Source organism: Sciurus vulgaris, assembly GCF_902686455.1.
Source record: "Sciurus vulgaris genome assembly, chromosome: 1".
Taxonomy (NCBI): domain Eukaryota; kingdom Metazoa; phylum Chordata; class Mammalia; order Rodentia; family Sciuridae; genus Sciurus; species Sciurus vulgaris.
Window position 1 is genome coordinate 20,982,924 of NC_136461.1, and position 141,234 is coordinate 21,124,157.

At 52.4% G+C, this 141,234-nt stretch overlaps 1 protein-coding gene across 7 annotated transcripts; it reads left to right on the top strand.

The window, feature by feature from the left end:
* The first annotated feature begins 1,165 nt into the window (after positions 1-1,165).
* On the top strand, positions 1,166-73,394 carry PTPRU (protein tyrosine phosphatase receptor type U). 7 transcript variants are annotated; one of them, XM_079138707.1, is made up of 30 exons: positions 1,387-1,584; positions 15,283-15,414; positions 18,368-18,639; positions 19,114-19,195; positions 19,306-19,421; positions 19,721-19,895; positions 20,494-20,787; positions 30,063-30,371; positions 34,153-34,262; positions 34,558-34,759; positions 35,098-35,200; positions 37,582-37,855; positions 38,454-38,490; positions 39,235-39,373; positions 44,200-44,357; positions 52,258-52,448; positions 53,158-53,233; positions 53,667-53,743; positions 59,244-59,280; positions 59,879-59,976; positions 60,058-60,174; positions 60,845-60,999; positions 62,790-62,925; positions 63,368-63,517; positions 65,603-65,776; positions 68,421-68,561; positions 70,805-70,930; positions 71,068-71,225; positions 72,671-72,806; positions 73,042-73,394. In XM_079138707.1, the coding sequence occupies exons 1-30, from the start codon at positions 1,512-1,514 to the stop codon at positions 73,102-73,104; spliced, it is 4,311 nt and encodes a 1,436-aa protein (XP_078994833.1). In that variant the 5' UTR covers positions 1,387-1,511; the 3' UTR covers positions 73,105-73,394. The 7 variants fall into 7 exon arrangements, with proteins under 7 accessions (XP_078994832.1, XP_078994833.1, XP_078994834.1 ...); XM_079138708.1 differs by having other exon boundaries at positions 59,879-59,967; XM_079138705.1 differs by lacking the exon at positions 1,387-1,584 and adding an exon at positions 13,846-14,449 and having other exon boundaries at positions 59,879-59,967.
* Positions 73,395-141,234: the final 67,840 nt, after the last annotated feature.

A 141,234-nucleotide genomic window follows, 5' to 3' on the forward strand; every position in this document is an offset into this window, starting at 1 on the left:
CTCTACTTATACATTAGACCTTGGCTCCAATGGCATAATGTCACTTTCCCCGTGAAGCCCTTCTGGACCACCTTATCAGTAGACCCCCGACCCCACTTTCTTTACCACAGCACTCCACCCATTTCTTTTAGAGTGCACATCACAGGTTGTAATTATATAGTGATATATGTTTGCCGTTGGTCTCCCCCACTAGAACATAAGCTTCATGAAAACAAGTGCCATGTCTGTATTACTCATTTAGCATCTACGCATCCATTTAGGATTTATTGAGCACCAACTGCATGCTAGATACCAGGTACTGTGGTACAGGACAGTCTTTCCCTAAGGACTTTGGGACCTCATGTTTTAGAGGTGAAGACAAATAACGACTCCATCAAATCATAGGTGCTCTGTTCAGAACTACAAAAAACCTTCTTTCCCTTACTGTTCATTCTCCCAAATTCTCTGGTGTGTGACAGCGATAAGGGACATGTCAGAAAATTTGCTTTTTTTTTTTTGTTTTTGTTTTTTGTTCTTGTCTTCCCACTGAAATGCAAACCCCATGAAGACAGGGATGTATATTTTTTGTCAGTTTTATTTTTCTACGAAAATACATGAATACACAATCAGTACCCCATAGGTATCTGTGAAATGAATGGGTTTCCAGATGGTAGGCAGGTCTCCGCTCCTATTTTAATTCAAGCCAGACAACCTGAATTCCAAACTTGGTGCTGCCTAAAACTAATTTGTAACCTTGGAAAAGTCGCTGTCTCTGTACAATTTGCTCTGCCACAGTGTATATGCCTAATCAGGTTAGGGGGAAGGTTAAATGAGTCCTGGGGGGAAAGCACATACAACGTGCTTGGTTTTACATAGCATTGGGCAATTAGTTTGCCGATTATTGTGCAAGAGCTTTATAGGAAGAGGCCTAAATATACTTAACCTGTGTAGCCAGAGGGTAGAGCAGGACCAGTGAGGGTTGGCGAGGGAGGTGGATTTCTCGTCATGGAAAGGAAGTGCGTTCTAAAAGCCAGCGTTGCCAACAATGGCTCTTGGTAGGTGATGAGCACCCTCTAAGTATGAATGTGCATTTGGAGGGGCCGAGGTAGAGAGAACTCAAGCATCGGATAGGACAGAGCAGCGGGCGTCCCTGAGTCAGTGGCTGAGAACTTAAGGAAGCAATGAGCGTGCTCGCTTGAGAATGTCGGTGCTTGGTAAGTGCAGAACAAGTGGGCATCCAGTCTAGGCCACCCGATCTCCGGTCGGGGTGCCCGAGTGGGGGAAGGGTGTGCCGGGGCTGGCCGGTTAGCAGCGCGCGCCTCCGCCAGCAGGGGGCGCGCCGAGACCGCGGAACGCGGGGCCGGGCCTGACGTCAGCGCCCCGTTCGCTCCGGCTCCCGCTCTGGACTCCGCGCCAGTCCCGCTCTGCGCCGCGCTGCTCCGCTCCGGCTCCGGCTCGCCTCGGGCTCGGCTCGGGCTCAGGCGGCGGCGCCCCCCGCGCCGGGCCCCGGGGCAGGCGGCGGCGCAGCAGCCATGGCCCGCGCTCAGGCGCTCTTCCTGGCGCTTACCTTCCAGCTCTGCGCGCCCGAGACCGAGACTCCGGCAGGTAAGCGCGCGGCGATCGGACCAAGCTTGCCCCGTGAGCCCGGGGCCCGTGGCGCAGCTCGGAAGAAAGTGTGAGTGTTGGGTGCCCGCGCCTTACGAGCGTGCTCCCTGTGTGTGCCTGAGTGTAAGATGCAGGGTCGTGTGTTCGGGGTGTTGTGTGACTGCGAATGTTGTGTGTCCGTAGTTCTGCGTGCAAGAAAAGGTGCTGTGTGTGTTGTTTGTCTACGAGCGTGTTGGGGTGGATGTACATCGAAGCATTGGTTGTGCGCTGAGTGTTTTCTGTGTCTGCCGGTGTGTAGCGTTGGTGCGGCCAAGTAGGTTGTGTGTCTGTGTGTGCATCTGAGTTAAATTGTGTGGCCGGAGTTGAATCTGCTAATGTGTGGCATTTGTTTGCATTCTGTATGCTCTGGCCGGGAGTGCTGTTGGTTGTGTGTCTGAGAATGGGTTGTGTGTTTGTGTTTTGCTTGTGTTGCGAGTGCTATGGATCCCGCCCGAGTGTGGACTGGGGAACGCATGTGTGATGTGTATGCTGGTGAGATCCGTGTACGTGTGGAGGCGTGGGAACGGGTCCGGAACGTGTGTGCCGGTGCGCCGTGTGCGCGGTGTGTACGTGTGGGAGTGTCTGGGGTGTGTGGTGCGCACCGCCGGGGGCTGTGGGTCCGAGTGAATGCCAAGTGTGCGGGGAATGCGTGTGTGGGAGCGTGTCTGGAGCGGATGTGAGTGTGCGAGTGTGTCGGTGCGCGCTGGCAGCGTGTCCAGGAATGCTGGGCCGCGGGCGAGTGTGCCCCGGGCTCGAGGGGCAGGGGGTGCCGTGTGTGCGTGCGCGCGTGGCGCGACGGGCCGGAACAAGTTGTCGCGGCGGCGGCCCTCGGCGGCGCGGGTCGGTGGGCCGGAGGCCCGGGGCGCGGGCGGGAGGAGGAGGCTGGGGCCCGCGGCCGCCGACTCCGACATGTCGGGCTGTTTGTTGTTTCGCAAGTTCGGCGCGGCGCTGGCGGGCTGCTGATCCGAGGCGGCGCCGGGGCCGCGGGGCGCCGGGCCGGGCGGGGCCGGCTGCGGGGGGCGCAGGCGGCGGTGGCGGGGCGGGGCTGCGGCGTCGGGGCGCGGGCAGGGCCTGGCCGGCTGCGGCGGGACGGCGCCCCCTCCCGGGGCGCTCAGGGGTCCGCCGCGGTCTCCCGGGACGCCCCCTCGGTGGGCTCCGCAACTTTGTGCAGCCTCGGGTCCGGCCGGGCCTGAGTGTGCGTCCGTGTGTGAGTGTGAACGTGTGTCTCTGCGCTCTTTCTTTCGCGGTCACACGTTGTCTGGGTGGCTTTCGGAGTCTGTTGCCTTCCTGGGGGGAGGGAGGCGGCGTGGCCGCGGGTCTGAACGTGTGTATCCAGAGCTTGGGTCTGTGTCCGAGTGCGCGTCGGAGTGTCTTTTGTGGACCGTGCGTCGGGCTGTGTTTGTGCGTGCGTGTGCCTGGGTGTGCGTGCCCCTCAGCCCACCTCGCGCCGGGATCGCAGGCCGTCGTCCTTCTCCCGAGGCCTTCCGCGCTCGTGTCCCCGCCACTGGGCGCGGAGTAACTGGGAGACGCCCGCGGGATTCGGCCGAGACCCACGCAGGGGGCCGACTCGGGTCCTCGGAGAGATTCCTTCTGTCAGCTTGCCTGGGACGTTCATGTCCCCCACCTCCTGCTTGGGCTTTCCTGCCGGAGCTCCTCGGGTCACTGCGGTCACTGGCACTGAGCTTGGGCCTTGCCCTGCAGCTTTGGGGTCATTGCTAGCTCGGCAAGGTTTAGCTTTGACTTCCTGATAACCAAAAGGATGGCCCAGTGACTTGCCTCTGGTCCTTCCCCAACCCCTCCCCCATGCCCTGCGGTGATTTGCCCCTCCCCCACCCCAGATCAAACCCGAGGGGTACTTTATACTCTCCCACTCCCGCCACCATCACCTTGATTCTAAGAACACATCCACATGGGTCCCCACTCCTGGCACAGGGGATTGTCAGGATGGGGGTTTGGGAATGAGACCTAGAGCAAGTTACTTCCATTCTTGATGCCTCCGTTTGTAAGCTGCCTTATGGATGCTGCACGGTACTTGGCATATTGTAAAGTAAGGCTGTGTCTGGGAGGGCCAGGTAACATAATATGGGTTGGAAGGTTGTTACCAAGCCCGGCGACTGTGATTTGAAGCCAGAGGGACCTGTGTTCAAATTCTGCCTCTGTACCCCAGGGTTTCTGTTCCTGTGAGCTTGCGCAAGTTCCTTCACTTCTCAAGTGCCCTGCTCCTGCCTGCCTCCTAGGTTTTCTGTGTCATTTCCCAGTGAATTACTGCAAACCTGGCAGTAATTTATTCCATTGTGCTCCAGCTCATTTGTCCTTTCGGTGGCTGGAACTGTGGATAGCAGGAATGAGGGCGAGGCTGCCCAGTGGTTTCAGGTTGGGCAATAAAGGCTTGTCTGAGCAGCCCACCCGTCTCCCTAGGGCTGCAGAAGAGAGCTCCACAGGAAGCCATGAGAGTGGCCAGGGCTGGGACTGTGAGCTCCTGGCAGCCTCCTGCCCAGCTCAGGTGGCAGGGAACATCCAGCCTGGGCACCTGTTTGCTGGAGGCATGCTCCCATCCCTCCACACTTTCGTGACCTGAGTTGGGCTGGCCTTTCCGTGCCGGGCTGGGTCTGCCAGTGTTGCAGGGGTGCCTTGTGTTCCCTCCTTCTTCCACTCCCTCCTCCGAGCCACACTCTCTGTGTCCTCTCCTTATGCCCTCTTGGGTCTCTTCATCTGTTTACTTTTCTCTATCCTTATCCATCTTTCACCTGCAGGAAGGCTCCAACCTTTTCCCTTCACGGTGCCTGGGTTCTTCCTAAAATGCACGTTATAAACCCTGGTCAAAAGCCTTTTGAAGACTCGCCTTCCCTTTGGGGTTAGGTCCTTCCTTGGCCCTGTTGCTTGCTCTGGCTCCTGGCCCGCCTGTTCAGCCCCATCTTGTTTTGGGATTCTGTGTCTCGGCCAGCCTGACTCCCTCACCAACAGCCTGCTGAGTGCTTCGCTGCCCACCGGCTCCTCTCCAGGCCTTTCTCCCCAGACTCTGACTCCACCTCTTTGCAAGTCATCCCTGCAACTTGTTCCTCTCAGCTCAGATGTCACTTCTTCCCTTGAAGCCTTCCTAGGGTTATTCTCTGTCCAAGCCCTGGGGAGGTGGGAGTTGGTTGGATTTTTCCCTAGCATTGTAATTATTGTAATTACAGCTTATTAGTTCTGTCTCCCTTAACTCGACTGTGAGCTCCATGAGGACAGGGACTGGGCCCTTGGGAATCCTCAGTGCCAGGCAGGAGGCCAGGACCACCTAGTCTAAACAAATGTACGTGACCTGAAAGAATGAATGAAATCAAGTGGGTCAGGATCAAAGCTGGAGATGCCAGATGGGGGCGCACTGACTCCACTGAAGGTAGAGATTAAAGAAATAGGTTTTCCCTCCAAGAATCTGGAAAATTCTGCCGGGGGCTGGTGTTATGTCATGAAAAGACCGGTGTCACCGGGGAACTGAGTTGAGGAGGTTAAGACCCAGTCAGAAACTAAAGGGAGCGGGTCTCTTGCCTGCCCCTCCCCCAGGCTTCTTGCTGTGCCCCCCTCCCCTCCCCCAACCTCCAGCAGCTGGCAGGGCCAGTCCAGTCCCCAGACTCAGCCCTTTGTAAGGAGGCCTGGGCGGTTGTTGAGGCTTCGAGTCCTAACGGTCCATCTGAGCGTCTGGGGAGTGGGGAGGGGGAGGGGAGGGAGGACCCCACATTGGCAGACCCAACTGCAGTTCTCAGTCACAGATCTTGGATGGGTGGATGAGGTTACCTCCCCCGTCCTGGTGGGGTTGGGGGAGGCTGACTGAGGTGTGCGTGGGTGTGGCCCTGGCATCTGGGCAGCCAGAGTGGGGTGTGTGTGTTTGAGGGGTGGGTGATTGAGGCTGGGACACAGGACATACATGTGACTGGTCAGGGTGGCTTGCCCTCTGGTCGCCTGGCCTGGTGGGGTCTGCGTTTGAGTGGGTAGTGGTGACAGCTGCTCCGATCCCCAGGAGCCTGCTGGGAGGGTGTGGAGACCCAGCCTCCGTTCCTGGAGTTGGTGCAGCGCGGTCTGGGTGTGGGCGCGGGCTCCCCGGGTGTGCACGGTGGCTCTGTCCCTGCAGCTGGGTGCATCTGGGCTCTATTTCTCTGTGGCTCCCGTGTTCACAGCTGGCTTGTCCAGGGGACTTTCTACGGTGCCGGGAGCGTCTCCCTGCACTCTGCAGTACAGTGGGCGCTCGTTCACATGTCGCTATTACATTTAAGTTAGTTAAAATTAATTAGAATCAGAATTTCATCCCTCAGTCGCACGAGCCAGATTTCAAGTCCTCAGGAGTCACTTGTTGCTAGCGACTGTGGTTGTACTAATTAGTGCAGGTAGAGGACATGGCCACCGTCTTAGGAGGTTCTGGGCATAGCGCTGGGCTGGAGGGGGAGGCCTGCAGCAGCTTGGTGAGGCCTGGGCTCCTCAGCCAGAGGAGTGAGTCTGGAAGGACCGTCTCTCAGGGGCTCTTGGAGAGTCGAGGCGACTCCACATTCCGTCTTCTGGCCTCATTATTTCTCACCTGGACCATTGCAGTGGACTTGCCTTGGTCTCCTTTCTGCCAACAGCCTCTACAATGCCTCCACCACCCTGTCACCAGAATTCCCTTTCTAAGGCAGATATATAGGGTCCTGCCTCTCCCTTGCCCCAAGCTGATGGCTCCCCCGCCCCTGGGGGCAAACCAACCCTAAGGTGGCAGACAGGGCCCTGTATGAACAGCCTCTCCTCCTCAACCCCTCTCCTTCCCGACTGCCTTTTGATCCAGATAGATCCTTATCGACCTCCCACAGCGCCACCTTTGCCCCCTGCTGTGACTGGTGCTGAGAACACCCCTCCCCCACTTGGGTCCAGCTCCATCTTCACTGGCGCAGTGAAGCCCTCCCAGTCCTCTCCTGGGGCTGTATGGGCCCACATGACCATGCGCTGCCCTTGCTCTCTCTCCTTTCCCCACTAGGCCAGGAGCCCGGAGTGCTGGGCTGGCTCTCTGTTATCCCTGGTCTCCAGGGCCTTGAACCTGGCGGGTGCCTGCCAGGTGTTTGCATGGTGTGCCCCCTGCAGCATAGAGAAGGCTTGGAGGGGGTGAGGGCAGACAAGGGCAGGCTGCTCTGCTTTCTCACGTGACTCTGGGTGGGGGCCGCCATTGCCTGCCGAATGCTGGGGGCAGGACCCCGAGGTGGCCAACTGAGCAGATCCTGCTGCCAATGACTGAGGAGGTCTTGGGCAGATCGCCAAGCTGCAGACCGCAGGGACTAGGGGTGGATGCGAAAGGACGAGGAGAGAGGTGGTTTAGGGGGTCGCTCTCCTGAGCAGTGGGAAGCAACAGCCAGGAGAAAGACTGGGACGAGGCGTTGTGGGATTCTGATCACACCGGGGGACCGCCGGGAGTGGGGGATGGCTGGTGGTGGGGGTGTGTGTGGGCAGTGGGACGCTGGCAAGGAGGGCGCAGGTGGTGTTGGAACAGCTGAGCACTGGGGGAGAGTTGGGAGGGACGGACGGGGATGAGGGACAGCTGTGGGTTAAGAGGTGACAACTGGGCGATAGCAGGAGCCTGTCTGGACAGAATAGGGGTCTTCACTGATAGTGGCAAGTGTGTTGCTCAGAATGCAGCCTCTGTGTGTGTTTGTGTGTGTGTGTATGTGTGTGTGTGTATCTTTGTGTTTGTGCCTAGAGTGTGGTGGTTGTGAGCATGTGCTCAGGGCCACACCATCTGGTTCTGCTTCTAATACTGGTTCCACCACTCCTAGCTGTGTGACTCTTGGGCTAGTACTAACTTCTCTGAGCCTTACGGTGTCCCCATTTGGGAAATAGGGATGGTAATAGAACTCCTTGCAGGACTTTCATGAAGAGAGAGAGATCTATATTTTTTTCTGGTACTGGGGATGGAACCTAAGGGTGCTTACCCACTGAGCCACATCTCCAGTTTTTTTTATTTTTTATTTTGAGACAGGGTCTCGCTAAGTTGCTGAGGCTGTCCTTGAACTTGGGATCCTCCTGCCTCAGCCTCCTGAGTGCTGGGATCACAGGTGTGTGCCACCTTGCCCAACTGTGAGGATGTTTTGTATTTCTGTGTTTTTAGTCTAGAACAGGTCTTGGCACGTAAGACGCACCATGAAGTGTCAGCTATTATGTGTGTGTGCGTGTGCAGGCCTCCTGTGTGCCCACAAGTTTCTTCATGGACTTCTGGTGAGGTCTGGTGGCAGGAGCGAGGGTGGGGAGGGAGGGGGAGGAGGTACTGGCCAGCTTGGCCGGGTCTGGCCCTCCTCTCACACCGTCCCTGTTGTTGACCCCACTTCCTGTGCGGGGTCTAACCCGAGAGGTCTCCCTCTCTGTGTCCCCTGTCCGGCCCCACATTGCCCTGCCCTGGGCTGGGAGCCAGGGCATGAGCTTTAATTGTCCAAAAGATTTTCAGCAGAATCTAAATTCATTGTTTGTCTGCCAGCACATGGGGGCCCTGCTCAGATGTAAATACCTGGACAATGTGCTCAGTTCTGGATGGCCTGTGGATGACAGTGGCTTCATCCTGTGCCCTTGGAGAGTCGCTGGGGTGGGAGATGTTGGAGGGTGGGGGTCAAGGTGGGAGAGGGCAGATGAGGCTTGGTCCCCCGCCCAGGGTCAAGCTGGGAGAGCCACAAGCACGGGGTTTTCACGGGCCCAGGTTCCCTTCCCTGCCAGGGCTCCCCAGGGAGCCATCTGCAGCTGTCCCCACAGCACTTTCGCAGCGTGTCACGTTGTTGCCTTACACTACAAAAGTGAGCAGCATCCTGGATCTGGCTTGTGCGGTGTGTGCATCTGGGCTTGCTGGACCCGGCATCTTGGCACCGCACAGCACCTCCAAGCCGCGTTGGCTGCAGTGGGATCCTGCGTTGCTCTGGAGGGAGGCTCCCTGGAGTTGTCCCCCTTGGCGGTGTCCCCTTGTTACACGCCTCTCCTGCAGTGGTCTCTTCGCAGCGTCTTCTGTACTGTAGTGCTCTGCTGTGTGGTGTTCAGCCAGGAGGGCAGCTTCCCTCCGTTTCTGGACAGAGCCCCTCACGCTGCCCCATATCCGAGACCAGCACGTGGCTTCCTACGGGCACAGTGCATGCCTGCCCCATGGAGCATTTCCACCCTGCCCTGAGGGTCTTGCTGGGCAGTCAGCATTATGCGGGGCAGCTGGACTCTCCTAGGTGTGGGGCACAGGCCTTGGATTGTGTATGCACTTCCGGCAGCTGGCCTGCTACCCAGCCCCGCATCTTAGCAGCATGTGGCACCTCTGCCCTGCACTGCATCTCTGCAGTAGGCGTGTGCACCGGGCCCGGCGCGCCGCCCTTCCTGTTCCTGGGCCTGGCCCATTGGCGTTCCTTTGGTGCAGTTTATGAACGCAGGGCACCTTTGCTTCGTGGAGCACTCCTGTCCCACTGCTTCGGTACCCGCACCGCACTGTGCCTTCTGGCCCAGCCCATACCCTCCCACAACTGCCATCAGGCTGCCACCATGGTATCTTGGCTTTTGGCTGTTTGTGTCACCATAAAGGCTGGTGTCCTTTCCCAGGTGGGCAACCTCTGCACAGCGTCCTCACTGCAGTGCATATCTGCCCTCAGTGCACAGGGTCAGGGTCAGGGTCAGGGGGCAATACCTCCGCTGTAGCTTGGGACTGCTTTGTTGGGCTCTGGGGCTGGCCTGGCTTCTTGTGGGCAGCACTGCCGCTCCGTGCCCAGCATTGCTCTGTGCGCTGCAGGGATTCCTGCCGAGGGCCTCTGCCGGGCACTGTGCTGGTGGTAGGTTCGTGTGCATTCCATCCAGACCCAGAGCCCTTGAACCGCAGCTGCCGTTCCACATGGCGTCTTCACTGCCTTTCATTTTTGTGCCACTTTTGCCCCTCCCTGGAGTGTGTGCCTCCTCTGCTCCTCTGCTCTGTGTGGAGCTGCTGTTCAGGCCTGCTGCTACACCCAGCAGTTTGCTCTGCATCCTTCCCTTCCTGTCTCTGATCTGTTCTGCATGCCGGTGCCAGACACGTGCTTTCGGGGGGAACACCTGCTCTGTGCGGCCTGTGCTGGTATCTGGAGAGGGAGAGAGCCAGTGAGGCTCCGTCTGACCATCCCGCCTTCTCTGTACCCATCACATAGCCCTGAGCACCTGCTCAGTGCCTTGCAGGGGTGTGCGTAGCACCCCCAGGCTGCACCAAGGTTCCCGCCAGTTCCGCCCTGCCAGACATCTGTGCTGGGGGCTGTGCACTCTGTACCCTGCTCACGTGTGTCCTATAACCCCATTCTGCACGTATGTGGTATGACGCTGCTGCAAAGCACGCTCAGCACACCACTCTGTGGTCTCACATTCCCCTCTTCACGGCATCTCTGTGAGGTACGGAATTTCCCACCGAACGGGTTCATACAAGCCCCTTGCCCCCTACCGTGTACTGTGTCTTTATGTGACTGGGCATTTGTTCTGCCCGGGATCTGTGAACTCTCTGCCCACTGTACTTCCACACAGCAAAGCCCTCCACTCAGCTCTTCACCTCTGTTTGGCATCCAGCCCTGGCCTGCGCCTTCCTCTTACGCTGTCAATATGGCTGCCCTACTGCTAACTCTGGGGCGTGCGCTGCGTGTCAGTCAAGGAGATGGAGCGTGGGTCTGGGGCGGGTTCCCCTGCTGCAGCTGGCTTCCTTCCTTGATGGAGAGGGCCAGCTGTTGGCGTTGTTGGGCTCTGTGTTGGCTCCTCTGGGTGGTGCCGGGTCAGCTTTGTCTGCCTGTGGCCTGGCTCTGGTGCTCTCCCTGCTAGCAGTCATGCTGGACTTCAGGTGGTTAGGGCATCTGGCTGCCATCTCTGTCTGTAATTTGTTGTTCTTCAGTTTCAGGGCTCTGGTGGGCAACTTTGGTAGCAGCAAGGTGGGCTTCAGGTCCCTGGTCTAGAATCACGGTCCTCGGACTGGGTGCAGCTGGTCAAGGTTAGACTAGCTGGGATCCCAGGGTCAATACGTTTGGCCACGGTTAGCCATCTACATATACAGCGCTTGGAGATGGGAGGCCAAGGCCTGAGAGGCAGTTCTTGAGTCCGGGAAGGGAGGAGGTGGGGCTTAGGCAGGCCTGCTGTGCTCTGCAGTTGGGCTGGAGTGACCTGGGTTGGCTGGGTTGGGTGAGAGCGTCCAGGGCTCCCTGGAAGAGGGATGGTAAAGTGGGCAGTGCTGTTGCTGGGGTTCTGTCTGGGTTCCCCAGGCCAGGGTTAGGGCTGAGCCTGTGGCTGGGTGAGAGCCTAGCCTCTGAATTCGCCGTCTGTTGGGAGAAGTTCTATTTTTCCTGGGGACACCCCTGGGAATGGGATGTTCCATTGACAAACCCAAGGAAATGAAAGTCCCATTGCAAACAGGCTCCATGTACTCAGGGTGTTCAGAGGACGCGGGGGTCGCTGCGGGTGCTGCTGGTGCTGCAGGCCCACAGCGCCATTCCCTGTCTGGAGGGAGACCTTCCAGTCTGGTGCACAATGCTTGTGGCACTCACGTGCACACTCACATGCACACACGTGAACCACGTGCATAATCCCCCGAGCACACCGTGTATGCTCACCCCCCCTTAGACACGTGCTTGCTGCTGAACGTGCTGCTGTACCTCGGCTCATAGGCATAATCCATCCGCGCAGCCTCGCACCTCCTGCTGAGGAGACCCTTGCTTTTGGACACCCAGGCCCTGCCGGGCACACAGGCACACTTCTCCCCCAGAGGACCTCTCCTGGTCCTCCGGTCATTCTTGTGCACAAGCATATCCACAGGTGCAGTCAGAATGACCGGGTCCACCTTCTCATTGCATAGGTGAAGAAGCTGGGATTCAGAAGGTGCAAGTCATGTGCCCCAGGTCGCAAAGGGATTCGGGGGCATAGTAGGAATGGTATCTGGGTCTCCTGCCTCTGAGTTGATTACTCTGTTCACACACCTGTGTGGAAGTGTGAACGTGGAGGTATGGAGACCTCCCATGCTCCTCCAGGGGTTGCTCTGCCCCTGACATCCCTGGGTCCAGAACTGAGCCGGATGTGGATAAGCCATCCCCTTGCCTTCCCAAATTGTGGCTGACGGTTGCTCAGGCAACCGCCCGCCAGATTGGGGAGATTAGCTGAGGAATGTGGCTGGGCCAGTTTGCACTGAGCTGGGGGAGCCGGGGGGTCCTGAGTTGCTACAGCCGACCCTCTCAGGGATGCCTCTGCAGAGATGGGGTGCCCCAGGAGAGGCCTTGGTCTTCCCCTGTTCCTAGCCTAACTTATACTGTGTCCCCAAGGCTCAGACCAAGCTGGGGAAAGGGAGTGTGCGTGTGAACGTTCCAGTGTGCGACTGCGTGGGCATGTGTGTGTTTGTGCGCTGGGGCTGTGCATCCCTGTGAATGTGATTGGCGTGTGTGCTGATTGCATCCAGAGGCCCCTCTTCCTGCCACTTCCTGACATCTGACACTGGACTCCTGGATGGCTTGGTCCTAAGCTCCCTCCTCATCCTGTGGTGCTCTGGAGAAGCCACCTGCCCTACTTGTGGCATATAGGATGTATCACTCCAGGCCCTTCCCTGCTCAAACACCTACTATGGCTCCCTAAGTCAAAATGAGGTCAAACTGTCACCTTGGCATTTGAGGCCCTCCTTGGTCTGGCTCAGTACTCCTCCAGTCTCCTTTCCCATGACTTCAGCTAGCCTGGGCTCCTCTCTGTGGTGGACAGACTGTTTTCTCACTGCTTCCTTTGCTTCTGCTGGCCCTTGTCCCCAGTGTCTTCCCACCCCTCCCCAGGCTGGGCTCCGTGGCCACCTCCTGCAGGAAGCCTCCCCACCCCCCCACTCCCCTGCCATAGCCTTGACCCTTCTCTGCTTTGTCTCATTCCTCCCTCCCTCAGACTGGGAGAACCCCAAAAGCAGGTGGAGTCTCATCCTCTGCCTGTAATAGTGCCACCTGGTAACCATATTGTACTGTCGGGGCGATACTGAATTAACGCACGTGGCCATCAGCATATCAGGGCCTTATTTTGTTTGTGCCTGGTCTCCTTGAATAAAGAGCTGGTTTAAATCTGCTTTTCCACACACCGTAGCTGTGTGGTCTTGGGTAGCTTGTTGCTGGCGGCCATGGTGGTGATTGGTGCCCCCTCGTGGTGGTGTTGGTGGGCGTCCAAGTCAGGGGGACTCCTGGCCACCATTCTGGCTCTGAACCCAGAGTCGGCTTTGTTTCCCCAGACTAGCAGCCTCCTGCAGGAGTGGGTTCTCTGGCAAGAGCTCTGGCCAAGAAGTCTGCTGTGGGGCTCCTGAGCAGCCCAGGCTGGAGGTGATGGGGCTTCCCATCCCTGGTGGTCTGGGGCTCTTCTTGGGGAACCTGGCCTCAGAGATGCTGCTTGCTAAAGGCAGGAGCTGGAACTGTGCCTGGCCCAGAGACCTAGGGCTGCAGACGGCCAACGTTCAGGGAGAAAGGGTCATTTCTGGCTAAGGGGTCACTTTGCATGGGGTCAGTCAGCCTGAGAGGTCACCCTGACTGTGGTCAGTTGCACGGGTCACTAGGGAGAGGTCAGGGGTCTCTCTGAAGTCAACTTGTCTGGAGTTAGTCTGGTGGTCATTTTGGCTGAAGTCACATAGACTGGGGGTCCTCTGGATGGGCTTGGGGTGCCTGATCAAACATTTGTGGAGAGCCACTCTGACTAGGGTTGGTGTATCTGGGGGTCACCAACTTGGGGCAGATGGTCTGGGGATCACATGACTGGAATATGACCCTGGCTGGGTCAGACAGTCTGGGGTTGCTCTGAGTGGAGACCCAGTCTGTGCCTCAGTCTGAGAAGGTCCTTCAGTCTGGGAGTCCTGGCAGGTCATGTTGTCTGACTCAGCGTGGACAAGAGGAAGCCAAGGAACAGCCCCTCCCAGGCCTGCCTCAGGGTCCTGGTGAGATGTCCAGTGGCAGCTGCCTGGTCACTCCTGAAGGAACAGGAAGGGCTTGAGCCGTGGCCAGGGCTCTCCATCCTGGTTTTGCTTTCTGGCAATCCCTCTGCCTCCCGATTGACAGGACTCCCATGGGAGGCCCAGGTCAGGCAGAAGCCAGCGGTTCCCGATGCAGGGAGCCCTCCCGACCGTCCCCTGGCTGTTCTGCACCGTGGGTCTTTTTAGAGGGAGAGCCGAGGCCCTCCCAGCGTCGATGGGGTTAAAGCCTCCCGCAGATCATGGGGCCTGGTGCTGACCAGGGCTTTTCAGACAAAGGGGCAAAGAGCCCAGCCAGGGTCCAGCCAGGATCCAGCCCTGGCACTTACTTCATCCCATCGGCTTGGTGCCAGCCTCACGCCCACATCGCGTCATTTCACACTCAGATGAGGTACAGTAGGAAACTGAGACCCCAACAGTGGTGAGCCCCCTTGTTCCTGGCCCTTCCGGTGTGTTTTCACCTGTCGCTTCACATGACCTGCTCAACCACATGGAGCAGCCACAGCTACAGACGAAGCACGGAGTCTCCCAAAAGTGAAGTCCCTTGCTGTCTGCCCAGCACGTGCCACTCACTCCCCAGTGACTGGCTGCCACCCCCAGCCCCGTCTGGTTGAACTGGGGAGCAGCTCAGGTTTGCCCCGGCTCATATTTCTGGTGGGAAGCATCTTTTCTGGCACCTGGCGGACATGGATTCAAATCCTGCCTCTGTCCCTCATGTAGATACAAGTGCCACATAGTCAGAGCTGCTATTTATTCCCTGAGCGCTTCGGTGTACTAAGCGGATCCCCATGAGGAATTCTCAGCGACTCCCCCTGTGGATGGGGAAACTGAGGCTCAGAAAGAGAAGCAACTTGCCCAGGGTCACCACAGTTGGCCAATGGCAGAGTCAAGAGTCAATCCCAAGTATGTCTGATGCCACAGCCCACCACTGATCTACCCTGTTGTGCTGTGGACAAATGATTTCACCCCTGGGAGCCGCAGTCTTCTCATCTGTCAGATGGGGAAGTCCCAGTGGCTGGCAGGCATCCAGGGCCCAGCAAGTGGAGACTTAAGTCAGTTGACCTTGGGCGATGACTAAATAAATTCCCTTGAGGTCTCTTAGTAGGAATAATCGTGGTACTGACTAAGTTGAGGCCTGAGTGACACTCTGCTTGGTGCTTAGTATCATGCAGGGTTTGTCAAAAAAGGGTGAAATGATTGGTGGCGACAGTTGTCATTGTTAAAGAGATACTGTTGGGTTGCTCAGGACTTCACGGTCCTGCCTAGCCCGTGGCCCGCTGTGCCTGGCACAGTGAAGATGGAGGGATGCTGAGGAGGAGTCAGGGGATCTTGGATCAAACCCCATCTCTGCCACCAGCTAGCTGTGTGACCCTGAGAAATTCTCTCAGTTTTTTGGGGCCTCAGTTTCTTCATCAGTAAAATGGGGATACTTCTAATCCTGGTCTGATCACGTGGGTTCTTGTGAGGTTCCAATGACATGACAATAATGATAATTGGTCCTTGTTAAGGAGGGTCTTTGGTGGGTGGTTGAGCAGTGGGGAGGTCCAGGGAGGTCCTTGGGGGAAGGTCAGTGGGTGGGGTCTTGCTGTTGGGAAGGGACTGTGAGGGGAGGGCCTGGGGTTGGGGAAGGAGCAGTGAAGAGGGAGGGGACAGTGGGGGAACCTGGCGAGTGACCCAGGAGCCCTCCTGGCCAGCAGCCCTGCCCTAGCCTGGGCTAAGGAGCTCTGTCCTCACAGCTGGCTGCACCTTTGAGGAAGCGAGTGACCCAGCAGTGCCCTGCGAGTACAGCCAGGCCCAGTATGACGACTTCCAGTGGGAGCAAGTGCGGATCCACCCTGGCACGCGGGCCCCTGCGGACTTGCCCCACGGTGAGCCTACCCTCCTTCACCCTTCCCCTTTGGTCTCCTTCCAGGGACAGTTCTGCCCACCTGCTGTGTGACCTTGGGCATATTACTAACCTCTCTGGCCTCATCTGTTTCAGCAGATGAGGGACATGTGTGATACTGAGTGTGGAGCTCTCTGGACACTGCCTGCTTGTGCTTGTCAGGTGGTTTCATTTGTGAGTGGGTGCAGGTCTAGGTAATCAAAGCCCTTATTGCTGTAAGTTAAAACCCACTTCTTGTTACTCCCCTTGCGACTTAGCTCGGGGTCCACCCTGCTCCCACCAGGTCTTTGTCACTTCTCCCCGAGGGCCTCCGAGTCCTGGTCTCTGAGGACGTGAAGATGCTGACAGAGCAGTGACATTGTGGTGGATATCCCCCTGCCTCTTCTTCCTGGAAGTCCCAGACCTTCCAGACTCCTGCTTTGCTCTGGCTACTTCAGGATGCGGCACTCTGGGTCTCCTGAGCACTGGACAGGGAGTCAGAGACTATTTACATGGATTCTGATACTGGCCACCTGCTCAGATGGTGGACCCTGAATACTCATTCTAGAGTCATGAAGACGTGGGGTCAGATCCTAGCTCCAGCGGGGTGCCCTGGCACACGCCTGGAATCCCAGGGGCTCGGGAGCCTGAGGCAGGAGGATCACGAGTTCAAAGCCAGCCTCAGCAAAAGTGAGGTGCTAAGTAACTCAGTGAGACCCTGTCTCTAGAATACAAAATAGGGCTGAGGTGTGGCTCAGTGGTTCAGCATCCCTGGATTCTCTCCCCAGTACCAAAAAAAAAAAAAAAAAATCCTAGCTCCATCATTTTACTAGCTCTGTGACTCTGGGCAAGTCACTTAACTTCTCTGAGTCCCCATTGTCCTAACTGTAAAGTGGGGAGAGCAGCAACCCATTTCAAGGGCTATGAGGTAATGCCTACGAAGTGCAGAGTGCAGAGGTAGTGTGTGGGAGCTCGGTTGTTTCGGTGCTATTTTTGAGGGTATTTGGGAGGGCTGGTCACTGTAATTGTCCTCACTGGGAGCAGAATCAACTGAGAATTAAGAGAAAGACAAGAGAGATGGACATTAATCACCTTTATTTATTACTGAAAAGGCCTGGGTCATGGGCCACAGATAATGTGAGCAAATGGACTTTCTGAGTGCACCCCAGAATTGGACAGCCTTTGCCCTATCCCAGTAGTGGCACAGGGTCCTTCCTGCTTAGTCCACTGCATGGCTGAGATGGCATCTGCTGTCCAGGGTTGGGAGGAGGGCAGTAGAAGTTCTCATGGTGGGACCAGGATTTGAAACCAGTCAGAGGGAGGCCCCTAATGGCCTGGCAGCCACATCTTTGTCCCTTGCTGCTCACCCTGCCTCCCACTTTTGTGCATTTGCTCTGCTGTCCCCAGCGTGGGGCATGCGTCTGCCTCTGCAGGGCTCTTAGCTCCTCAACCTCTGAGTCAGAGGATTTCGCGGTCTCATTGGTCTGAGAACCATCTGGGAAGGTACCTGCCATGGCGAGGACCCTGTGCCGGCCTCTCCAGATCCCCAGGCCCACCCCAGCCTGATGCGTGGTTGGCATTCAGGTGCATGGGGGCTGATTTGAATCCAGCTCTTCCCGTCCTGTGGCCTCTGCCCCCTCCCCTCCCTCTGTCCCGCTCTCCCTCCCTCAAGTGGAGACACACCTTGAGAAAGGGGAGATGGAGGCTTAGTACTTGGTGCGGCCTTTTGCCAGCTCTGGAGATGGTGGTGAGCAAGGTGTTCAGGCGCTACCCTCCTGGGTTCACGGTGCAGGGAAGGCTGGGGTGGAGGAGAAGGAAGGAGAGAGATCCATACTCCCAGGAGAAGCAGAAGGAAGAGTGACAGGAACAAAGGGAATAAATGAAAGAGCGGGGGAGGGATGCAGAGGAAGCAGGAGAGGCAAGAGCAGCATCCGATTAGAAGGCAGGGCTGCTCAGAAGGCAGAGAGAGAGGGCGCAGTGGGGCCAGGATGTGGCCGTCCCCAGGCAGGGATGGGGACCAGGAGTTTTGTTTAATATCCTGCCAGGACTGATCTGGGAGCTGCCTCCACAGGGCTCCTGGCTTGCAGAGATGAATGAGAGCTCCTCCAGCAGAGTCCCTGGGGAACCTCCTGGAGCGGGAATCTGTGCTTGTGTTGGCCTGTGGCCAAGCCTGGGAGGCGGCGGCTCTGGGCTGCTGTCTGCCTCCCCTTGGCATCTTCTGGGCCCTCTCCCCTCAGAAGGAACGCCATATCTCCAGTTGGGCCCCCAGGACTACCCCTCTAGCACACAGTCTAGATCTTCAGGGAAGGGGCAGGGCTACCTTTTTCCAGGTTGGAAATCAAGAGAGTATGTGTCCCAAAATCTAGATTCGGGTGGGGGTTGGAAGCATGGTTAATCTTTTCATTCAATCTCTGTCCCACATATTAATTCAGCTCGGGTTCAGAGCCTGTGCAGGGACATAGCAGGGCTCACAGGCTGGTGGGAAGAGACACATTTTATGAATGATCCAGGGCCAGGAGGGGAACGTGCTGTGGAATGTGGAGGCAGGGCTTTGGAAGCTGTGGCCTCAGAAGATCTGCCATGTGCCAGGCTCTTGACTTGCTGGATGGATGATCCAGTCCCTGCCTCCAAGGATGGCACGGAGCATGGGCAAGCTGTGTCTCGGGCAGGGCATGGATTTGGACTGTGACCGGCAGATGGTGAGGAGCTGCTGTACTAGGTTTTGACAAGGCCATATTTGTGTGCTTTCTGCTGCTCCAACCCTCTCCTTTGGAAACATGCTGCAAACAGAAGGGACCTACCCTGTTAGTCAGAGCTGGGACCAGAACGCAGCACCCTGGACTCCCAGTGTGTCCCAATGCCTGGAGTCCTTGGTTTCTGCCTCTTTGCAGTACCACCTGATCCTGGCCCTCCCCTAAGGGTTCCTTGGTTCCTACTTTTTCCTTCTCTCTCTCCAGGCGCCTACTTGATGGTCAATGCTTCCCAGCATGCCCCCGGCCAGCGGGCCCATGTCATCTTCCAGAGCCTAAGTGAAAATGACACCCACTGCGTGCAGTTCAGCTACTTCCTGTACAGCCGGGATGGGCACAGTCCTGGCACCCTGGGCGTCTATGTGCGTGTTAACGGGGGCCCCCTGGGCAGCGCTGTCTGGAATATGACTGGATCCCATGGCCGCCAGTGGCACCAGGCTGAGCTGGCTGTCAGCACCTTCTGGCCCAATGAATATCAGGTGGGCTGGGTTGAGACTGGTCAGCCTGTGCCTGGGGCTGAGGGCAGAGGGATGCCGCCTTGATATCAGAACAGGGGGAATTAGTCTGTTCAGCATCAGGGGTCAGTCTGTGGTCAGGGTGGGGTTGGTTTGGGGTGAGTCTAGTTTCAGCATCAGAAGTCATTGTTAATCGGAGTAGCCTGTGGCAGGGGTCAAGGGTGAGTTGGAACAGTGCCAGCCTAGAAACCCTGTTTAGCTGGGGAGACTTTCCCTGCTTTAAGGTAATTAAAGGATTAAGAGAGAACCTCTGGCCTTGACCTTGTTCTCTCTGTGGCGACACCACACTCCTGAACCAGCTGGCATGGTAGGGAGGGTCAGAGTGAGCTGGGCTAACCTCTGCTGGTTGAGGAGGGTGGGGCTGGGGCCCAGCTGAAGGGGTTCCGAAGGCAGGGATGGAGGGATGTCCGTATGACAAGGGCCCTCCTCCTCCTCCAGGTGCTGTTTGAGGCCCTCATCTCCCCAGACCGCAGGGGCTACATGGGCCTAGATGACATCCTGCTTCTCAGCTATCCCTGTGGTGAGTCCCAGGACACTGGGGGGGGGGGGGGGGTGCAGGGGTGAGGGGTGTGATAGCGTGGCTCTGGGCCATGGGCATAGGCCCAGCTTACCTTGGCTCTGTTCCCACAGCAAAAGCCCCGCACTTCTCCCGCCTGGGCGATGTGGAGATCAATGCTGGCCAGAATGCATCTTTCCAGTGCATGGCGGCAGGTCGGGCTGCCGAGGCGGAGCGCTTCCTTCTCCAGGTAAGGGAGGTCTCAGACCTTGGCCAAGTGTGTGGTGGGGTGCGAGTAGCTTATTCTAGTCCCAGGTTTCTATTCTGGGCCCCACCCCCCAGAACTTCACGCTCCAGCACCCATGCCCATTGTCTCCCCCCGACAGGGTCCCCTTTGTCCTCTTGGGTGCCCCGTCACTCCAGGGAAGAGTGAGCCTACTGTGTAGCAGGGATGGGGTAGATGACCCCCTACCCTCACCGAGGTCTGAGCGAGGTCCAGATCCTTCTCTCCCCGGCTCCTTTGACCCCGCCACTACTTTTCCCCTGCAGCGGCAGAGTGGGGCGCTGGTGCCCGCGGCCGGTGTGCGGCACATCAGCCACCGGCGCTTTCTGGCCACTTTCCCGCTGGCCACGGTCAGCCGCGCAGAGCAGGACCTGTACCGCTGCGTGTCCCAGGCCCCACGTGGTGCGGGTGTCTCTAACTTTGCGGAGCTCATCGTCAAGGGTCAGTGAGGGCTACCCAGGAGGCCTGGGGGTCGACTGGAGGAGGGGCGTGGCTCTGGTGGGTGGAGTCGGACAGGGTGTGGCCTCAGAAGGGGTAGGGCCAGCGCCTGGGCGGGATATGAGCTGAGCCTGTAGGCTTGCTGAAGGGACAGAGGGGTCAGGGTCTGGGTGTCTGAGGTCTGATCAGGCCGGCAGGGCCCGTCCTGGGGCATGGCCTGGTCGAGAGGCTGGGTCTGAGCGGCAGGCAGGGCAGCAGGGTCCCGGTCCAGGAGAGGGCTGGTGAGGAGGTGTCTGGCAGTGCCTCCTGTTGACCAGCGCTGGAGCGCCATCAGCCATAGGAGTCAGGACTTGGGGATTCAGAGGGGAGTGAGGGGATGCATGTGGGCTGAGGGGTGAGGGTGGGGTCAGCCTTTGGAACCAGGGCCCCTTAGGGCTTGGAGATTTACTGGGGGTCAGAGAAATGGTCTGGACCAAGACTTGGTAGCAGCATGAGGGGTCTGAGAGGGCAGGTGGCGCCTTGGGGATGTGGGTGTGGTGGAATGCAAACTTGGGAACCTGGGTCTGACAACAGCATTGGTTGGCTCCCCACCCCTTTGCAGAGCCCCCCACTCCTATCGCGCCCCCGCAGCTGCTGCGTGCGGGCCCCACCTATCTTATCATCCAGCTCAACACCAACTCCATCATTGGCGATGGGCCGATTGTGCGCAAGGAGATTGAGTACCGCATGGCGCGTGGCCCTTGGGCCGAGGTGCATGCAGTCAGCCTGCAGACTTACAAGCTATGGCACCTGGACCCCGACACGGAGTACGAGATCAGTGTGCTGCTCACGCGCCCGGGAGACGGTGGCACCGGTCGCCCTGGGCCCCCGCTGCTCAGCCGGACCAAGTGTGCAGGTGGGTGCAGCTGCCATCTCCTACCCCAGTCCCTCTTCTGGACATGGGGCAGGGCAGTGCCAGGGCAGAAGGGCACATTCCCAGAGGTAGTATGGCCTGGACCTGTGTTCTAAAACTTAGTAAGATGTCATGATTTTTTTTTAACTTTTTTTGTTTTTGTTTTTTTGTTTTGATACCAGGGATTAATCCCAGGGGCACTTAACCGCTGAGCCACATCCCCAGCCCTTTTTTATATTTTAGTGGACACAGGGTCTCACCGAGTTGCTCAGGGCCTTGTGTTGCTGAGGCTGGATTTGAACTCATGATCCTCCTACCTCAGCCTCAAGAATCGCTGGAATTATAGGCATTGCAGCCACTGTACCCAGTTTCTTAACTCTTATTTTGGTTAAGATGATAGCTTTTACTTTACTCGGTGTCAACCTCTTAAACATGTGTATATACACACACATGCCTGATTTAAAACTTACCACAACACCATGTTGTCATATCCATTTTACAGATGAGGTGACTGAGGTACAGAGATGTAAAGTGACTCAAGAACACAGCTAGTAAGAGGCGAGATGGGATTGGAACTCTTGACTGGCTGGCTTCAGAATCCATTTTCTTAGTTTTACTTTATATCATCTAGAAAAAATAATGACTAATAAAGGTGTGTGATGAATTCTAGCTGGATTCTCTTGGCTGGGCATGAGCCTGAAGTCTTCTCTTCCTTGTTAAAAAGAGTGAAGTAGTAACTTTGGATCCATGGTATGTCTGTGCCAGAGGAGACTCTTTAATTAGAAGAGAAATTGAGAGCAGTGTTTTTATGATTTCAGTATGTTGTATTTATGGAATTTTCATTGAGATAAGTGTAGAGTCACATGTGATTATAAAAATAAATACAGGGAGAATCCCTGTACACTGTTACCCTGTTTCCTGTAATGGTAACATTTTGCAAACCCATAGTATAATATTATAATCAAGGTATTGATATTGATACAATGCACAGATCCTCTTCAGACTTGCCAAGTTTCTCTTGTATTTGTATAAATGTGTGTGGATTTAGTTCTGTACAGTTTTTCACATGGAGGTTTGGCTATTCATCACTGAAGTCAAAGTGCTGAACAATTCAGTCACCTGGAGGACCTTTTGTGTTGATCTTTTATAACCACATTCACCTCTTTCCCTTCACCCTCCAGCCCTTGGTAATAACTCATCACGTTTTATTTGCCATTCACCTGTTGATGAACGCTTGGATTATTTATACATTTTGGTTATTATGAACAGTATTTATATGAATATTCATGTACACATTTTTATGTAGACATATATTTTCATTTTTTTGGATATATAGCATATGTGTCATGTGGTCACTCTGTGTTTAACCTTTGAGGAGATGCTGGACTGTTTTTCAAAGCAGCTGTGCCATTTTATATCCCCGCCCCAGCAGTGGATGGGGTTCTGGCTTCTCTACATCCTTGTTAACACCTTATCTGTCTTCAGATTATATCATCCTACTAGGGATGAAATGGTATCTTGTTGTGATTTTGATATGCATTTCCCTGATGACAAATGATACAGACTATTTTTTTATATATTTATTGATCATTTATATATCTTCTTTGTAGAAATGTCTATTCAGATTCTTTACCCATTTTAAGGTGAGTTGTCTTTTTATTATTGTGTTATAAGAGTTCTTTATATTCTGGATACTAGGTTCTCATTGGATATATTTTCACGTGCTTTCTCCCATATGTGACTTTTCTTTTCCTTTCTTGATGATATCCTTTGAAGCACAAAGGGTTTCCATTTTGATGAAGCCCAACTCATCTAATTTTTCTTTGTTGTTTGTGCTTTTGATAACATACCTAAGAAACCATTGCCTAATTGAAATCATGAGGATTCACTTCTACCTTTCTTTCCGAGATTTTTATAGTTTTAACTCTTTACATGTAGGTTCTTGATCCATTTTGAGTTAATTTTTATATATGGCGTGAGGTAGGGATCCACCTTCCTTTTTTGGTTTGTGGATATCCAGTTATCTCATTACTGTTTATTGAGAAGACGGTTCTTTCTCTACTGAACTATCTTGGTACTGTCATTGCCCCCCCCCCTTTTAACTCAGTATAATTCCCTGGAGATTCATCCAGCTTGTGCATATCAATATTTCATTCTTTTTTGTTGCTGAGTAGTGTTACATGTCATGAACATACCAGTTTGTTTAACCATTCACCTGTTGAAGGACATCTGGACTGGTTCCAGTTTTGGGCTGTTTGCAAATAAAGGCCGTGAATATCCATGTACAGGTTTTTGCACGAACAGTTTTCATTTTTCTGGGATAAATGACCAAGAGTACAATTGATGAGTCATGTGGTTATTACAGGTTTAGTTTTATCAGACACTGCCAGAGGGGCTGTATTGTATTATATTCTCACCAAAATGTGTGAGTGATCTGGTTATCTGTGTCCTTGTCAGCATTGGGTGTTGTCATTCTTTTTTATTTTAGATATTCCGAGAGGTGTGTAGTGAGTTTCCATTGTGGTCTTCATTTGTATTTCTTTAATGCCTAGTGATGCTGATCATCTATTCACATGGGATTTGCCATCTGTGTGTCTTCTTCAGTGAATTGTCAATTCAAGCCTTTGCTGATTTTCTAATAGGATTCTGCTTCTCCTTCCCATCTTCCTCCTCCTCCTCTCTTCCCCCCTCCTTCCCTTCTCCTTCCTTTTTCTTCTTCCTGTTGAGTTTTTTAAAAAAATATTTTGTATTTTTTTTTTTTTTTTTTAGTTGTAGGTGGACACAGTACGTTTATTTTATTTTTATGTGGTGCTGAGGATCAAACCCAGGGCCTCACACATGCTAGGCAAGCCCTCTACCACAGAGCCACAACCCCAGCCCATCCTGTTGAGTTTTGAGAGTTCTTTATGTATTCTAGATACCAGTCCCTTTAATGGATGTACAGTTTGCATATATTTTCTCTCGGTGTGTATCTTAGTCTTTTCATCTTTTCTATAGAAAAGATCTTTCATAGACAGAACATTTTTAATTTTGAGAACTCCCCCTTTTTTTCCTTTTTCTTTTTCCCAGTACCAAGGATTAAACCTAGGGACACTTAACCACTGAGCCACATTCCCAGCCGTTTTTATTTTTTATTTTGAGACAGGGTCTCACTAAGTTGCTTAGGGACTTGCTGAGTTGACGAGGCTGACCTCGAACTTGTGATCCTTCTGCCTCAGCTCCTGAGCCACTGAGATTACTGGCGTGTCCCACCCTGCCTGGCTATAACTGAGATGAGGCCCTTTTTTAAAAAAATCAAATTTCCCTTATATGAATTGTGCTTTTGGCATCAAGTCTAAGAGCTCTTTGCCTAGTTTTAATTCACAAAGATTTTCTCCAGTTTTTTTTCTAAAAGTTATGTTTTACATTTAAATCCATGATCTGTTTTGGATAGTGTGAGGTTAAGGTCAAGATTTACTTATTTTGTGCAATTGATGTTTTAAGTGTTTTTATGAAGCCTTTCTGTGAGCCATCTAAATTCCAATTTAGTGCTAGACTTAGGGAGACCCTTGAGTGGGGATGGATCAGTGTCCCAGTGGGAATATCTTCTAGCTGAGGGGCTAGACCAGGTTTTTTAAACCTCAGAGCATCAGAAACAATGGCACTGATGCTCTGAGAACAGAAACAATAATCTTTACCATGTAGGGCTAAAGATTCATGTAACAAATGTTTATTGAGCACCTACTGTGCACTAGGTACTGTTGCTAGGAGTATTTGACTGTGAGACAGGCAAAGGCCACCAGGATATGAGTTCTTCATGAAACTGCTAGGATCTTACATTCAGGCAGGAAGAGACAGATGATAAATAAGTAAACAAGTGGAATATATAGTTTGTCAGATGGTGATAAGTGCTGTGAAGAAGAATAAATCAAGGAGGGGAATGGGGTGTGTGGGTTGGAGAGTTTTATTTTAAAAAGGCTCAACGGACTGTCTTTCTGAGAAGGTGACATTTGAGCAGAGATATGAAGGAGGTGAGGGACTGGGGGCGCGGATTATTGGGGGAAGGAACATTCTGGGCTGATCAACCAGTGAGTTCAAAGGCCCGGAGGCTGGAGCATCAAGGAGACCCATGTGAATGGATTCGTGACCAAGGGGAAGTGGCAGGAGAGGACCTCAGGGTGGAGCTGGGGATGGGGGACTCAGGCGAGTAAGGTAGGTAGCCGTAGCAGGGCTTGGAGAGCAGGAAGGAACACCTCTACTTGTATTTAGAAGGGCCATGTGGCCCTTTTGTGGCCAGTGGACTGTCAGAGGTCAAGGGTACCAGAGGGGAGATCGGGGGAGAGGTTACTGCGACCACCCAGCGGGGAGATGGTAGGGTGGTGTTGGCAGGGGTGAAAAGTGGCCAGGTCCTGGTTTGCTTTGAAGGTAGACCTAACAACATTTGCTGATGGATCGGATGTGGGATGAGGGAGAGGGAAATGGAGAGAAGTCCAGGATATTTCCAAGGTGTTTTGCTTGAACAGCAGGAGGGATGGAGTTGTCATTTACAGCAAAGAAGCGGACTGCGGCAGGAGAGGGTTTGATGGGGTGTCGTAGATCAGGAGCTCCGTGTTGGAAATGTTGACTTTGAGAAGCTATTAGATGTTCCAGTGGAGATATCCATCAGGCAGGTAGATACACGAGTGTGGAGTGCAGGGGAGAGTTCAGGCTGCAGCTATAAATCTGAGGGTTGTCAGTGTAGAGATGGTGCAGACGGGATTTAAAGCCGCGAGGCTAGATGAGCTCTTTCACACTGGTGGTTCTCAACAGGGGTGACTGTCACCTAGGAGACACTTGGCAGTGTTTGGGGACACGTTGGTTGTCTTGACTGGGTGGTAACAGTAGGTACTACTGGCATTTAAAGGATAAGAGGGCAGAGAACTGCTGAACATTCCATGAGGCCCAGAGAGCCCTTGACACCAAGGAACTATCTAGACCAAAATGTCAATAGTGCCCAAGTTGAAAACCCCTGGTTTAGTCCTTAGATTTTTTTTTTTTTTTTTTTTTTTAGGGAATTAGTGTACATGGAAGAGAAAATAGCTGTGAAACCCAAGCCTTGAGGTCCTTTAGTGTTTTGGGTTAAATGTGGGCATTTGCAAGTACATGCATTAAGTGCATGTGAAATACAGTGTCCAAAGACACCGCAAGCACTCAGCACATGACAGTTGTTGCCATTATGATATTCTTAACTTTACAAAAGTAGTTCTGGTCTGTCTGCCACTTGGAATCAAAGAAATTGAGCTTGAGGGCTCTCCCTCAAGCACTTGAAGGCACTCGACCAAGATCCTATGGTGGATCAAGAACCTGGGGTTCATGGCGATGACCTTTGGTCATTCCCATTTTACAGATGAATACACCGAGATTTAGAGATTTAGTGCCTTGCTTCAATCTGTACAGTGGGTCCGCAGCCGAGCCAGAGCCAGACTTTGAATCTCTTCATTTCCAATCTGGTGTTTTTTTAAACAGAGACAGTAGCAGCAACAGCTGTGGTCACTGCCACATGGGCTGGGTGCCCACTTGGTGGCAGGCACTTCTGCACACTTCACTTAGGCGACTGGCTGGGAGCTGGGACAGGGACGGGCCAAGCAGATGTGACGCGGGCACCACGCCCCGCCCCTCTTAATCACACACTCCTCTTTGTTGACACCACCATGCCTTGGGCAGCTGTGTTGTCATCTCCTCTGTCCCCACAACTCCCCTCCCACGACATTATTTGCTGTAAAAACAATAATACAGCCTCAATAAAAAGCTTTTTTTTTTTAATTCCACTCCGAATCTCACCATCTTAGCCCAACAGCTGTTTTAATTTTTCTGTCTTGTTCAAATCTCTGCCCGTAGATCTGCAGTGCACATTTTTACATGCTTGTCATTGGGATGTGGAAAGCGTTCGGTATTCTGCTTCATTTACTTGTGCAGTCCCATGAGCTGTGCTGTTTGTAATTATGTTTATTGCCTGTGGAAGACTGTCGAGTGGCCCTGGACTGCTGGGCTGTTGGTTTCCAGATCACGGTTATTATACATAATACTACATTGAAAAACTCAGTGCTTATAGTTCTGTTTTTTTTTTTTTTTTTCTTTTTTTAGTTTCTCCTCTTGACTCATGTTCTTTAGAATAAATAATCAGAAGTCGTTAAAGAAAGGGGTTTGACATAACATTGTTTTGAAAGATGATTTTACTGCTGCTGGTATCTCATGTCGGTGCGGGTGTTTATTTATGAATTACTATAGGCCAGACAATGTGGCTTGTGTCCTCTCATGTAACTTTCATATTTGCCCTTCAAAGTCAGGGTTATTATCTCCAGTTTTTTTTTTTTTTTGGTCCAGGAACTTGATATCAGTGTTCAAAGTGGTTAATAACTTGCCTGAAGTCACAGAGCTAATGAGGGGTAGAGATACATGTGAACTTTGATGGACTATGACCCCAGTTTCTTTTTCACGAGATAAAGTTGAAAGCTTCCGAGTTTTTGCCTCCTCCTACACATTACTAAAATCAACACATTTGGGGCTAATTTAACAGATGTTTAACATTACCCATGTCATTTTAATATGCATTCTGACCTCTGATCTTCCAGTGGCCTGCAGCCCTATGGAATTCAGAGGAATGGGGCTTCGAGGTCCCCAGCTCTGTTTTGTCAGTGCGTTGGCAGCTGAAGAGAGTGTCTGGGTGCCAGATGGTTTTTAGAAACAGACTCATGATCCACACCCTTCAATCAACATTTTAGTCTGTAGTTGACTCATGATTCCAGCCCCCTGGATCTGCCTGGGTGTGATCAGGGTGGAGAGGGAGAGGAGAGAGCAGTAGGCCCTTTTGGAGAGGCCTCCGTCCAGCGCGGTAGGTGCAGGGTGACATAGCCGTTGGAGAATGCCGTGGCCGAGCGTGGTGGCGGCGGGCATTTCCTTCTCTGGGTCAGAGGTTGCCATCTTGGGCCCTGCACGGTGGTTTTCAGAAGCTTGAGTAGGTTGCCAGTATTTAGGAATCTGGAGATTTCACATAAAAATCTTGGAATTTCTAGTTTCTCTTGAAAACTGGGAGGCCCTGGCCAGCCTGAGCCTGCAGTCCTGCGTGGTGGCAGTCAGACAGATGAGGAGGAGCTGCCTCTCTTGGGTGGGACACCTGGAGTCCTGCTTGCTGTGGTCTCCACCAAGCCTGGGTCTCCAGCTTACCTTGAACTTTCCATGCCTTTTTGTAAATGCCTTTCTGCAGGAGGGTGAGGAGGCTGTGTGCTCCCACCAGGCCTGAATGGATCGGGGAGAGGGGATGCAGCTGGCATTCCAGTGACTGGGGGTAGTGTGGGCAGAGCGGCAGGGAACCGAGGCCCACTCTCACTAGTGCACATAAAGCAAGTGTAGTAACTTGGCCTCCGTGGACTCCCTGGGCAGAGCACCTGGGCCAGCCTGGATCATTGCCAGAGTCACAGTAAAGCAGGGCTTAGGAGCAAGATGATAAGTGTACACCAAATCTGCCTCCTCTATTACCACATTAAAACAGAACTTCCTAAAACCCCAAATTGGGAAATCTCCTGGGACAGCAATGAGAGAGAAAAACTACATGTGGAAAGTGGGTGAGCAGCCAGCAGCCCTCAGATTGAGGTGAGCCGTGGGGACAAGCTGTTTCATGTCCAGTGGGATGGGACTTAGCTGAGCCTTGCGGTGGGGAGAAGGGTACTAGGTAAGCGGTCGACCTTGTTCCTAGCAGGTGCTGAAATCTCTCCTCAATGGCCCGATATGTGATTTGCCTGGAGCCCAGGGAAGAAAGGAAAGCTCCTTGGTATAAAGGGAAACTTGTGTTGTGCTGGTTACAGTGTAAAACTGTCACCTGTGTGCTCCCCTGTTGGGAGCAGCCAGGGCTGATGGTTCCCCTTGGATCTTCTTTAGGAGGGGGCATTCTGAGCAAACTCATCATAGAAAAAACAATCCTAGGGTCTTAGTTAATCTTCTTAAGGGGCTAAGTAGCAGGACTTTCCCATCTATTCGTGAAAGAATCCTGGAATTCCCTAACTGGGGACACACTGCAGGTGCTCACAGGACTTGCCGGTCAGGAAGCTGCATGTCATAGAATCAGGGTGCAAGAGAGACAGGGTCATTAGAAGGCCATGGTGGCTTCTTTTCTCCTTTCACAGATGTGGGAATGGAGGCCGGAGGTTTGCTTAAGATCACGTAGCTGGGCAATGCAGATGCAGGCCTGGGCAGAGTCTCAGCTTTTCCTGCTGCACTTTGGAAGCCTGGGTTTCCTCCTTTGTAAAATGGAGATAACTTTCAGGCTGCAGGGGTCACCTGGAAACTGTGACCTCCTCTTTCTGTCTCTGTCCTGAGGCATGGGTGTGACTGGTTTATTGACAGTGAATTCCTCCCGGGGCATCAGGGCATCTGCAGGTGAGAGCATGATTCTGGAGCCAGCCGGTCCAGGATGAGACCCCCTGCCCCCCCCCCCCGCCCGCTTCATCACGTACCGCCCGTATGAACGGGCAAATCATTAATATCTGTACCTCCCACATCTGTGTGACAGGACTAAAAACTCACTGGGCTACAGCAAAAATTAGAGATAAAGCATTTTAAAGCTTCTAGAGAATTGTGTGCCACATTCAAAGCCCCCAGATGTTTACCGCCATTATTATTATATAACCAATTGTGTTTCTCTTTTTGTCTTGTCAGTCAGTGAGCTCACCGTTGAACTTGAACCTTCCCTTTTGAGTCCACGTAGGACGTAGGGGCATGCATTTCTGTTTCTGAATCACTTTCCGGCTTATTTAACTCTTTGGTGCTCATTTCACCATCCTTCCAGTTTCTTCATACTGCTGTATCATTCACATTACTATTAACTGTTTCACAATAAATTTGGAGTTAATAAGCTAAAACATTGCACTACACGTTGATTTAGACCGAGGAGGAGCCACAGTGTGTAGTTCAGGATGATTCAGAATTTGGAGGTGAACTGTGATATTTAAAAAAATTATAGCTAATATTTTTGAAGGAGTATTGTGCTAGCCATCGTCATGCATGCTTTACCTTAAATGTAACAATAATCCCGTGTGGCAAGGTCTATTATTTTCTTATTTTGCAGTTCAGGAAACTTAAGGCTCCGAGAGGTCAAGTGCAGGCAGTGGTGGCCAGCTGACACAGGAGAGTCAGCATTCCTGTTCAATTCTAGGGGGGGGGTCCCTTGAGCTCTTGGGACAAAGGAGGGATGGTTCCTGACAGCTGATTGATGTTCTCTGTCCCTGTCCCTCTTCCTGTCTTCCGTTTCCCCTCCTTTCTGGCAGAGCCCATGCGGGCCCCCAAAGGCCTGGCTTTCACGGAGATCTTGGCTCGCCAGCTGACCCTGCAGTGGGAGCCTCTGGGCTACAATGTGACACGCTGCCACACCTACACGGTGTCCCTATGCTATTACTACACCCTGGGCAGCAGCCACAACCAGACCGTCCGCGAGTGTGTAAAGATGGAGCGGGATGTGAACCGCTACACCATCAAGAACCTGCTGCCCTACCGGAACGTCCACGTGCGCCTGGTCCTCACCAACCCCGAGGGGCGCAAGGAGGGCAAGGAGGTCACCTTCCAGACTGATGAGGACGGTAAGGGCGCCAGCTGCGGTTTCCGGGGCCCTGAGCGCCTCCCCCACTTCCTGTGTCTGAGACTGAAGTTTATGATCTACAGAATGTTTTGCTTAGGGTGAAACCAGCTGTGTACCACAGTCATGATGGCGATATTTATTCCCTGGAGGACTGTGGTTGAGATTGGTATAATCTCTTCCTGAAGTGTTGGAAGAGTTGATCAGGGAAGGGATTTGGGACAGGAACTGTCTTTGTGGCAAGGTTTTAAATAATGGTTTTACTTTGAAAATAGACCCTGGAATATTCAAATTTTCTTTTCTTGTAATGGTTTGGGTATACTGTGATTTTCAAGGAATTTGCTCATTTCACCTCAATTGTAAAATGTCTTGACGTAAAGTTGTTTATAATAGTCTCCTTTATTTAATGCCTCTATAATATGTAATGCTAGCCTCCTTTTCATTTCTGATATAGATAACTTGTATATTTTCTTTCTTTTTTCTTGTTTACTCTTGCTTGGAGCATATGAATTTAAAAATTTTTTCCAAAGAGCGCACTTGGGCTTAGTTGATTTTTTTCTTTTCTTTTTTCCCCCCATGGGTCTGAGGTATTGAACAGAGGGATGTTCTACTATTGAGCTACCTTCCCAATCCTTTTCCGACTTTTTTAGTTGGAGACAGTCTTACTAAGTTGCCGAGGCTGACCTTGAACTTGTGATCCTCTTACCTCAGCCTTTGGAGTAGTTGGGTGGTGGTCATGCACCACTGTGCTTGGCTCTATTTCATTTTGTATTCTTTTCTTTTCTAAAAATATTTTCTTTGGATTTGATTTGCTGTTTTTTTTTTTTTTAGCTTTTCAAGATGGAAGACTTCTTAGATCAATAATTTTGAGCCTCCATTCTAACACAGGCACCGACAGCCATACATTGCCTTTTAAACCCTGCTTATCTGCATCCCACGAGGTCTTTTGTTTTTGTTTTATTTATTTATTTTTTTGGTCGAGCTGGGGATGGAACCCCAAGGCTTCTCACACACTAGGCAGATCACTGAGTTATATCCCCAGCTCCCATTAGTTTTGATCTGTCTTGTCTTCATTATCATTCAGTTCAAAATATTTTCTAATTTGTTATAATTTCTTCTCTGACTCAAGAGTCATTTAGAATTATGTTGCTTAATTTCTAAGCAATTAGGATTTCTAATTATCTTTTTGTTATTGATTTCCAGCTTAATCCCACTGTGGTCAGAATACATACTCTAAATTTAGTCTTTGGAAATTTGATCCTTGCTTTATGGCCCAGCATGTGGTTGAATTTTGGTCAATGATCCATGTGTGCGTGAAAAAGATCGCTTTGCGTCACCGATGGGTGCATTGTGCTAAATCTGCCAGACCCATCTTTACTAAGCATTTACTGTATACGAGACACTATGCTGAATGTTTTTCATCTATTAATGCCTACCATCGCCGTGACAACCCTATGTGGCAAGCTCCCATTTCTGTCCTCACTTTACAGTTGAGGTCACAGAGCTAGTTGATAGACAGCAGAGCTGGTTTCAAACCTGGCTATCTGGGTTCAGGGTTGTCATTTTTTTTTTTTTTTTTTTTTTTTTTTGGTAATGCTGGGGATCAAAGCCAGGGCCTTGCACATGCTAAGTGCACACCGAGCCACACCCCCAGCCCCGAGAGTTGTCCTTCTTAACCGCTACACTCTAATACCAGGACAGGTCCAAAGCCTTCCTCCAGATTCCTGCAAAGCCCCAGGTGCCCCTGAGCTCTCTGGTTGTAGATTTTCTTGCTGGCCTACAGGTGCAGATTTCTGTTCTGCACAGCACTGGCCCAGATGCAAACGTCAGCTCCTTCCAGACTTTCCACAAAACTCCATCACTCAAGGCGAGGTGTGTGCCCCATGCTGAGCGTTTGCCAGGGTGGTAGTGAGGCCCCGGATGTGATTACCCTGACGCATTGCAGACAACCTTGAGCAGAACATCAGCCCACCCCATGCTCAAAGTCTGTTGACCTCTGCATCCCACTCCCCCCAGGGATGTTGTTAGCGCTGCCTCACCCCATGCTGGCCTCACTTGGGCCACTTGGTCTTTTTTTCTCCTCCCCCCATTCCAATAATGGCTTAGTATTTATATTTTACTTTTCCTCAAAGTATTAATAAAATACAGGAAGTACATTTTTGGGAGGTACTGGAGATTGAACCCAGGGGTGCTTTACCACTGAGCTACATCCCCAGACCTTTTTATTTTTTTATTTTAAGGTAGGGTCTCCTTAAGTTTCACAGGGTCTCACTAAGTTGCTGAGACTGACCTTGAACCTGTGATCCTCCTACCTCAGCCTCCTGAGCTGCTGGGATTATGGGCATGCGCCTCGGTGCCCAGCTTATAGGAAGTAAATTAAGTGGTCAGCTCATTGAATTGCACTTGAGGAAACCCATGCCCAGCCAGAGAAATGACATTGCTAATGCCCCAGGAAACCCCATTTTTGCTTTCTCCTGGTCACGACCTCCCAAGGGTAACCATTATGCCTACCTGTAACAGCAGATTGATTTTCTTGGTTTGGGACTTTATTGAATGGAATCAGACAGCACTCTTTATCTGCCCAATTTCTTTCTCAACTTCATGCTTGAGAGACTCGGCCACATTGTGTGTGCCAGCCTAGGGACTTCAGTTCCCACTGCTGAATAGCTCATTATGGGGATAAATATACCGTATTTTAAAAAATCCTATTTACTGTTGTTGAGCATTTGGGTTGTTTCCAGTTTGTATCTATTTCAAATAATGCTTACAGTATTAATCCTTGTAGTTTTAAAAAATTTTGTCTTGTGGATATACGCATTTCTGATGGGTTTAGCCTAGGAGTAGACCAGCTCGCTAATAGGACATGTGTTCCTCTTTAATAGATGTAGCCAGACGGTTTCCCAAAGTGGTTATACCAGTGCACACTCCACTAGCAGAGTGTGGAAATTTTGGTTGCTCTGTGTCCTCATCAACACTTGAAATTGTCTTTTTCATTTTACCTTCTTGAGGGATGGACAGTGATCTCCTGAGCTATTTGTTTTCGCACAGAGCAGCTTAGCTTTTGTCGATTGTCATCTCCGTTTCCGCTTTCTCTCCCTGAGGACCTCGGCTTCCCCCCAGTGGTTTATCAAGGTGTTTTTCCAGGCTGAGACTGTTTCCTTCCTGAATGAAATCCTGCTGCTCGCTGTTAAGAATATACATTAAAACAAAACCCAAACAATCAAACCATGCCCGGAAGTGTTGATGCTCAACTGTGAACAGTATTTATGCTTGGATGATGCAATTGTAGGTGTCTTTAATTTTCTTGATGTTCATTTAGACTTTTTTACATTGAACATATTGTGAATGTAATTAGACATTTTTAGAGGAGAAAACACTTCCACCCATACTCCTGATACCCTAGTGCAATTGTTGTTTGCATTTCTCCAGCAAATATCTATATTTTCTGACAAGCTCCAAGCTGGAACCAGAGAGGAGCCTTCACACGCTCCTTGGGGTGGGCTACGGCCTGCACAGCAGTGAAAATTCCAGCTGCCCCTTTGCTGCTCGGTAATGAGTCGAATCATAGGAAACTGATATTTACCTTCAGGCTTTATGTATCATGTTATTTAGGCCTGGTTAGGGAGGGGGTTTCGGCACCCCCATTTCACGGATGAGGAGACTGAGGCTCCGAGGGGATGAGTAGTTCAGGTGGACCAGCTGGGGAGGGGCGAGGTTGGAGTGTGAGTCCAGGCGTTTGGAGTCAAAGCCCACTTTCCTCTGTCCTCGGCCTCTTCCCCTTGCAGTGCCTGGCGGGATTGCGGCTGAGTCCCTGACCTTCACGCCACTGGAAGACATGATCTTCCTCAAGTGGGAGGAGCCCCAGGAACCCAACGGCCTCATCACTCAGTATGAGGTGAATGGAGGCCCCGGCGGGTGGGGGGAGGTGGAAGGGTGACCCTCTTTCCCTCTGCTGTGACAGCATGGAGAGGGACAGATGTGTTCCTTCAGCTGTGGTCAGGGGCTGTGCCACCGGGTTCCTTGTTCAGGGGCTTGGACAGGAATGAGAAGCAGGTACCCAGGAACCTGACCAGAGGGGAACCCGAGTCTCTCCCCTCCACTCAGCCGCATCCGCGGCTCCCCTGGGGCACTGTAGGTAGGTGGTGCTGGTCCTTGTCCCATGCTGGCCCACCTGCCTGCCTTGCCCCCAGATCAGCTACCAGAGCATCGAGTCCTCAGACCCTGCAGTGAACGTGCCTGGCCCCCGGCGCACCATCTCCAAGCTGCGCAACGAGACCTACCACGTCTTCTCGAACCTGCACCCCGGCACCACCTACCTGTTCTCAGTGAGGGCCCGCACAGGCAAAGGCTTCGGCCAGGCAGCGCTCACTGAGATCACCACCAACATCTCGGGTGAGCCCCACGGCCTGGCCTGGACACGGAGGGGGCCAGAATGCCAGCCTTCTGTGAGGAGAGGGGGTGGGGGTGGCCTGGGGTGCTTCCAGAGGACCCCTGCTGAGACGAATGTGCCTTCAGGGTTGATTAAGCCAGAAGGGTCAGGAGACATGGTTGGTGGAACCAGAGGGATGAGGCTGGGTTAGTGCTGGGTTAGTGCTCAAGGTCAGGGGCCAGCGAAGTCAAGGAGGCCAAGACAGAGGAAGAGCTCTGAGGGCAGTGGTCAGGGGCTGGGGGCCTGGCCTTGCTGGTCCAGTGGCCAGGCTCCATGCTCGTGTCCCTGTCCCCCTCCCCAGCTCCCAGCTTTGATTATGCTGACATGCCATCACCCCTGGGCGAGTCTGAGAACACCATCACCGTGCTGCTGAGGCCTGCGCAGGGCCGTGGTGCGCCCATCAGGTGGGACAGCCTGCGTGGAGACGCGGGAGGCCAGGGCCAGAGGAAAGAGCCCCTTCTCCCACCCAGGGCCCCCACCTGGGCCAGCTTCCTCACCCACCCTCAGCCTTCCACCTCGGGGCCCAAAATGGAGGAGGGTGTTCTGTGACCGAGGCAGGTGGAAAGCCTGTGCTCACCCCCCAGTCGTGCGTCTCTGATGGTAACGGTCATGAGTTCTCTGAAATTGTCCAGCTTGCCGAGGGAACTGTCCAGGCCTCTGCAGGGGCTTCCCTCAGATACCTTGGAGAAGCGAAACTGCAGGCCTCATGTCTTCAGCTCTGTTCCTGGCGACATGGGAATGGGCTTCCTGGAAGACTAGGGCAGCCGGCCACGAAGGGCTGTCTCTCTGGCGTGGCTGAGTGCCTGGCTCCTCTGCTTCCTTCTCCCCAGAGGAAGCGGGCTGCTAATGCCTTGGTGGCTGTCTCTGCTGGGGGGAGGTGCTGGAGTGCAGATGGGGCGTGAGAGTGGGGTGAGCCTGGGTGTGTGTGTGGCTTGGGGGTGTGAGTGTGCACGAGGGTTTATGTGTAAGTGTGTGGACGCACTCACTGTCAGCCAGACACCGTGCGAGGGACTTCATGTGCATGAAGTCATTTTGTCTTCTTGCAACTCTATGGTGTGCGTGTATTACCTCATCTTACACGTGGGGAAACTGGCTCTGGGACCCTGGCAACTTGTCCTGAGTCGCATGGCCGTAAGGGACAGGCCTGGGATTTGGACTGTGGGCGTCTCTGCAAATCTTGTCTCTCTTATGGTCGTTACCCTCCTCTTCACCTTCGCCTCTGGTCTACCCTTTTCTTACTCAAAGGTGCCTGGGCTGGAGAGGGTGAGCGCCTTCAGTGGTGGACATGAGTGTCTTCGTCAGCCCCTGGGGAGGAAGTGGGCTGCCCAGGCGCCCAGGCAGTCTCTTGCCTCTTCCCTGCCCCTTCCTCCTCCCCTCACCTACTCTCCCCCATATTTGCCTCTCTGAATCCTGTCCTAGGAAGATTTTGAGACCCTCGAGAGGCTCAGGAAGACGTCAGGGCATCTGCAGGGCATTTGCTTTTAGCTGGAGCCTTGGGACCCTTGTGCAGCTGAATGAGGAAGGAGCTGGGACACACATCTCCTTTTCTTGTCCCCTTGAGGGATTCTGTGAGCTGAACTGGTTGGAGTCCCGCAGGGACAATGACAAGGCTGGATGGGGCATGGAGGTGGGACTCGGTAGGAGGAGGGAGGAAGGATGCCGTGTGACCCTGGGCTTGTCCTCTTACCTCCCTGAGCCTCCCTTATGGCATAATGAGGATCGTTGCTGGTTTAGATGTTCTTTGTATGAGTAGTGTTAATAGTTATCATTCCTGGTGGGACTTGGGACTGGGAGAGCCTGACCTTAGCTCAGGGAAGCAGAGGTGGAGAGGGACTTGGATGGTGTTTGTAACGGTTCAGTGACAGGCAGTGGGCTGGTGACCAATACTGTGGGATGATTCCTGCAGCTTAGAAGCTCAAAAGTGACAGCTGGAGAGCCAGGAAAAGGCTTTTCTGCTTTCCAGAGCAGAAGCTGTCAGTATGGGATGTCACACGGTGAGACATGACTGGGGCTGTCATGGGAAATATTTAAATTTGTCAGCATTCATGTATTTACTTTCCACAGAGGATTCGGAGGAGCTCGCAGCGAGAGCCCATTCAGTAAAGAGATAAAGCAAACAGAAGCTCAGTCGCTGGGAGCAGGGAGCATTAGTCAGGGCCAGTGTGCAGGACCCGGAAACAACGGGGCTCTGATTTGCAGAGAGGCTGCCTCAGGGTTGAGAGGGTATGAGAGAGGGCATATCCGGTGTGTCCTTGTTTGCTTAGTAGTCATCGCTTCTAGTAGTGGTCAGCTCCAGGAAGCCCAGGTCCCCTGTGCCCAGCATAGGGCCCCTTGTCTGAACTTAGTAAATACTTTCCGAATGAATGAATGAAACTGTTCAGACTGTGTTCATAATTTACTGAGGCCCAGGAGGGAACCTCGGTTTCCCAGGTCCCGAGCCCCACAGAGCAGGACTCACTGCGGCAGGGCAGGCCCTAGGGCTTGGTTCTGTTGAGCAGGACTATGGTTTTCTCAGAACTGCTTACCAGTAGGAATGACAGCTGGCCTGCACGGGCTGCTTCCTACATGTTTCTGTTCTTTGTATCCACCTCCTGGATCACTCCCGTTGTACAGAGGAGGCCACGGAGGCCCAGGGAGGTTAAATGACTTGCCCAGCTAGGAAGAAACAGAGTTAAGATTAATCCTCAGGTAGGCCTGGCCCCAAACCTCATGCAGGTAGCCACCAGACAGCTCTCCTGGTCCTCTGGCCTGCTGTGATCACTTGCTTTGTCCCCTCGCTGTCCAGTGTGTACCAGGTAATTGTGGAGGAGGACCGGCCGCGGCGGCTGCGGCGGGAGCCAGGTGGCCAGGAGTGCTTCCCAGTACCTCTGACCTTCGAGGCAGCGATGGCTCGTGGCCTAATGCACTACTTTGGGGCTGAACTGGCGGCCAGCAGTTTGCCTGAGGCCATGCCCTTCACAGTGGGTGACAACCAGACCTATCGTGGCTTTTGGAATCCACCACTTGAGCCCAGGAAGGCCTACCTCATCTACTTCCAGGCAGCAAGCCACCTGAAAGGGGTGAGGGACTGACCAGGGCAAGTGAAGGAGGTTGGGGTGCTGGGTGGAAGGCTGGGGACACCTTGGAGTGGCCCCTCCACAGAGGCCTGAGACCCAGACTCTGCTCCTTCCTATAGCTTGGCCTTCTTCCCTTGATTCCTGACCTCCTGGCCTAGTCCTTGTCCCTTGCCGAGGCCCTTCTGTTACCCAAAGAAGATCATCTCAGGTTCTGGCTTTCATATCTTGAGGCCTAGGTCCCGCCTCCTCCCCAGGCCCCGCCTTGTCTCTGAGACCCCGCCCTATTCTCCAGGCTCCTCCCTCCTCAGATTGTTCCTTCCCTGCCCAGGCCTACGGCCATAGGCCCCGCCCCCAATGCTGAGGCCCCGCCCCTTCCCCATGCTGGCTGGCTGTTGCCTCTGATCTCATTTCTCTTTCTCAAGGCCCTTCCCTGTTTGTGGCACGCCCCCGTCCCCCACCCCCCATCATGCTGGCAAGAGTATCCTTAGTTTTTGTACTAGAGGAAGCCCTGATTAGGCCCAAGAACCCTGAGGTTCCTGTCCTGGGGAGGGTGAGATCTGTTTTCTGTGGCACTGAGACCTTTCCCCATCTGTGCTTCCAGGAAACCCGGCTGAACTGCATTCGAATCGCCAGGAAAGGTGAGTCCTTCTGGGTTGCCTGAGTCCTGAAGTGGTGGAGGGTTTCTTACCTATGGCTGTGAAGAGGTGGGTCCTGACGACCCAAGGGCTGTGGGACCACAGCAGGGCAGCAACAGTGGTTCCAGGATAAGGACAGACTTCCTTTCTCAAGGGCTCTGCCAAGGCTGGGCAGCAGGCAGGGCCCAACTCCCCCGCCTCCCCAAGGTCACAGAAGGGGGCCCTGAAAGGGGCCTGGGACAGATGTGGGGAGGGGGAGCTGTTTTGCTGGGCCCTTGTTCTGGGTTCTGTTTTAGCCTCTTCTGTGGTGAGAGAGATGGGGACAGTGTGAGCCCGCACCGTAGATTGTCCCTTGGGTAGACATGGAATGTGGTTGGTTACCATCCTGAGATGCCCTAACCTTGCCATGGGTACATGACTTTATCCCTTTATCACCTTGCAGGAGGGCAAGAGGGGGGGGTCTGAAGGCCCCACGTGTCCTCCACCCCGTCTGCTGTAAGTTGGGGAGGATCTGAGGAGGTGGAGAGGGGCAGCTGCTGCCAACAGGGGGCAGAATAGGTGAGGACTTTGAATGCAGAGGCTCCAGGGACGTCAAGGAGGCAGATCTGAGTGCTAGGCAGCGGGGGCCATGTCCCTATGCACGTGTGTCTGTGCAGCCTGATCTGTTCCCTGGGGCTCAGATTCCTGCAGGCAGGGCCCAGTGGTCCCTGCTCCCCTCTGATCCTTTGTCCTGCTTTGTTTCCCCAGCTGCCTGCAAGGAAAGCAAGCGGCCCCTGGAGGTGTCGCAGAGGTCGGAGGAGATGGGGCTCATCCTGGGCATCTGTGCAGGGGGGCTTGCTGTCCTCATCCTCCTCCTGGGGGCCATCATTGTCATCATCCGCAAGGGGTGAGTGAGGCCAGTACCCTGCCCACCAGTGGCTTCTGTCTCTCGAAGGCCTGGTTGGTGCAGAGGAGCTACGTCTGGGGGCTGATGGGGCAGCTGCTTGATGGGTGTGCGTGGGGATGCCAGCCTGGGCATTGGGCCTGTGGATGGTGGGAAGCCTGACACTTGGTAAATGGAGCTGCCCTGGTGCAGCATGGCTGGAGTGCAGGTCTGGCTGGTGCCAGGTGCCACTACCCAGGGAAGGGCACTTGGTGCTTAGTACCAAGGAGCTGTGTTGGAAGACAGCCCTGCCCTCTTGTGCCTCGGGGAGCTGTACCAATAGGAAAGGTATGGAGGTGACTTGACTTTGAATCCTCAGCCTCCTGCAGACTTTTAGCCAACTTCTCTGCCTTGACGTTTCGCTGTGAAGTTGACCCTGAGCAGGGGTGTGGTGTCCTCTCCCTTTGAAACGAAGGCCCCTGAGCCTTGGCTTTCCTCAGTATCCCACGTGCTCTGATCCCTGCTGCTATGCATCCCTGAGTGTTCCTGGGCCCAAGGCTGAGAGTGAACCCTCCTCCGTGCCCATGATTCCCCAGCCTTGGGTGACAAGCGTTTCCTAGAGCATTTTGCAGAGGGCTGCATGAATCCTGGTACGTCTTAAAGTCTAGAACTTAGGATTGGGGATGCTAAGAATCTCAGACTTTAGAATCACACTGGCTCAGCGCTCCAGAGTAAGAGCTGCTGAGTAGTTTAAGGACATCTAATCTAGTGATTTTGATTCTTTTTAAAGCAACAGAACCTGTCTTCAAAAAACACACAACAACAAACAAACCACCCCCTCAAAACAAACAGAACTCCCCGACCCTGCACAGAGCAGTTGAAGGCTGAGTAGCAGCTCTGGTTGGAGGCAGGTGGGGACCTCTGAGACCCCTCAGCTTGCCAGCTCCACCCTGCCTCATTCCCCACGGGGTGACCCCAGGACACTGTGGTCCAAGCACCTTAATTGAAGCATAGGGGGCTGGGGTGGTGGCTCAGCGGTAGAGTGCTCTTCTGGCATGTGTGAGGCACTGGGTTCCATCCTCAGCACCACACACACAAAAATGTAGAAAAAAAAAGGCATTTAAAAATTAAAAACAAGAAAATGAAGCATAGGGGTGTGGGACTCCAGCGAGGGTAGAAGAACTGCCCAAGGTCACCCAGGGAACCAAAGGCAGAGCCAGCTTTGTCCCTCCCCACCTGGGCTCTGGCTTCTAAAGTCCCTGCAGCTGCCAGGCTGGGCACACATGGGCGAGTTGGCACTGGATCTCTGGGCTGCCAGGAGCAGATAAGTAGGATCCTGGGAGATGGTGAAGAGCTGGCTAGGGCCACCTTGCCTGAGGCCAGGCACCAGCAAGAGGCAAGCAGGGTATGCCAGCAGAGTGGGCTGGGGTGGGGCGATGGTCTACCCCAGGGCCGTAGGCTCTGATTTTTATCTTCCTAGTCTCCGCACAGCTTCATGAGACAATGTGTTTTAAATTTATTATTTAATGAGTAATTACTATGTGCCAGGAGCTGTACGCACACCATCCATTCGCTTGTCAGTTATTGAGCACCTAGTACGTGCCAGACACTGCTCTGGCACTTGGGGTACATCAGAGAACATTTCCTTCTTGGATCCTGACAAATGAAGCAGGTCTCACCCCCTTTATACTGATGAAGGAACCGTAATTGAAGTAATTCACCCACATTACTCTGTTCAGCAGCAAGGCTTGATTTGAGCTCAGGCCTGACCAGAGATACGTGAAGGGCCTCGTACTGGGGCCCCACAAGCAGCAAGTCCCTGCAGCAGGAGGACTGAGGTGACTCTCAAGTCTGGTGGGACTCAGGGTGGAAGAGGCCTCTTGAGTTACATGTGGTATTTGAAGTCCAAGAAACTACCCAAAGGGAAGAGGGTTGGGTACGTGGTGGTATCATCTCCCTGCCCCCTTGGCTGGGAGGGGTGGCCCAGGTGCTGTCAGGCCTCCCTAGAGACGCACAGTTCTGCAATTGGTACCTGATGCAGCCCCACCCAGGCCATTCCACGAGCCTCTGGACCACCCTCGCACCCTGCCATTTCCTCTAAAAGCCACTCACTGCCTCTCGGGAGCGTCACCGTAGTGCTGATCCTGCCCTGGCCTTTAAGGGCCACTGCGCTCCAGGCTCCCTCGGTTTGTTTGTGCGTGTTGTGTAGCAGAGCAGCTCTGGAAGGTATGGAGGTGCTCGGGTCAGCTCGTGCTGGGAATGTGATTGACAGCGTAGGAGGTCAGTTACCCCTACTCCCAGCAAGATTAGGCTCCTGGGCCAGGGGACCTGCTCTGGACCCTGCCTGACTCCCCGTGACTCAGCACCCCTCTGCCGTGAGAACCGCCCAGCTCCGCCTTCTCACTGGGACGGGAGGCTCCTGATCCAGGCTTTGCTGGGGGCTGTAAGGGACCGCCTGGCTCTTTTAAGGACCCCCACCCCAGGGCAGATGGTGGGCGAGGGTGTGTCCTGGGCATCCTGCGGCTCCTCTGCTCCCTCCCCTGGGCTCCCCAGTCATCCTTCCTGGCAGAGGCGAGTGCAGAGGGCTGCTCCCTTGAGGCCCTGGGGCCTGCAGGGTGAGGCTGGGTGGCCCCGGGTGAGGAGGGTGCCACCGGGTGTGGGGCATCTAAGTGTGTGTGAGCATGCGGCCATGAGCGCCTCCATGTGAGACCCTGTGCGTGTCTGCACATGTGAGTCTGCACGCGAGCGTGTGTGAGCGTGTGCAGTGTGTTTCCCTTGTGAGCGATGTAGGCGTGTGGATCGAGTGTGCTTAAGCGTGAGTGTGCACGTGTGCGTGTTCTCCTGTGTTTGCATGGACTTGTGTGTGACCGTGAGAGCTGGGCGTCCCCAGCCCCTTTGCCCACCTCCCGCTCCAGCAGCCCCTTGGAGAAGGTTCTGGAAGGGCCTCTGGTCCTGGTCCGGAGCCGGGCCAGCCCTGGGGTCAAGGGAGGCCCTTTGACCTGTCCGTCCCCGGCTGGCCCCTGCCCTGCACGGGAAGCCCCGGGGCCTCCCTGCACTGGGCACTGCCCCGGCCTGCCTGGTGCAGGGGCTCAAACGTTGCACTGTTCTCTTTGCACGCTGCCAGGAGAGACCGCTACGCCTACTCCTACTACCCGTAAGTAGCCCCCTGGCCTGTGAGCCCCTCCAGGGCCAGCCTCTCCTCAGGGCCCCTCTGCCGGGCCTCCTCTGCCGTCTCCCATCCCGTCTCACCTCCCGTCATGGTCCCCACACACTGGTTCTGTAGTCAGCTGGCTCTGCTGGTGGCCCCTGGGCAAGTTGCATCACCTCTCTGGGTTCTCACCTCCTCCTGGACCTGCTGCTCACCTTGTCTCTCAGCCTCAGTTTCTCCAGCCACCAGGTCTCCAGCCTCATGCTGAGCCTCCAGCTCAGGGGCTACAGGGGTTGCCGGCAGGCGGGTCTCCCTCCCTGTGATGTGTGAAGACAATTTTGAACTTAAATGCAGAGCTTTTGGAGGTGTCTGTATTAAATTCCATCTGCCTAATCTCACTGAGGGTTGGGGTCCCCCCTGCTCTGTCTCTGGGGGGCTGGTGGCTTGTTTTTGTAGTTCTTCCTGGTAGGCTAGGAGCCCTGGGCTGGGAACAGAGCCCTGTGGTGCTCTGCTGGGACGCCTCCAGGCCTGTGTCCTCTTGGTGAGGGGGCTCTTGGGGCCACTGTTCGGCCAGTGTGGCCAGCCGCCTGCTGTCTGGCCCTGTATCTGCCTTCCTGTGTTTTGCTGGGGTCTGGCTTGTCCCTCCCTCTCCCATCCCTTCTCCTTCCTCCTATTCTGCTTTCTGCTCACCCATCCCTCATTCTCTTCAGGGTGATCGAGGTCACAGCCACAGAGCTGTCACCTGTCCTCAAAGGGCTCTTTGGCCCAGAGCCTGGCAGGTGGGGGAGTGGGTCATCCTGTCCTTCCCCTGCCCCAGGCGGGCTCTTGAGTCCTAGGACAGGCTGGCTGGAGCTTGCCTGCTAGGAAGGCATTCCTCCTCCTCCTCCTCCCCACTGATGCTCAATGTCCCTGAGCTCTCAGAACCTGAAGTCCTTCCTCGGGTCTACTGTAAGCTCCAGGGCCATGCGGTGGGCAGGTCTCCCCGCAGCCTTCCCTGTGGCCAGGCCTATGGGCTTTTCTCAGCCCATTGCCAATCTCTTGGCCCCTTCGCCATGGAGCGTGTCCCTGTCTCCCCACCAATTCTCCCTCCCACCTGGCTCCAAGTTCCTTTGGAGTCACAGATGCCATCCCCAGCCACGAACCTGGGGCTGAGGCAGGGGCTGCTCTTACTTCCTCCCTCTGCTGCCCTCAGCAGTGGGACGGGCTGGTGGACAGTGGGGGGTATGGATCCCCTGCATCACGCTGCAAATCTAGGTGGTCTGTGGTGGGCCGTCCCAAGGGCTTCTGGGAGTAAGTCGGGCCACGTTGGAGTTGGAGTGTGCAGGGAAGCTCCTGAGCTCCTGCTGAGCAGCACCTTTCTTGCAGGAAGGAGTTTCCAGGGCAGGTCCCTCAGGCGAGCCTGGGCCTGCCGGGGCTGGAGCTGGCCCGCCTTCCTCAGTTTGGGGTGCTGAGTCTTTTGTTGCTATGCCATGTTAGGTCCAGAGCAGGTTTTATTTCCATTTCCTGAGAGAGAGAACAGGAGTTAGGGACCCTGTATCCTAGGCAGGCAGCACTCTGGGTCCGGGAAGTGAAGGATGGAGGGAGAGCCCCCTGTGCATCCAGAGATGTACCTGGGACAGTGCCGTGTCCTGACCTCGTCTCCCTGACTACTGGGCCTCCACTGCAGCCCTATATAGTGCTTGTCATCAACCCCCATCTGCAGGAAGCCAGTGAACATGACCAAGGCCACCGTCAACTACCGCCAGGAGAAAACCCACATGATGAGCGCGGTGGACCGGAGCTTCACGGACCAGAGCACCCTGCAGGAGGATGAGCGGCTGGGCCTGTCCTTCATGGACGCTCCTGGCTACAGCCCCCGGGGTGAGTGTCCGGCCCTGGAGCCGCTCCCCAGGCTCTGGGGCTCCCCACCTGAGCCCAGAGAATGGTGCCCGCCCCTCTGGTCCACCCGCTTCCGGTGAGTTCTGAAACACTCCTAACTTCTGTTCCTCGGGGCATCCGCTCTGGCCCCCCTCACAGGAAACTCACAGAAGGCCCTGAGGGTGTGTTTGCTTTGTGGACTGGAGGCCCTGGCAAGGAGCTCTGCGGGCCCAGCAAGGTCCCCTGTGACGGACCTTTTCAGGAGGAGATGCTACTCTCTCTGATCAGAGGGGATCAGAGCGACCTCACCATCTGAGTCCTGTTGTGTGACAAGAGGGGACCCAGTGGCTGAGAGGGACCGGGATGGAGCCACCCAGACCTGGGCTGGCCTCCTAGATCCCTTTTTCAGTTGTATGACCTGGGGTGGCTGCTTATCTCTCTGGAAGTCCCTTTCTTCCTGTGTAAAATGCAAATAGAGATCATCTCTGACGTTTAGCAGGTACACACACTAAATGAGATAATGTGTGTAGATTTTTTAGTGCTGTGTCTGGCTTCAGAGTAGAGTAAGTTGACTCTTCTGTGCCAGAAATTGCTTCATTTTTTTTTTTTTCTACTTCGTGTTGATTCATACAAAAGAAACCATTTGATGCTCCTGAAAATCATAAAATCATTGTAACACAACAAACACCATGAACCCTGTAGGTGAGTTAGAACAGGAACCAGGTATTCCTCCCCAGCTGCCTCGCTCTTAGACATACATATTGCTTTGGAATTTGCATTTATAATTTTTTTTTGTCTTGTGTGGGTGGTTTTCCCGTGTCTACATATCTCACCCCAAAATGCATTGCATAGTATCAGCCATTTTCAAGCTTATGAAAGTGAAATCTCTTTCTCAGCCCAATGTCATGTTCCTGACGTTTGCCCATGGGTTTTGCTGTATCTGTTTATTTTTCTCAGGCGTATACTTTTCCATTGCACAGATGTGTTGCAGTTGGATTCTCCATTCTTCCATCCTCTGCCCTTGCATTGGGGTCTAGTTTCCTCATCTCACAAACGAGACTGCAAAGGATCTTCTTAGGTGAATCTTGAGGTGCTCTATGTATGTCACCCTGGAAGCAGACCTGCTGGATTCTGGAGCCTGTGCTTGTCCAAGTTAATGAGAGTGCCAAGTTGTTTTCCAAAGTGGTTTTGCCTGTTTCCCTTCCTGGTGGCAGCATGGAAGACTTTTTGTTGCTCTCTGGCAGGATCAAAATTGCCAGTCTTCTTCCCTTTGCTAGAAACTAGTTTGTATAAAATGGTAATCTCTGTCGTCTTAATTTGCATTTCTCTGATTACTAATGAGGTTGAACATATTTTGAAGTCATTATCGGCCATTCAGGTCTCTTCTTCCGTGAAATGCCTGTTCATATCTTTCACCAAATTTTCTGTTGGCTTTTTTTGTTGCTTTCTTAGTGGTTTTTAGGAGTTCTTTACATATTTAGGATAATAATCATTTGTCACATATGAATTGCAAATGTCTTCTCCCAATTTGTATCTTATCTTTCCCAGTTATTTATAGTGTCTGGATGAACAGAGAGTTTTTATTTGAATGTAGTCAAATGCATCAGTCTTTCCCTTTGTGATTTCTACTTTTTGTTGTTTTCTTAATTTCTTCCCTAGCCAATGTCATGAAGTAGTTTTTTTTTTTATTTTATTTTCTCAAAGTTTTAATATTTGGCATTTCACATTTAAATCTGTATGCATCTGGAATTGATTTGCATGTGTGGTGTGAAGTAAGGATTTTCTTTGCGCCATAGGGATAAGGGATAGTTAACTGTCCTGCTATCATTTCTTTCTTTCTTTTTTCCTTTGAGAGCCTTTGGGTCTTGTTGTGTGGCCCAGGCCAGTCTGGAACTTGGGCACGCAAGCCACCCTCCCACCTCCACTTTCCTGAGAGCCTGCCACCATGCCTGGCTGGGCGTCGGTTCTTATGGTTCCTACTTTCGCTGCTGATTGACAGTGCCACGCTCCCTGTAAATCACGATTCTATGTGTTCAGGGAGTGGTTTTTGGCTCCCGCTCCTCTTTGGGCAATCTGGTGAGCCCTGTGCCCACAGCACACTGACAAGAAGTTGTGGCTAAGTCTTTGTATCTGAGCTGTCACGCCCTCCCAACTTCGTTCTTCAAGGGTGTCTCAGTTATTTTTGTCCTCATTCCCTTTCTCATAGAATTTAGAATTTTTTTCTCATTGCTTTCAGAACCTGTTTGGACGGATTTGTGTTGAATCTACGGATCATCCTGGGGAGACCTGACATAAGATTGTCTTTCCATCCATGACATGATATATATCACCTCATTGATTCAGGCTTGAAATGTCTTTCAGTAGTTTTCTCCCCGATCCTGTCCGTCTTCTGTTAGCTATATTCCCAGGTCCCTTGTTTATTTATTTATTTTTTGGTGCTGGGGACTGAACCTAAAACATGGTACATGCTAAGATGTTCTCTACCACGAGCTACCTACATCCCCAGTCCCAGGTCTCTTCTTTTTGACTTCTATGGCAGTTGGTACACTATTAAATGTACTTCTTATATAAGAAATGCAGTTGCTTTTTGTATGTATATTGAGCTCCCTGGTAAACTTTCCTGTTATTAATTCTGATTTATCTATGGAGTCTCTCAGATTTTCTGAGTACAAAGGCTCTACAAATGCCAATAGCTCCATTTCTCCTTCCCCATGTCTTCCCCTCTTTTCCCCATGTTTTTCTGGACAACACTGTGGGACCTTCAGCACTGTGCTGAGGAGAAGTGATGATAGCAAGTGTCTTTGTCTTACGTTATTTATTTATGTTTTTGGTACCAGGGATTGAAGCCAGAGACACTTAACCACTGAACCACATCCCCAGACCTTTTTATTTTTTATTTAGAGACAGTCTTGCTAAGTTGCTGAGGCTGGCTTTGAACTTGTGATCCTCCTGCCTCAGCCTCCCGAGCTGCTGGGATTATAGGCGTGTGCCTCCGTGCGGGGCTTCTTTGTCTTATTTTAAAGGCAGACTTTTGACATTTGAACCACTGAGAATGAAGTTTGCTCTGGGCTTCGGCTAGAAATGTTTTATTGGGTTAAAGTTCCCTTTAGTTTTTAGTTGCTGAGAGGTTTTATTTTCAATGGACATTAAACTTACTGAAAGTTTTCCCCTGCAGTTACCGTGATGATATTTTTTCCTTTCATCTGTAAAGGAAGTGACAGTTTTAGATTTTTCTAATGTTAAAATTACCTTAATTTCCTCAGATAAATTCAACTCGATCATGACGTATTATAATTTTTTCATAATGTTGGATTCCATGTACTTATCTTTCAACATTTTAAAGCTGTCTTCTTGGGTAGGATTGGCCTGTGATTTTTCTTTTCTTTTTTTAATATTTCAGGTGTTGATAGACCTTTTATTTTACTCACTTATTTATATGTGGTGCTGGGAATTGAACCCAGTGCTTTACACATGCTAAGCAAGTGCTCCAGCACTGAGCTACAACCCCCAGCTCTGGCCTGTCATCTTTCTATTTTTACTCTCCTTGTCTGATTTCCGGCATCAGGATTCTGCCCTCCAGCACTATATTGAATAGAAGCCATGATAGCAGGAGTCTTTGTCTTATTTTAAAGATTTAAGATTTAAGGAGTCTGATACCAGAAATGTATTGGGGTCTCTTCTCTTTTTCCTTTTATCATGGAATAATTTGCTCCTTGAAACTTTGGTAGAATTCACTTGTTAAACAAACATACAAGCAAAAAGAAGAAATCTTTGTTGTTATTTTCTGTATGGAAAGATTTTAAACTTCTAATTCAATTTATTGTAAAGGAGTAAATATTTAGACTTTTTACTTTTTTAAAGTCACTGGTATGTTGTATTTGACAGGGAATTTGTCCATTTCATTTAAGTTTTAAAATTCATTGACACATATTTATTAACCATGTCCTCTTCGTAGTCACTCTTGAAATTCTCACAATTTACCCTGCTCTTTTGCTATTATCAGCCCTGCATCTTACAAATGAGGGAACAGGCTCAGAGAGGGGAAGTCACTTGTCTTGGTCACACACCAGAAAGTAGCAGAGCCAGGAGGATTTAAATGCAAACCTTTCTGAATTACAAACTCTTGTTTCTGCGACATCTTGCTGAACCTTAGGGAAGGGGTAGGACTTGGACAGACAGATGGGAAGGACGGGGCAGGAGTGAATGCATGGAGAGGGGATGTGAAGAGACCAGGGAGAGGCTTGGCTGGGCTGATCCTCAGGTAGGGGCTGGGAAGCGTGGGTGGGCAGGGTGCTATGGGCACAGGCCTTGCTGCCTAGTCCTACAGAGAGATCAGAGAGGTGGGAAACTCTGGTCCCAGGGAACTAACTAGTTGGGAAGTCAAGCGTGACCCAGGAAAGTCAGGATCAGGCTGGTTGTCTTGAGGATGGTGGGGACCATGGATGCTGTCAGGAGTTTAGAGAAGACACAGGGTGGTCTGGTGAGCATTTTGACTGAGACAGACAGGATTTGATGGATAGGGACTGGGGGCACTCAGGTCAGGATGTGGAGTGCAGGCCCATGGGTGACGGCTGGGAAACTGGTGTGGCCAGGAGACTGGAGAGTTCTTCTTCTCTTTTCATCTGTGTTCTTACCGCTGGCCCAGCTTCCCCTTTCTTCTTTCCTTCCCAGGTAGTGGAAGCCAGAGTTTTGTGGTTCGGATTAGAGAACCACGTAGATTTTGAGGCATCCTTCCTATGCAGATGTTTAAATGGAGTCTTGGTGACACTGGGTAAGAGGTAGCAGGCTGGCATGACAAAGCCAGGAGGGCACGCGCCCCCACTGTGTCTGAAATCTCGCCTGTGAAAACCTGCAGACCCTTCTGGGCCATGCCCATCTGGAGCCGTGGACTCCTGTGGGTGCCAGTGGGTTCTTGCCAATGGTGTCACCACACAAAGAGCCAGCTCCTTTCATCTGCCTAAACGGCCCTTATCAGGGAGAGGGAAGCAGAAAAGGCAGAGTGGGTGACGGGCCTGGAGTCAGATGGGCTGGGTCTGAACCCAAACGCTGCCCTAGGAGAGCAGGCAGCTCAACCCCGCTGGGCCTCGGTTTCCTCGCTTGCAGAAGGGGTGACGACAGCGTCTACATCCTCTGCGTGTTCTGGGGCTTGGACCTCAGGTCGGAAACGGTTGGCTGTTCTTACAGGCCGTGTCCTTAGTTCCTTACTAACTGTGAACAGTGGCAGAAGAGTCCCAGGTGCTGCCAGATTGTGTAACTGGGGGCCTCCGGGTGGGGATGGGGAAAGGGCCCATCTGCAAAGAAGGTCTGAGGATCCTCTTTTCCGGATTAGGAAAAGAGCCATCAGGGGACTTGAGTCAGAATTAGGATCTAGATCTCTCAACCCCCGTTGAATGTACAGAGGTTTTGGGGGTTCACCGTGGGGCTGAGGGGAGCCTCGGAGAGCTCCTGGGTGGTGACCCTGCGCTGAGGCTGGTTCTCACCCTGCTTCCTCACCTCCTGCCTCTCAGGGGATGCCAGTGTGGACCGGCCCAGCCTTGAGGGATGGGGTGAAGGGTGGGGTCGGGAGTTTGCCTCAAACCCTACAGGGGAATTCCTGGGCAGGCCTGCTTCTCCAGGCCCAGGAAATGGAGGGTCCTTCCGGAAACCTGGTGGTCCACGCGCCCATCCTTCTCTGGGGGTTTTACAGAATGTCGCGTGTCGTTCTTGGGCTCAGCTTTAAGCTGTCTGTATTTGGCTCTGGCTTCCTATCAGGATGTCAACCAGGTGGCACTTGTTGCGAGCTGATGGTGGAGTGCTCCTAGGGCTGGGTGGGGACTGTGTGGGGGCCACCAGCCCCTTGGGTTCTCTGGCATGAGCTCTGTGATCCCGCCACCCATGTTTGCTCTTTGTCACCTGGAGAGCTCTGTGGAGCTGCTGGCTGGGTTTTCACAGAGAGCACTGAGGCTGCTCTGTCTCATTGATCCCCGAGTCCTCTCAGCCAGCAGCCCTCCTTCTGGAAATGAGCGCACTTGTCTTCTGTGTTTGTTGTGGCTGCTCCTTAGAATCTACTTTCAGGCTGCCGTTCAGGCCCTGGACCAAGTGATCTCATGTGGAGAAGGACCAAGGCTCAAGTTGCCCTGATATGCTGGGATTTCAGGGTTCCCTCCCTTTCCTGGAAATGACCAGTAATGCCAACTGCCACCATGTGCAGGTGTCCGTCAGGTGCCAGGTGCCAGGCTGGATGCCTGACGCATGTCATCGTATTTAATAATTGCATCATCGTATCTTGGGGAGTAGCATTTTTTATCTTCATCTGGCACATGAAAACAGAAGTTTAGAGAGATTAAGTAACGGTCCCCAAGGTCACAGGCAGAGCTGGGATTTGACCTGAGATCTGACTCCAGAGCCTGTCTCTCAATCTCCACATTACACTGTTTCCCTGAGGGTGTTTCATGAAGCAAACAAAAAGAGACCTGCATGGGGAAAGATGTTTGTGAAAAATGCTGCCGTTTCCATTCATCTCTCGGAGATTTAAAATGCACACAAACATGAAGGCCCTGAGAGGTCTTACGGGGGAAACTGATTTATTTTTGCTTTTACCAGAATCACACAGACTGATTTAAAACACAGAACCCCTCCTCGCCCTCCTTCTCATCTTCTTTTTAATAGAACACCACTTACTCATCTTGCCTGTGTAGTATTTTCTGGAATACATCTTGGCCACTAGGGCCTGAGGCCAGCCTCTTCTCTGGGGATCTCAGCTTCCCATCTATAAAATGAGCGGTAAGGGGCATCTGGCCTCCATGGTATAGCTGGTGCTCGACCTGCCTTCCAGCTGTGAGCAATCAGAAATTCAGAGAAGTATAGGAAACAGTTGTTTCCAAACCCTGAACTTGAGGCAGCGCAGGACTGATTCTTGAGAGAGACAAGTAAGGGGAGCCCCAGGACATGAACTTTCTGCCTGGAGGCCATTTTCAAACCATGCTTGGCACAGGAAGGGGGACTCAAGCAGAGAGGGCTGTCTCCCTGTTTTGGATGGGGTTTGGGGAAGGAGAGGAGGGGGTGAGGGAAGGAAAGGAGGGGGGGCAGGGGAGGAGGGGCTTTGGAGACCAAGAGGGGCAGTCATCTAAGTCCCTCCAGAGTCTCCCAGGGCTCTTCCCAGCTCTGAGCTGGGAAATGGGAAATGGCTGTGAGGAGCGCAAGGGCAGGGCTCAGTGGGCCCTGGAGCCTCACCTGGACAGGAGGGGAGGGACAGGAGGGAGGTGAGTGCTCAGGGAGTGTGCTCAGGCGGGAGGGACAGCAGGTTGCAGATCCTGACCTCCTGAACCAGGGTGGGATGTCCTTGGAGATGCTGACCCAAAGAACTAGGAGGAGATGGCCTGGGGGAGGGGCACTGGGGCATGTGGGGCCCTGACCCCCTGACTGGGCACCACACAGGCCCACAATGGAAATGCTTGCGCAGCAGAAACGGTCTATTCAGGTGCCTCACGATCATCTGCGGAGGAGGCAGAGGCAGCTAATTCTGATTTGCTTATCTGTGAATGGGGGTGATTGCTGGGAGTTGCCAGTGTTCCAGATTGTTCCCTGGTAGAGAGGGAGGAAGAGGGCAGCTGTCAGGGGCTCTGCTGAGCGCTCCCCCTGCAGGCCGCATGGGGAAGCCTCGTGGGGTGAGAATGTGGGAACATGGAGTGGCAGGGGACACCTGATGTGACCTGCTTGTTCCCTCACTGGGAAATCTGAGATGCAGAGGGGAGGGGACTTGTCTAGGGTCACACAGGGTAGGTCTAGCTAGGCCTCTTGGCTCCAGGGAACAATCCAGGCGTGGGTCCTCCACGTTGGCCATATTCCCCGCCCCTGAGTCCAGCTGGGGCTCCGAGGCTGGGGCCTGCGCGTATCAGGACCCCCCTCCCTCCTCTGACTGCAGGAGACCAGCGCAGCATCGGGGTCACTGAGGCCAGCAGCCTCCTGGGGGGCTCACCGCGGCGTCCGTGTGGCCGGAAGGGCTCCCCGTACCACACGGGGCAGCTACACCCTGCAGTGCGTGTGGCTGACCTCCTGCAGCACATCAACCAGATGAAGACTGCTGAGGGCTACGGCTTCAAGCAGGAGTACGAGGTGCGTGCGTGGCCCGGTCCAGCAGGACCCCTGCCCCCGCCTCGCCTGTCCTCCTCACTGTGGACCCTGACTCAGGCAGTCCTCGGTCCAGCCCTAGTTGGACTCCTACTCTGACCGTCTCCAAATCAATCTAACTCTTTTGACCTTGACCCTCATCCCGATCTCACACTGACCTGGTTCCTCACTGTCCTCCGCATCCTGATTTAAAATCTGGCTTTAAATCTCAGCTCCCTCTTGGTCCTAACTGTGATCCTTACCCTGCCCTGGATTTGAACCAGGCCGCCATCACTAGCTCCAGCCTGAGGGACTGTCATTCCGCGATTCGTTTGCAGTGACTTGGATCCCAGCCTGCTTCCATCTGGATGACACCATCCTTACCCCGCCCTTCACCTTTGCCTTCTCCCCTCTGAAAGCTGGATTTGGCCCTCGTTCCAAACCTGACCTGCATTCTACAGTGTCTGAACTCTGGCCCTTTCCCCCTCTTTTCTCGTGTCCCTTCCTCCCACACTCCTTGGTTTTGAACCTCATCCCTCGCTGATGAAAGGATAGGAGGTGACTTTATCTCATGCCCCAAGTTCAGCCCTGAGCTTGGTTCTTATCAGGGCCCCACCCCATCTGGCCCACATCATCCTGTTGAGGATCAGGGGTCCTGAGAGACTTGGGGGGGGGGTCCTCCACTCCCACTGGTGACTGTTTTCCCTTTTGGCAGAGCTTCTTTGAAGGCTGGGATGCAACCAAAAAGAAAGACAAGCTAAAGGGAGTCCGGCCGGAGCCTGTGCCTGCCTGTGAGTCCTGAAGGGCCTGGGCGGGAGGGTGCGGGGGGGCGTGGCCAGAGGGAGCCAGGGGCGTGGCCAGAGGGAGCCAGGGCATGCCTGGAGACGTCCGTGGTCTTGGCCTCTGGGTACCGAGTGCCTGGGTATAGTGCTGAGCACTATGCCCGTTATCTCAGTACAGCCCTGATTTTGCAGGTAAGGAACACTGAGGCTTGGGAGATTAAGACCGCTGCTCAAGCTTGAGCAGGATACCCCTGGGGCTTCTCTGACTCTACACCACAGCCCCGCTCTAACCTCCGGCCTGTCCTGTGTCCCCTACCCCCAAAGCCCAGCACCTACCAGTCAGCCCTGAGCCCCTAGATGACCTGGCCGCCCACAGGCAGTCCCCACCTGCCGCAGCTCTGGGCTGCAGGCACAGCCCTGTCCACCTGCTCTGTGTTTACAGATGACCGGCACCGAGTGAAGCTCCACCCGATGCTGGGAGACCCCAATGCCGACTACATTAATGCCAACTACGTCGACGTGAGTGCCTTGCCCCTGTCCTTGCTCCTGGCCTGACCCTGACTACTTCTGGCTGACTGACCAGGCAGGACAGAAACCTGTCAGGGGCTTTCAGAGGGCTGAGTTCTGAGCACCCCTGTCTCCAGTGCCTGGTGCTTGGGAGCTCAGAGGAGGGGGAGGACGGAGGCCCCAGCCTTCAGGATGGCTCCCGGTGGGCTGGAGGTGGCCTGAGAGATGGCAGACAGCGAGACCTGGGTGCGAGGGGGAAGGGTCCCTTCTCACTGAGGGCCCAAGAGCCGGGGGGGGTTTCTCATGAGGTAGAGATGCTGAGGAGGTAAGCGGGGTCTGGATGACTGAGGCTTCAGTGGCAGGCTGAGGAGTGGGACTTTTTGTTAGGGGCTCCAGGAAGTTGTGAAAAGTGTTTTGAGGAGAATCAAAGTGATATTTTAAGAATGATAGTGTAGGCTGGGAGTGGTAGCTGGGAGTGGTAGCTGGGTGGTGGAGTGCTTGTCTATCGTGTGCAAGGCCTCTGGGTCCCACCCAGCATCACACACCAAAAAAAAAGAGAACAGTAATGCATGTTTGTTAAGCATGTACTATGTGCCAAGCACTGTGCTAAGCACTTTATGTCCGATATTACATTTTATATAACCCCTGCAATCACACTATAAGTAGTTAGCATGTGACCTCCCTTACAAGTGACCACACAGATTCAGAGAGGTGAAACTGCCAGTCCTAGGTCACACAGCTAGTGAGTGCTGAAGAAGGAACTCAGACCTCAGCCTCTCTGTATCTGCCAGCCGTTAGGCTCTCCTAACATCTACTGCAGTCATTGGAACTGGCTGAATTGGAGGGAAGATCCAGAGACAGGGCAGGCAGCCAGGAGGCCTGGGCTTGGGTGTCAAGAAGCAATGAGTCTGCTCTGTGGGTATGGCTGAGGGAGGTAATGGGGGGGGGCCCAGGGACTCTAATCAGGCTCCCCCACTTCCCGCAGTAAACCAAATTTGGGAGAGCATTATTTTTTCATTTATGAAAGTATACAAAATATATTTTGAGTACCTGGGCACCGGGGGGCACAGATGTGAACAAGACAGGCGTGGTCCCTGTTTTCCTTGAACACTGGGGAGATCGATAAACATGTAGACAAGTAAAATAATTTCGGATTGGATGGAAGAGTGCAGGCCAGAAGAGAGGAAGGACTTTCCCAACGGCAGGCAGTGTGGAGGAAGCAGGGATCGCGCTCCTCTGGGTGGCTAGAGCGGAATTCCAGGCAGGGACAGCATGAGAAAGTGGCCCAGGAGCAGAGCGTAGTGGGAGCTGAGGTGGTCAGAACTCTGGACACCGTCTCTCCTCTCCCTCTTCTCTCTTCCTCCTGGGGTCAGGTGGGCCACCCTTTGATTCCCAGAATCCCTTGCCTTCTCCCCCATCTCCTAGCCTGTCCCTTGGCTGGGGTAAGTGCTGGGCCTGACCTGGCAGACGTGGGCAGCTTTGAAAACAGGGCGGCCATGTCAGGGTCCCAGCTGGCTTCTCCCGGGCCCTGATGTGGCATGCCACCCCACCTCTCGGGCCCAGCCTGGCCCACCATCTCTGTTCTACCTCTCCTGCTCATGTAGACCTTTCTGGCCACTCCTGTGCCGGGCCCATCTTATCTGCCTCTGGCCTAACATCTGTCTCTTTTGCTTTGTACTGTTTCCTCACTGGAATCATTAAGATTCGGATAAACCGAGAAGTAAGTATCTCTCCCCTCCTGCTTCTCCTCCTGTCTGTCTGACTGGCTGTATCTCAGACTTTGTCTCTGGCTCTCTCTCTCCCCTCCCTCCCCTCTCCTTGTGTGCCCAGCACCAGTATCCACGTCAGCAGCCTCAGCGGCCCTGCCAGGGGTAGCCCAGGGCTGCAGATAACCACAGTAGCCCTGTGTAAGCAGCTCCCTCCCCTCCTCCCCACCTTGAGATAGGCCGCAGTGTGGGTGCTTCACCTGGCCTATTCTGCACTGGCCACCACTGTCTGTCACCTTTGTTCCCCACCCTGCCCCTCATTTCCAATGAACCTTGCTGGTGGTACCTTCTACAGGGCCCTTGAGAGAGGGGGATGTCTGGGGCAAACTATCCTGGGTGGTCCAGTCCCTGCTGCTTAGGGGTCAGGGTCTTCAGACAGTCCCTGTTCAGTCCCTCTAAAACCAGATTCCCAAGTGTTCAAACCCTGTCATGATCAGTTTGCTTAGAACTCAGCTCCAACCAATTCACCCTCAATGTAACCCAGTTTGAATGTTTTCTTAGGGGAGTGGTTTGGGTATTCATTGGAAAAAAAATTGTACCATCTTTTGACCTTTGAAGAATTAAAACAAAACCCTAATTCATCTAGTGAGCCTCTGATTTTATTTTTTATATATACATATATATAATTTTCATTATATTTAATGATTAGGATTCTTTGCTACTTTGGGTACCTCTTCTATCTCCATTTTCCTATAAAAGCATATTTCTTGCTTTTTAAAAATCATTGCTAACATTCTGCATGTTATCAGACTTTCAGACAATATGGAGAGACTGACGTAGCAAATGAAAGGTCCCCACAGTCACATTTGGCAGAGATGATCGATTATCCCAGATGTACCCCTTATTTCACGGGCAGTCGCAGAGCTAGTTTGTGAAGTTCTCCTTGGAAGAGTGACTAGGCTCACAAAATGCAGCAGCTGGGGTGGAGCACAGTGGTGGAGTGCGTACCCGTTCCGTCCCTTGTCAGACCCTCAGAAGACCTGGCTTAGTACATCTTGTAAAGCCAGTTTACAAGTGTGTCACCGAAGGGGCACCTGCTGTGTGCCAGGCACTTCAGATGCATATTTCACCTTTACCACACTCTGAGGTGGGGACCACATTGACTGAGCATTTGACAGATGAGAAAAGTGACTTACTCAATGCCACAAACTAGCCTTAGCCCTTGACCCTCAAATTACACTGTGGTTCATTTTTTCCTTTTGAACCCAGGGGTGTTGAACCACTGAGCCACATTCCCCAGCCCGTTTTATTTTTTTGAGACAGGGTCTCACTGAGTTGCTTAGGGCCTTGCACTAAGTTGCTGAGGCTGGCTTTGACCTCGAGATCTTCCTGCCCCAGCCTCCCGAGAGTCTCTGGGATTACAGCCATGCACCACCACGCCCGACCACACTGCGGTTCTCGTTCTTTGGGAAGCATCTGGATGCCAGGGATTCTTGCCTATAACGCAGACAAGTCCCACTCAGACTCCAGTGAGGGTTCAGGCGTGTGCCTAGGAGAGGCTCCCGGGCCCTGCCCATCTTCCTGGAGCGTGAGGCAGGTGCTCTCTAATGCTGGTCTCTAAGGTGGGTTTGTGCGAGGTGGTCTACTCAGCTTCCTTTAAAATCTGATAAGTTTAAAATTGCATTTGTGTCCTCTCTGTCCTATAACAACGCAGTAATATATGTATGTATTTAAGAATTTAATATGCAGATATGGAGGTTCTCTGCTCACTTCCTTCAAAGTGTGACAGAATGGATCCCTAGACCGTATTTTCTCCAAAGTAATACCTCCAAACAACAAGAGAGAAGGACCGGGGATGGAGCAGAACAATTGTAGTAGAGCTGAATTTTAGACCAGCTGTTTATTGGTCAAATTGATCAGCTTTTAAAAATTATTTTCTTTTAAGCAGTGCTGGGGATAAAACCCAGGGCCTCGTGCATGCCTGTGCCTGGCAAGTGCTGTACCCCAAGTCACATCCCCGGCCCAGTTGGTCAGTTTTAATTAAGTTCCGTTCCTCCATCATCTGCCCATCAGAGCTTGAGTGCTGGCACGGTCCTGGGCCCTGTGGTGCCACCAGTATACAGAGGTGGCTGAATCGGATGAGGTGCCTGCCCTCAGGGCTTCTTAGGTTAACCTGATTTTAGTGGGATAAGGCTGCTCCTCCTCCACCTCCGTTGCCCACTGTGGCCTGTTGCAGAAACAGCGGCAGCAGGAGGGAATTAGGCTAGACCTGGAGAGGCTGCCGTGGTGGGGCTGAGTGGTCCTTTCCAGGATTAGTCGCTTTGTGTTTTGGTCCTTGTCATAGGAGGTCACAACTGAATCTGAGCCTGTGTCCTGGTGTGGTCCTCCTGTTGCAGAGAACAGTGGCTCAGGAAGGTCAAGAGCGGCGACTATTCGGGGCATTAGAGCCCTGCAGTGTCAGCAGCGCCCAGGCCTGCTTGGCAGTTCACAGTCCCAGGCCCCAGCCCAGACCTCTGCATCCCAGCCTGCCTTTTACCAAGGTCTCCAGGGAGAGGCCTCTCGTGGGGCTCAGAGTCACACAGCTGCTGCTTGGTAGAGCTGCAACGGCGACCCGGGTCTATTAGACGCCAAGACGTGGATTCTCAGCCCTACAGTTAATCACCTCCCACCCTAGCAGTTCTTGATGTCGACGCTATTTGGATCTTCAGGGACACTGCTGGACCTTTACAACAGCAGCAGTAGCAACAATAGCAACTTTTAAGCGTGGACTTTGTGCTTGACACAGTGCCAGACACTCGACATCCGTTACTTTACTCCTCACGACAGCCCTGGGAGGGAGAGTTGTGGCCGTTCCTCTCTACGGGTGTGGACGTGGAGGCACAGAGGGGCCTTGGAGGGCTGTTGCTTCAGTGCACGCAGCTAGTGAGAGATGGAGCTGAGATTTGAACCAGGCAGTCTGGCTCAGGGGCTCCTTGGGCCTGGGAAGTCCAGGGGGCCAGAAGAGTTGCAGGGAGCTGCTGGGGGGGAGGGGGGCGTGACCTTGGGGCAGGGGCCGTGCTTGCTGGTTTTCTCTGCTCCTCCCCTTTCTGCGCTGCCTGCATTGGTGCCCTGGGTGTCTCATGGGCTTTCTGTCCCAGCAAGACGAGGGCCTGTCGGGAACCTCGGGCTATGGCCCTGGGGCCTCTCCTTGGCCCAGGGCTCTGGGGATGGAGGATGCGCCAGCTCCTGACCTCTCTTTTCTCAGGGTGATGTGGGTGAAGTGCTTAGCACAGTATGTGGCTGTAACAGGGTCTCGGGAAGGTCCATTGCCGCCACGGTAATTGCCTTTATAGATTTGAGCATTCTGTCTCAGGGCCATTTGCCGCCCAGCTTGGAGACTTCATCAGGCCCCCGAGCTGGGTGGCAGGTGGTGGCGGGGCCTCGTGGCTGTGGACCGTCTCTCCTGAGTGCCAGGACAGGGGTTGGAAGAGCTCTGGGGCCTGGGGTCGATCAGGGCTCTGGGAACAGGCCGGGGTCATCCTGAGCGTTTCTCCCAGTAGCAGCCTCACGATAAACAGCTAATCAGCCCCACCTTGTGAACGGGGACCCTACAGGCCCCCAAGGGAGTCATGTCCTTCCTGGGGTCACAAAGCGAGAGGCTGGTGTCCCAGTTCTCCCTTTCTTCCTTGGGGACAGGAGGCCAAGGTCACCCCGTTCAGTAGGCCCCGGCCGTGAGTGTGGTCAGTCCCCCTCGTGGGGTAGGGGAGAGGAGGAGGCTGAGCACGAGGGCTGCTCCTGGGGTCTCACCGCACCCTCTTCTGTTGCAGGGTTACCACAGGTCAAACCACTTCATAGCCGCCCAAGGTACCTGGTCCCTGCCCACGGCACCTCTGGGTGTGGGAATGCCTGCCTGCCTGCCTTTCCCGGGGGTGCCTGGCTCCCCCTCTGCTTCCCCACGTGTCTGTCTCTGTGTCCCATCCCCACTCTCTTCGCCTTGGCCTGTTAGCTTCTGGCTGCCAGCCTTTATCCTCTCCGTGTTTGTGTCTCCTGATGCGGTCAGTCCATCTATAGTTTTGGTCCCTCTGTCTGTCTCCATGAAAGGGCCGGCTAGGCCCAGTCCTGGTGGGTGGGAGTTGTGCATCGGTATAGTGGCCCCTGGATCCCATCTGGCTGTCTTCTCCCTCTGTCTATGTGTCCATCCTTCTCGGAGACTTGCCCCATGGACCAAAGCTCTGCCCTCCAGCTCTGCTGACTGGGTCCCACTTGGCATGACTGGGCTCTCCAGCCAGGCCCTCCCTGATGCTGCCCACTCCGGGGCCCTCCAGGCATGAGTGGCGGTTGGCGGGTGTATGTGGGTGGGCGTGAAGCCCTTGCTGGGGCCCCGAGAGCTCCTTGGCCTGGGGCGGCGGTGCTGGGCAGCCGCAGACGCTCGCTCAGGGACAGGCACCTCCTGCGCCTCCAGGGCCAAAGCCCGAGATGATCTACGACTTCTGGCGCATGGTGTGGCAGGAGCACTGCTCAAGCATCGTCATGATCACCAAGCTGGTGGAGGTGGGCAGGGTAAGCGGGACTGTGGGTGAGCTGGGGTGGGGCGGGGCCCGGGGCGGCAGGGTCGCTGAGTCCCGGCCTGTGGGGCTGCAGGTGAAGTGCTCACGGTACTGGCCAGAAGACTCAGACATGTACGGGGACATCAAGATCACGCTGGTGAAGACGGAGACGCTGGCCGAGTACGTGGTGCGCACCTTTGCTCTGGAGCGGGTGAGTGTCCCCGCATGTCCCCCTCCCCAGGGAGCGGGAGGGGCGCAGGGGAGAGCGCCTGGTGCCTGGGAGCATCATGGGAGGATGAGAAGACAGCTGTCTTTGCTGGTGGCTCCGAGAGGAGTTTGAGATGATGACGAGGATGGCGCTGGCTGCCAGGGGTTGTCTCCTATTCTGGGGCACCGTGCCCGACCGGCCATGTGTCATCGCCTTGGGAAGCCCTGTGGGGGAGGCGCTTACCATTAGCCCCATTTTGCAGGTAAGGAAAGTGAGGCTTGGGTCGTTATTTCAGTGACTGGCCAGAGAGCCCTGTCCACGCACGGTCCCATTTGTCTGCCCTGTGAAGTTGTCAGAGGAGGGACAGTTTCCCCCTTGAATGAAGACTTGAGAGTCAAAATGATCTCCTAGGCTCGCGCGGCAGGCCCGGGGCAGAGTCGGTGTGTTGACGGCAGTGGTGTATGGCCTCTGTCCGAGTCCTGTGTGACGTCTGTTTGTCCGTCCTCAGGAAGGCGGTTTCTCCTCTTTGGGTCTTGGTCCCCTCAGGGGTACCGTGGACACGAATCCCTTCCTCTCCAGTAACAGACCTCGCCAGTGAACACCGGGAGATGCTCCGGCGGTGCCTCCCAGAGGCTGCCAGCCACTGTGACTGTCGCTTCTGTTGTCTCCACAGAGAGGCTACTCTGCCCGGCATGAGGTCCGCCAGTTCCACTTCACAGCGTGGCCGGAGCACGGTGTCCCCTACCATGCCACCGGGCTGCTGGCCTTCATCCGCCGCGTGAAGGCCTCCACCCCTCCGGATGCTGGGCCCATCGTCATCCACTGCAGGTGGGAGGGCCGGCGATCCCAAGGAGAGGGGCTGGGTGCTGAGCTGGGGTGGGCAGGTTCAGGGCCCCTAAGAGGGACTGGGCCTGGCTCAGCCTGCTTGGGGTGGGGCAGAAGAGAACGACCCCCAAACCCCTTGGTCTTTGAGCTTTGACTCTGAGGTGGGCATCCACATGTGCCCCAAGGCCTGTGTGATGCCCAGGAGGTCCTGAGTCCTGAGGGGCCACAGGGTTGGCAGGGCACCAGGCCTGATCCAGTCCACCCTGCTCTTGTCCACCAGGCGTTCTGGGTTCGCAGGGGCTGAGAGGACTTTGCCCAGCTTCCCCTCGCCCAGTGGGCCTTGCGTGTCCCTTGTCCTTCCCCTGCTCTGTCCTCCCTGGTCTTGCCTGGGTTGGTTCCTGTGATCCCAACCGCCCTTCCTGTCTCTGCTCTGAGTCCTTCTTCATTCCACTTCTTCTCCTGCCTCTCTCCCCCTGGAGAGCTTAACCTCTGGCTCTTGGCTTCCATGGGTCTCCTGGGCCTCTATATGGCCTCTCCAGCTTGTCCTGGCTCCTCTACTTGGATTTTTGTCAGCTTCCCCAATGTTATGGCAGACTCACTCCTGTCCCTGCCCCCTCCAAGCCAGCTTCTTAGATTTCTCAATATCTCTTGAAGTGCCATCTTTACGAGCTAGACTTTTTTGATAGACATGTAAAGCGTACTTAAATCACAGATCATTAAGTGTGCACGTAACGTCGTGGATTTTCACAAACTGAACACGCCGGGAGCTCTCCTCAGATCAGGAAACAGAACGTCGACAGAACCCAGAGGCCCCTTAACCCAGGATGTGCCCCACTCCCAGAGCCGTCTCTACCCTGACTTCTCAACCATAGTCTTGCATGTTTTTGAACTTGGCATATCTGGGGTCCTGGGGCAGGGGCTCCGCTGCCTGACTTCTTCCTCGGATCTCATGTTGGAAGGTTCAGCCAGATCGTGTCATTGTCTCCTGGGCGAATCAACGACAGCCTGTTTGTCCATTCTGCTCTTGCTGGGCCTTTGGGATGGTTCCAGTTTTGCTCAAATAAAACAGTGGTGTAAGGACCACCAAGCACGTGTCTTTGGGTTGAGAAACAGGAGTAGAAGTGCCAGCTGTGTGAACCTTCGGCTGAGGAGCTTTCCAGAGGGGCGGGGCTGAAATCGGGAGGCCTAGGGACCTGCCGTGTGTCTTCACTGACACTTTGGGGCCATCATTCTCAGATTCGAAATCTTGGTGTCCTCTTTGTCTACACCTGCTCCCCCTTAGCTCCGCTCAGCCCGGTACTGGGCAGGGGTGTCAGTGAGGAACCCAGGGCAGCTCTCAGCAAGCTCCCGGGGTTAGGGGGGCAGCCACCAGCCATGACCATGTGGCAGGAAACATTTCATGGAAGCCAGGCCAATTGCTCCAGAAGCTCGGACCAACGACGTCTGCCTGGAAGCGATGGAGGGCCTGCTGAGTGTGTGTGTGGGCATGAGTTGTGGGGTTTTGAAGGATGTGCAGGAGGTTTGGGTACAGCCAGGAGGAAAGCACGTTCTTGACTCTGAGCTCTGAGGTCATCTTTGTCTAATTGCTAAGTTGGACTGGCTTCACCTCTGTCTTCTGCCTCCCCCTTTCCCTCCTCCTCTTCCCCAGCCCCTCGCTGGCTCTGTCCCGTGTGGCACCAGAACTCTTCAGGCAGCCTGCTCCCTGGCCCCTCCTTGCTGGGTCCTTTCTTCTGCTTGTCCTGAGCTCCTTTCCTGAGGACCAGGAGGCTCTGACGTGCCCTCTCTCTCCCCAGCGCTGGCACGGGCCGCACAGGCTGTTACATCGTCCTGGATGTGATGCTGGACATGGCGGAGTGTGAGGGCGTCGTGGACATTTACAACTGCGTGAAGACCCTCTGCTCCCGGCGCGTCAACATGATCCAGACCGAGGTGCGGGGACCCCGCCCTGTGCCCGCCACTCCCTCTGGGACTGGGGTCTCTTGCGAGGAGCTGAGGGCGAGGGGCACGTGTGGAAGGTGTCCTCAGACTCTTCCCTCCCCAGGATCGGGAGGCTAGGTGGGCGCCAAACTCTTAGGACTCAGCCCCTGGGGTTGCGTGCGGCGGGGTCAGACAGCGAAGGCTGCTGGCGTTAGGACATGGCCGGGCTGTGTCCTCATCTGATCTGTGACCCTGGGCTGTCCTCACCTCTCAGGATCTCCCGGGGTGTGGAGGGGTACCGAGGGGTGTGGAGGGGTACGGCGTGCGAGGAGCTCGCGGTCCGCGGAGGCCTCAGGTCGTTCGGCTCCCTTAGAGGCCCCTCGGCCCTGCGCTCACGCCCCACCCTACCAGCGCCAGCCTCTGCCCCACTCTCAGGGTCTCTTCCTCTGTCCAGGAACAGTACGTCTTCATCCACGATGCCATCCTGGAGGCCTGCCTGTGTGGGGAGACCACCATCCCTGTCAGCGAGTTCAAGGCCACCTACCGGGAGATGACTCGCATCGACCCGCAGAGCAATTCCTCCCAGCTGCGGGAAGAGTTCCAGGTGTGTGTGTGTGTGTGTGGTATGTGTGCATGCGAGTGTGGTGTGTGTATGCATGTGGTGTGTGTGTGCATGTGGTGTGTGTGTGCATGTGGTGTGTGTGATATGTGTGCGTGTGTGGTGTGTGTGTGTGTGTGTGGTGTGTAGTGTATGTGGTGTGTGTGATATGTGTGTGTGTGTGTGGTGTGTGATATTGTGGGGTGTGTGGTGTGTGGTATGTGGGTATGTGTGGGGTGTGTGGTGTGTGATATTGTGGGGTGTGTGGTGTGTGTGTGTGGTGTGTGGTATGTGGGTATGTGTGGGGTGTGTGTGATATTGTGGGGTGTGTGGTGTGTGTGTGGTGTGTGGTATGTGGGTATGTGTGGGGTGTGTGTGATATTGTGGGGTGTGTGGTGTGTGTGTGTGGTGTGTGTGTGGTGTGTGTGGGTGTGGTGTGTGTGATATGTGTGTGTGTGGTGTGTGTGATATTGTGTGGGTGTGTGTAGTGTGTGTGGTATGTGTGTGTGTGTGTGTGCGTGTGGTGTGTGATATTGTGGGATGTGTGGTGTGTGTGTGTAGTGTGTGTGATATTGTGTGTGTGTGTGTGTGTAGTGTGTGTGTGTGTGTGTGCGTGTGTGGTGTGTGATATTGTGTGGTGTGTATAGTGTGTGTGTGTGTGTTTTTGTGTGTGCTGGGAGGTTCTCAGTACCACAGGCACTGAGGAAGCAGGAGGGACCAGATGGGGACACGTGGAGGGAGGAGCTGGGCTACTGGCCAGGACTCTGGGACAGTGTGGGGTGGTGCATCGGGTGGTTAGGAGCTCACCTCGGCAGGCAGATGAACCCGGGTTCGAATCCGGCTTGTCTAGGCGGTGCCGTGGCCGGCCTTGAACTAGTCACGGTGCTCCTTTAAGCCTCAGTTTTGTTGCCCATAGAAGAAAGATGGCTGACGCTGCCCTCGCGGCTTGGTGGTCGTCAGGAGTCTTTTGGTCGCGATGAGAGTCTGGCTCCTGTAACTGGAGATACTGAGGATAGTGCGGGTTCAGTTGCGGCAGGATCCAGGGGCTCAGCTCTGACGTCCTGTGGTCTCTGTCCACTCTTGGTCCTGCTGTCCTGCTCTTGGCGTCATTCTCAGACCCACAGCTGTCCCTCAGCTGTGCCAGGATCATGTCGGTCTTGTCAGGGGACCCAGCAAGAGGCCCCTGCTGCTCCCGTCAGCCCCAGTAAAAACCCTCAACCTGACGGTCACGTTTCCATCCCTGAGCCCTTCTGGGGACCAGAGAGATGGAGCACACTGATGGCCCAGGCCGTGGTCACCTGCTTCTGCCTCACTGTGCTGCGTGCAGAGAGGGGACAAGGCCTCCCTCCAGAGCAGTCCACTGGTCTCTGGGCAGCAGAGAGCCCAGTGTCCTCCCCACTCCAGGGATGCTGGAAGGTGCAGGGGGACCTCATGTGCCAGGTGCTGGTGCTCTGGAAGCACCCAGGTGACCTCGTGGACTCCTGGAGAAGGGCGTCAAGCTCGGGGGTCAGCTAGGGTCAGTTCCCGTGAGGGAGCCCCAAACAAGAGAAAGAGACGGGACCCGTGGATCTGGATGCACGAGGCCTGAAGGCAGAGGGGTGGGGAGAAGCCCAGAACCCTGCCTTTATTTAGAGCCAGGTCCACAGGACCTGCGTTCTGTTAGGATGGCGGACGGTGGCCCCCTGCCTGGCCCCCGGGTCTGCCATATGGGAGGTTTCGGGCCGTCTCCTTGGAAGGGCCGCCATGCCAGTAACGATCTGCTGCTGCTGCACGCCGCGCCCTGCTGAGCCAGGCTCTGCCCTGTGCTTGGCGTTCTCTCTTTTTCCTCCCAGGAGCCACATGAAGTAGGCATGTTATCTTCCCATTTTACAGTTGAGGAAAACTGAGGCCAAGTGCTACAGTGGTTATGGGGGGCAGGGAGGCAGACTCCTCTCTCCAGAGCTCAGCGCGGGCCGTGCTCCACCAGGCCCCGACTCCGGACCCTTCTCTCTAGACCTCGGTTTCTCCGTCCACCAAATGGGGTCAACAGCCCTGCCCAGTGTTGCTCCTGGGGCTGGCCGGGGCTCTCCATCCCCACCCTGCTCTCCGTAGACGCTGAACTCGGTCACGCCGCCGCTGGACGTGGAGGAGTGCAGCATCGCGCTGCTGCCCCGGAACCGGGACAAGAACCGCAGCATGGACGTCCTGCCGCCGGACCGCTGCCTGCCCTTCCTCATCTCCACCGACGGGGACCCCAACAACTACATCAATGCCGCCCTGACCGACGTGAGAGCTCGGGGGTGCGGCGGGCTCTGGACGCTCCCTCCCAGCAGGGGCTGGCACAGTCGGGGGGAGCAGAGCGGGGGCTCTGGTTGGGGGCACCCTCTGCTAGTGTGGGGAGAGGCTCCCGGGCAGCCCTGCCGACCCTCCTCTGGACGCTCTGCAAGCCAGTGACCCCTTCAGGTGTTGTTTCCAGCTTGTGTGGGGTTCTGGGTTGTGAAGTTCAGGTAGGGCTGCTTTCAAGGTCAAGCCTAGAGTACGATTAGTCATTCGGGGCCTTTGGCTGGGGAGGCCTTCAAGGTTTGGGGTCAGGACTTGAAACCCAATGTTGGGAGGCAGGAGAGCCTGTCCTGAACGTGGAGCTGGACCTGCTTCCGGCACCAGCAGGGTGACTTGCTCCCTGGCCCTACCTGGCAGCGTGGTCTGAGGGCTCGTGAATCATTTAGAAGTCCCTTTCCCTGCCCCACCACCCCCACCCAGGGGGCTCCACCTCCTTCACTGGGTGCTGCCAGCAGAGCAGCAGGTGGGTGCGGGGGCTCAGGGGCTGGGACGCTGTCAGCCGAGTGGGGAGGAGTCTGGGTTCCACCCGTGATGCTCTCCCCTGCTGGAGCCATGGAGGGGCAGACCAGTGGAGTCAAGGTTGCAGATTAAATGGGAGAACGTGGCTTCACGTTTGCGGTCAAGTGGGCTGGCTGGGCCCTTGCCTCTCGGCCAGGCTGTTTGCCCTCGGCTGCAGCTCTACACCCACAGGCCACCGCTCCCACGAGGATCAGGCCATCGTGTTTGGCGGGGGTCGGGCAGTGAGATTTCATGCATTCTGAGAGGAGGGGGCTGAGCTGAGCAAAGGTGCCCAGGGAAGAGTGAGCAAGGGGGCTGCCCAGGACAGCGTGGAGCCTGGAGATGGGGAGCAGGGCGGCCCCCCAGCAGGCACGAGGAGGTGTACTCTTGATTGGGTGGCCCCTCAGCAGGACGGTACAGGGCATGGGGGCTTTCTCTAATGAGGGCGGTCCTGCCCCGTGGCTCAGGGGCTTCCCGGTGTGAGCTGAAGGGAGGGGAGAAGCCCCGCCCACTGACCACCTGGCAGCCGAAGAAATGAGCCATGTCGCAGGGGCTGGCACCGTCACAGCCTGGTGCAGTGAGGGCTGTCTCAGCCTGCTGAGGGGCCGTAGAGGGGTGGCATGGTTTTGGATGGGGACTTAGGAGCCTGTGGCCGCTCTCCCATCCCCTCTTTGGCCTCTTCTGCATATTTGGGGGCTGGAAAAGAGGCTCTCTGAGGGTCCTGGGTTTCCGAGCTGGAAAGGTCGCGTTGCAGCTCCCTGGCCCTGGCTGAGAATGGTCCCTTGAGGTAGAGAAGCCGCTGACACAGCCCTCCCTCCACGTAGGGTCCTTGATGCCCCAGACGCCTGATCCCGGCCCTGAGAGACTGGCCAGAGGCCCTGGTTCTCGGCTTGCAGTGGGCTTGTCTGGGGGTTAGCCTGGGTCTGTGTGGGGTGGTCAAGTCTTCAAGGAGCCCCGAGGGCACCCAGGCCTGGTTTTGGAGTCCAGCTGGGGCTGTCCTTGAGGAGCTGCTGTTTAGCGAGCTTCCAGGAAGCCCTAGGAGGGGCAGCCGGTGCTCTGGGGAGGGGGCTCTTATTTCTCTGCCGACCCCTGGCAGGATTGCAGGATTGCAGAGGGCAGGTGAAGGTTTGCGCAGGATCAAGACCAGAAGAAGCCAGATAGGGCCAAGGTCGCAGGAGCTTGCGCTAGCCTGTTGGGTCAGGAGGAGGGATGGGGACAGGAGACTGTGGGAGAAGAGCTCAGGAGAGGGAGGGGGATGTGGCATAGGATGGGATGAGGCAGGACACCAGGGGACATTTGAGGCTGGAGCTCTGGTGGGGAGAAGGCTGGGTGCCAGCTCATCCTACAAGATGAGGTTGGGAGTGGGGGACGGAGCCAGTGCCTGTCACTGCCTGAGGCCGGGGTTGAGGTCTCGACCATGGAGTTGATCTAGAGATTTATTTATTCAGAAATATTTATTGAACCCCAAAATGTGTTTGAAACTGTTCTCTTGAAACTTGCCTTTGGAGGGTAGGGCAGGACGGTCAATAAATGAATAACATATGATGGGATGGCATGCACTGGAAATGTTCTCTGTTTCTACAGAGAACAGGCAGGAGTTCTGAATGTTGGTTTTGGGGACGTGTGTGTGACTGTTTTGGATGAGGTGGCAAGGGCGGGCCTCTTTGAAGAAGATGAGTTCGGCAAAGACCAGAAAGAGATGAGGGAGAAGGCTGGGGATACAGCTCAGTTGGTAGAGTGCTCACCTCTCGTGCACAAGGCCCTGGGTTCAACCCCAGCAGCACCACCACCAAAAAGAGAAAAAGGAGAGCCACCCAGACCTCTGGGAAGTTGGGCGAGGCCACAGAAACAGCAGGTGCAGACCCTGAGGCAGGCGGCAAGCGTGGCCCCACACTTGGGATCTTTTGCTGTTTTAGTTCGTGAGGGCCTGGGGCACTAGATGCCCACGGCCCACATGCCAGCTCTGGTCTCACTGTGCCGGGCAGCCTCTGACGTCGTGGCCGCTGCAGGCACGGCTGTCCAGCTCATGGTGGCGAGCTTAGCCCACGCCAGCGGCAGTGGACTGCCCCGCTGAGCGCTGGTTTCCCTGCAGAGCTACACGCGGAGCGCGGCCTTCATCGTGACCCTGCACCCGCTGCAGAGCACCACGCCCGACTTCTGGCGACTGGTCTACGACTATGGCTGCACCTCCATCGTCATGCTTAACCAGCTGAACCAGTCCAACTCCGCCTGGGTGAGGGCCCCTCAGCAGACCTCTGTGGGTTCAAGGGCATGGTCCCCAAAGTCAAGAGTTGGGGCCCAGCTCCACCACGTGTTGGTTGTGTGACCTCAGACAAGTCATACTCTGTCCCAGAGCCTCTGTTTCCTCATCTGTAAAACAGGGGTGTCAGACTGGAGCAAATAGCTCCTTTTTATTGAGTACCTGTAGTGAGCACGGACTCTGCTTTGCACTCATTAGTGCAAAGTCTTATTTATAGTCTTATTTATAATCAACAATGGGGTGGGGGTTTCTCCAAGGCCACATAGCTGGGAGCTGTGCCCTGCATCCAGCCTCATTCAGAGTTTTTCAGGAACTTTATCAGTATCTCCACAATTGCCAGACACGGTGCCTTTGAGCTAGAGTAAAATTCAAGCCTCCTATTTTCCACTCTTTGACCTACAGGAAGTTGATCTAACCCCTCTGAGCCTCAGTTTCCTTCCCTGTAAAATGGAGACCATCACAAGGTCTTTTCTTACGGGACACTGTGCTGTACCTGCCCATGTAGACACTTTGAATGTGGCAGGGACGAAGATGATGCAGCTGACAGTTGATTCTGAGGTTGGTCAGACAGATGCCCAGTTTTTGTACCTAGTTTGATCACATACCCTAGGTCACAGCCCTGCTTTCTGCCCCAGGATGCCAGGAAGATTTTTTTATAAAATGAGCATAATGGCCTCTTACTGATGATATGAAAGAAGACTCTGTAGCTTGCTGTACAATGTACTGGCAAGGTACTGGGGATTAACCCAGGACACATGCTCCAAGTATTTGACCACTGAGCTATACCCATTGCCGTTTTTTATTTTTTATTTTGAGACAGGGTCTTACTAAGTTGCCCAGGCTAGCCTCCAACTTGTGATCCTCCTGCCTCAGCCTCCTGAGTAGCTGGGATTACAGGAATGCATCACTCTGTCTGCCTAGCTGTTATGAGTCAGGCTCTTGGATACATGACAGGGCACCGCAGAAAAGGGACGTAGGCCCAGGGTAGGGATCTGGAGAGTTCTGGGTGTAGTAGACATCCACCCTTGCTGAGGTGGGGGACAGGGACTGAGAGGGACCTCGTAGACCTTAATCATTGCTCATCAGATTGCAATGATTCCACCAACTTTTCCCAGGGACAACTCCCTGCCAGACCCTCCAGTGAGCCATGGGCAGACAGAAGACTCAGCATCTCTGAGTCCATGTCATGGTCCAGGAGGAAGCAGGCCTAGGAACAGATAGTGACGGCACAGAGGAGAAAGGGCTGTTGTGGAGCTGACTTGGGGATTCAGGCCTGGGGACAGCGTGTGGAGGAAGGCTTCCTGGAGGAGGGAGTGTTTGGGTCACGATGTGGGGGATGGGCAGGGCCCAGTAGGTGAAGTGTTGGGAAGAGCCACCCGTAATGAGGGAGCAGCAAATGCGAGGAGTTGCCGGGACTCCAGGCAGAAGGAGGAGGGCAGCGTCCTCTCTTGGTGGTCAGAGGGAAGCAGATGGAACTTGGCATTTCATTTGGGATGAGGTTGGGGGCCAGCCTCAGAAGTGAGGGTATCCTCAGACTCTGTCCCTGCCACATGCTGAGTACCTGCCACATGCCAGGCACAACACAGTGCAGTGTCCCTACGCTCCTGTCACGTGGTCCTCACAGTAACCTCATGAGAACAGGTCCTGCAAAGGTCCCGTTTGATAGAGGAGGAAAAGGAGGTTCAGGGAGGTCAGTTAACTTAGCCTGGTTTGCAGATGGAGAAACTGGAGCCCCGAGAAAGGAAGATCAGCTTGTGGGACCCAAGTATGTGTGTGGGGGCAGGTGCCTCCCTTGCCTCCAGTCTGTGGTCAGGCAGGGGCAGGTGGGTAGCACCCTGACTCTGTGGGGGACCTGGGGCAGAAGTGGGGTGCTGAGCACTGTTGCAGCATGAAGGACACCCCAGCTCTGTGAGTTGAGGACAGAGGCAGTGAGAGAGAAGGCTGAGGGACTGGTTCTGGGGTGAGTGGGGAGGCCTGGGCCCATTCTTGGAAGAAGGTGGCTTCATGGAGGTGTGTGATTTGCACACGTGTTGAGTGTGTAAAGGTGGCCATGGGCATCACTGCCCACTCTGTGAAGGGTTTGCAACCAGGGGGTGAGTGGCAGAGAGAGGGGGGAGTGGCGAGTCTGGAGTGAGTGGGTGGGTCTGGGTCGGTGGTGGTGGGGTGGGTCCTGGCCCGGCTCCGCCAGCTCTCCTCTCTCCATGCCTGTGCCCCAGCCCTGCCTGCAGTACTGGCCAGAGCCTGGCCGGCAGCAGTACGGCCTCATGGAGGTGGAGTTCGTGTCGGGCACTGCGGATGAAGACTTGGTGGCCCGAGTTTTCCGCGTGCAGAATATCTCCCGGGTATGTGATCTGAGGAGCCCGAGGGAGAGAACCTGGGTGGTAGCTGGGGCAGTTGTGAGTGGCCATCTTAAGGTCACTCATCAGGGGCCCCACAACCCTGGTGCTCATGCCCCTCTGGCTGGCTGCCCACGCCCCAGCTGCAGGAGGGGCACCTGCTGGTGCGGCACTTCCAGTTCCTGCGCTGGTCTGCCTACCGGGACACACCCGACTCCAGGAAGGCCTTCCTGCACCTGCTGGCTGAGGTGGACAGGTGGCAGGCGGAGAGTGGGGACGGACGCACCATTGTTCACTGCCTGTGAGTGCCCGTGCGTGGGGTCGGGTGGGGGCCAGGAGCGAGGGCACAGGTGCCAGGTAAGGGGGCCTCGAGGCTGGCACTGGAACCCCTAGGTCCCAGATGGCATGGCCTGTACTCTCCCCAGCCAGCCAAGGTTGGCAGTTCCTCCCCTGGAGGAACCCACTTTCCAGGGGCTGGACCCTGAACAATTGCCTGGTACCCTCTGTATGACATGACATTGGAATTCACCGATTTACTTAAAGAGAGTCTTTTTTCAGAAGTTTTTCTGTCAGAAATTTTCACCCCGTGAGATCGGAACATACTTTTTTAAGCCACTAGAATTCCAGTCTTTGCTTTTGCAGGCACACAAGTAGTGCCTGCCTTCCTCCCTTCCTTTCTTCCCTCCCTCCCATCATTTCCTTCCATTCTTCCTTCTCTCTTTTCCACCTTTCCCCCTTCTTTTCCCCTCCTTCCCTCTTCCTTCCCTTCCTTCTCCTTCCCTCCCCTTCCTCTTCCTTCCCTTCCCTTCCTCCTCCCTTCCCCCTTCCCTTCCCTTCCCTTCGCTTCCGCTTGCCTGCCTTCCCTCCTTCCCTCCTTCCCTCCTTCCCTCCTTCATCATGCCCCATTCATAAATCCACACGTGACTTCACTTCTTTGCTTCTCGCTTTTTCCTGCTTCTGGTATTTCCTGAGCCCTCCCAGTTCTGGGCCAGGCACCCTAGGGAACTGGGGCAGCTGGGCTGGACCCTCAGGGCTTGCAGATCTAGTGGGAGGGACCCCTGGAGAGGGGGGCTGAGGCCCCGGGGGCACCCCACACCATGCAGTCGCAGGAACGGAGAGCGCGGCTGGGAGGGAGGAGGAGGGTCACTGGAGGAAGCTGCCCGTGTCTGCGTTGCCCAGTGTGAACGGGCTTCCCATGTTTATTTTCCATTTTGCTCCCGGTGTCCGCTGCCCCGCTGCCCTTCTCTGTCACTGCCCTTGTGTCTCAGTGTCATTCCTTTGGAGTGTGTATGGCCTCCTTTCTCAAGGAGCCTGCAGTCCGTTCCTCCGCAAGGATGTGTTTTCTGAGATGACGTAAAGTTTTGGATGTCACTCAGCCTCAGAGCCGCCTCTTTAACCTGGGCCTGCTGCCTGTGGGCGCTGCCTCTCCGTCTCCTCTCCTCGCCCCGCCCCGCCCCGCCCCGCCCCGCCGTGCCCTAGCCCGTTGGCTCCGCCCTCTTTTGCTCGATAGCCACGCCCCTCACCTCTGGGATCAATAGCCCCGCCCTGCTTGTTTCCTTACACCCCCACCTTAACCCATGGGCCCTTTGGTCTCTCCCTGGCCCTACCTCTGCCCCTCACCTTTGGCCTCTCTGACCCTGCCCCACCTTCTCATTGCCTGGCTTTCCCCTTCACCTTTGGGTGCCAGGGACTTACCCACTCACGTTCCCAAAGCCCTGCCCCAAACCTTTCGTGTGTCTCCTTTAGAAATGGAGGAGGCCGCAGCGGCACCTTCTGCGCCTGCGCCACGGTCCTGGAAATGATCCGCTGCCACAGCCTGGTGGATGTTTTCTTTGCTGCCAAAACGCTTCGGAACTACAAGCCCAATATGGTGGAGACGATGGTGAGGGGCCACGTATCCCAGGCCCAGCCTCTTCTTTCCTGGTCTGTGCCCAGCCAGGTTCTGCAGCACTCATCCTTCCCTACCTGGTCCCCACCTGTGGGCCTTGGTTCTGGTCTTGTGGAGCCAGAACATTGTCCGGTTTTCCCCTTCCCCTGCGGTGGGCCGGGGCTCATGCTTGCCCTCTCCCCAGCACGGGGATGGTGGGGCTCATGACCCCTTCTCTCCCTCTCCCCAGGATCAGTACCACTTTTGCTATGATGTGGCCCTGGAGTATCTGGAGGCTCTGGAGTCAAGATAGCGGGGCCTCTCGCCTGGGGCACCCACTGCACACTCAGGGCCAGGCCCGCTGGCAAGGAGGACTTGTCCCCCAACTCTGCTCAGCCATAGCCCCACAGGGAAAGTACTGGAGTGGACGCTGGGCCATCTTGGTGGCCCCTTCCACTGTGGGCAGGCTGCTGGCCAAGGTGGAGCTGAGCAAGACTGCAGTCCAGCCCCCACTCCAGAGGGTCCTGTAGGCCTGTGCTGAAGGGCCTGATGCTGCCGGCACAGTGACTGGGGCTCAGGACAGCCAGTTCTGGCCTTTGGCTCCGGAGGCCCTGCAGAGTGAGTGACCCGATTCAGTTTCCGCCTGGAGCAGCCCTTCTGCACGCAGGAAGAGGGTGTGCCGGGCTTGACATCTAGAAGCCCACCTGGCCCAGCCCCGGAGGGCTCTGCCCTGATTTGCCAGTGGGACACATTGACCATCCTCTTCAGGGGACCTGCCGTGCCCTCCTCCACCCCACTGCCTCCTGCAGTCCTGGGGTATCTTGCTCACCACCCCTCTCCGCTGCTGCTTCCTGACGTGCGCTCTGAGCTTCGGGCCCCACATGGGCTCCTTCCCTCCCTGACCCGACATCTGCAGAGTGAAGTCGCCTCAGCCCTCTCTTCCTGTAGCCCTCAGGCCTTCGTGGCTTGGTCATGCTCAGCTTGGCCAGTGACAGTCTGCGATCCTGACCCACAGTCCCTGGGGTTGAGGTCCCTTTGGCTCCTGGTCAGGCTGCTCACCCGGGGTGGGGTGTGCTGGAGCAGAGCTGACTGGTCACATGCCCTCGAGTTCCCAAGAAGAACCGAATGGAGGATCAGTGCTTTGTGTTTCTTTTGTTATTTTTTGATGGGTGGGTGGGAAGGTCTCCTTCAAATGGGGCAGGCCACACCCCCATTCCGTGCCTCGATCTCCCCATCTGTAAACTGTAGCTATAACTACTGACCTACCTCGCAGGGGCTGTGGGGTAATGTTTGTAAAGCGCTTTGTAAATAAACGTGCTCTCTGAATGCCACCTGGCAGCCCTGTGTGTATCTGACCAGACCGGCGAGGGCCTGCTCGCCTGCCCCCAGCTCCAGTGCACTGAGAGTCAGAGGCCTGGGTCCTAATCTGTTCTTAGTTTTTTCTCTCTACAGTATGGTGTAGTGTGACCCCGGGCATTGCTCAGGCTTCTTCTACTTGCAGAGGTGGCTGCGGGGTACCCTGGCCATGGTGGTATCCGCATATGCTTGTGAAGCAGTTCCCTAGGCAGGGAGCTTGCTCTGGCCACATAGCTGCCTGTCTTGCCACTGGAGGCCTGGTTCAGGGTTCAGTTCTTTCAGGGGCAGCATGAGAGGCTCAGGCTTTGGCATCAGAGAGACAGACCCCACCAGCTGTGAGGTCCTGGGTGTCGGCTTCCCTCTGGAGGCCTTGGTTTCTCAAATGTAAAATGGAAACAGTCCCGTTAGGATCAGTTGAGATAGTGATTACAGGTCTCATATGGTACCAGACGTGTGGCAAGGACAGGAACAGAAGAGGAACATCCCTGCCAGGGACAGGGTCACTCAGCCCAGGCCCAGGTCCCTCATGTGGGGAGTGGAAGGAGGACTGGGCTGGCTAGGAGGAACCTGAGTCACTCCTAACTGTCTCATACTTGTGTGATTTGGGGGCAAGACAGTTCTTATTTCTGGGCCTCTTTCTTCCTATGAAAACTGGTTCTATGAGGAATTGATTTCTGTGGGTCAAAGGACAGGACCCCTTCTAATGACCTCACAATTAAATTTCCTTTAATCTGAGTTAAAAATTTATTGGGCAGTTGCAACCCCACTTGGCTAGGGCATAGACTGACTCCCTTGCCCACACTCTGAACTATCTTTAACCCTTACCTGATGGGCCTTCTGTGTATGTCACCAATACTGGCTGAGCTTTGACCAGTGGAATGTGTCAGGGTGACAGCACGTGAGTGCTGGATCCCAGCCCTCAAGAGGCATTGCAGTGTTTGCCCTTGTCCTCCTGGAACTCTGCCACATAAGGAAGCCTGTCCAGTCTGCTGGATGGCTTGCGGGCACATGGAAGAGAAGCCGCACATCCCATGAGTAGTCAGTATCAACTGCCAGATGGTGAATCAGACTGTCATGGACCCTCCAGCCCAGCTGATCTATCGGGTGAGTGTGGCTGCATGATTAAGCTTAGAAGAAACTGCTTGAACAACCTCCAGAATTGGGAGAGATAGTAAATAGTTCGTTCTTAAGCCGTTAAGTTTTAGGATCGTTTGTTACATACCAAACACTAACTGATACATATGTAAAGTTTTAGGATCGTTTGTTACGTACCAAACACTAACTGATACATATGTGTTCTGGATACAGCTTTACTCTTTGCTTCCTTAGGAGTGAGCTGCTCAAGGGCAGGAGTATTCTGTGTTCATCTTGCTCTATCTATTGCCTAACAAAGGGCTTGTCTTGGAGCTGGTGCTGGGGAAATGTTAGCATTTGAAGGGAAGGAAGAGGGGGTGTGGGCCTCTCTGCCTGACCTCATGTGGCCTTTCAGAGGAGCTGGGGAGTGGGCTGTGTAGCAGGAGAGCCACCTCTGGAGTCAATGAGCCAGACTCCACCCCCAGTCCCACAACCCACCAACAGAGTGACCTTGCACAGTCCCCTAAACACTGTGCTAAACAGTCAAATGTACTCATGGGATTGGTTGTGAGGTCTAGAGATAAAATACTTAAAAAGAGCAAAGCATAGTCTCTGGTGACATAATCAGCCCTCGATGCAGGATAGCTCATGTCATAATACAGATGGTCCCTGATTTAGGATGGTTTGACGTAGGAGTTCTTGACTTTATGATGGTGCAAAAGTGATACGCGTTCAGGGGAAACCATGCTTTGAATTTTGGATGTTGATCTTTTCTTGGGCTATTGATAGGCAGCATGATGCTCATTCTCAGGGCTGGGCAGCAGCAGGAAGCACAGCTCCCACCCAGCACGTGGTCCGAGGGGAAAGAACTGGTGTTCTCTAGGGTGCTGTTGCTAAGCTGGGATGTTGGGTAGGTTAGGTAGATTAAATGCATTTTTGGCTTGGGATATTTTCAGCTAACCATGGATTTTTTTGGGGCAACACTCGTTAAGCTGAGGAACATAGGTGTAACATCCGTAGATGTTAAAATCGTGACCATTACCTTTTGGTGAGTTTTGCTATTTCATTGTCTTACATCCGTTTTCTCTAATTTAATCCACACAACTCTTTAAAGTAGGAATTTCTACCCTTATTTTTAGAGATGAGGAAATGGAGGTTCAGGGAGTGAGTTTATTCACCCAGGGTCACTTGGCTGTTATGTGGCAGAGCTGGGACTTGAACCCGCGTTCAGGCTGACTCCCTGCCTGGGCCTTGAGCTGCTGTGCTCGGGACCCGCCCTGGTGGTGTCCAAAGTCTGAGGACCTCCTCCACGTGAGGCCACATGGCTGCCCTGGGGCCAGGTGTTGGATTCAGATGCTGTGAGATGGGTCAGGTGGTGGCCTCTTGGACAAGGTGCCCTGGAACACAGGGAGACAAATGCTCGCCTGCTCTGTCCAGTCCCCTGGGGCCGAGCAGGAGTGGGACAGACACCCCACCTCCTACCCCAGCCCGGATCACAGGGTTTCCACCAGCACAGCAGGCCACCGTCTGTCACTGCAGGAGCTGAGTTGTCTCTTTATGCCATAATAAATCTGGCTGCAGGAGCTGCCAAGGCTGTTGTGACTTCTCATGACCTCTCTGCTGGCTACTGTTTGGGACCTGTTATATATACAGGTGCTCAGGTGATAGAGCCATGACTTTGATGGATACAGAGGCTACTTGCAAGCCCTGGTCGAGAGGGGCCTGGCTACTTGCTATTACTAGGTACCACTGACCTTGCCCACTGACCTTCATGGACAGGAGCTTCATGCGCTTTGGCCCGATATCCCATGCCTGAGGGCAGTGCAGAAGTCGTAGTGTTTCCTGGGTAGACTCAACAGGTCCAGGCCAGGCCGCATCCTGTGGGTGGGAGGAGGGCTTTGGACAAGGCCACCTGAAGAAGCAGTGCTTTATTGGGCACATAAAATGCATGGGGCACGCTGTCAATTACTCTGGTCATCACCTATCGGCCTCCAGTGAATTCTGGGAGGGAGATACTCTTATCACTTCCATGTTACAGAAGAGCAGCCTGAGAATCAGCGCTTAAGCAGCTGCCCAAGGTCAGAGAGCCATGGGGCTTCCTAGGAACAGCAGTGGCCAGAGCCAGCTGTGAAATCAGGAGGCCAGAGCCTGCCAGGGCCTGCTGGGACCCCCCTCCTCACCGTGGACTCTAGCTGCTTGTGCCTAGGACCAAGCTCCTGACCAGGACCTCCCTGGTCTAACCTGGCCTCTGCCTCTCTGACCAAGTCCCTCTTGTGGGCTCGAGACCTTTGCTCAAGAGGTCTCATCTCTCCTGCTCATGACTCTGACGCTGTCTGGATACGCTTTGCTGCTCTCCACATGGCAGACTCCTTCCTGGTGCCCAGGTCACAGCTTCGATGTTCCCTCCTTGAGATTTCCACCTTGAGTGCCCTGGATGGCCCTTCTGCCTCTGCCATCCCTCTCGCTCAGGGCCCTCCTTGTGTCTCTGCCTCGCTGCTTTCTCCAGGGGAATTAACTTTTAGTTCGTTGGTTGGTTTGTTGCCTCCCCCATGAGAATGGGAGCACCAAATGCGCTGGTGCCATGTGGATCTTGTCCCCGTGTCCCCTGCACTGGGCACAGGGCCAGACACATGCCAGGCACCAAGTGAGTGTTTGATGAATGAATACAAGTTGTGGGGCTGGGACTCCAGCTCGGGTCCATTGGGCTCCAAGCCCACCTCTCAGGCACATCACGTTCAGGCTTCCAGATGGTCCCAGACTCATGCCATGGGGCTGGGTTCCAATGCTCACTGGGCCGCCACCATGCTTAGCAAGCCTCTGCCCTCTGTGGGGCTCCGTCTCCTGATTAAGTGGGAGTAGGTATTCCAAGGGGGGTGGCATTGGGCTCAACATCCCTCAGTGACATTTGGCCAGTGTTGCTCCCTGGTGCCCAGGCCACTGGCCTAAGCATCTACCTTCTGAGCCCCATGAAATCTTGGGCTCCGAGAGATGGGAGCTTTGTGGTCTGGGCTTTGGTTGATGTGCCTGTGCACCTCCTTTGGCAAGCGCTTGAATTATGCCCACTGCAGACCTGGTTCCTCATCTTCCCAGAAATCCTGAGCAGTAGACATTTGACGAGAGGAACCAGCTTTGAGAGAGGTGAGGCGAACCACTGAAAGCCACGTGGCCAGAGAAGAACCAAGACAAGATTCAAACTCATGTCTCTCGACTCCAAAGCCATTGCTCTCAAAATCATTGTAGAAATACTGGCAGATCGAAACCTGAACCACATTAACTGCTGGAAATTTCCCTGTCCACTGTCCATCTGCTCTCCTAACACTTGCTGAAGCCGGGCTCAGCCACAAATGCCATAAACAGGCTCAGCGGAGGCCCATAATCACACAGCCTCCTGGGCTCAGGGCCTGGCACCTTGTCGGCCTTCAGAAAGTGCTGCTTAATGAATGGTTGGATGTCTTGAGTGTGCAGATGGTGGGGCGGCCTGACTCAGCGAGTGCCAGGGAGCTGAGAAAGCCTTTTCAAGAAAAATGAAATGTGTCTCAACTCACTTCCCACTTATTCCCAGGGGTGGGAAGAGGGAATCTGTCCAGGAATTTTATTTTCTGTTCATTTGAAAGTGGAACAATGTGGCTTTCTTGAGCTGTGCTTGGTATGTGACTATATTTTCTTTTTCAAGAGAGCAGGGAACAATGTTTGTTCCCCGTGGCTCCAGCCCATGGAGCCTCTCCCCCTCCAAAAGGCACAGAGGCTCCTGCTCCTCTGGCCTCTTCCCTAATGAACTCTTGGCTTCCTCCATGTCCACCTCTCTCTTCTCATGTCATTTCCAGTGTGTCGTTTTTGAGCTCTGAACACGCCCTTCTTTGCCCTGCTTTGTGAACCTGGAGCTGGACCTGGGAGCAGTTCTTTGGTCAGCTGGAGCGATGTTAAGCGTGGTCAGTAGGGGGCGCTAGAGGGACACTGTGAGGCAATAGCAGCAGAAGGCACCTCCCTTCCAGGCCCGTCCTCTTTTCCCTCTTTCTGTTTCTTCAGCACAGGAGCCAAGGCCCAGTGCCCATCACCTCAGTGGACCAGCTCCAGATGTACCCTGGGGCCTCCTTCTCCCAATCTGGAAGCTCTTCTGCAGACCCAGCCCTGCTCACCCCTTTGGATCAGGCTCCCGTCCAGGAGCCGCTGTGTAGACTGGACTGTGCTACACTGCCAGGCGAGTTTCATACCCGCCAGGGGCTGCATGTTCTGGTGGTTGTCATGCCACAGAAGAGGTCTCAATCGAGGGAGGACCATTTCCTCAGACCTTCTTCCCTCGTTAGTCACTCTGCCTCATCATAGACATGGTAGCTACTTTTTTTGCCCTTGTGCCTCTGAGTCCCTTTTTAGTAATTATTTGCTAGATAAAAATTCTTTACATTTTCCGTGTTCATATTATAGAGGTGGGCTCTGTCTTCTCACTGGATGCTGACTGATACACACTTAGGGGCAGGTGGTCCCAGGAGACAGACCCTCAAGGATGGGATCTTGATTAGTTTCATCATGCTTTGGGCTTGAGCGCAGTGTGGAGCTCTCTGCCAGCGGGACACGGTGAGCTCTAACCTGCAGCACAGGGCATCATAATTACTCCATTGCCTGTGATGGATTTTTGTGCAATGCCAACTGAAGCCACTGTCTTGGAAGCCAAGTGATGACGGCTGCCCTTGACCTTTACATCTGCAGTGACTGGTGTGTCGTGGATCCTCGAACGCACTAAAGCACTTACTAGAAATGAAACGACAAGTTCAGGTTCTTTAATTCTCTGCTCAAACCATAGTTTGAGAACCACAGAGCTTCTGTGTAAAATTTGTAAAAAGAATCTCTTGTTTCATGTGGCCACAGGGCCGATATTGCCAAAAATGAAACCTGAAAGTCAATTGTGTGGGTTGGACAGTTTAAACGTCAGTGAAATTTATAGCCTCACCAAGTTTCTTATGAGAAAGTTTGTGCATAAATTAGGGAAGAATGGTATTCTGAAACTTGGACTAGGGACATCTGGTTGGACGCAGATGAAGTGGAGAATGTTGAATTCCTGAGTCACCCGGGGCCTCTCTTGCCAATGGAAATAAATTTCGCTCTTGGGTCTGAGAGGACTGGTTTTCCTTTGTTTGAAAACTCTGTGACGACCTTATATGGGACAGGCGCTTTGAAAGGGGATGATCAGTTTCCTTAAGATATATCACAAGAACCCTTTTGATGCCCCTTGATCCTTCACAGCATCTAATCTAAATGTGCTTCATGGGGATAGGTACAGACTGGGACCCAAGAGGAGATAGTTTGCCCAACAGAAGAAAGGAAGGCATTTGCCGATGGCAAGATTTGGCATAATCCTGGGGAATGTACGTGGGAGTTGATTCTAAAGGTGGAAGAGAGTAAGCACTTATTCTGAATTCATGGAGGTGGATTTGGTATTTAATGTGTTAACTTGTACAGCTGAAGTTGGCTCTAAGAGCTTACTTGGTTGTCTGGCTGAAACTTGGACTTGAAAGGTGGCTTATATTTAATCAACTTGAGATGCCAGAGCTTCTGTGGCATAATATAGAAGAGGGGATCCAAAGTTTTAAGGATATAGTTGTGGGGGTGGGTTTATCATGTGATCTGCACAGCTATCCCCAAACAGTGCTTCATGGAAATTTCCAAAAGACACTCTTAACTAAGGTGTGGAGGAATGCACTGTTGAGGGGAGAACCTGTCCAGGTTTGAGAGTGTGCTGTCCTTCATATGGACTTCCCAATTGCATGTGGATGATAGTGTTCTGCAGCCACAGAGGCTAAACCACATTGCTTAGTAGCCAAAAGCAAGGGTGCCTTTACTATAAAGGGCAGCACAGATGACCAGTAACTAGAATGCCTTGGCCCACAGGCATCTTTTGTGATGGCTCACTGGTTGCTGTGTCCCTAGGAAGGAATTAGTTGGACAGCCTACTAGGCTATTGATTGATCTATATTATAGAAAAACCAAGCAGCCAACCTGTAGTACAAACCTGACTTGAATCTCATGTTGGAGAATTGTAGCCTCTCATCCAGTTTCCAGTCCTCAGCCAGCTCACAGATCAGAGCCCTTGACTGACGAGGATGTGGAGCAAGTTCCTGCAGCGGTGCTATAATTATGTTCCATATGTCTCCCTCTAAGCTTTTCCGCAGACCCTGTGACCATTTAGTCACTAGAATGACTGCACTTGGGAAAAGAAGGCACTTAGGTCTCTGGGGGTCACTAGACATGGACTCTGAATTTATGATGATTCCTGGAGATGCAAAGTGCCACTGTGACCTACCAGTCAGACTTGATGTAGGTAATCAGGTGACAGATACTTAGCCCATGTGTCCGGTTTCTGGTTAGATATTGAACTGGACCTACTTGGGAACTGGAGGAGTCCTCACTTTGGGTCTCCAGCCCATGGAGTGAGGTCCATGATGGAAGGAAGGGCCTGAGCAGAAGTTCTGGAGCTGCTGCTCTACGTGATAGTGAACTGGAAGCACTTCTCTCTCCTTGAGGGAGGGAATGGCCGAGACTAATGAAAGCTTGAAACATGCAGAAGTGGTGATCCCTGGCCCGTTCCCATTGAACTTGCATATTTGGCTTATGTAGAAGTCACATCGATTTCAGAGATTGGATATTGTACACTCATCAGGTGGTGACTCCAATGGCAACTGCTGTCCCCGGTAGAGTATCTTGACTGGAGTAACCCAGGAGACCACTTTGTAGCCATTGACTTATCTGTCCATTTTTCTCTACTAATTTGTGATGACCACCTAAACCAGTTTGCTTTTACCTGGAAGGGCCAACAGTACACGTCCACAGTCTTGCTTCAGAGCTAAACCCATTCTTCTGCTTTCTGTAATTATATGGACAGCTGTATGATCATCTCGACACTGCAAAGCATCACGCAGTGCACTGTTCCGAAGGCAAGCTGGTTCCACCTGATGAACAGGAAGTAGCAAGGACAACATATGTGGATGAGAGGGTGGGAAATAAATCCCACAAAAGTTCAGAGGCCTGAGATCTCAGGGAAGTGTGTGAGTCCGGTGGCCTGGCACAGGTTGAGATATCCCCTCTGGGTGAAAGTCAAGTTACATGGGTGAAAGTTGCTGCATGTTGCACCTCGTACCATGAAGAGAGACACAGCCCTAGGTAGGCTTTTTTGGATTTTAGAGGCAATACCTGTCACGGATGTGTGTGTTACTTTGACTCATTGACAAAAATTCTCCTGAGGCTCCCAGTTTTGAGTGGAGACCATAGCACAAGAAACCTTTGCAGCAAGTGACGCTTTCAGTACCAGTCCCTCTAATCGCTAGGTCCTTATGATCCAGTAGATTTAATGATTCTCAGTATCCATGGCAAGTAGGACTGCTGTGTGAAGTCTCAGGAAAGTCCCAAAAGGGAACTGCTAGGATTTTAAAGTAAATTTACTCCCTCTTATGCAGATAACACCCTTTTTCTTCAGAGACTCAGCTTCTGTCTTACTACTGAATGTGGTACGGACTGGATGCCAAACTATGGGACATCCAGTGACCACACAGTTTCGATTTCCATTTAGGAATCTCTTGACACTACTAGCTATAAGATTAGCTCTGCATAGCAGCCATCTAACATCAAGTGAGAATGACATCAGACCCCACTTGGAAGCTGGAAGTTGTGAGAGTTAGTGGTTCCAATTCCCTTACCATTGGCTCTTGCCACTTCCTCCAATCACACCTGTGCCTTCATGAGTGTTTCTTATGCTCTGTTGACTGAAGGGCAAAAACTCAAGCCTGATTTACAGATGATGGTGCCAATATACCACCCCAAATAGAAGAGGGAAGTAGTCTAGTCCCATAGGGGTGACCCTGAAAGACAGTCATGAAGAAAACTCTTATCGGGAAGTGTAACTTCAAGCGAGATGGCCAGGAGTGTGGATACCCACTAATTTAAGAGCAGTTATTAAAGATGTGGCTGGGTGGTCAGGGACTTGGAAGGGACAGGACTGGAAGATTGGTGACAAGGAGTTATGGAGAAGAGATATGGAGATGGACTCCTGGGAATGGGCACAGACTGTGAAGATCCATGTCTCAATGTGAAGGCTCACTGAAGAGCATCCACTGAAGCAGAGATTTTCAATGATCCGGTGAACAATATGATGTGCCTTATGGAACAATATGATGTGCCTTATGCTGACCTCTTTACCCAGCTATCCCTGTGCTTGTCCAGTAGGCTCATGAATAAAGCGGCTCTAGTGGTGAGGATGTAGGATGTGCATGGACTCAAAACCATGCCTTTCCTTTACTAAGGGCTGCCTTGGATAGTGCTTCTGCTGGTTGCTCAGTCTCCCAACAGAAAAGGAGCACATGGGTTCATGGCGAGGCTCCATTCCCTGGATGGACCAGTCATCTGCTAGCAGCAAGTCCATTTCATTGTACTTGTCCCCTTCTGTAGGGAGTAGAGATTATTCCGTACGAGGATAAACTCATCTTCTGGATCTGGATTTGCTGGTCCTGCATGTGATGTTGTGCCAACACCACTGTCCACGGGCTCATAGAATTGCCTCGTGCCCCACCATATTCTTCAGTTTCTTCTTCTCAGGGAACTTACTGCCCAACAAAGGAAACGCAGCAATGAGCCCATCCCTGGAGTCAGCTCTTCCTACCATGAAACTCATCACCTGCAAATGGATGGTCTAATTAAAAGTTGGAAAGGCTTACTGAAGGTTTGGGTGTGGCGCCAGTTGGGAGACAGGCCCTGGAAGGATGCAGTGTGTGCTTTGACTTAGGCACCATTGTTCTTTGCTGCCTTTCTTCTTGTTAGAATACATGGGCCCACTAACCAAGGGATGGAAGTGGGTGTCGTTCTCTGTCATTAAGCTTCATCCAGGAGACAGAAACCACATTGGATTAACTAAAGGAAAATGAAGGAGAACTTGAAGGAATACTCAAGGTTGAAGGAGGGTGTGCAAGAACTAGGACTTGGAAGGGAGGCAGGATCTTCCCTATGGCTGGGACTCAGATCTTTGGAGGGCGGGTAGTTACAGCCCATTGGATGGTGGGAAAACTCACTGATTGGGTTGGGTTGTGCAGGCCAGAGATGGTCTTGTGGTGGGCAGAGAACTACCTGCTGAGGTGCTGATGAAATTTGAAAAGTGGCTTGTGGGGTTTGCTGTTGAACTTACTGGGAAGCCAGATGGGGCACTGTTTTCAAGAAGTTTCCCAGCATGTTGGAAGCCATCGTTGGGAAGATGAGCGGAGGTAAGCTGGGGCTTCCGTAGATCTTGCCTTTGCGAAGTCAGATATGGGGGTGTTGCTGCTCTCCCTGGGGGTGGGGTGCGCACTGTGTGTCTTGCACATTACCTTGTGCTATAGGAGCAGGATGAAGTTGTGTCCTACCAGTGTTGTTGACAAAGATTAACCTCATGCCAGCTTGCAAGAGAAAACTTTGTCATGTATAAGTGACCTTGCAGGGTGGATTTGGAGCTCAGAGGCAATAAACAATAACTGGCAAAGCTCGTCTATTCTTCTTTATCATCCACTTGTAGAATTTTTGCATCTTGTATTAGCACATACAAGTTCTCTGACTTGGAGATCTTTGTTCCCCAGGTGACACAGCATTGGTTCCAGTTGACTGGGAGGAGGAGACTGCCATCTAGCCATTTGAAGTCTTTATGTCATTCACCGAACAGGCAGAAAAACGCCTTGCTCTAGTGGATTGAAGGAGCGATCCTGATTACCCGGGGGAAATTGGGTTGCTTCTATACAATGGGGCCCAGCCGGGCTGTGCCTGGAACTTGGAGGATTCTCTGTGGCTGCCTCTTAGTAGTTCATGGCCAATTGTAAAGGTTAATGGAAAACTTCAGCAATCCAAAAAAGGCAGGGTAATTGAAGACTACTACCACTCAGGAATGAAATTGTGGTTCCCTCTCAGTGAAAAAAACCCATTTACCTGAGCTTCTGGTTGAGGTAGGGGAAATGTGGAAGGGGAATGGAAAAAGGAAACCATAGATATAAATTATGGTCTTGGGGCCAGTTACAGAAATGAGGACTGTAGTCGCTCTGCATGTTTTCTCTTTGCTTGTTATGTGTATAAATTTATATCTAAACGTCAATTATTTTCTTCTCCTTCTGTCCTCCCAGTATTATTTATATCCATTATTGGAGGTTAACGTTACAATTTAGCTTTAGGAAATCCAGTGTACCTGACTTTAGGAGTAATTCATGAAGCCAGCAATGGATGCAATGATGTTGAAACTATGTATCTCTTCAATTTAGGTCGAGCAAGAAAACTTCCTTATTTGCACAAAGGAAAACTGCATCTTGTGAGGTAGAAAACTAGAGTTGCTTTGTTGTAGGTGGCATTTCAAGGGTGTGTTGAAGGTATGCATATAAGATAATTAACCAAAGGCCAGGACTGTGACAGTTGTCACCTTAATGTCTCTTAGCTCCAAGTCACCCTTCTTTACCCTGCTTGCCATCCTGTAGCAGGACCCTGCATTTTTTTTTTGCAGGCTGCTGCAATGCTAATCTCTGCCAATAGAGGGCACTGGAGGGCTATTGCTAGGTGACAGCAGCAGATGCCCTACCTTTTCTGGGTTTGAACCTCCTTCTGTTTTTCTCTGATTCAATAAGGGAGCTGTCCACATTGATCGGACACCAGAGACCAACTCCACCGCACCTCAGGTGAGGCAGTCCTCACCTGGAAGCCAGTTTCACAGACCTGTTTCAGGCACACTTTCAGTCATTGCTAGAGGTAGTAATGTTTCCCGTTTCTGTGCTATTTGGAGTCCTCTTTTACCCCTATCTGTAGCTAATGTCCTTTGATTACTTGGCAGTTCTTCACGTTCACATTCAGGTAACTGGTGTGGTCCCCTGCCATCTGGCCTCTAGTTTTTCTCATCTTGGCTTTTCTCCTCACCTCAGCCTCTTTCAGATCTGTCTTGGGAATGGCCCCGAAACTGCAAAGATAAGGATGTGACCTCCTCCCAGCATGCTTTGCCAAAAGGTGGAGTTTCCCAAAGAATGAGCCTCCAGCTTGGAATCAAGGTTTTTGGATTCCAGGCCCAGTGTAGCCCCCTAACCTATGTATTTTACAGGGGGGAAAGCTGAGGAGAAGTTGCAATAGATGACTATTCACATCAAGATGCTGTAATGAGCTAAAAAAGGTTTTTCCCTCCATCTTAATTTCCATTATTTTATGTGACTCTCATGAGAACTCTTCTTTTCATGGGTTGGCTGAATAGATCTTATTATTTCAACTGTGTTGTTATTCCAGTTAATAAAATGGCTCTTAACTGGGGGCAGTTTTGCCTTCTAGGGGACAGGCATCTAGCCAACAGAAGCTAGGGATGCTGCTGGACATCCTGCAAGGTACAGGAAAGTTTGTGCAGCACCGAGTTCTGTGGTTCCTGGTGTCAGTAGTGCTGAGGTCACATTCTGAGCTAATAGGTGCAGAAACAGAGGTCCCAAGGGAGGAAGTGACTTGCTTAGGGTCACACAGAAAGTAAACCGCAGAGCTAGCTGGGAGCCCAGGACCCCAGACTCCCAGCTATGGTCTTTTCAGCCCTTTCCCTTTCTTCTCCCTAGACTACGGGTAGGAAAGGAAATGGGAATCAGGGAGGCCTGCCCTTTCCAATTAGTCTTTTCTGTTGCTAATAAAGTGGTGCCATCGATTGGATAACTTATAAAGAATAGAGGTTTCTTCTGGAGACCCAAGTGGAGGGGCTGCACCCTGTGACAGCCTTTTTGCAGGCAGAACCCCAGGAGGTACAGAGCATCACGTGGCAAGAGAAGAGAACAAGGGGACAGTGTGTGCTCTGGTGTCTTCTGGTCTCTCTTCCTTAAATAGCTACCAGGATTCAACGCCAGGGCTCCACTCTGGCGACCTCCTCCAATCCCTCATCACCTGCTGAAGGTCTCGCCTCCACCCCCACAGGGAAATTAAGTTCCCACCCTCTTAATACCTCACCACAGGATTGAACTTCAACACACGGTGCCTTCGGGGACACAGTCAACCATAACAGAACCATAGCACTTAGCAAACCCCAGCCTTTTTCCAATGCAACCATCTGCCTCCCCAACTTCTGCTCCGAGTTGCTGGGAAGCTGCTGAGAAACTGCACTCGTTGCTGGCAACGTTGTCAAGGGGCAAGTGCCAGAGCCAGCTGGCTCCAGCGCCATCCTGCCTCCCTCCGGCCTTGCTGCAGCCTGCTGACTCCCTCACCTTCAGGGACATTCACATCCCCCTCTCTTCTCAGCTCCCCCAGCAGAGGAGCCGAGCCTGTTCTCAGCCAGCTCAAGAGAACTCAGCCTTCGAAGGACACCCGTTCTGACACCCGAAGGCCGGTCTGTTTCCCTCCTCTGCCTCCATTCCTCTCCTCCTGTGCTCTCCCTTCGAGTGCTTGCATTTCTTCCCCCGCTATCCACATCCGTGGCAGCTGCCTGGATCGGCCCCCGCCATGCCCGTGCCAGCTGCAAGACTCCTACTCGTGTTTCACACCCGGCTCAAATGTCAGACTGTGTAGATGGCATCGCGGGTGCTGTCAGTGCCCCACTCTGGGTCCCTCTGCTGGGTCCTACGGCTGCCGATGGTCGGGAGCACGTCACGGCCTCACACCCAGTGCCTACATTTCCCTTCTTCTCTCTCTGGCACCTGGAGAACTTGCTTGTCTTGTGGCAGGTGCCACCTAGAAGCACGGGGGCAGGGAGATGCCCCACATCCTCTGTGGGGGTGACTAGAGAGGGTCCCCAGCAGGACTGAGCCCAGGTTGCTTCTGTAGTCACTCAGCAGCCGGTGGCACTGACTTTCCACCTTCCCTGCCCAGTGGCTCCGTCCTCACTTAGGCTTCTGGGGTCACCTCTCAGATCAACTGCTGGCTGCAGAGCTCTTGCCTCAGGGTCTGCTTTTGGGGCGTCTGCCCTAAGACACACCTGTCCCCTGACCCCAAGGGACGTAGATGCCCCTCCTCCTGCTTCCTGGTGTGTGCTATTCCACTTCCTGGGGCAGTTTCTGTCCTTCATGCCAGGCTGCGAGCCCCTGGAGGGTAGAGGCAGGCTCCTTGCTACCTCTGGACCCCCTTCACCAATCATGGTACCTGGCACATCGAGGGCCAGCAAAGTCTTGTCCAGTGGGTGAGAAAGCGACTGGGCAAGTAGTAGGAGTCTTCACGGACACCCACGCTGGGTGATGGACCTGCAAAGCGCACTGTCCATGGGTGCGGTGCTCCACCCCACCTTCCCCCTCCTTCCAAGGCCTGGTGCTCGCTCCTGACCTGAAGAGTGTCAGTCTGCCATTGATCTCTGTCCACTCTCTGTAACGTGGTCTGCCTTGTGCACCCAAGATGCCTCCTGCCACGAAAGGTCCCCAAACAGGGGCATGGCCTCCGGCTGGGAGATTTCAATCTGGCTGAAGACAGGTCACAGGATGGAGTAAAATGTGCTGTAATGTGACGAAATTCAATGCCACCTTCCACCAGATGTCGCCTTGGAGGGAGGGATTTGTCCCAGCTGGACTCCAGAGCTCACTGGGAAGCACCCGGAGCCACCACCCCTGCTTCCGACGTGAGCAGCCCCAGGAAATGGTAATTTCTACCAATGCGCTTCTCTCCCCCGAGCACTCAGGTCCAGTTTCCAGCAAGAGGAAGTGCAATTCGGCTGGGGAAGTGAGGCAGCTGCTGCCAGGAAGAGTCCTGGGGGACGGGACGCGCTGCTGCATCTAGTTTTCAGGGAGTCGAACTCGGCACCCTGGCTCTGTGAAAGGTCATGCTACAGGTGAGAAGCGGATCCGCAAAGGAGAGGTTGCTCGGGATGGTCTGCTGAGCCCGTGCCCAGGCTCTGAGCCTGAACCCAGCCAGCTCGCCTGCCTCCCCAGGGCTGAGGAACAGGAAGGGTGAGACGTGTGTGAAATCAAAAATCAGAAAACAACTGATATCCTAGTCTGACCCAGGGTATGCCTGCCATTTTGTTAGAGATCCTGGCTTGAGATTAGGGACCCTGCATCTGAGGCTGGTTCTGTCCCTCACTGGCTCTGTGACCTGATTCCCATTCAAGGAGCACAACACACTCCACTTTTCAGGATGTGGTGAGGATCTCGTAGGGTTCAGAAGAAGCTCCTGGGCAAGTGTGAGAGCCCGTCACTCACATCGGCAGTGACGTGACCCTGGGATGGGGACGGGGCCACCTGTGAGCTGCTAGAAGGACTGAAGGGGAAGCCAGTGTGTCATCTCCCAGCCACAGAGCTGGAGCCGGGAGGGCCCCGGGGGAGTCGTAAATCTGGAGGCCTTGGACTTCATTATGTGGCATGTTGCTGAAGCCAGGCTCCTTTCACTATCCCAGCAAGTGACATGGAATTGCAGCTCCCAGGTTGCCTGTCCACAGGACCTTAGCAGTGCTGGGCTGAGGGCAAAGAATTGGAGAAGGAAAAGAGACAGAAAAGATTTACAAGGGAGTAGGGAGGAGGGAGGAGGAGGAGGAGGGTGAGGAGAAGAAGAATGAAAAGAAGCGTCTGGAGCAGGAGGACTGTCACCATTCTATGGTGCAAAATGCAAGCAGAAATCATGGGCTCTGTAACCAGAAGGAACTCAGGTCAAAGGCCGCCTCCACCACTCAGTATGAGGGGGCCTTTGGGTGAATCGCTGTACCTTTCTAAGCCTCCGTTTTCACATCCATGGACTGGGAACAAGCATGCTGCCTCTTCTCAGGGATAGTCTTGGCAAAGTTCTCGGCCCAATAAACAGTAGCTAGAGTGGCAGCAGCAGGAGGGCAGGAGGTGTAGGTCCACAAATCAGTGTGCCCTCAGGGCGGGGCTTCACAGTCCATCCACTGACCACGATGGAGGAAGACGGGAGAGAGCTCGCTCATGCCGAGGAGCTGACAGGCTTGTGCCGGTTCAGGGAAGCTGAAGGGGCACGGAAACGCAGACCACGCCTGGAAAGGAAGAGCTAACCCATTTTCATTATGTTGATGGCAATTATATTGGCGGGGACAAAAATCCGTGTGCTGATGGTGGCTAAGGTGATCAATACGTGAGAAGCTGGTGGCAGAGTGCACATCGATAGATCCGATCAGGAATACATGGGAGTGGAGAACTATAGCAAATGGCTGTCGTGGCTCCAGGAGACGGGGGGGGGGATGTGCAGTGACAGGGCACTGGCTCGGCAGCAGCCACCACGGAGCTCTTATCGGGGAGCTTCGCTATCAAATGCGGTGCAGCAGGTGCAACACCATCCCCAAAGCCCCCCAGGTGGCGAGCAGTGGAACCTGGACTCCAGCCCAGCGCTGCCCAGGGCCAAGGCTCTGCTCGCCGCTCAGCTGGCCAGCACTGTCTGCGGCTGGGCCTTCCCGGCCTCCAGGGCTGATGAGTACAAAAACCCCTGGGTGTGGGGTCTCCCTTTAGTCCTGAAGGGCTAGACAGGAAGTATGACCAAGGACTACGCCTGCAAGGGCAGAGCCCCGCGTGAGCGCTCCGTTCCCCCGAACTGTGACATCTTGACAGGCTTTCTCCCCAGCCTTCGGCACGACTGGCACCCTCCTCCCTCCACATGGAAACCAGGGTTTTCTATTCTTAGCAGATGTTACCTGGGTGGCTGTGACCACAGGACTGGGGGTGGAGATGAAACAACTCAGGATGCACACATTTTTGAATTGGGATAAAAAAAAAACTCCGCTAAATATATGTCTTAGATTTTTCCTCCTGGGGAGTTGAATTATGAGATGCCAGTTGTTTTAGTATGAAATATGTGTCATCACAGAGAGTCTGTACACATGCAAATAGAAGCAGTTACACACACACACACACACACACACACACACACACACACACACACACACGAGGTCCTCTGGACTATTTTCCTTCTTCAAAAATTCAGAATAGTGCTGGGGAAGTGGAATAAAAGTCTCTAAACTCAAGAAAATATCTTTCCTGGAACCATTTCCGGGAATGCTATTTGTAGTATTTGTTATGTCAGGCAGCCTAATTGTCTTCCTTTAGCTCTCCTCTCTAACCTCCAGCCCTACCTCGCCCTGAGCAGTATGTCCTTGAATTGAAGGACAAGTAACAAGGAACATTCACTCCCCATCCTGTTGGGTGCTCAGCTTCCTGGGGTCTCTCTGAACCTCCCACCCTCATCCAGCTGCAAAGAGGTGGAAGCAGAATAGAAGCTTTCAGATCAGAACTCGCCTGTTGAAATGGGTTAATCCAGTTTCAGCACGGTGGACAGACACCTGCCCCCTCCCCCCATGGGGGGAGGCAGAGGCTTGGTTTTGACAAGTTTAGGAAGGCGTAATCGGGGCGGTGGCCGGGCCACCCAGAGGTCTGCATCCAGATGTTGCTGCACTTAGACTCCCAGCCACAAGCTCACAGGTTCTTTGGCTTCTCCAACCTGATATTTCGAAACCCTGTGTATTTTGCCCTCTGTGATAGATTTGTGATGGATTTGATGCAAAATACGAAATAATGGGCAATTCCCATGATCTCAGAGTAGGTGGACACCGAGGATGCCCCATGCCCACCTTATGGCTTCCTGACCTCCTGGGCATACTGCAAGGAGGGGTCGGGTGGCTGTGAGGCACACTGCCCCCACGCTGACGTTCAAGATCCTTACGTCGGAGTTCAGGGCTTTCCGTTCAGCCTCCTAACTTCTCCTCAGCATCACCGACCACGCCTCCCTCCCTCCTCCCATTTCATCCTGCCACCTTCATGTTCCCCACTAGAAACACCCATCCCCCGGTCCCTGTGAGCTCCTGGTCCACCTTCCGTGTTCCCTGGACTGTACCCTCTTCCCAGGGGATACAGTGGGCTCCTCAACCCTCTCCGCTCCTGTCTGTGAACACAGGCCCACGTCTCGGTCCTCTGAGCACTGAGGCCCAGCTCATGCCACCCAGCAGGACGGAGCAGAGCTCTGCTGTTTTCAAGAAAGAATCCTGTGCTGACGTTCACTGATTGACGGAGCCCTGGCCTTGGATTCTTGTTTCGGAACAGTGGCTCCTCATGAGCTTCTTCCCTTCCGCTGCCACACACCCCAGTGGGCTGACTGGGAGGGTGTCCCAGGCCGGGTCAGCTGGGTCAGATGCAGTGGCAGAGCACGGCGTTGGGCTTTCAGGGGGATTTTTCTCACCCTACAGTGCGACCCTTCAGGAGAGAGAAGGGTGGTATGGGAGCTGAGGCTGCATGCATGGGACGCTAGCGTGGGGCTGGTCTGCCTCAGGAGGCTCTCAGGGTGGACAGATGGCACTGCAGATGTCCCTGTCAGCATCACACATGACCCGGTCCCAGGAGGTTAGGGTGGGGAGGTGCAATTTCCATTGGTCACCAAAGCCCTATGGACACCTGCTCTGTGCCAGGCCTGCCCCGGGTGCCGGGTCTGCAGGGATGGGTTGGGCGTCACCTTTGCCCATGGGGGGCTCAGAGCCTCTGGACTGGTGGATGGATCATGAATCCAGCCCATTGAGTGGGTGCGACTCAGCCGGGTCCTACAGTCAGGCGGCAGCAGGGACGGGTCAGAACCCGGGGCTCCTGACCCCCGGGCTGTCCGGGCGGGATGTCCAGCTCCAGACCGGTGTCACAGGGTCACAGGATGTCTTTGGGAAAACATTCCGGTTTTAAGAAATGTTCACGGAGATGGAGCGGAAAGGACGGGGATGCGGCCAACCACATTCTGCCTAAGGTTCTAGCCACCCGCTGTGGCTTCTAGCTCCAACCCTACCAAATTCTGTCCTTGAAAAATGGCACTGCACCAGCTAGGGATTTTTTACTTGAAAGTAAGGTCAATTTGCCTTCAGCAAATAGGGGAGTTTAGTGGCTCAACTAATGGGGAACCAGGTGGGAAGAGGTGAAGTGGAAGCTGGGGAGAGAGCAAAGAATGGAGACGCTGTTGGCTGAGGTTATGATCGTGATCTACCTATATCTCTATATCTCTATCTCTATCTCTATCTCTGTCTCTGTCTCTATCTCTATCTCTATCTATCATCTCTAATCTATCATTATCTATTTATCTATCTATATCTATCATCTCTATCTTTATCTCTATCTCTATAACTCTCTATCTCTATCATCTCTATCTCTACCATCTCTCTATCATCTCTATCTCTATATATCTCTATCTCTATCATCTCATCTCTACCCTCTCTCTATCTATATCATCTCTATCTCTATCTCTATTATTATTATTTTTTTTTTTTGCAGTACCGAGGATTGGAGCCAGGGCGCTCTACCTCTGAGCTGCATCCCCAGGTCTTTCAATTTTATTTTGAGACAGGTTCTTTCTAAACTGTCCAGGCTGGCCTCCAACTTGTGATCCTCCTGCCCCAGACTCCTAAGCGCTGGGGTTCCAGGAGTGCCCACCACTTCCAGCAACCTATTACTGTGATCTCAATCCATGGGAACTCCCCCGGCTGCTCTGACCTCATCTCCCTACCTTGCCTTATGCCCAAACCTGCTGATTGGCACGGGATCCTGCCCTCCACACTGGCTCATGACTCGTCATCTACCTGGCTGTGCCCTCTATCTGGAGACCCCCCACCCCTCCCTGTTCATCCTTCCGGCAACTGAAGCTTTGCCTTTTCAACTAGGAAGAGGATCAACAGCGCTTGCCCCCAGGGTGGTCATTCACGACACCCCTTTGGCCAGGGTCTCTTATCGTCCCCCATGTTCCCCATCCATACCCACACACAGCTTGCCTGTCCTTGAAGGTTTGGCTCTGGCAAAGTCTTAATCTCTCTCTTCCCAGACTCCAGGTTCTGCCTGGTTTAGAGGAAGAATTCTGTAAATATTTGTAAAATTAATAAAAAGAAGTTTGGGTTGAAGACCTGACTTCTCTGAAGTTGTATTTTAAGAAACAACAAGGCCTCAAGCCATAGGAAAGGCGCTCAGTGGAAGAATTTCAGGCTCCAGTAGGCTGGGGACAGATGCGTCCCCGGTCCTGTAGTGCCTGGAGGAGGAAGGCTATCTTGGCAGGTGGAACTTTCTATTCCTGCCTCTTTGGTACAAAAACAATCACACTGTCTCCTGAGAACACAGTGTGTCATGGAAACAAATATGCTTCCCTTTGTTTTTCTGGTGGAGGGAACTTCTTGAGTCCTATCAGGTTTCCTGCCCCAGGTCTGGCTGACACACACGAAATTTTCATAAGTTATGGTAGTGATGTCCTGGTTGACCCTCTCAACTCTCTGACCACCCAGCCTACCTGCCAGCCAGCTCTGCCCAGCACGGGTACTCCAGGGTTAGCTGGGAGTTAGAAGAAGCCTCATTCTCAGACATGTCCACGTCAGGCCCACTGGCCCGGCTGCGTCTCCCAGCTGAACTGGGCCTCTGCCTTTCCTGGTCCTCTGAGCAAGAGTCCCTCGGCCTTAGCGCCTCACCTTGACCAGTCTCTCTGCCCTCCTGCCTGCCCCCTCCAGCTCACCCCACACTGCCCAGAGCCATCCCCAGCAGCACACAGCGGGCTGGGTCCCCCTAGCTGGAAACCGTTCCCAGGTACCGAGTCCTTTGGGTCACAGAGCACCCAGAGTGATGGACATCGGCTGGTTATACACCAGCCATGTAGAGACTTCAGCCAGGTACACACCAGGCTGTGCAGGGGCACTGACATCAGCCAGGAACACGCCCAGCAAGTCCTACCTCTGCTCGAGCCCCTGCCCTCTGCCCGGGTGCCTCTCCTCCCCGTGGGTCCAGCGAGCTCTTACTCACTTCTCAACATCCAGCTCCAGCGCCCTCCCCGCCCTGCCTAATTCCGTCTGTGCACATGGCTCTCTTTACCCGTCTCTTGGTCTGTTTCCTCCACTAAGCTGTGAGCAGGTGGGATTCTAGGTCAGAAGCCAGAGTGATTTTCTGTGTGCCTGGCATTGGCAGCAGAGGCGGTGTCATCGCTGTCATCGAGCGTTTGTGGCGGGAGCAAGCCAGCGAAGGGGCTCACGCCCGTCAAAACTCAGCAGCACACTCTGAGCTTCGTTTCTGGAGCACGTGCTTTGTGGCGGGCCCTGCGCTGGGCGATTTGCCTGTGTCTGTCCCCCATGGCTTCCTGAGCCCCTTCGGAGTTAGCCCGATGATAATGACCATTCTACAGATGGGACACATTGGGCTCAGAGAGGTTAAGGACAATCCAAGGTCACATTGTGTGTGTGGCAGGGGTGAAAGGACTGGAACTGGAAATTGGGGCTGTCTGGCTTGCATTTTTTTCATTTACGAGGGCTTACTAGGTGCCAGGTCTGGGGACACAGCAGAAAACAGAGCAGGTCAGGTGACTGCCCTTGTGGAGGATGATGCGTAGAGGGGACAGATAGCAAATGAATACGTAGAGTTAGACGCTGGTAGGTGCTGTGGAAAGTAAGTGGGTTGGGAGGCATTTCCATTGGCTAGCGAGGCCAGGACAATGCTGCGGACGGGGTCCTGAGCTGCAGAAGTGTCTTTTCTTGGAGTTGGACGTTAAGGTGCCAGTAGGCTCTCTCCCCTTGGCCAGCAGCTGGCCACTTTTGGCCATGTCCTCATGTGGTTTTCCTCTGAGTGCAGGCCACCCTGAGGAGCCAGAGGTCAGGATTTCAGCACAAGAATGGGGGAGAGCAATTCACGGGCCTGTCAGGCCAGGAGGGGGGCCCCTGCCGAGAGGAAGGAGAGTTGGGACCATTATCATTGCTGGTGTCGTCTCTACGCAGAAATGACAGCACATCCCACCAGAGCCGAGTGGAGGACGCAGCCCACCTGGGGGCTCAGGGCTGCTGCTTCCCCGGGGATGAGTCTCACCAGGTGGCGTCCCCACCGCCTGGCCCTGATGCTCTCCTTTCTGCCAGGTCCTTAAGCAGTCTCACTCTCCCCAGCCCCAGATGTGGGGCAGTGTTGGTCACACTGAGCCCTCTGCCAGATTGGGCAAGTCCCAGATGCCACGGCTACAGTCGCCTTGGTCCCAGCATCAGAGTGAAGGTGCCAGAAGGTGCAGCCCCTCCCTGCACCGTCTCCTTCCAGCCCCAGGAGGCAGGGGGTTACGATGCTCACTACAGACGAGGCAGCTGAGTTCCAGAGAGGTCAGGCCACCCAAAGAAGGTGTCACCTGCAGAAGGGGGAGGAGATTTGGACCAACTCTAACTATGCCCCCCACCCCAAACCTCTGGGTCTCCCAGATACTGCTTACCACCAGTGAGTTCTCCCTGGACCTCAGTTTTCTCATCTGGAAAGTGGACATGACAATCCCTGGCACTTCTGCTTCCCGGGATGTTGTGAAGTCCCCTCATAATGACCTCATGATGACCTGGATGACGCATGGAGTCCTGAGCCACACACACAAGCTCACCAGGCCTTCACAAAAACCCTGCGGAGTGGGGAGTCTCAGCACCGTTTCCTGAGGAGGAAGTAGAGGCTCAGAGTGGTTCAGGAGCTCAGCCAAGACCACACAGCCGGAAAGGATAGAGCCAAGCAGGGCCCTAATCTCTTTTACATACAGGATTTGGAGCTCCTGACACTTTGCTGGGTTTGAATGTAGGACAAAGTAAGGCTGGAACTTGGGAACCCCTGGATCATGTCTTATCTCCCACTTAAGAGCCATGCTCTGAGCCAGCACCCGTGAAGCCCCGTGTGGCCTGGTCCAGCCCAAACCCCATCCTCCTCTCATGCCTTCTCCCCTCCCCTTGGCCACCTGCTTGGTTCCTGGCCACCTGCTCCTGGCAGGTCCTGGAGCACACCTGCTCATGCCCCAGTCTGACCGGTCTGAGGCTGCTCCTTCTTCCTGGAACACTCTTTTCCCTTCTGCTCCTCCTCCGTAGGCCCCCCTCCACACTATTGACAAAAGGACTTTAAAAACACAGACTGGTGGCCTCACAACCCAGCTTAAACTTCTCCCACAGCTCCTGCTGCTCTTGATAAGCTGCTAGGCCTTGTCACAGACTCTGTGGTCCTGCCCAACGCAGTTGTGGTGACATTTCCAGCCTTGCTCCAAACACACTAGAGCCTTTGTCCCCAGGATGCCCAAGCTCCTTCTTGCCTCAGGGCCTTTGCATAGGCTGTTCCTGCCACCAGGAAAACCCTTCCCCCTCCTTTTTGCCTGATACCTTCTCCGACCTCGTCTCAGTTTAAATGCTTCCTATGAATCCTTCCCTGAATTCCCCAGATGGAGACCCCTTTTTCTTTTCCCTCTTGTTGTTCCATTCTCTCACTTCACAATAAGCTCCCAAGTTTTAAATTATATTTGCTTATGGCTCCCTCCTCCCCTCAACTGTGTTCTCTGAGGACAGGGAACACGCTGTGATGTTCTTGATGTTTAATACAGAATAGTTGCTCAGTCCATATGTGCAATGAGTGAGTGAATGAATAAACAGAGCTGGAGGTCCTCATTCTCCTGAGTGAGACAGAGGTACTGGTGCAGGGTCTCCAGGAGGCCCTGACAGGGGCTTCTCCTCCAACTGCCTGTGTCCCCTGCGATGAGCGGAGCAGTCAGAGAGGATGCTGTTGCCCTGCCTAGCCTTCCAGGAACCCACATCCCTTTGAAGGACTAGCTTTAATTACAGTTACTTCCATTCATCACCTCTCAGGAAGATCGTAACATTTTGAGAGCATCAGGGGCCTGGGGAACCCAGGGTATGTGTACACCAGTAGGATGTCAGACCCCTCGCCCGCAGCCGCCACTCCTGCGTACCTCCAAAGGCTCCCACCCCTAGGAAGACGTTCTGTCCTCTGCTTGTTGGGTAGGACATGCCCTTTGATTGGGAGACAGGTGGAGGCCCAAGGTCATTAGGAACCTGAAGGAAACACCACTTGCAGGCCTGGGGGCGCTCACAGCAGCTCTCGACATGCGATTGGCTGAACAAATGGACTCATCTGATTGGCTCCTCTGGCTGGCGGTCTCTGCTGATTGGTTCCTCTTGTGATTTGCTGGTGTGATAAATAACTTCACTCCTCAGTCGCTGGTTGTCCTAGGGCGCGTTCATTCTGCCCTGGCGTGGGGTGTTTCCTCTTTCAGGGGTCATGGGGCCCGGGGTGAGGGGGTGAGTCCTAGTCCCCAGTCCCTCTAGTCTTCCAGGCTTATCTACTCCTGCTCAGAGATTCTTATCCTCCCAAGATGGGAGAAAACAGGGTTCAGTCCTCCACCCATCTCTTTCCCTCCATCTACGTTCTCCTGCCAGGTGAGATCACCCGGTCCCATAGAAGTACCCTCTGCATACGCCATGACTGCCAGACTGACTCCTCTCACTGGGCTGTCCCCTGCACTTCGCATCTGCCCAGAACTGGCCCCGCCTCCAGCCCAGGCCACGCCCCTCGCCACCACCTCCTGCGCTGTTTAAATCCGTCCTAGCTCCGCTCTCATTGCTATTATCATTGTATTTAAAATGCTAGTCTTTAAAAATTCGTGAAAAAAAGGAAAAAGAAAAAAAATGAGAGAGAGAGAGAGAGAGAGAGAGAGAGAGAGAGAGAGAGAGAGAGAGAGAGAGAGAGAGAGAGAGAGAGAGAGGAGTTTGTTTTGTCTGAAAAATTGGAATGGGCACCAAAACAGCCATGGGGAGGGTGCTCCCGGCCCTCCCAGTGGAATCCTTGGTTAAAAGCAATAGCAGTGGAAGGTTCTTAAATCAAGAAGTCATAGAATCTTTGAATCAGAGTCCTACACACCTTGAATTATAGAATCTTAAAATTTATTAATTCACTCAATACATATTTTCTGAATGTTCGCCCTGTGCCAGGCTCGGTGCTGGATGCAGAGATGATTCTGCAGCTTTCAGGTCCAGAATACATTGTCAGATTGGAGGCTGGCGATCCCGGAGGAGGTGGTGGTAGCTGGCCAGGATCCTTGGGCTAAGTGACCTCCTCTACCTGCTCAGGCTTCATGCACCCTCTGAGTGCCAGCAAATAAGGCCACGTCCAGACACACCAGGAGCCTGAAACCACCAAGAGCTACAGAAGGCCCAGAGGGTCATTTGGAAGGTACTCCCCGCTTCTAGCTGGTGTGCTACCTCCCGGCCGGGAAGTCTTGACTCTCTGTAACCACACGAGGTTCATGAGAGAGCTCAGCTCTGCAGTTCTCTCCAGCACAAACAGCTGAGCTAGCACAGGGGAAGGAGATAATGTTGCTTAAACAACAATAACCGTGAATCACAGAAGCCACTCTTTGCTGAATAATTATTATATGCCAGATGTGGAACTTTTAGCTCATGGGTTCCTCCGAAGACCCCAGTGAGATTTCCACTCTGCATGTTTTAGATGAGGAAACTGAAGAGAGGCCAAGTAATTTGCTTAAGGTCTCAGAAAGGTCAAGTGCTTGAGCTGGAGATCAAATCTCTACTTTTTCCATGCCACCTGTCTGACCCTTTCAGAGTTTTATGAAATGAGGCTAATTATGAGGCTTAACTCATGGCCTTCTTTGGAGATAGAAATAAGATACTGTATGTAAAATACTTATCATGGTGCCTCGCACATAGTAGGTGCTCAATAAACAGAAGCTGATAGTATTTGGATGTGGTTGAACCCAGGAAGGGGGTAGGCCTGGGTGCCCTACTGTGGCCCCCCCGGGGGGTGTGATGTCTGTACTGATGCTAGCTAGTCTGTGTGTGTGTTGGGGCGCAGGTGGGAGGAGAGATGCTGCTGCTTATTCTTCACTCCATCCTCAGTTAGAGGGAGAGAACCACTTAGAAAGATCAGTTCAGGGAAGGCAGATGAGCTTCAAAATCTCTGAATGACTTGCGATTTATTCATCAGTTCTCTTGAAAACCAAGCCCTGCTCCTTTCAACCGGTTCTTGAATTTGTTATATTCAGCCAGGCAATGTACCTTGGCAGGGATGGGTTCCAAGCAAGCCTCTGCTCCCAGCACCTCTGAGAGAAAGAAACACTCTGCCTCTTTCATGGATGGGAAAACTGTGCTTGTGCTCCCGACCCCCATTCCACCCGCCGCCCACCAGGGGCAAGGCTGGGCCCCAGGACTGCATGGCGGACCTGCATTCTCTTGATCTAAGTGCAGTTGTGCGTGGAGATGCCACGTGGGTGGGTCTCAGAAGAGGGCTGTCCAAAAGGAGGCTGCCTGGAGAGGCAGAAACAGCGCTGGCTTTGACCTTGGGCTTCCCGGGTCTACCCTTAATTTTGAATCCTTGAGTGACCTCCCAGGACCCTATTTCCCATCTGATGAAGGAGGATTTGGATCAAGGGATCTCTAAGATAAATGCTGCTCCAGATCCATGAACAAATAGACAAGAATGAACCTCAGGCTGGAAGAGGTGGATTAAACCTTGGAGACCAGGACGCAGGGCTCAGAGGGGGAGGGTCATGAGAGCAGGGACGGGTCCCCTGAGGACCGGCTCCCACACTCGGAGAGAACCAGCAGCAGAGATGTTGTGGAAAAAGTAACAAGAACATCAGGAACTGGGGTGCAGTGTGGGGCTTGTGGGTTCAGGCACCCTTTATGTGCCTGAGTGTCCCCATCAAGCCAGAGGGGCAGGGACAAAGAGCCTACTGTGCAGATGGGGAGGGTGAATCTGAAGCAGGCAGCAGTGGGTCAGGAAGCAGGACCAGGACTTGAACCCTGGGTCTGTGCCCCATGCCCTGTCCTCCGAGCATGCTGCTTATTGAATGGATGACATTTGTTTATTCAACAAGGATGTATGAGGCACCAACTGCATGCCAGGACCTGTCCTATGGGATCCTGGGGAGAAGAGGGAGTAGGGTCCCTGATCCCATAGGAATTCCCTTCCCAGGGTGGAGGACAAGGATAGGAGATGGAGGAGATGTGAATGGGAAGACACCTGATAGAGACTGAGATAACCCTGGGTGACGGTGACAGAGGACTGAGGGAATTGTGCTGGTTTGAGTGGTGTCAGAGCCAGTTTCCCTCAAGAGGTGACAGGTGACTTGGGGGACACCAATATGAAGCCAGTGTAGCCAGCTGTCCCTGTTTGCCCAGGGGTGAGAGTTTTCCTGTGGTGCAGGGCTTTCCGTGCTAAAACTGGACCATCCCAATTGGGCTGGGGCGTGTACCCTCAAGGACACACAGGCCAGACCCCTGGAGCCTGGGGTGGGGCGAGGCTGACGGTCCCCTAGACGGCACTTGGTGGGGAGGGGAGTGCTGAGGTGGTGGTGAGCAGAGGTGCCACGTGCCCAGAGCTGGGCCACATACCTCACACCTGTTAAGAAGTTTGATTCCCATTAGCCATCCTGCCAGGAGAAGGCACGGTCACTGTCCCCACTGAGAAGCACATCCTGCGGCTCTGCAGGGGAAGCAGCTTGCCGTGTCATGCACTGGGAAGTTGGGGAGCCCAGCCTTCAACCCCGCGGGGTCGACTTCGGAGGCCAAGCCCTCCACCGGCCGGCACAGTGACAGCGGCCACCTGTGTCGAGCTCCATCTGTGAGCCAGGCACGGGGCGAGGTGTGCAGAGGCCTCAGCTCGGTGGATCCTCTCCTCCCTCTTCTGAAGCTGTTTTTTTACTCTTTTTGTCCCAAGGACAAATGTGAGGCTGAGGTCCAGAGTAGCCAGAGAAGGTGCTCCTGGTCACATGATGTCCAGGCCACCTGATCCCCAGTGAGAGTGGTTTGGGACTCCGAGGCTCAGCATTCCCAGATCCCTGGGAGGAAGAGAAAAGTGGGAAAACGGGCTGAGCTGCGGGTTCCCTGTGAGGGAGACCTCGCTCCCGGTGGAACCTAGGCGTCTGGCACACAGTGACTGCCAAAGGGCCCCAACCCTCCTCCTCTTCCCAGAGATGCTGAGGATGGCCTCGGAGACCCTGTCCTTGACTTGGCCACAGACAGAGACAGAGAGCCCTGTGCTGGGTCCCCAGAGAGTGAGCGATGGCTGTGCCCCTCAGAAACTCTACAGGACGACACAAAGCCTAGTTCCCAGGAGGAAGCATGGGCCACAAATGACAGGACCATCGGGGACATGACGAAATGTCCAGCAAGGGCTCAGGCGGGGTGCTGTCTGCAGCCTCATCCTGTGCCCAGCCGTGGAGCTGGCAGGTGGCAGGTGAATTCTTGCACAGCCTGAAAATTAATTTCCTCTCACAGCGGGACTAACAGGACACTGGTGGTGGCGTTGGTGGGAGGCTTTAGTGGCCACACATGGGGAGATGCTGAGCCACTGGTGGACCGTGAGCAGAGCAAGGCTGGTCTCCATGGGTGCTTTAGGCAGATGCAACATTAATCCAGACAAGCCATTCTTGTCACTGACCCCAGCTGTGACTTGGCTCAGAGTCGTATGAGGTGCAGAACCTGAGGAAGAGTGGTGAGCGGTAGGCTCGGGGCCGGGCAGGTGGAGTCCAAGGACCCACAGAACCGGGATGTGCAGCTTAGAGGAGAGGTTTGGGCCCCCCAGGCAAGTCAGCTACTGAGAGATCAGCGGGGTGCCTGGAGTTTGCAGGCTCAATACACAGTCCTAAGAATCCACATCCACGCGAATCCACGCATTGGACTCTAGTTGGCCAGGGGTGTTGAGTGAAGCTATGACTTAGCTGCTTGGTCAAGACACCCTCTGCCCCTCCAGTGACGTCTCCCCTCGCCGATCCTACCAAAGGCTGCTTTTCACCATTTCTCAAAGATACCCTGGGCTTTTCCCACTCCTTCCTTCTCCACCTGTGCTGTGGTTTGGATCTGGGATGTCCCCTAAAGGCCTATAAGTTAATGACTTGTTCCTCTGCTCAGCACCATCGGAAACCTGCAGGAGGTGGGACCTTCCCCATGCCAGAGTGGGTGACTTCAATACACCCACATCCAGATGTAAAGTCAATGTGGACACTACAGAGTTAAAATATACCACCCAGCCAGTGAACTTCACGGACACCTACACAATACTTCACCCAACAACAGTTGTGTGAAACCAACACTTTCTTTTTAGCTGCTTGTGGAAGTTTCTCCAAAATAGATCACATATTAGGCCTCATAGCAAGCCTTAGCAAATACAAAAAAGTTGAAATAATTCCTTATTTTATTGTGAAATCCTACTGGAATACTGCTAGAAATCAGCAGCAAGAAAAATGACAGAAACTATACAAACATGGAACTGGAAAAATACACTTCTGAATGATGAGTGGGTCATCGAAGAAATTGGAGGGGGAATTAAAAAATTCTTATAATCAAATGAGAATAGACATACAACATACCAGAATTTCTAGGACACAGCAAAGGCAGTTCTAAGAGGAAAATTTATACCCGTAAGTGCCTATGTTAAAAAAAAATCAGAAGAATCCCAAATACATAATCTAATGTTGTACCTCAAGGTCTTAGAAAAACAAGAACAAATCATTCCCAAAACCTGGAGAAGGAAATAAATAATAAAGATCAGAACTAAAATTAATGAAATAGAGAATAAAAGAATACAGAGCATCAATGAAATGAGGAATTGGTTCTGTGAAAAGATAAACAAGATTAATAAATCTTTCACCAAACTAATCAAAAGAAAGAGAGAGGAACCAAAACTATTAAAATTAGCAATAAAAAGAAGATATTTCAACAGACACTATTGAAATCCAGAGAATCATTAGGGACTAATTTGAAAACTTATTCTTTCATACATTGGAAAATCTAGAAGAAATGGACAAATTTCTAGATACCTATGACCTACTAAAATTGAACCAAGAGAATATGGAAAACCTAAATAGACCAATACCAAGCAGTGAAATTGAAGCAGTAATAAAAAATCTTCCAACAACAACGTAAGTCCAAGACTAGATAAGTTCATAGCTGAATTCAGCCGAATCTTTAAAGAAGAACTAACACCAATGCTCCCCAAATTATTATGAAATAGAAATGGGTAAAACACTTTCAAACTCATTCTACAAGTTAGTATCTCCCTGACACTAAAACCAGATAAAGACTCTTCAAGGAAAGAAAACTACAGATCGACATGGCTGATGAACATAGATGCAAAAGCCCTTGATAAAACATTAATGAACTGAATTTAAGAGCACATTAAAAAGATCATATACCAGGACCAAGTTGCTTTCATTCCAGGGGCATCAGGATGGTTTGACATGCAAATCATACGCAATACATCACATAAATAGACTCATGGACAAAAATCACATGGTCGTCTCAATGGATGCAGAAAAACATGACAAAATTCAACACTGTTTCATGATAAAAACTCTGAAGAATCATGGGATAGAGGGAACTTACCTCAACATCATAAAGGTTATGTATGAACAAACTCAAAACTAATATCATCCTGCATGGGAAAATCTGGAAGCATTTCTCCTAAAATCAGGAACAAGATAAGGATGTCCATTCTCACCACTCCTATTATTCAATATAGCATTTGAATTTTTGGCCAGAGCAAGTAGACAAGAGAAAGAAATAAAAGGCATACAAATAGGAAAGGAAGAAGTCAAATTTCCCATTTGCAGAGGTGATGATTGCATGCTTAGAAGATCCTAAATGTTCCATCAGAAGAATTATAGAGCTGATAAATACCTTCAGCAAAGTAGCAGGATACAAATCAACATACTTTTGTACTTTTGAAGCAATGGCTTTTCTATACACCAATGACAATTCCACTGAGAAGGAATTCAGGGAAACAATTTTATTCAGAACAGCTTACAAAATATTAGGAATAAATCTCATCAAAGAGGTGAGGGACTTCTAAAAGAAAAATTACAGAATGCTGGGGGATAAAAAGGAAGTTGAAGGAGACACAAGAAGGCAGAAAGACCTCTCATGATGGAGAGACAGAATTAATATTGTTAAAATTAATATTGTTAAATGACCAAAAGCCATCTTGAGATTCAATGCAATCTCTACCAAAATACTAATGATATTCTTCTCAGGACTAGAAAAAACAATCCTCAAATTCAGATGGAAGAACAAAAGACCCAGAAGAGCCAACTCAACACTAAGCAAAAAGAGCAAAACTGGAGACATCGCAGTACCTGACTTCAGGTTCTACCCCAGAGCCTTAGTAACAAAACCAGCACCGTCTGTCATAAAAACAGCTGTGTAGACCAATGGAACCGAATAGAAGGCACAGCCAAGCCCACACAGCTGCAGTCATCTGATTCCTGACAAAAATGTTAAAAACTTATGTTGGAGAAAAGACAGTCTCTTAACAGGTGGTGCTGGGAAAACTGGATATCCACATATAGAAAAATGAAAATAGATCCTCATCTATCTTCCTGTACAAAGGTCAACTAAAAATGAATAACAGCCCTACGTATAAGATCAGAAACTTAGCAGCTGTTCAAAGAAAAAAACAGGGGAACCCTTTGACATAGAGGATCAGGCAAAGATTCCTGAATAGGACCCTACAGCTCAGGAAATTAGAGGAAGCCTTAATAAATGGGGTGCGCTCAGATGAAAAATAGTTCTGCGTCGCAAAGGAAACAGCAGTGTGGAGATACAACCCACAGAATGGGAGAAAATCGTTGCCAGCTACTTTTCTGACAGAAGATTAATATCCCAAATATGCAAAGAGTTAAGAAAATCTCAAGATTAAGGAAACAACCCAATGAATAAGTGAGCAAATGAACTGCAGATGCGCACTCCTCAAAAGACCAAGTTCAAACGGCCAAGAGCTGAGTGGAAAACTGTTCATCATCTTCAGGCATCCAGGAATTGTGAACGACACCTGTCCTGAGATTCCACCTCACAGCAGTTGGAATGGCGGTCATCGAGAATACAAGTAACAACAGATGCTGGCGAGGATGTGGGGAAAAGGAACCCTTATACACTGTCGGTGGGAGAGTAAGTCAGCACAGCGACTACGGGAGTAAGTACTGTGGTTCCTCGAAAAGCTAAAATGGAATTACCATATGATCCAGCGATGCCACTCCTTGGAATTTATCCAAAAGAATTTAAGAATTAAAGTGTATGTTAAAAATACACGCATACCGGGATTTATCACAGCACAGTTCACAGCAGCCGAGTTATGGAATCAGCATGGGTGTCTGTCAGCAGACGAATGAATGAAGGAAATGTGATAGTTCTGCACAAGGGAGTTTTATTTAGCCAGAAAGAAGAACAAGTTTATGCCATTTGCAAGAAGAGGGATGAAACTGGAGACGGTCATTTTGAGTGAACTAAGTCAGACTCAAAGAAAAGTACCATGTTTCCTCTTGCATGCAGAAGCTGGGGTGGGGAGGAACAGGATAAAAAGGGGAAAACGGGAACACCATGACAGTAGGAGGCAGACCATTGGGGGGCAGGAAGGGGGTCAGGTAGAGGGAGGAGGAGAGGGCCAGGGAGGCACTGGGGAGTGACTAATTGATCAAATTATGTTTTCACGTGCGTATGAACATGCTATAGTGACACCCAGCACTCTGTACAAATAATATGCACCAATAACAATGTTTTGATCACCTCCTTGGCGAGGTTCTTGACCACACAGTGGAAGAAGTTGCTCCCAGTCACTTCCCCTTGCTGGATTCCTTTAGGCCCCCTCCTCCCGAGTTGATCCTGTACACTTACTGGCAATCCTGTTGACTGTCCACTGCCCCCCTGTGGTAGGGTGCATGAGGGCCCCCAACGTTGTCCATGTTCTCATCCTCAGGACCTGTGCATGTGTGACCTCTTATGTCAAAAGGGACTTTGCCGATGTGACTTAGCTAAGGTTAGAAAAATAAAAGAGGTGGGGCTTAGAGTCGGGGTTTTAGGTCACCGGGATGGGGGGCATGTCTTCAAAGGGCATTGTGGGAAACCAGTCTGTTCCTCTGTCTCTTTTGGTTCCTGGTCACCATGAAAGGAGCAGCTTTCTTCACTATATGCTCCTACCACGGTGTGCTGCCTTGCCACAGGCCCAATAAGCCAACTGACCATGACTGACACCTCAGTAGATGTGAGCCAAAATAAACCATTCCTCTTTTTAAGTTGATTATCTCAGGTATTTTGTTCTAGTAACAGAAAACTGACTAATACCATCAGGAATGCCCTTCCTTCCTATGACCCAGATCGCATCACCTCTATCTGTTGATATGCCACATACATTTGAAAGTCCTTGCTCAAATGTAACTTTCCTCCTGATCCCTACCCAGGTCCCCCCCAGCTGCATATCATCTCTCCCTCTAGTGCTTCTGGGGTGAGTGGAAAGAGAATGGAGTTAAAGCAGGGAGGTGAGGGTTTGCCCCCAGCTGCACATTGCCTGGCTGTATACACTTGGGCCCATCTCCTACCATCTCTGAATCTGTTTCCACGTCTGTGGGATGCGGGTGATGTCGATCTCAACTGACAAGATAGCTACCTGACTCCCAATAAGGTATTCAGTACATGTGAATTTATGATCTCCCTTTGGGTAATCTGTTATTCATTACTTTTGTTTGCAAACTCTGACTATGAAATAAACTCCTACAAGCACAGACTCTTGTTTGTTCTTCTTTGTTCATATATTTATTAAGCATCTCCTGTGTCCAGGTCCTGGGCACTAGAACAACACACATGCACCACCTTGGGCCTGAGGAGCTCACTGGCCTGTGTCCTTGGTAACCGGGAGTAGTCTCCACTCCATGTTACATGCATAGGAGCAGTCGGGTCACAGCAGGGCTTTAAGAAGGACATCCACTTCCTGAAGCCATCTATAGGGGAGACAATTTGTACCCCCAAACCCTTGCCGAAGGCCTATTCCTCACCCTCAGGGAAACGCAGAGCTCTAAAGTCTCCCCAGACAACAAGGCTGCAGAGCCGTCCTCACTGCCTCCTCTCTCCTCCACCTCCCCCAGCCTTTATTTTATGGAAAGATCAACTTATTCTTTTCTTGCTTTCTTTCCACTATTGATTCTCCTGGTTTGGCATCAGACATGTGCATGCACGCACACATCAGAAACCATCTTGCAAAGATAATATTCTCATTTAGAGGACAGGGAAAGAGGAGAAGCAGAGTGGGAAAGATAAAGTCCTGTGTGTGTGGATGCGTGCGCACGTGCGTGCCTGTGTGTGTGCGTGTGTGTGTGTGTGTGTGTGTGTGTGTGTGTGTAAATGGTTGCAAATATGCACATGGTAATAAATCCATTCCTGCTGTGGCAGGTTATCAGGAAGTGCTAGAAAAATCCTTGCAGCCCTGAGATTCTGTGATTCTATGAATTTTAAGATGTCAGACCTCAAGGGGAAGGAGCTGAGCTAGAAGCTATTACTCCACCAGCACCTCTCAGATTCCACCAACTCCGCAGTCCTCCGTCCACTGGACAGTGATCTTCGGTATGTCAGGGTAGTTTCTTATCAGAGGAGAAATGAAAGACCAAGCTTCATCAAGACTCCAAGCTAGATGGCCCCACGCCCAGCCCCCCAGCGCCTGGGCGCCATCTTGTTTCCCATATCTCTCCCAGGACTTCTGAAGGCTGCCACCAAATTTGTTCCACAGACTTTCTTGTGGAATTTGCAGCCAGTGAAAGAGGGACGCCCTGAAAGGATCACTGTGCATTTCATTAATTCATCACAACTGGGACAAAGGTCATGGAAAAGAGACTCTGATGCGTCGACACAACAGCATCTGATACAGGGGGAAGAATATGGTGACTTGAGTGGCTCCAAGGAGTTGAGGAAAAGCCATGGGGACTAGGGGGTGATCTAGATAGAGAGAAGGGCCTGTGCAAAGGCCCAGTGGTGAGTGGGAACTGGCGCACTCTGGGAGATTGAGAAAAGGCCCTAAATGCTGAAAAGCAGAGAGAATAGAGAAGCCAAATAGTCAAACTGAGGGGCACCTGGGGAACCTCCCCACCCTCATTCCACACCTGTATTACCCCTCATCAACCGTAGCCTCATGGAATGTTCTATTTGTTCCACATTCTTTGCTGGGCATTAAACCTCCAGGGGATGAACATTTGAGTAACAAAGACTAACCCTCAGCTCTCCCAGGTCCCTGCCTCTGAGCCTGTTCTTCGTGCACCTTGTTGTTGGCTCCTGATGATCTGCTGACTCTTGAGGGGTGCTGAGGGGTGGAGAGCACAGCTGACTGTGACCTGGGGCAGGTGCCCTCACCTAAAGGTGGGAAAGGTAACAGTGCCACCATCGCAGGGTGAGTGTGAGGAGCAGATGAGGATGAGGTCCCAGAAACTCAGCGATGAGGCCCTGCCATCTTCCTCAGCTACCCTGCCTGGAAGAGCTCGTTTTCTCATCCCTGGGCACACACGTGGTCTGAGCCCCATGCACACAGCAAGGGAGAATGATCCCCTGCGACAGGGTCCTGGCCACAGTGCAGTCCATCTTCAGGGAGTAAGACCCAGGGAGAGGCCCACTGGGCTTGGGAAGTGAGATGCAGAGCAAGGAATCCCAGGCCTTCGCTGCTCAAGCCATTGTCTAAACTGGAGGTTAGTCCCCATGGGCACATCTACATAGATGCCTCATCCTCGGGAAGGAGACATGGCTAGAGGAGGGGCAGAGCCCTCTAAGTCCCCGACGCGGGACAGGGCTCTATCTTACACGTGTGAGGGTGGTGCTCTATTTGCCAGGCTGTCTGTCCAGTTCTGCAGTGAGAAGGACTCCAGAGCTGGACCAAGACCTTAGGGAGGCTAAGACTCACAGATCAAAACCGAGGCCATGGACAAAGGTCCAGAAACAAGACCAGAGTCAGGGCATGGAGACCCAAGGTTGGAGTTGGCCAGAGAAGGAATCGGGGCCAGGGAACCATACAGGTGGGGCCCCAGCTGGTTGCCTGACAGGACCCAGCAGGGCTGACACACCCAACCCGACCTCTGCTGCTTCCCTGAAGGAGGTGACTGGAAAGCACAGCAACGTGCACCAGTTAGGAGCAGGTAATTGCAGACCCGTCTGCAGCAGAACTGATCTGAGGCGGACTCTCCAGCCCTGGCTGTAAGGGCCCCACGAACTTGCCTGGACTCATCCACTCACACTCTGCCGCATTGAACTCCACAAAGGAATACTTTTTAAAAGAGCTATATCTTTAGAGAGTTCGCGAATTCCTCTCCTTTAACAGATTCATCTCCTTTAACAGATCGTTCACAAGAACAAATGTCACAGTCAGCTCAGACTGCCATAATAAAATACCATCAACTGGGAGGCTTAAACAACAGCCATGCATTTTCTCACCACGGTGGAGTCTGCAAGCCTGAGGCCAGAGTGCCAGCAAGGTTGAACTCTTTGTGGCTTGCAGAAGAGCCCCCTGCTCAAGATGTGCTGACGAGGCAGGGAAGGAGGAAAATGGGGAGGAGAAGAGGAGGAGGGGCAGGAACAAGGGTCCTGGTGTCTTTTCTTATAAGGGCACTGAGCCTGTCATGAGTGCCCAACTCGGTGACTTCATTTAAACCCAATGACCTTTTCTTCAAATATTGTCACCCAGGGAGTTAGGGCACCAATATATGCAATGGGGGGATGCAATGCATTCCAGAGCAATGAACAAGGACTCCGCTCATTCAAAAGAAAAGAAAGGAAGCCAGGTAACAGGGACTGGGGCGGAAACTGCTTTGAACGTAATGTGACTTAAGAGGGGACCATGTTTCCCACGCAGCTCTCAATGAGCTTGTCTGTTCTGAGGGCGTAACAGAAGACGCTGGGACATGGCTGCTTGCATCCTAGAGGATGGGGTCATTTTTCATGAGATTTCCACATGAAGGGAAAATCCATCTCCACGTGGAGCCAGACCTGCCCAGTCCAAGCTGGATGGGGAGGGGGAGAGAAGCCGTTGGGGTTGGGAGAGGGACGATGTGGGATTCCGGAAGGAACATCCGAGCTAATTCCAGCTGCGGGAATGACATTCCCTCCCGTGGGTCCTGGGCTTCCACCTGAAATGCTGCCCCATGCCTCCTGCTTCAGGGATGCCCCTGCCTGGGGTGGAGGAGCTGTCCATGCTGGGCCCTGCGTGAGGAGGGTCTCAGTCCTCACTGTGACTTGGAGGTGGCACTGTTATGACCTTCATTTTGCAGATGAGGAAACTGAGGCTCAAGGAAGGGGATGGGCTTTCCCAGAGTCACACAGCCAGAGAGCCGTGAAGCAGGACACAGTTCCAGATGTGTGACTGTGGGGTCCACGCCCCTGGCCACTGGGCTGAGAAGGCCAAGGATGGTCAGGAGGGAGCCCACCTAGCAGGTCCCTGTCTTAGGTTTCCTACTGCAGCACGGGAGCGGGTGTTCTGATCCCCATTCCCTGGCTCAGAGCAGTGAGGCGATTGGCCTGGGGCCACAGAGATGTGTGCGTGGAGCAGATTCAATTCCACCTGTGCCCTCCACACCCCAAGAGCTCTATGCTACAAGAGAGTGGCCTTGCGGTGCAGCACACATCAGGCCCTTCTTGGACTCATTCTCCTTCCCAGGCACCCGATAAGCTCCCCTTCCACCACCTCCACCACAGTGTCACTCCTAGTCTGAGATGGAGTTGGTGTCCAGACATCCCGGCAGTGTGAGCTTCCACAGGAGCTTCCCACTGACAGCGTACCCAGCTTGAGGGTCCAAACACAGCCTCTTAAGTGTTGAATTTCTGCTAGGATATCATCCAGAGTTGTGGGGGACACATTTGGTGGTGGGGAAAAAGTCCTTCATTTGCCATGGGCTTTCTGGGATTGAGTCCAGCTTAATCTCTGTATTAGTCCAATTTCTGTTACTATAACAACATCTCCAAGGTTGGATACTTTATAAAGAGAAGAAGTTTATGTAGCTCACAGTTCTAGAAGTTTGAGGTCATGGCACCAGGGTCAGCTTAGGTCTGGTGAGGACTTCATGTGGGTGGCATCATGAAGGTGTGAGTGCATGTGGGAAGACCAGATCACATGGTAAGACAGGAAGCCAGAACGAGATTCAGGGGTCGGGCTCACTCTTTTTTTTAATAACCACCCTCTTTGAAGAACTAAGTCAGGTTCTCACAGAACCATCTCAATTCCTTTGAAAGGGCAATGCACCCAAAGACCTAAATACCTCCCATTAGGCTCCACCTCCTAAAGACCCCACTTTCCCTTTGCAGTGCCACATTGGGGTCCAAACTGCTAGCACATGAACTGCATGCAGACCACAGCATCCCTGACTTGCCAAATGGCTGTTTCTGTCAGCAATTGCCCTCACAGCGCTGTGTGAAATGCCACTTAAAGCACGTGAGCTTCCAGGAGGATGCACTTAAGTTCCTGTCCATGGGCCTGTGGCTTGGCTGGGGCAGCGCTCTTCCAGGTTACCAGTCGCACGGTCTTGGCCCCAGCTCTGCTCCGCGTGTGCCTCATCCTCTGTGGACTGGCGGCTCCAGATGACCTGGTCTTTTCAGTGAAAATGGCCAAATGCGGGAGGGTGAGCAGGAAGGCAGGGTCCCCGAGGACTTGGCCCTCACTGGCAGTTCCCAGGCCACTCGCATTCTTGTTGGCCCAGGCAAGTCACCTGACCGCCATCTATGTCAAGGGGTGAAGAGATGCACCCGGCGGTGAGTGTTTGGGAAAGGATCCACGCTATTCCATACACTTCAGCAGGCCTCTCCCATCTCTGGCTTTGGAAGGCCCCACCTGTGGTTACGGGGCTGGGTTATTTTCCAGAGCCTCCCCAGCCCCAGTTCTCCATGATTCTCCAGCTCTGTGGCAGTGGGGTACATCCGGAACTACCCAAACTCCGGGGGCCTAGAGCGTCACCCTGAGCTGGGGTTGGGGTGGAAGGGTCACAGTCAAGACTCCTGTTCCTTTAAGTTGTTGGGCCCGTCACAAACCTGGCACCCGCCCCCAGCGCCCCATGGTTCGTAGCCTTGGTCCTGAGCCTTCCACTCCAAACCGCCGCCGCCGTGCTCTCCTCAGGCCCACCTACTCCTGAAACCCTCCAGCACAGCCAGAGGTCGCTCCTGAACCACGCCCTGCAGCAACTCCACACCCGCCTCCTCTGCCTCTGCCTCTGCCCTCCCTCTCCCCAGGAGAAAGTCCAGTCTCCAGGCAGCCCTGCTCCCAGGGTCCCCCTTCCAGCCCCCAACAGATGTCCATTCCAGACTCCATAAAAAGGAAAGTAAAACCCAGCCCTGTGCAACGCAGGGACTGGCCTCCCTGGTTTGTCAGCCATGTGAGGCACCTGCACGGGCCCTGGGCGCCCGCAGTGGAAACCCAGCCTCCGGCCCACGAGCTCCGAGCTCCGGGTGCCTTCATGCTGCTCCTCCCTGGGCAGCTCCTCCCTCTTCTTTTGCTGCTCCTCCCCGGGCAGCCTCCCCTTGTTGGCTTCTTCTGCGTCCTTTTGCGTCGCTGCAAGTTGCTCTCGGTTCAGCAAAGTAGGTCTCTGGCTTTGCAGAAAGTCCCAATTTTCTGACCCTGGAGAAATGGCTTTCCACTCTCTCCCTCCTCCCCGCCACCCTGTCCCATGGTCTGAGGCACAGAGGAAGGGGAAATGGCACCTTGAGAGTGACAGGAAGGTCTCTCCCTGTGACCACAATGCCCAGGGAGCCATCGCCACCTACACCAATAAACGCTCTGCGCCTTCACCTGGGAAGGAGAAGCCACGTGATATCGCGACATCATGACAATAACCGAGCATGACTCCTCGACCACAGAGCCCCTCCTGTGGGCTGGGGACGGAGCTGAGCTCTTTGCCAGCACTGCCTCTGAGTCCTCACTGGAGCTCACAAGTGGGGGCCACCACGACCCCCATTCTGCACACAAAGTCACTGAGGCTCAGAGAAGCATCTTGCAGCTATTAGCCATGGGGTGAGGGATGTTAGGTTTGGACTGACTCCTTTATGACTGTGTGTGTGATGCTGAACCAGTGCCCAGTGTACCCCCATGCCGTCACACCCCTTGTACCCCAGGACACACCATGAGAGTGCTCCTTGCTTTGCTGATGAGCCACCTCCCTGTTGCACTGATCAAAAGCCTACTGTGCACAGGGATGGCCCATGGGTACCGGTGATGCTGTCCCTATGAACACAGCTGATCCTGCTTCTCCGTGCCCGGGATACAACCTGGCCACACCCATAAACATCTTCGGGGCTATTGGAGTCTGAAGGCTTGGGGGTTGATTGCTGGACTCTGCTACCATTTGGATCTGGGAATTCCCCTAGAAGCCATGTATTAAGGTTTGGTCCCCAGAGTGGTACCATTGGAAGGTTGTGGAACCTTTAAGAGGTGGAGCCTAGTGGGAAGGCTTCAGGTCATTGGGGGCGGACTCTCAAGGGGAACTGTGCAATCCTTTATTCTCTCTCTCTCTTTAATTTCTGGGCCCTGAGCTGAGCTCTTTGGCTGCACTCTGTGCTCCTGCCATGATGTGCCACTGCTGTCCCCAAAGCAGTGGGGCCAAATAACCATGGACTAAAACCTTCGAACTTGTAAAACAAATCTTTTCTCTTTATAACTTGATTTAGCTCAAGTATTTGTTTTAGTGACAGAAAACTGACAAACATAACCTCTAACGACATGTTCTCTAAGTGTCCCCTCTGTCTGCCACAAAGGGACCTGTGTGAGCCCCAGAGGGACTCACAAGCCCCTGTTAGTTCCTCCTTTTAATGTGATTTGCCCATTTACTACCCCCATCATGCCCACTGCCTGGCAGGGGAAGCCAGCCTCCTCAGTGACAGAGAAAGATAATTAACTGCCATCATTCTGGCTAATCGGCTCCTACGTGGGAGAGGCAGTTGTGATGGAAGGAGTCTGGGCTTCAGGGTGAATGACATGCTCCCAGCCCTTCATCAGCCTCCGTTCCTGTCTTATCTTTATTCTTTCTGGCAAATTAAATTAGCAGTGTCTTTCCAATCTTGTTCTCCAGGAGGAATTCAACAACACTGGTGAAGAGGGAGCTGGCATAAGGGGAGGGGAGTTTCATGTACTTCTGAGAACCCTGCATCTTAAAGGCCCACTCCCCTGGAACATGCCACTCGACCAGATTTCCTGGGGTCTAGTATGGGATATTTGGGTCAGACATTTGCCTCTTCCTTATGTAAGACATTGTTTGGGGAGTTAGTAATCCCTGATCCAGTAGAGCATTCTGTGCCTCAGTTGTCCCATCAGGGAAATGGGCCTATGCTGTTGGCATGAAACGCACAGGCCCAAGTTCTAGAATTCTGAGTGCTACCAACCTTGACAGAAGGCTTTGTAATTCCACCTTGGCAGCTTGAAGGATGTAGACAGAGAGGCCTCAGGATCAGAGGACCCTCCACTCCAGGGGAAGCCAAACCTGGTCTGCATAGTCACCTGTGAGATATATCAATGAATCTGACATATAACTTTCCTATATATGAATATACCACAGTGAATCTTGCCATCATGTACACCCATAAGAAATTAATTAAGAAAATAACTATGGGTAAATGGCAGAAGGTCGATAGAGCGAAGGGAGTAGGGAGGCGGGAGAGGGAAAGGGATGAAGAGGCTTTGGAGTCTGAATTAGAACAAGATATATTCCATGTTTGTATAATTATGTTAAAATGGATCCTACTGTCATGTATAACTAAAAAGAATCAATAAAAATATGTCAAAATTACAGATTCCTGGACCACAGAATATAACTCTTCAAGTGGGTGACTTGGGAATCTGCATTTCCCCAAAGCTTTCAGGACAGTACTGATAAAGTTAATTTATAATGCAGAAATTTGGGAATTACTAATCTAGTTCTAATGTTTCTAATTTTTTTTTTTTTTTTTTTTTTTTTTGTGGTGGGGAGATAGAACTGCTGTTCTTGGATGATCCGGTTCTGTTCTCCTTCCTGAGGACACAGGTAGTGTGCACTTCCCAGCTCTCCCTGCAGTGAGGTGGACCATGTGATGAGTTCTGGCCAATGGGTAGTGAGTAGAAGTGATGTGAGTTGTTGCTGGGCAGAAGCCGTGAAGAACCTCTGCCTGATTGCCCAGCTTTCTCTTCTCTGCCAGAGATCATGAAGGCAGCATGTTGAGATGGTCGAGACCTAAGATTAGAGCAGCCTGGATCACTGATTGTCTCACAGAGGACAGCAGCCTTGGAGAGTCACCTGACCCACGGTGCAGTTTGTGAGACATACAGATAACAACTAGCCAGAGAGATTCGAGGTTGTTTGTTACTGCAGCAGGACTTGAGCCCATCCTGACTAATGCTACTTTGAGAATGTAGTAAAAACTACAGATCTTCTCCATAGGAAAATGCGCACTTGCCCATAATCATAAAATGTGGGCTACCCTTCTTGGGTTCCTTTTTTACCCTCAGATTGAGGAATTACTGGCTCAAGTCACTGCCAATTTCACACTCTGACCTGAGTTAGAAGCATTCTCTTCTATCATTTCTCCCTTTCCTGGTTCTCCTCACTGGAGGCCATTGGGAGCTCCAGCTCAATGTTCCTATCACTGGATGGTTCCAAACCCAACCACGAGGCCAGCAGAGTGAAGGGCCTCATTGGCTAGCATCTACCTCCTTAGTGTATGCGAATATAGTTAGAGTTGTATGCTTAGGTATTACATATGGATGCATTTGCAATATTAAATTTGCCTGAATTTCAGGATTTTGGTTTCCCTGAGTCCCATCCTCTCAATCATGAACCACAGAAAAGTAACTCCAGCTCTAGCCTGAGACTGGACAACTCCCAGAGGCTCATGGGAAGTTCTCCTGGACCTCGCAGATGCTGGATTTCAGAGTCTGAGGTGGAGCCCACCTGTGAAGACCAAGGCTTAACGGGGTCTCCTAAGGTCACTCAGGTGGCATTTCCAGCTGAAGTGTAGGCTTGGCAGGAAGCCCCTGCACATGCTTCTGTGGCCGACATTGACATTGACATCAACAGTCAGGACCTGCTCCTACTCTCCTGCCTGTGGCTTTGTTTCTGGGACTTTACCTCTCAGAAAAATAAACTTCTGAAGATAGAGTATTCTCTCCTCTTGAGTCTGCTTTACCTGCACGGGGCTGGTCTGCAGCTTGGCAAAGGGATTCAAATGCTAGGTCAGAATTAGCCAGCTGTGTGGGTTTGGACCAGTCACTCTTATTTATAGGCCCATCTGTGAAATGTGAGTATGTTCTGGATGGTCCCTCCCATGGGCTCCTGTGTCCTGCATTGCAGCTACTACAGAGGGGAACCTACTTGAGACCCTCTGTCTCTCTGCCTTTGTTCACGCCAGTCCCGGGCCTAAGAGCACACTCACCAGATCTCCAACTCTCACCTGTAAATACCCCTGTGCTCCAAGGCCCTGTCCTAATGCCTTCAAAATCTCCCCTGATCCACCTGGAAAGGCCTCTCTCTTCCCAGGATGCCCAACTCTTGGGTCAATAATATTGTCTACGCTTCACTTTCCACTTTTATCTCTGTATTTTCCTGACCTTCCCAATTAGAGAAATCCAGTGTTTACTGAACACCTACTGTATTCCAGATTTTGGGAGTGCTCTACCAACATCTACTTTTGATTTCCTCAGACATTTCACAGAGGTGGACATCAGGGAGTGGAGAGGTCAGGGGTCTCATCCCAGGCATGCAGGTAGTAGGTGGTGCTTGGACCCTAGACTGCCTGCCGTGTAGAGGCTCCCTGGGGCAGGGGCTGCGTCCCATCTCTCATGGGCACTGGTAGATGCTTGGCTCGAGGATGTGGACTGCGCCCTCCTCCAGCTCTTGCGCATGTGGATGGTTGGAGTATTAATTTTCCCCGGGGTTTAAGTTTCAGGCTATTGTGCGAGGAGCTGGGAGAGTGGGCAGGAGGGAGAAGGTGTGAGCTCCAGGCTGTAAGCTTGGAGGCGTAGCCTCCATCTCGCCCCGCCCCCTCCCACCCCGCCTCTCTCCGGCCCCTCCCAGGCCCCGCCTCCCTCCCGCCCCGCCTCCCTCCCGCCCCTCCCCGGCCCCTCCCTCCCGCCCCGCCTCCCTCCCGCCCCTCCCTGGCCCCGCCTCTCTCCGGCCCCTCCCTCCCGCCCCGCCTCCCTCCCGCCCCTCCCCGGCCCCGCCTCTCTCCGGCCCCTCCCTCGGCCCCGCCTCCCTCCAGCCCCGCTCCAACTTCCCGCAGGGCCTCTCCAGGTTCTTTCTCTGCGTTTAGCGCTCTCTCCTCCCCTTCTCTTCTGCCTCGCTATGGCCTTTCCTAGCCCCTCTGCCCTGTCCCTCTATCCCCTGCCTGCCCCTGCTGTAGCTTGTCTGTCTCTGAATGGCTGTCTCCTTCCCTGTCCTCTGCCTGGGGGTGGTCCTGTTAGTCTCCCGCCCTGAGATTTTCTCTTCTAATTTTACGTCATCTCATAATGGATGTGTGCGTGTGTGCGAGTGTGTGTGTGTGTGTGACTCTGTTTTGTGTACACGTTTGCTTGTGTGTCTTTCCATTCTGTTTCGGTGTTTTTCTAACGCTGTCTCCTTCCAGCTCTTTTCATTGCTTTCCCTTCCCTGAGAGGATCTTTTCCCTTCTTCCTGTCTCCTTTCTGCATTTGTATCATCTTGTGCCCATCCACCAACCTAATCTTGCACCTTGCCAGTGTGCTGCTTTCCTTCTATGGGTGTGTGTGTGTGTGTGCGTGTGAGTGTGTGTGAGAGCGTGTGAGTGCCCGTGAGCCTCTTTTGCAGGGCGTGCACAAGCCGGCCTCAGTGTCTGGCTCTCTTTTCTCAGTGAATCCTTTAATCCCTTCCTCCCCCCTTCCTCCCGACCACATTTGCTGCTGGCACCAGCATGGAAAATCCAGGAGACCCAGGCCAGAGGTCCTGTGTTCCAAGGAAGGAGAAGGCCACCAGGGGCAGGTGGGAGCTCTCAGTGGGTCCTCAGGGAGGAAAATGCTGCAAATCCCAGGTTCCAAGTCACCTGGTCTCTGGTGGCCTAAGAGAAGGAGACAGTCACGGAAACACTGGACTCAAAGCCAGAGTGTTGAAGTCCAAGTCCTGCTTCTTCCACTTCCTGCATGACCTTGGACTAGTCACCTAGCCTCTCTCAATCTGTAAAAAAATGAAATGGGTTCATTACTGTACAACTGGAAGCCCAGTGCACAGTGTGGGGCAAAATAAACAGACAAACGACAAACGAGCCAGGACTCAAGGCCGCCAGAGATGCTGTTTGTCACGGGAGTTGTGTAAGCTGAGGCCTGGCAGTGAGGCCTGGTGGCCCTGTCTCAGAAGCATTTCAGTACTGGACTTGGCAATATGGAGTCCTTGGTGTCAGGAGGGGCTGTGGCCACTTTTGGGGTGCCATGGAACACCTGGGGTGGTGGCGTCCCTGGACCCCTGGCCTTGATGGGGAATGAGTAGAGGAGGGAACATCTCCCTGGGGCTGTCAGAGCTGAAGGGACTTTGCAGCTCCTTTTACCAGGCAAGCTCCAGACTTGCCCAAGGCTGAAGGTGAGGTGGGTCTGGGGACCTGGCAGGCATGGCTTCTGGGGTGGGAGGAGCAGGGGCATAGGGTACAGAGTGGCCTAAGAGAAGGAGACAGTCTCTGCTGGATCTCAGAGTCCTGACATCCCTGGAACTCCCCAGCTCATGCCCTTGGGCTCATCATCCTTTCCCTGAGTCCAAATTCCCCTGTCAAAGAGAGATGAACTCAGTGCGCCCCAGGAGTCAGGAGTACCAGCTGCTGCTGTGTGTCCTTGGGCAGGTCACTTAACATCTCTGAGCCTTCACTCCCTCTTCTAGAAAGTAGCATGTGGGCAGTTCCCCTCCCCAAGTCACAGGGGCATTCTGGAAACCGAGTCCTCTGTGGACGTGCTGTCCCTCCCTCCTTCTTGAATCCTATCAACAGTCTTCACGTGCACCGACTCTGTGCTTTGAAAAGCTGAGCCATTTCCCCATGCGGCTGCTGTGTGTTTGTGCATATCTAGGTGACTTCATTTCACCTTGTGCAGTGGGTCCCTGTAGTGGAGGACTGTCCCTGCCCCTGTGGCCTGTGCCTCAGGAGGGCGGACTTGGAGCTGTTCAGAGGTCACAGGCCAGAGCACCATGCAGGAAGCCTCTGGAAGCACAGGGGGGGCCTCGGGAAGCACAGCGGGGGCCTCGGGAAGTCGCCTTCCATCAAGGAAACACCTGAAGTTTCACCAGGCCGGCGACTCCAAGCAGCCCTGGTTTTCTGGAAGCTTCCTCTGGCCCCACTGGGCACAGTCCCACGGCCGCCTGGTCCCCCAGACCTTCCCCTGAGCGTGGAGTGCGGAGCCTCCGACCACAGAGCACAGGGCGGTACTGTGGCCACTGTGTGACAGAGGAGCAGCTCTCGGGCCAAGCCATGCCCAGGGCCCCAGCGAGGGGCCCAGGTGGGGCGGCTGCAGAGCCTACGCAGAGCGGTTCCAGTGGACGGGGCAGGACGGCCAGCCACCCTCTCAGGGCGAGTCCCAGCAGGCCCTCCACAGCCCTCGGCTCTGGCCCGCCGTCTTCCTGGTGGGGAGCGGGCAGCCTGTTCCCAGATGAGGAACCTGGGGCTCCTAGGGCTGCCCAAGGCCACCGGGTAGGGCAGAGGACAGGGAGTGGTCGGAGGGCAGACAGGCCGGGTCAACCTCTGTGTCTGTGTCTCTGTCTCTCTTTCCATCTCACATCTTTCCTGCTGAACTCTGGCCTCTCTCCCGGCTCATTCTTGTTTCTCCAGGTGCCTGGCCCTTCTCTGGACAGCGGCTTGGTGCTGGCTGGCCTCCAGGTGTCCATTTTGCTTTGGCCTCTCCACAGAAGTAGAACTGCAGTCCCTGAGGGTGGGACCAGGGGCAGAGAGCAGGACCCAGCTGGGGGTCTGGCTGGACCCGAGTCGGGTGGAGGCAGTGTTTTCTTGTTCCTTCTCCTTGGCTGCCCCCTCCCTCCCTCCCAGGTCACGGACAGACGTTCCATCAAGAGCAAAGAGGGGACTGAACAGAATGAAGTGCCAAAGCCCCGGAGTGTAACCACACTTAGTCCTGGCCATGCCTGTGACGTGGGGTCACCCCCCCCCCCCCCGCCAACAGCCACAAGCCTCTCAGAAGGCCCGAGTGGGTGTGTGAGGCCCCACGTTGATTCCACCACTGAAGACCCTCCCGCCCTCCTGTTGCCCTCCTCCGTGCCGTGCCAGCTCTAACTCAGCTGCTTTATTTGTAAAACAATAATAAGGACCAGCTGGGTACAAGGAAGGAAGCCAGTCCCCACTGCTAGCCACTTCCGGATGTGCATGACTCTCCTGGGTTGCAAGATAAGGAGTTTTGACATCCGACTTCCCTGGGCTCAGCCAGAGTGGCCTCCAGCCTCCAGGAGGGTATCTGAATTCCAGAACTTTCTTTGACCCCCATAGTCCTGGCTGTTCCCTTCATTAAGAGCAGTTACTCTTGTGACGTCCTTCCTCAGGTCATGAAATCTTCAAGCTGCGCTGGGTCCATGTGACACAGACCCTACCTGTCACCCGAGCCTGGGCCCCGCCAGCCAGATCCCCCAGCGCTGGCCACACTCGGTATGGCTCACTCTCTGTGGGGATAGCTCTGGAGACCTTAGGGAGGGCTCATGGGGGATGGTCCTTTTCCTCCTATGGAACCCACATCCGGCCACCTCAGCTCCCCCCATGTCTGCCCCTGGGGCCATGGGACAAATTCATGAAAAGTCCAGGACATTGGAGCTAATAAATCCTGTCACATGGGTCATGATGAGAATTCAAGTGTCAGAGTGTCTGACTTATCATCTGACCTCTGCGCCTCAGTCTCTTCATCTGTAAAGTGGGAGTAAAACACACGGTCCCTGACCTATGATGGTTGGCTGATGGTATTTTCACCTTTCGGTGGATTTATCAGGAAGTGCCTCCGTCCTAGGCAGAGACACGCCTCTAGTTTCCTCCTCAGACTTGTGAGCAGTAGATGAACCAACACGTGAGTTACTTAGAGCGGGGCCTGGGACTTGGTGGCAGGTGTTGAGCGGCAGAGTTGCGCCATGGCGAGTCTCTGAGCCGCAGGCTGGCAGCCGCAGGGAAGTCATGAGAACTCAGGCCAGGGAGCGCTCCTCTTCAGCATGGCTTGGAGCCGGGGAGGACATGGCGTCTTCGGGCAGGGGCTCCGGTCTCTGCATTTGGCCGGGATGCTCTGAAACATTTCCGCTGGCTTCTGCTCAGGAGGGATGGTGCCAGCAGAGGCCCCTAGGGGCCTGGAGGAGCAGCGGCAGGGGTGAGGGAGGTGGGTGGCTGGGCAGAGAGGTCCCTCTGGCCCCTCGTGCCTTCCTCCCATGGAGCGAGCCAGCCTGGAGCAGATCCCAGGACCTGGTGCATTGCAGGGACACCAGCATCCAGCCACGTTCCTCAGTTTAAAGATGAGACTCCGTGAGGGCAAAACCTGTGTCCCGGGTCACTCGAGTCCATCCAGGCTGAGCTAAGGCCCATTTCCCAACTCCGTGTGCAGGACGCTTTCCCCTTAGAAGGTCAGGGGAAGAGGAAGCTGGGGCAGATCTGCCACCCCCAGGTTCTTCAGGGCCATCAGCCCAGGAGTTACTGTATTGGGATTCCTTGTGGTCTGGCCTCGTCAGCCGGGTGGGCAGATCATCCCATTGACAATGGGGTTGCTGAGGCCCAGAGAAGGCCTGGCCGGCCTTTGGTGGCTCAGCCTGTAAACGGCAGTGCAGGGACTGACGAGTCCTTTTCTCCAAGCCCAGCCAGAGGCCCTGAGCTGATCCCTTTCATTTAAAATCTCACCTACAGCTTTGGAGGAAAAGCCGATTTTATGATGGCTTTGGAGCCTGGCACCGACTGTGCCACACACCTGTCGCCTTGTAATTATTCTTGTCCCTTTCTGTCTGCGGGGCTTTGAGACTCCTGCAGGCCGGTCCAGCCTCTCCAAGTCCCCAGTGCTGGCTGCAGTGTGGCACACGGTGCCGGCATTCTTTATTTCCTAATAAAAACACAACCTGGGTGACCCAATGAGAGAGAAAAGGAGGGATTTACGGTGAGATGATTAACCATAGAAACAGGTTAAATCAACAATGGACAAGGAGGGGGATGAAGATTAGCTGCCAGTGATGTCACCACATGGGTTCACATTTGCCCATGTGCAGGTCACTGTTAACTTCCAGCAGGTCATGGTGAGGTTACCTCCCTGGGGACTGAGCTGGCGAGTGGAGGAGCTGGTCCGTGGCTCTAGACCAGATGGATCCAGAATCTTCCATCTTTAACTCTGAATTGTAAAATGCCCATGCAGTACTGAGGGACCTGGACTGCCGTAAGCCAGTGTCCCTCCCAGGGTGGGCTGTGTATGCAGATTTGCCAGAATCATCTTGGTGGGGAGGTTTTCCTGTTTAAAACGCTGATTCTGTGGTTTTGCTCCCAGGTCTACAAAGTCAGAATCTTGGGTGGACCTGGGAACCTGCATTTTCAGCAGATGGTGTCCCTCAGGTGATTCTTCGGGAACCTAAAGTCTGGGCACCAGAACTAGGAGCACAGTGAAGCTGGTTACAAGCTATTTCATGCACTTCCGGCAATGACCTTGGCGCTTTGGGCTCTGGAGGAAACCCTGCTGCCGACAAACCGCGGTACCTGAGATGGTCCCCAGGCAGCCTGGGCTCAGTTTTCCTGTCTGCATAGCAGGGATTCTGGTGCCCACATGGGCACCTTGCAGGACTGGCAAAAGCACGCAGGTGGTGGCGGCTGCTGATGTCCTCTAGTCACAGGGCGACCACCAGAGTCGCTCTGACCTGAGGCCGAATGCCGGCTCTGTTACTGCCGTTGTGACCTGACCATGTCACGTCCCCTCTGAGCTGCGGCTTCTCCTTCATTAAGACAGAGATGATGTCCCCTTCCCACCTGCGGCCGGCCTGAGGGTTAGCGAGGCAGCAGGTAGGAGCCTAGTAACATCAGTCCCCACTGCGTGTACGTAGAACTGTTATGAAATTTATCTGTTCTAGTTTCTGAAACCTCCTGGGGCCTCTGACAGCCACAGGTGACTCTCCCTGGATTGCAGGGGCACTGCCCCACCCCCTGCTGGGCTGTACCCAGGCAGGGGGCTTCCAGCTGGGCAGGACAAATGACGGGCCAGGGAGAGAAGGAAACTCGCATGTTTTGTGTGCCCACTGGGTCTTGGCTGAGCTGTCACTTCCTCAGGAAAGCCATCCCTGACCACCCTGTCCAGAGTGCCATGTCCGGTTGTCACTCTTTGGTTCGACCCTGCTTCATGAGCTTCATGACACATGGCACCACATCACGGCACCTGGCATGGTATGCGCCCCTGGCCCCCAGCCCCGACTCTGGGCTCCTCCAGCTCCTTTAGTCCAGGGCTGTGTCCCTGTGCCAGCTCAGAGCAGGTGCTCGGTGGGTATTTGGATAAATGGGCAGATGAGTCAGGAGCTTTCCCGCCATCACCCATTCCCTCACTACTCTGCCAGGTAGTTTGCATTGGCACCCCCACAGGTCAGGAAAGTGAGGACCAGAGAAGTAACCTGACTTGCCAAGGTCACCCCTTGTATTGTGTCCTGGTGGAGGATTCAAATTCCGAAGCCAGGGCTCCTCCCCCGTCTCTGTATCAGGACCACGAGGGGAGCTCTGGGGCAGCAGAGCCGAGGCTGCTGGTGAGCTGCGGGGAGGTCCTCCTGCCCTGGCGTCTCCGGACAGGAGGCTGCTCGCAGCGTGGCTCAGATAAAGGGGTCTCAGGTGCTCTAGAACAAGCTGACCCCAAATGCATATTCCTGCAATCCTTGGGGACTCCACTGGAGGAGGGGGTGCCCAGCCCAGCGAGGGCCGAGTCAGCAGGTTAAGCAGGGCCAGGCCTCCTTGCTGGGGAAACTGAGGCCCAGAAAAGACAAGCAATGCCTTAGGTCACCCGGTGAAGGAGAAGCCCACGGCGGGGCAGGCGTTTCCTGCTCTCTCCTGGCCCTGCTTGTCCCTCCTCATCGCCTGGACCTTGTTGAGACTTGGCACCTCCCCAAACCCCAGCACCAGGAGCTTCAGGACTGTTCTCAGCTTGGCCCAGCTCTCTCCTCCCCCTCCTCGGAGACATCCCTTTGAAAATTCTTCTCCTTCCCTAGTTGTGTCTCCGGCCCTAAAGCCACCTCCCTGGTCCTCCCCTCTCCCGGGAGCTGCCAGCCCCTTTTACCACTGACTCCAGGTGGCAGCTGAGAAAGGTGACCTCATACTCCTGTGCTGACCTCAGGCAGACGGCCTAGGGGGACTGTCACTGTCCTGGTGGGCAATGGTGATGACGGTGACCAGGTCAGGGCTCATTCATGCAACCAATATTTACTCAGCACCTACTGTGTCCCAGGCACCGTTCTAGGTGTGTTAATGCATTAAAGGACAAATAATTAAAGGACAGATAAATGTAAACTCCAGGGCAGTTCTTGCATTTACATTGTGTGTGTGTGTGTGTGTGTGTGTGCATGCGTGTTTGTGAGTCTGCTAACAGATAAAAATTAACACAGTAAATGTGAAAATTACACTGTATGTTCAAAGACTCGAGGAGGAGGCTTCCCAGGAAGACTTGCAGGAGGGTGTGCATGTTTGGGATGGGTCCTGATGGTGCCCTCCCACCGGCTGATCACCCAGCAGATGCCCAGCTTTGTGCTAGGGGATCTTCCAAACCTGATCTCAGGCCTTGGTTGCCTGTTGTGAAAGACGCAGATGCTCTTGTCTGCCCTATCCTGAGCTGCTCTGATCCGAACCTTCCTCTCTGGAGCAGGCTGAGTCTCCATCTGACCCAGCCCTGGCCTGCTTACTGGGGCTTAAATAGCCGAGTTCAGCCTCCTCCAGGAAACCCTCCTTCCCTCTGTCTTTGGACTGTGCCCTTGGAGACCTGTGCTTCCCCCAGCACAGGGTTGGGGCTGGGGCAGCCTGCTCATTGAAGGTGGTCCTGCCAGTCGGTGGACCAGGAGGAAGGGGCCCTTCTGTCTTCTTCATCCCCAGACTCTTGGCTCCAAGAACAGGTCTGGGCACACAGTAGGAGCATAATAAATCTCTGTGCACTGCGGAGACGCATGGGTGGATAGAGGGGCCAGTGGGTGAGCTCGTCCATCATCCCCTCCCCCGGGGCGAGCGGCAGGAGGCCAGGCGGGAGGGAATCTATGCAGCATCTCGAAGCTCATTTGATTTAATTTCATGATTGTTTAGGTCTTTTTTCTTGCCTGACAGCTATGGATTGTGAGATAATCTAAAAATCAATCTTTCTCCCCAAGTTCACCCAGGTCTCCCGCTTGGCTCACTGACAGCGTCCATGGGAGTCGATAGACCGTTCCTTCCATCCCGTTGGTGGTGAGAGATGCTCACAGCACAGTGGGGCAGGGGGTCCATCTCCTGTCCTGGCCGTGAGGGCTCAGAAGAGGCCTGGACATCACACAAGTGGAGCAGAGCAGGGAGCTTGGAGGGCCCCAGCTCCAGGACAAGGCAGGTGCTGGGCCTGTCCTCCTGGTCACACTGATGTCACTCCAGGATACAAGTGGTTCCTCCCAGGACCCCTGCCCTTTCAGACCTTTCTGTTTATCTTAGGGACCGAGGGACCTTCAAACCACTTGTGAATAACTTCCAGACTGGACAGAGCACCCAGATGCAGGTGGGCTGGTTTTGGACAAACAGACTGAAGCAGAATCTAGCTTGGAGCTCATGCTAGAACATTCTGGCCTGGGCACTCCTGACCCATGACTGAGTCCTGCCCTCTTTTAGCCCAAATCTTTCTGATGTTGGGCTGACAAGTGGAAATGCAGGAATCATCTATTCTATGGGATGGGGTGATGTGGGCACGTCACACAGACAAATGGGAGAGGCAGCGGGAACGGATCAGAGGGGAGGGCAGTCCCATTAAAGGACAAGAGCAAGCACAGTGATCGCCCTGACTGACAGCCGGCCCCGCTCATGGCTCTTCACCTGCGTTAACTCACTTACTGCTCAGGAAACCCTGTGGGGCAGGGGCTGCTGATGTACCCATCACACAGAGGATGTCACGGGGCCTGAGGTGATGTCATTTGCCCAAATTCACCCAGGAATCTGGTCCAAAGCCTGTATTGCTCTTGAAGATGATCTTGGTTCTGGTAATTGCTTCTGTGTAAGACTTTTAGAACACAGGGTCCGGTTTTTTTTTTTTTTTTTTTTTTTTTTTTAAGAGAAATTAGAGATTTTGATTTCTATGAAATTTGGAGATTTTTTTTTTTTTTTTAAGTGGTTAGGACTGAACCCAAGGGCCTTGCACATGCTAGGCAAGTGCTCTACCACTGAGTCACACCCTAGCCCAATTCCAGTTTTTATGATTTTGTGGGTATCAAGCAGATCAATTGGGGGGCAGGATCTGCTCCAGGTGGTGTATCTGCAATGACCAGGAGAGTAGAAAGAGCTTTAGATTTCTAAACAAAGAGTTACAACCTGGAGGCAAACAGTTCAGATTTATGCCTGGACTTCGCTGCTCTGGGCTGAGCCTCTCTCTGTGTGACACTTGCCTCCTGCGGCTCCTGGAAGCAGCAGAGGAGATCACACACTGCACACAAGAAGCAAGGGACTGAAGCTGGACCAGGCTGGCATCTTGGCTGACTTCCTGGCTGTGCCAGGCCCCTCCCTGCCATGCTCTCCAGCAAGGACTTTCCTGTCTGCTGGGCCCTCTGCCCTTGGCACCCAGAAGTCTTTGTTTCCTGCCCAATGTGCTTAGGACGCAGCTCCTGCATCAAGCCTGACTGGACCCAGGCCAGACAAGCCCTCGCTGGGCTCGAAAGCTCCCTCCAGGCCCTCGTCAGCCCAAGCCTTCCTCTGGGAAGGACTGTGAAGGCAAAACCCAAAACCACAGGTAAAATATGGGTGACCTGTCAGAGTGGTCTCCCTGCCAGGTACCGTGTGAGTGCCCACCTGCCTCATCTCACCCCCTTCTTACCCTCATGACTGTGCCTGTTTCAGAGTGGATGGGACCCAGGCTTAGAGAGGAGGTCACTGCCCAAGGTCACACAGCAGGGAAGTGGCCAAGCAGGTCTGGGGAGCTGGACTTGCTCTCCTTCCTTCCTTTCCTGACCTATGAGCTCCTACAAAACAGCCCCACACTGTCCCCCTCTGGTCAGCACTGGTGAGGTTCCCCCCACCCATGGGATTACATGAATTTTAAAGATAAACATCGGAGTTTAAAGAAGTTTCCACTTGCCTCAGACTTATTGATCTCTCCCCCTTTGCCTTTGTGTCTTCCAGATGGAAAACTTTAAGAATTAGTGGCATAGGAATTGGGGGCTCATTCCTATCTCTAACTATCAGCAATTGCAAAACCTTGAACACATTTGCCTCTCTGTGGTTGTATTAAATCCATAGGCCAATTTCAGGGGAATTAACATCTTAACATGATTGTCGCTTCCATTTCATGGACATAGTATATCTTTTCACTTATTTAAGTTTTATTTCTTTAAAAAAAATTTTTTTTTGGTAGTGGTGTATGGAGAGAATGACTTTATTTTATTTGTTTATTTTTGTGTGCTGCGAAGGATCTAACCCAGTGCCTCACACATGCTAGGCAAGTGCTCTACCACTGAGTTACAGCCCTAGCCCTTATTTAGGTTTTCTTTGATTTCTTTCATCGATTTCTTTTTTCGTTTTTTGTAATTTCAGCATGTAGATCCTGTACATTTTTTTAGAGTTATATATAAGTTTTTCTAATTTTTAGTGCTATTGTAAAAGATACTATTTAAAAAAATTTGGTAGTTTTTGTAGCTATAACTACATAGGTACTTATGTCACTTGGCAATAGGAGCAGTTTTATGTAGTCATTTCTGATCTCAATGTCTTAAATTTTTTTTTTGCCTTATCACAGGCTGGGGCTTTTAGTACGATGATGAACAGTGAGATAGTGAGGGAGGACATCCCTGCTTGTTCCCTGGCTCAGCAGAAATGCCTTCAGTGTTTCCCTGCAAAGTGTGATGTTAGTTATAAATTCACTTTACCAGTTAAGTTCCTTTCTATTCCCAGTTGGTTAAGAGTTTTAAAAAATATTTTTATATTATAAGCAGCTATTTCATACATTTTTATTTGTCAAACGTCTTTTCTGTATTGATGCTTGTGTTTTTCTTCTTCAGTATGTTGGTATGGTGGATTACACTGGTTCATTCTCAAAGTTCAGGTATCTTGTGTTACTGGAATAAACACACTTGGTTATGATATATTCTCATGTGTTCTTGGATGTGATTTGTTAATATATTGTTGAGGATATTTTCATTTATCTTCACAATGAATATTAATACTTGATTTTCTTTTCTTCTATGGTCTTCATCCGATTTTGAAGAATCATGGTAATATTGATCTCTTAAAACATGTTAAGAAGTGTTCCCTCTTCTGCATTCTGGAAGACTGTGTAGAATTCATATCATCATGTCTCTTAGATGTTAGTACAATTTGTCAGCGAAACCATCTGTTCCTGAAATCTTTTTTGGAAGGCTTTTTTAATTAGAAATTTAATTTTTTAAGAGATATAGGGCTGCTGCCCAGGTCATTGATTTCTTCTTGTGTAAACTTGAAAGTTTGTTTCTTCCAAGGAAGTGGTATATTTACCATCTAAGTTGTCAAGATTATGGGCATGAAATTGTTCATAGTATTCATTTATTTTCATTTTAATGTCTGTGGGGACAGTGGTGAAGTCCCTGATTTCATGTCTGATGTTGGTAATTTGTAATTTCCCTCTTGGTCAATCTGAGCAGAATTTGTCAATTAACCAATCATTTCAATGTACAAAGTTTGGGTTCTGTTGTTTTTCTCTACTGCTTTTCCGTTTTCAGTTTCATTGATTTCTGCTCTTCCCTTCCTGGTTCCTTCTTTATGCTTTGTTTGGGTTTATTTTGCTTGTTCACGTTTTACTTTCTCAACAGGCAAGTTTAGATTGCTGGTTTGGAACTTTTCTTTTTCTCCCTAATATAAACATTTAACATAAATTTTCCTATAAGCACAATTTTAGCTACATCTCATAAATTTTAATTTTATTCTTAATTAAGTCTAAAATATTTTTTCTGACTTTCCTTTAGACTTCTTTTTAATTATTAAAAAATGTGTTTTAAATTTCCCAGTGTTTGGGATTCTCCATATATTTTCTGTTACTGATTATTGTTTAGTGTTATTATGATCGGAGAATATACTTTATATTATTTCAGTTCTTTTAAATTTGTTACTTTGTTTTATGACAGAGAATATACTCTATCTTGCTGAATGTGCTGCTCGGGTTCTTAAAATGAACGTATTTTTTGCTGTTATTGGTTAGAGTGTAATTCTAAATGATAATTAGGCTGGTAGTGTTGTTGAGGTGTCTTTCCTGATTTTGCTTACTTGTGCTATCAATTATAAGGAGGGTAGTGTTAAAATCTCCAACTTTAACTGTGATTTGTCTGTGTCTCCTTAAAGTCCCATATGTTTTTGCTCCACGTATTTTGAAGTTCTGTTGTTAGCTCCCTTCATATTTACAATTTCTTTGTCTTCGTGTTAAACTGACTTTCTTGTTATTATGTAATTTCTTTCTTTATCTTTGGTAAATTTACTTTTCCTGAAACTTACTTTTCCTAATACGGATGGCCACTCCAGTTTTCTTTTGATTAGTATTTGCGTGGTATATCTTTAATCAACTTTAAAATTTCAACCTATCATTATTTAAGAAATGGATTTTTTTAATGAAAACATGTAGTTGACTCTTTTTTAAAAAATCTGGCAATCTCAGTCTTTTAAATTGTGTTTAGATCATTTGCATTTCTTTCTTTTTCTTTTTTTATCTCTCCACATCTTTTGGGGGGATGCACTTTAGTTGTATATAAAGATCGGATTTGTTGCTATATATTCATTCACTATAACAACAGAATTTGGCCAATATCACTCCCCAGCACTTCCCCCCTCCCTCCCCACCTTTCACCCCCTACTCCCTTTCCTCTATTGATCCCCTTTGATTTCCGTGAGACCCCCTACCACCTTTCTTTTCTTTATTCCTCTCCAGCTTCCACATGAGAGAAAACATATGACCCTTGGCCTTCTGAGTCTGACTTATTTCACTTAGCATAATGGTCTCTAGTTTCATCCATTTTCCTACAAATGACATAATTTCACTTTTCTTCATGGCTGAATAAAACTCCCTTGTGTATATATACTACATTTTCTTTATCACCTCGGCTGGGTCTACGGTTTGGTTATTGTGAATTGTGCTGCTATAAACATCACGGGTCTGCATGGTCACTGTAGTGTGATGACTTCAATCCTTTAGGATAAATTCTGAGGAACCGTATAGCTGGGTCTTATGGTGGTTCCATGCCTAGTGTTGAGAGGATCCTCCCCACTGATTTCCATTGTGGTACTAATTCACAATCTCACCAACAGTGTCAAACTGTTCCTCTTCCCCACATCCTCTCCAGCATTTATTATTATTTGTAATCTTGACGACTGCCTTTCTGACTGGTGTGAGATGAAATCTCAGTGTAGTTTTGATTTACATTTCTCTAATTGCTAATGATGTGGAACATTTTTTCATTTATTTGTTGGTCATTTGTGTTTCTTCTTTTGGGAAGTGTCTGTTTAATTTATTGGTCCACTTATTAATTGGGGTAGTTGGTTTTTTAGTGTTAGGCTCTTTTAAAAAAATTTGTTCTAATTAGTTGTATGTAACCGTAGGATGCATTTATACATTTTGACAGCTCATACATAAATGAAGTATAATCTCTCATTTTTTTGATTATACATGTTGTAGGATCACATCAGTCATGCAGTCATACATGTACATGAGGTAATAATGTCTTTTTCACTCTACTGTCCTTCCTGCCCCCATAGCCCTTCCCCTCCCTTCACTACCTGATCTAAAGTAACTCTATTCTTCCCTATTCTGTCCCCTGTATTGTGAATTAGTATCCACAGTTCAGAGAAAATATTCGGCCTTTGGTATTTTGGGTTTGGCTTATTTCACTTAGCATGCTATTCTCTGACTCCATTCATTTACCAGCAAATGCCAGAATCTCATTCTTCTTTAAAACTAAGTAATATTCCATCATATATATATATATGTATATATTCCATCATATCTTTATCCGTTCACTGTTGAAGGGCATCTAGGTTGGTTCCATAGTTTAGCTATTGTGAATTGAGCTGCTATAAACATTGATGTGGCTGTGTCACTGTAGTATGTTAAGTCCTTTAGATATAAACCCAGGGGTGGGATAGCTGGGTCAAATGGTGGGTCCATTCCAAGTTTTCTGAGGAATCTCCATACCGCTTTCCATAATGGTTGCACCAATTTGCATTCCCATGAGCAATGTATGAGTGTATCTTTTCCCCACATCCTTGCCAACATTTATTGTTGCCTGTTTTCTTGATAATTGCCATTCTGACTGGAGTGAGATGAATCTTAGTGTTGTTTTGATTTGCATTTCTCTCCTTGCTAGAGATGATGAACATTTTTTTTCATGTATTTGTTGATCGATTGCATTCCTTCTTCTGTGAAGTGTCTGTTCAGTTCCTTAGCCCATTTATTGATTGTTTTTTTTTTCTTGGTGTTAAGGTTTTTGAGCCTTTTATATATTCTAGATATGAATCCTCTGGCAGAAGAGCAGCTAGCACAGATTTTCTCCCATTCCGTAGGTCCCCTTTTCACATTCCTAATTGTTTCCTTTGCTGTGCAGAAACTTTTAAATTTGATTCCATCCCATTTATTAACTCTTGGCATGATTCCTGAGCTTCAGGGTCCTATCGCGACAGCCGTTGCCTGTGCCTGCATGCTGGAGAACTGACCCTACGTTTTCTTCCAGGAGTCGCACAGTCTCTGGGGACCATCTGCATCTAATCTAATTATTGATATGGTCGGATTTAGGACTACCATTCTGTTATTTCTTTTTCACTCTTTCCCTCTGTTTTTTTTTTCCCCCTTGATTTCCCCTTGCGTCACTTCTTTTGGATTATTAAGCATTTTTATCATTCTATTTAATTTACATATTGGTCTTTTCACTGTGTGCCTTTGGATAGCTATTATTTTTTAATGGCTCTCTGGGGATTACAGCATGCGTGCTAACATACAGCACACCTACTTCATGATACACATACTCACAGTCTACTTACAATTAATATTTTGCTGCTTCAAGTGAAATTTTAAAACTTTGCAAAGTTTTATTAGCTCCTTTCCCCTCCCAGCTTTGTGTTGGGGATTTCATCTGTTGCATGGATCTATGTTGAAATCTCACCAGATGTTATGATTTTTACTTCCAACTGTCATAAATATTTTAAGGAACTAAAAGGAGAAAAATAATTCACTACATTTACAAATATGTTTATCTGTTCTGTTGTTCTTTCCTCATTTTGGCCACAGGTTTGACAGGGTTTGAGGGTACCCCTGCCCCTGCTGCTATTTTCTACCACTCTGATACGGTTCTGTTGCCTCCCTCCTGGGGGCCATAGGCGTGGCATGTCTCCATGTGTAGTTGCTTTTTAATATTAATAATCAATATATCATTAGAAACTGATTGGAAAAACATTGGGAAGGTTCTACTGTATTGAGACACAAAATAGTACACAATAAAATTTTAGTAGTAATACATAGATAAAATATATGAAAATAAACAAGTATAGCTATGCTCGAGTTAAAAGGAGCCTGTGATTACTTTCGTATAATAATTTCTAAATATAGATGATACAGAGGCATTCCTCTGAGCTTGAATGCATTGTTTAGCCTTTGTTGCTTTCCTAGTTTTAACAGTTGATTCTAGAGATACTTTACATCATAAAAATATTTAGGTGAGTCATAAATATAATTTGTGTTTTTCTTATGTTTAGTCTAATTCTTTGAGAATCAAAATGAGATTGTAGTTCGCCAGTAAATGAAATAGAATAGACTAAATATTAACTATAAGTTGATTTCTTTGCCCTTTGTTAATAATAGTAAAAGCTTTTCACTGTTAAACGCTGGAGTTCATGGTGGGGGTGGCTTCTCAGAAAATCCAGTGACGTGAAAATCTGGAGGTTGGAGGTTGGCAGATGGTGGTGCCCTTGGTTTGGCTGGGGGACAGGGTTGTTTTGGTCAAGCAGGGAAATAAGGTTGTTTTGGCCTGGGCTGTACAGAGAGGATGTGTACTTTGAGAAGAAGCATAGATTGTACTTTTGAAGGTTTTTCTTATTTTAAACTAACCATAAGACGATATAATCATTACTAAAGAAAAGAAAAATGTATAAAAAGCCCGGCAGAAAAATAAAGATGGAGATTCAGCCTCAGAACACTTGGTGTCTCTGTCTGCTGTTTCTCTACTGCATCGACGCCTCCCATCCACCTAGGACCCCTGACCGCTGCTAGGGCTGGACCCTGGCAACCCCCAACCCCCAAAAAGATTGATGTGTTGAAGGCACGATCTGCGATGGTGATGTGGGAGGTAATGGATTCTATAAGGAGCAGGGCTGAATAAGATGTCCTTAGGTCACTGGGGGCATGACCCTCAGAGGGAGGGTGGTCTTCTGAAGTAAGTTCTCATGAGAGTGAGTTACTGTAAAAGCTTGAACCTGACCTCTAAATCTCTCTGGCTTCCTGTTTGGTTGTATGAGTTCTTCCTCCCTTGTGTGCTCCTGTCTTTGCTATTTGCCATGAAGTGTGACAGCCAAGGTGGGAAGCCCTTACTGAAGTCTGCACTGTGCTGTTTGGACTTCCAGCCTCTAAAACTGTGAATCAAACACACCTCTTTTCTCTATAAAGTGGCCTTCCTCTGTTATTTCATTATAGTAATGAATACAATGACATTGTATTGTATTGTACAATACAATACAATCTTTGAGGTTCCAAGCTTCCCAATGATACTATTTCCCCTCTGTCTGAAGAATTCCTTGTAGCATTTCTTTTAGAGAAGATCTGTGGGTGACTAATCCCTTAGTTTCCCTTCATCTGAGATTGCCTTTAGTTTTCCTTCATTCCTAAAGGATATTTTTTTGCCCTTCAGGGATATATTATTCTAGATGTAGAATCTGGGGAGACAGTTATGCTCTTTCAATACCTTAAACGTTTTCTATTGTCTTCTAATTCTATGGGTTTTGATTAGAAATGTCCCAATGTTTGTATGATTTTTTTTCTCCTATATATGTAACATGCTGTTTTTCTAAGGTTACTTTCTAAACTTGCTTTCTTTATATTTGGTTTTCTGTAGTTTGATTCTGATGTGTCTAGATAGAGTTTTCTTTGAGTCTATCCTGTTTGGGATTTGCCAAACCCTCTTTCTGGAATCCATAAAATTCTATCTTTCTTCAAATTTGGCAAGTTTTTATCCATTATTTCTTCAAATACTCTTCTCCACCAAGCTTTCTCCTATCCTTTTGGGATTTTGAAAACACAAACACTGCACCTTCTGATATTGTCCCAGAGTTTCCTGAGGTTCTATATATTATTTTGTCATTTTCTGCATCTGTTATTCAGATGGGATAATTTCTATCCATCCATTTCCAAGTTATTTCACTGAGCCCAGTCAGGGAAATTCAAAATTTTGTGGGTTTTCTTTTCGGTTCAAAAATTTCCATTTGTCTCTGTGTTAATAGTTTTTATTTCTTTGCTGAGAATTTCTGTTTCCATTTGTTTCAGGGATATTCTTATTTCGATGAACATTAAAAATCTGATAATTTCAACATTTCTTTCTTCTTGGGGTTGCCATGCACGGTGGTCTTTTTTCTCAGTAGTTGTTCAGATTTCCCTAGTTCTTTGTATACCGAGTAATTTTGGGTTATGCCCTGGACATTTTAAAATTTTGGATTCTATTAAATTTGTGAAGAATACAGATTATTATTATTTTTTTCCTAAGCAAGCATTCAAGCTTGTAAGGTCCTGACCCACTTTCTGTGAGCTGTGGTTTTAATTTCTGTTCAGTTTTCAAAAACTTTGCAGCATTATTAGGACATTTCCCACGTGTGTGTCTCCCAGGGTGCACTGTATTGCGATGCAGGTCTCAAAGCCTGAGCGTTCTGTGTTCAGTCAGTTCTGCGCATGCTCGGCTCGGGGCGCGGTGCGGTCAGGCTCCCTGTAGTTGGGTGCGTTTCTCAGGCTCCGCTCTCCCTGCTCTTTTCTCCAACAACTCCCGACATCCTCTTTGGTGCTTAAGGCCTCAGTTTGGAACTACAGCTCATTTCTCTTCACATTCCATTGGCAAAGGCAAGCCCTGCCACCAAGTCGAAGATCAGTGAGGCCGGGAACCTTGTCCTGCCTGTTCCAGTTCACAGGACAGAGGCAGGGAGGGCGTGAAGAGTGGGGGACAGAAGTCCAGTCAGCCATGGTAACACTGCAGACTCTGAGTCGCATCGCAGGCCTCTGATGTCTGCAACTGGGCTGTCCCGAGTCCTCCAGCACCTTGCTGTCACCATCTCCTTTAATGTCTTTCAAAGGGCTTGGGCCCGTCTTCTGCACTGTACAACGGCTAGGGGACTCCCCAGGGGGTCTGCAGATGGGTGTCCACTGCATTCTGTCACTTTTGTTTCCTGCTGGACTTTGTCCCTCTCCTTGAGTCTGTACCTCTCTGCCCTCCTCATCCAGTGACACTGAGCTTGAGGCCTACATTTGCATAATCAGAACCCCTGCTTTACTCAGCTGAGCAAAAAGCCATCTATTTTAAGCTTCTATTCTTTGGCAATAGAAAGTGTTTGTGTGTGGGCTTTTCCCCGCCTCCTGTTCAACTCAGAGACACTCGGAGGCAGGGTAAACGACCTGTTTGGTAAAGGGATAAACTAAAGGGAACCAGCTTAAAGATTTGTTTCCCACCAACCCCTTCTTTCTGGAGTTGGGTTTGGGGAGGGCATGGTCTTTGTTCTTGCTGCTCACGTTAAAAGGTAAAGGACGTCAAAAAATGTCTGTGGCAAGAAAGCCGGTGTTTGGTTTAAACTAATTTTTCCAAAACTACTTGGCATGGCACATCTGGGAACATCTGACAGCCCAGGGAGCAGGGAGAGCCGCGTGGGTTGTGTGGATGAAAGGAAGGGAGGTGAGCCCGGGCTTGCGGTCCCTACCCCCTCCAGAGGCCACCTCTAGGCCACCCTAGAATTAGTGTCCTGATGAGAACCCTTTGAGAAGGAGAGGAACCTCTGCCCATGATTATGCCCGGGCAGCAGGAGTGAACTGGTGTGTCCTGGGCTACGTGGGGCACCTGGTCACTTTACCCCTTCACTGTTGAGCTGATGACCTTTTCAAAATCCGGACTGCAAATGAGCCACGGGTCCGCTGTTAGCCTCCGTTTCCCCTCCTGAACTGTGTGTCTCTGAGTTCAATTATTTCTTTATTTATTCAACTTTCAAGTTGGCCTTGAACCTCTCCTGGCTGCTGACGCTCTGTGGACCCTGAGGAGCCCCAGGGCAGACACGTCCGCACCTCCAAGGGCCTTCCCTGTAAAACGGGAGACAGATAATGGGATTGTTCAGGGATCTGGGTCTCTGCTTCATCTTGACCTTTAACCCTCAACCCATGAGCAAAACGGGTGGAAGAGAGGTGGGTCCTCGCAGTCCCTGGAGGCCCCCCAACACCTGCGTAGGCAACTTGCAGACAGTCCCAGGGAGCTGCAGACAAGGCCGCGGCTTCCAGCTGGAGCGCTAATCACCACTCTCTGTGGCTCTGGGAATGATTACCTGTCAAGGTTCATCATAGCCGTTGGCTTCCCAGTCCCCACCTGATGACGGCCCAGTGGCAGCAGAGGAGCTGTCCCGGGAAGTGAGAGAGAGGAAAATTACCTTCTTTACACCTTGCCACGTAGTTGAACTGGCGGCCGCAGAACAGCTTGCGTCCTGCCAAGCTCGATAACAGAATTGTCATGGTGCGTGGACGCCCTGGCCCTGGGAGGTGGACGGGGAGGATTTCAGGAAATTGTGGCGGTTGCCTACAACAAGGGCACCTCAAATTAGATCACCTCGGTGAGTGTCTTCAGACTGCAAATTGCATCTTGAGCAGGGGCTGTTAACTTTGTTTCTCTTGGCCCCGACTCTAAGAGCTTTCCTGAAAGACCATCACCATTAAAGACAATTGGATTTGGGCTTATATTCCTGTATGACATAGACATATTGCTTCACAGGGACAATAATTCATGGGCACAATGGTTGTACCTGTCAGAACCATTTTTGTTATAAGGCAAAGAAATGCAAAAGGAGAACTCTAGGAGCATTAAGTGAAAAGTCCAGGGAGATTTCAGGTATGGCTGGATCCAGGTGCTCAAATAAGGTCTCCAGGAGCCCATCTCTCTTTCTTTCTCTGACTTGGCTCTGCTTTTCTCCTTCTCATTTCTCTGAGGGAGGCTGTTCTTACTGGAAGTCCCTAACAATTCTAGCAGAAGTTAGGGTTTCACTAGCTAAGTAATTCCCAGAAAGTCTCAGGTAGAAATCCACCGGTTAGTGCTGAGTCACGTGCCCATAGTCCAGCCCTCATTTTCTCGGGTCCACATCTGAACTCACAGCAGCGTCTTCAAGCTTGTCACAGTTTCCCTTTAATCTTTTTGTGTGCTGCTGTTCAGACAGCCTGGTTACCACAAGTCACCAACTTGCTAGGTGGGCAGCAGAGGACAGCCTAGTACAAGTGACAAGGGGGCCTGACCTTGGCACATTTTTCTGACGCTCTTTGAGCCCTTGTGTTTGATGACCTTGGGTTTCAGTTTTCCTGATCTGTACCAACTTGAACGTGGTAACCTGTGTCCGGCACACACCGGGGCCAGCTCTGGGGAACAGCATTGGAGGGAGTCACTCTGCAGACAGAAGACATTCAAAGGCTCTGGGGTGTGGTTCTGAGACACCTGCAATGGGGTCCTGGTGGGCGGCCCCGTAGCTGTCCCCACTGAGAGTCCACCTCCTGCCTGTCCGGGCGCCGAGCATTTTACCGGCTCTTTCTCAGTGGAACGTCATGCAAACTAGGAACAACTGGCCTCCCTGAGGACCAGGAGCCTGAGGTGCAGGGTGGAAGTCACTCGTTCACCTGCTTGCTGAGTGGCATAGCTGCCTGGAGCCTATGACACACTGCTGAGGTCCCCACACGTCCCAGTCCAACCCTCCAGGTCACGCCACACCCTCAGATGAGGTCCGAGGCCCCACTCAGGCCTCAAGGCCCAGCCTGATCTGGTCCCCATCTCTCTGACCTCCTCTCTAGCTGCATCCCCTTACTCCGCTCCAGCCCCACTGGCCTCTGGGTTCTTGGTGACCAGGCTCAGCCTCTCCCACCCAAGGCAGGCACACATATGCATATGGAACCCACCCTAGCAGATCCTCTCATGGGGCCCACGGAGGCCATTTCTCAATATGGCATTATCTTTATCTCCACTCAGTTGTGCTCCTCCCCCAGGACTCTGTCACTTGCTGAAAGGTGCCCTTTCCACCCCGTCACCCATGCTGGAAAGCTCACTGTGGCAGCCATGAGTGTTGCTGGCCTGTAATCTTGCTCCTGTCCTTCCTGGAACAATGCGGGATGGATTTCCTGGCCCCTGTGGTTGTGAGGGGAGAGACTGAGTGACCAATCCTAGTCAATCCGTAGTGAGCAAGAGTGGTGTGTACCAGCTGGGCGTGGTGGCGCACACCTGTAATCCCAGCGACTTGGGAGGCTGAAGCAGGAGGATCACAAGTTCAAGGCCAGGCTTGGCAATTTAGCGAGGCCCTGATCAATTTAGTGAGGCTCTGTCTCAAAAAAAAAAATGAAATGGGCTGGGGATGTGGCTCAGTGGTTAAGCACCCTGGGTTTAATTCCTGGTACCAAAAAAAAAAAAAAGAGTGGCAGGTTGTAAATGAGTGCAAAATGAGTGCAGCCACTCTGGAAAGCAGTGTGGAGATTCCTTAGAAAACTTGGAATGGAACCACCATTTGACCCAGCTATCCCACTCCTCGGTCTATACCCAAAGGACTTAAAATCAGCATACTACAGAGATACAGCCACATCAATGTTCATAGAGGCTCAGTTCACAATAGCCAGACTATGGAACCAACCTAGATGCCCTTCAATTGATGAATGGGTAAAGAAACTGTGATATATATACACAATGGAATATTACTCAGCCATAAAGAACAATAAAATTATGGCATTTGCAGGCAAATGGATGAAATTGGAGAAAATCATGCTAAGTGAGATAAGCCAATCTCAAAAAACCAAAGAATGAATGATCTCGCTGATAAGTGGATGAGGACACATAATGGGGGGTGGGAGGGAGGCAAGAATGGAAGAAGGAGGGACTGTATAGAGGGAAAAGAGGGGTGGGAGGGCTTGGGGGGAAGGAAAAAAATAACAGGATGAATCAACACCATTACCCTATGCAGATGTATGATTACACAAATGGTATGCGGTTACTCCACGTACAGAGAAACAAGTTGCACCCCATTTGTTTACAATAAAAAAAAAAAAAAAAGAGTGGCTCCGTCCAGCCCTGAAGTGGAGCCTCGACTGTCCACGAGAAGCCCTCGGGAGCTCTTTGTCCACCTGCTACAGTGACAGAAAGGTACCAGTCCATGGCCACACCCCTGACCCAGGTCCCCCAGTGAAGATGATGTGAGGCAGAGCTCCACTGAGCTTAAGGGGCTCCAAGTGAAGTGACAAACCTCTGGGGCTTGTTGGTCCTTGTCACCCGCCTTGCCTGTCTGATACAGTGACAGGAGCTGATGAGGACAGCCTCACTCTCACTGTAGGACAGTAGGGTAGAGCAGGGCTTGCCGAATGACACAATCTACTGAATTCAGCTGCTGTCACTTCTCTGCCTGGAGAAGGACGGCCAGGCGGAAGCTTGTGGAGACCACCCCCCCGCACTGTGGCCGTGGGCCAGGCGCTGCCCCTTCTGTGACCCCATCTTCTCTGAGGACTTGTGGGGTGACCAAGGGCTTCCTGTGCGACCTCCCCAGCTCCCATGGGCGCTTGAGGTCATGAAGCGAGACAACGAGTGCAACAGCCTGGTCCCTGTTACAGGGAGGAGACGCTGCCCACGGCTCTGGGGCGGCCAGGTCATGACTCTGTGGCTCTGCTTTCCTGGTTCCTGAAGTCTCCTGGGAATGCTGACACTCTCAGGTGAGAATTCTGAGGGCTGCCTGCTGTCACCTTTTGTGCAGGCTCCAAGCCTGGCTGCTCAGTCACTGTCAGCCACCGCGTCCCTGGGCGCTCACACCTGGCTGCTTCCCACTGATGAAGCGCCTTGGAGATCTGGCACTGGCCTGCCTTGCTGCTCTGCCCTTCCTGTCGCACTGAAGACGGGTGGAAGGCGAGCTATCTGTCAGCCAGCGGAGAAGGTGAGCTTTACTGAGGGGACGTTCCTTACGGGGCTGTCTTCTGGTGTGGCCCTTCCTGGCTTCTTGGCTGTGGTCCTGGGCATCACCCTCCTGCCCCACATTTAGCCGTGGGTAGCACCACCTGCAGGAGACCTCCAGGCAGGGCTTCAGGACATCGTTTGGACGATTCCTTGTGAAATCTGGGATGAACTGATCAGTAGAGAGCCGCTGCTGCTTCCCTGACAGGAGATTTAAGACCCTTTCATTTAGCTTTGAATGATACTCGGTAGAGCCTGTGGCCAGCAGGTTTCTGTCAACATCACTCCA

Bases quoted from the DNA above. Each gene is read 5' to 3' on its own strand.
- PTPRU (XM_079138702.1), top strand. From the start codon at position 14,335: ATGAGGAATTCTCAGCGACTCCCCCTGTGGATGGGGAAACTGAGGCTC. The intron at 39,374-44,199 runs GTGAGTGAGGCC...CCCCATCTGCAG, and splicing joins ATTGTCATCATCCGCAAGGG to GAAGCCAGTGAACATGACCA. The intron at 71,226-72,670 runs GTGAGTGCCCGT...TGTCTCCTTTAG, and splicing joins CGCACCATTGTTCACTGCCT to AAATGGAGGAGGCCGCAGCG.